At 41.7% G+C, this 119,649-nt stretch overlaps 2 protein-coding genes across 2 annotated transcripts; one reads left to right on the top strand and one right to left on the bottom strand.

The window, feature by feature from the left end:
* Positions 1-11,865: 11,865 nt before the first annotated feature.
* Positions 11,866-90,500, bottom strand: LOC127647579 (GTPase IMAP family member 8-like). Its single transcript, XM_052131909.1, has 3 exons — positions 90,414-90,500; positions 34,742-35,350; positions 11,866-13,690 (listed from the first exon to the last, which is right to left on the bottom strand). Exons 2-3 carry the CDS (start codon positions 35,334-35,336, stop codon positions 12,546-12,548), a joined length of 1,740 nt encoding a protein of 579 aa, XP_051987869.1. The 5' UTR covers positions 35,337-35,350; positions 90,414-90,500; the 3' UTR covers positions 11,866-12,545.
* Positions 90,501-110,750: 20,250 nt separating this feature from the next.
* Positions 110,751-113,284, top strand: LOC127647601 (GTPase IMAP family member 5-like). Its single transcript, XM_052131958.1, has 3 exons — positions 110,751-110,800; positions 111,857-111,942; positions 112,032-113,284. The coding sequence occupies exons 2-3, from the start codon at positions 111,934-111,936 to the stop codon at positions 112,812-112,814; spliced, it is 792 nt and encodes a 263-aa protein (XP_051987918.1). The 5' UTR covers positions 110,751-110,800; positions 111,857-111,933; the 3' UTR covers positions 112,815-113,284.
* The last annotated feature ends 6,365 nt before the right edge of the window (positions 113,285-119,649 follow it).

Consider the following 119,649-nt stretch of genomic DNA (forward strand, 5'->3'; position numbering starts at 1 on the left):
AGGAGTACGGACGAGGACTTTTAAGAGGCTTAAGAGTTTTTTTTAGCAGAGGAGAAAATGACAGAAAGACGAAGAGGGAGAAGAAATGTTTTGCATACAATGGATCACAGTGAGTTGATAAGATGCTATAAATTAGATCTAAATGTAACTGGAAGCCAGTGTAAACAAGATCTGAGGACTGGTGTGATATGTTCACATTTTCTGGTTCCTCAATCTGGCAACAGTGTTCTGTATGAGCAATTGTTTTATGGTCTTTTTGGGAAGTGTTGTATTTCTGTTCCACTGTAATACCTCCTTCTAAAACATTTTCATAATCCACTTACCTTTAGATTAAAGATGCAAGACGTCAATCCAGGGTCGATCAGCGGAGCATCTAACCAGTTCAGTTCTAGTTTCAGGTTGCTAGGGGCATTTGCTAATATTACTGTTTTATTACTAAAATTCATTTAGTATTAATAGGGAAAAATTACTCATAGTCTTGTTTAAAAAGGTTTATGAATCATCACAACATGATTTTGTTTTCTTTGGAAATTTTTGTCTTTGTATGATTCTAAATATTTTTAAAGGCAAAAAATACAAACACTTAAAAGTCTTTACCTGAATTGCGGCTCTTTTTGCGTTGTCCCTCTGGAGGTATTCAACTATAAGATCGTCCATAAAAATATCAACTTTGTCTGTGACAAGTAATTTCTTGTACTATTTTCATCTGAGATGAAGCCAAAATTACAGGGGTAAAAATGACTTTAGTGAATGTGAAGGCCAAATACTCGGAATCCAAGAAGAATGAAGAATCGACTGGTACCCATCCAAGTTAGTTTACACATTAGAAGTAGTGAACAGTGGGTAAAGAGCAAGGGCACCTCAGTTTTTTCCTGTCTGTATTGAGACCTTTGAGTTACAAGTCTGACTCTAACCATTAGGCCACAACTGCCTTTAGAGAAATGGCAGCATAGTTATTTTATTTTTACACAGAGATTTGTAGATCTATTAGTAAAATCTGTTGACTAGCAATTTTTGTTGCATTGTATTCCAAGAAATATTAAAGACGTCTTAATATCCTTTTAAAATTCTGGTTCTTAACTAAATGTTATTTTGGTATCATCATTTTGAAGGCCCTATACAGTTTAATTCTAAGAATGAATTGTTCAATTTTAATTAATGGTCTGAAAAATACATACATTTGCTAAATTTAGTTTTTCATTACACCCAGGCAGGCTTGGTTTGGAAACTGCTCTACAATGTCCAATGGGTGGCTCAAGAAGGGAGACATTTGGATGTCCTCAGTCTCCTGACGTCTGGTCACTTCAACACAATGTGTCATTGAGTGCGTACAGTGAGGTTGTCCACCTCTGGGTAAGTCTCTCGCCCAGAAACCCATGTGCCCTTCTGTGTGCATTTGTATTGATGTATCAATACTCTAAAGTTTATACCTTGATCAGCAATGCAACGATTGGCTGGCATCAAGACAGCAACATAACACCATGTAATTAAAAAGAAAACGGCCAAGCAGGCAAAATTAAATGAAATGTCTAATAGATAAATAAAATGATTGTTACACAATTCCTAATTATTACAAATGTTCACTAATTTGTGTATTTGAACAGGCTTTACTTTTTCAGTTCCAAGAATATGGCCTATTGTAATGAGCAATTCACATTTCTTTAGGGCCAGGAATAAATTAATAACATTTTTACATTATTTAATGTGTAAGGCTCCAATAAAATTAAGATAATTATTCCCTCACAAATAAATCTCTCAATGAGTAAAATCGGCTCTATTATTATGGACTACTAAGAACAAGTACATTTATACTTTTAATGTTTAATTTCCCTGGTTCTGTAGGGTGTCATGTACCCTTCTGCATGACACTTCCTCATTCTAACATCCGTGGTAACAAAGCTAAAGGCACATCTCTTCACCTGAAACAAGATGCTAATAAATGCTAGATAAATAATAGATGATGATGATGATGATAATGATTATTATAATTATTATTATCATTATTATTTTAATATCCTATCATTATTTTACAGGTCTTCATCTGTTGCAAAAGATTTCCTCATTTGGCTGGTTTGGAAGGACCGAGTGTCAGCATTACAGGAAAGGCACAGATGGCTGAAAGCTGGTTAATGACACAAGTGTCTATATGCATTAATCAGTGTCATAGTTGAATAGGGCATATACATACTCAATCCAACACACACACACGTGTGAGCACAACAGATAAACAGGATATCTGACAAGGAAGAGCAGAAGGGGTTTTACTTAATTTCTTTACCAGAGGCAGATGAAATACAACACAAGTACCAGAGTTTAGTTAAACATGAACGTTTCTGAGTGTCCATGGAAAAGTGCAAAACCAAACTAACTGGCTATGTAGGTCTATGTAGGACACATGCTGAATAAATTCTTGAAACTGCGAATAATAAGTAAGGGATAATGTAGAGCAAAGCGGTTGTTATAGCGAATACAACCCCGACAGGCTGATCAGGAGGAAGCGGAGGGGTCTTGAATCAGCCTGAAGGGGTTGTATTCACTATAACAACTGCCTCGCTCTACATTATCCCGCTTATTACATGGCTACCTACCAAATAAATAAATAATTTGACACAAAATATTGATTTAAAAAGGAGTTTATTGATTTAAAAACGATTGTATAGCTTCTGCTAAAGAAAATAGTCTGTTCCGTCTCTACGGTTAGAATCCCTGCGTGTCCATGGCAACGTTCTGCTTTGCATGGCAACGGTGTAGTTATCCTTAGAGTAAATTTTATATAGGTTTATTACAAGCCATGTAATAAACCTATATAAAATGTACTCTATATTACAAGTGACAAAACATTTTTATAGGAATAGTGCAACCAAAATGGAAATTGTTCATTATTTACTTCCCATGTCACTCCAAACATGTATGCCTCTGTTTCATGGAACACAACACAGTGAGAAGATCGACAAAGCCCTTAAGACCACCATAGAGTAAAAGCTGTAATAATTTATCAGTTAATTATTATAATTTTTTTTATTTTTTATTAATTACTTTTAATATCTAAATAATTGCCAAGTGAAATCAACATTACAGTGTCATGCAACATTTAATGCTGTAACAAAACTTTGTTCCATTTGTTCCTGTTTTAATAAAACTTTTAAAGCCTGTGTAGTTGTATTGTCATTTTGTTTAGTCTTTTCCCTAAAGACTATGACCCAAAAAAAATTGTTTGTATGGTAAAAAAAAATAAAAAATCTTTCATATTTAAATAGTGTCTTGTTACAGTTGGTAACTTGATGGTAATAAAATTACAGACATGCGACGTCGAGACTACGTTGTCAGATGGTCATGAAATTACCAAAACGTCACACTGGGACGTATAGTTGGTTACTTTAGGCTTGTTTGAGATGAGCAAAATCTGCGCAGAACCGATCACCGGTGATCAGCGCGTAATGCATGCCGGTTAGAAATGTGTCCGAGAGCGGTCCGCCTTGCTCTGATGTCATGCTGACGTATGTCAAAAAACTCTCGCGAGCGCAAGGCGCACGTGTCGGATTCTGCAGTCGCGCGCAGTTGCTCTCCACCGACTGCGCTGATCAAAAGCATGATGGGAAACGACTTGCTGACGACACAACTTAATGCTCATTGGCTGCGATTGTCAGCTGATATTTTTTTCCCTTAATTCTCAGAAGTCCATTACCTATAGCCTAATACTATTTACTTTTTCTATAGTACTTTATTAGTAATTAGTACATGTGCTTTATTTACCCTTTTATTTTTATTTTCTTGGTTTGAAGTCCTGTTTGTTGTAATTTTCTCTTTATTGTATTGTATGCTTGTGTTAATTTTTGTACATTGACATTTTTGTACCACATTATTCCATTAAATAAATTAGTCAATCCATCAATACATGCATACATACATCTAATGTGACGGTTTTACAATTAGGCCTCATGTTTGTGTGTTTTTATCTGATATCTTTATCTGTATGTCTCATTCCTGGAGTGCAGTAAACAAAACCCACACATGCATGCTAATTTCTTAATTTAGAATGTGTTTTTGTTTCATATTATTTTTGAATAATAATTTGCTGTACACACTTTTCCTAATCATTAAACATGAAATTCAAACTTACATTAAGGTGACAAACAACTGTGTAATATATTTAGGCTATATAGAATTTTTTCATGTAAAAAAGGGATAGTTCACCCAAATATTATTTTTTTCTTTGGGTACATTATCCCTTAAGTAGGATACACATCATTAGGTTAATCAGCTGTGCCATATCCCACTCTGAAATGTTTAACCCATAATTAGGGATAACAATGTACATTTAGTGCAGCATCTGTACGCTCATCATTTCTCATTATGGCTTTGATTATAAAAGGCACCCACAAAGTTAACAATTGTAGCAAGATGGAGAATGTGTTATTAACACTATCAGACTCCCAGAGAGCAATAACATTAACAGTAAGCAAAGAAATTGCTGAGACAATAAAGAATGGGGAGTAAAAAAAAAATAAAATTGGTTGCTTGATGATGGAATTAATTTTATTTTATTGATTTAAATTCCTTTTTACAGATAAAAAAATATGCAGCATATATAATGCAACAAGTGAGAAATGCAGAACAGAAACAAGGTAAGGCATTTTAAGTAATGTTCACCTTCGGTGATTCTCCTCATCATAACCATCTTCGTGTAAAAACAGTGGCATTTCAATTGCATCCACTTCGTCTGTGATAAAGAACGCGAACGCGATCTCTTCCATTGCTGACGTTTGCAGTCCACAACACAGCGAGATTCAGGAAGTGTCCGGCTTGCCTGCACTTTTTTCACTCCTCCCCTCACTGCAGCCGCCTACTCTCACCTACATTTCAGGCGAGGCAAGGCGCATCTCAAACAAGCCTTTTGTTACCTTAGGAGACCGTACTGACGACGTTGTCAGTTGGTAATTTGATGGTAATAAAATTACTGACATGCGACGTCGAGACTACGTTGTCAGATGGTAAATCATGAAATTACCAAAACGTCACTTTAACTGGGACGTACTTGGTTATTTTGTAACCTTAGGAGACCGTACTGACGACGTTGTCAGTTGGTAATTTTTGAAGGTAATAAAATTACTGACATGCGACGTCGAGACTACGTTGTCAGATGGTAAGTCGTGAAATTACCAAAACGTCACTTAACTGGGACGTAGTTGGTTATTTTATAACCTTAGGAGACCGTACTGACGACGTTATCAGTTGGTAATTTTTGATGGTAATAAAATTACTGACATGCGACGTCGAGACTACGTTGTCAGATGGTAAGTCATGAAATTACCAAAAAGTACGAATAGATTACGTAACTGCGACGTCGTGTGTTAGCTGGGTAATCTCATCGCGTTACTGTGTAGTGACGTCACTGCATCTCACGGTCAGCGCGAGAGCGCCCATCCCCCCCTTCAAGACTTTTCCGCGGGCAAATCAAGTGCTTCTGAGTGAAAGCAGAGTGGGGGAGGGGGTTAATTGAGGTGTCTCCAAACTTACACTTCACTTGCAATCTTATGTTCTGTTCATTCTAATAAATCAATGGCATTTCCCATTAAATACAAAGTTAGAAAAGTGGCTATGTCTAGTAACATTTCTTTTTAATTGCTTTATTTACACAATAATTTAAATTATCAATATTCTTATGAGTATATCTACTTTATCTTTTTTTGAGCACGTCTAATTTTCTTTCCCTTTTTGAGCATGTCTACTTTTCTTGCTTTTTTCAATTTTTTGAGCTGTGAAGTTTTTGCATGTGAAGTTTTGCTCTGGATAGGCAGCAGTGATCAGGTGTGTGGGGGAAGGGCAGCCTACACTGACCTGTATCTGATACACTGCACAAATATCTATCTTAAATCATCTTGATTTCTGATTCCCTTAAATACCATTATTGTAAGAAACTATGTAATATGGACATAACTTGGCTGATGGTTATTCTGCATCAAATCATCAAATTATTTTTATTTATTACTTAAGAATACATTTCCCAGCTTACACATCACTTTGTCACATGAAAAGCAGCATATACAGTCCCCTTGCGATACATAAATAAAATAATCTACTTTTAAGGGTTAGGTAAGAATTCAAATGAGATTTGCTTCAAGACAGTAAATTGTATATATGTATGTGTGTATATATATATATATATATATATATATATATATATAATAAAGTGCTCCTCTGTGGAGATCATCAAGAGCACCAAATTCCTTGGTGTTCACCAGGCGGAGAACCTCATCTGGTCCCACAACACCAACTCTATTACCAAGAAAGCCCAGCAGCGTCTCTACTTTCTTCGAAGTCTGAGGAAAGCACATCTCCCAACCCCCATCCTCACTACATTCTATAGAGGGACTATTGAGAGCATCCAGCTGCATCACTGCCTGGTTTGGGACTTGCACCATTTTGGACCGCAAAGCCCTGCAGAGGATAGTGAGGACAGCTGAGAAGATCATCGGGGGTCTGTTTTCCCTCCATCAAAGACCTTTACACTAAACGCTGCATCCAGAAAAAGCAACCAACATTGTGGATGATCCACACTCCCCTCACATAAACTATTCACCTTTCTGCCGTCTGGCAAGAGGTACCGAAGCATTCGGGCCCACACGGCCAGACTGTGTAACAGCTTCTTCCCCAAGCTATCAGACTCCTCAATACTCAGAGACTGGTACTAACTGTATATGGTAGAACGACAATAAAACCACATGACTTAACCTGAACATCACAGTGTAGTATGTCACTTTTTTTTTATTTACTGCAAGCCACTTTGCTTACCCTGGACATTGGTTTGAAAACTGGCTAAAAAGAAACACATTTATCAAGAAAGTCAGTCTATTTTTCTTTTTGAAGATGAAGGCTATTCCATGCACCACTACTTTAAAGAATAAAACAATCTGAATTAACAGAGAAATGGACAAGCCAGATGCACAACTAGTACACAAGTCCATCAGACTCTCTAGATAACTCCGCACAAATCCTAGACCTGTACATGCAAATACCAGTTTTATTCTGCAACATTTAGAAGAGAAGAATTTTAGGTAGACTTAAAAGAAAAAAAGTGCCTGACACTGGCTAATAGGAAAAAAGATAGAACATGCAATTTAAATAATGAACTGATAAATGATTAATCCATTCAAATGTCTCTATTCTGTACAAAGTTTGAGATGTTGAGCTGTTGTTCAACGTTTGACGATAAGGTCAGTGAAAGGTGTTCACTTGAAGATCTAGAATAAACTGACTGCTAGGAATGCCTGAGGTGTCAATGCTGCAAGTGTAGGATTCTTGAACACAGCATTTATTTTAATTAAATTAGTCACTTTTAACAATATAAATGTCTTTACTGCATTTCTTGTTAAATTTAAAGCATCTTTGATTAATAAAAGTATAATTTACTTACAAAAACATACAAAGTTCATAGTGATCCCAAACTTTTGAATAGTAGTTTATCTGTATACTTGTATCTAGTAATTTGTAAGTATACACATATCTATACTTATACAGTATATGCATACTTAGTGATATTGCACAATTGGTCACTGTACTTTTAAAAACTTTTTTTATTTCATTTTTTTTGTATTGTATTTTTTCCTGCATTAAATAAATATTCAAAATAACCACTCCAGCAAAGGGTGCAATATTTCCTGTTAATTTCCACTTTTGGCTTTTGTAACATTGTACATCTTTAATCTAAAATGTTGCCACAGACATTTCACAAATGATTTGAACATTGATTATGATTTGAACAGTCAATATGGACAGGCTCTACACATCATTCAGAATAAATGTATTACCCCTCAGTTATGAAAAGCAATTAATTGTCAATCAGGCAGTCTGCACCTTCTCCCCTGCCAACAGTTTTTGTGACTTTTAGCTCCTGCAACAGGGGAACTTTTTACCCCCAGTACTATCCTTGCCAAAATTCAATGTTTATTGAAAAACTTTTTATTTAATCACCTTCAACAAAACTCTTTTGTCTCAAAATACATAGAATCATTTCAGGTATTCTAATTTTCTACATCAATTTGCAGCATTTTTAAACATTATAGTTAGTGATTTTTTTCACTAAATTATATTAAATTATAAATTATATTAGCTACATTAAAATAATAATAACAATAATAATAATAAAATAACAAAGCAGCCAAGTATGTCAACAGGAACAACAGGGAAATTAACTATTAAATAAGAATTGTGTTTAAAGTTAAGCTTCTCCTTGTAAAATAAATAGGGCTGGCCCATGGTAGTTGTTTCTTTTCATTCTTTTTCTTTGAAGTAAAAGTTAATATGCTAAATGATTTCCCTTTAGTCAGAAGTCTGTTATGGGTCTTGAAGGCACAGAACTAATGACACTGGGTCTAATTCTAGTTAGATATCAAGTTTATTTTCTGTTTCCAAAAGCTTTTGTAACTTATAACATGACCACGCTACAATGTGTTTTAGCTACATTGGTGAAAATGAGGATTACAATAATGACTACAACTGTGTGATGTACAGTATGTAACAAAAGTGTTAATTTTGAATTGCTGTTGTTTGAATACACAATACATATTTTCAGACAGGGTTTCAAATGTCCTAAAATTTCTCAATATCAATTGCAGTCACTCCTCTACAGATTTAATCCTCTGTGTGATGAAATTAAACACAGCACCATAAAATAAACTAATAGTCATCCGTCTTGGTATTGAAAACAACATGTTCTAGTTAATAACGGTCGTATGCTGTATAATAATTTGATAGGAAACAAAAAAGACAACTTGGCTGCTGGTTATTCTGCAATCAATTATTTAAATGTATTACTTAAGAATACATTTCCCAGCTTAATCACTTTGTCACATGAAAAGCAGCATATACAGTCCCCTTGCAATAAATAAATAAAATAATCTACTTTTAAGGGTTAGGTAAGAATTCAACTGAGATTTGCTTCAAGACAGTAAATTAATCTCCATGTCTTTTAATATAATTATAGTATATACACACATATACATATATATATATTTGTATATATATATTTGTGTGTGTGTACTGTGTATATATATATATATATATATATATATATATATATATATATATATATATATATATATATATATATATATAAATAACAAAGTGTTAATGAAAAATATAATAAGTGTTGTGCTGTTCATTGCTCGTCTCTGTACTGCTCTCATTGAGGCGGGGAGGGGTGCGGTGCTTCCCGCGCGGCTGAAAGATACCAAAATAATTGAAGTGGGGAATACAATGTTTAAAAGATCACTAATAAAATCAAGCGATTTCGATTTTAACACATCCTTTACAGGCATATTTTCATTGAATACATCCAGGTGCATACACATACTTTTAAAAACGTTAATAAATGTAAATATTTGTCCCCTTCTCTGAGAAGACAATGATTGCTTTGCAACGACACGTGCTTATGTGTCGATCACCTTCCCTATTTTAAATATTGTTTATACATTTATCTTTAATAAACTAATATCTAAATTACAGTACAATCCAATTGACTGCACTGCATCGTTCGCGCCGCCTCCGTCTCGGTAATTCTCGGTAACTCTCGGTAAACGGGGGAGGGGGTAAGCTCCGGTAGTGTGACAGATAAGGATCGGGATTAGAAAAACATTTTGGACATACGATTTTAAATCTCCCAGTATGCTTAACCAAAACCACTCTATTTTTATTTACTCACTAATTATTTACAATGCAATGTAAAATATAATGTGATTTATCCTTATATTCTTTCATGTAAATAAGAACTCTCCTTCCGCCATCTTTAAGGATGACGTAATTGGCTTCTGATTGGTCAGATTGACAAGGTATTAAGTAAGTGCAGTTTCTATAAGAGCCACTGAGTGCGCTGTGTCGAAAAATTCTTACTGGCTTCTGATTGGTCAGATTCCCGAAAGTGTGTATAAAATCAGAAGTGCAGTTCTCTTAGGGGGCGCTGTGTTATACACAAATTGGTGGGGGGGATACACACTTCAGGTACACAAATCACTTAAAAGTGTTTTTTTGGGACAAGTGAGATTTTAATGCTGGGGACCATTTTAAAGCATGCTTGTTAGATAATTTTGTCATCCAATGTATTTCATTTATTTGTTGATCTGCAATCCCCGTCTCGATACGGCTCAGCTGAGGGAAAAAGAACTGACACACACAAATGGTATCAAATTCTTTCTTCGACTTTATTGTCTCAACACTCTGTTTTATGGTCCAGAAAACCACATTCCACTGGACCCTCACCAATGAAATAGTTTTTTACCTTATATGGGGGTGACATACATGTTTGAGCTACGTGTGAAACGTGAGACAAAAACACATTCCTTAGAACATCTTTAGAGCAGGGAGCAGCTGTTGCTACCCCCAACAAGAGATACATAAAAGAGGCCTTCATTATTCCACACTACATCACCAGAGAAGTTGTTGAGAAGCATTCATTATTCCACAATGCTGAATACGATTATATGGTCAAACAAATGAGGACACACAAAAAGTCCCAAATTGTCAAGGTGGTGCTCAGTTTACTGGTGTGTATTCTGGTGAAAGTAGCCAAAAGTGACATAAGTAAGTACACACACACACACACACACACACACACACACACACACAATTGACCATCAGAAATAATTGTAGAATAAAATGGCATTGATTATACTTGATTAATGTATTCTTAACTTGATAAAAATACACCACACTTGCAAGTGTCTTGGTGAAAGAGTGGGGTAAAATCTCACAGCATGAACTGGCAAATCTGGTGCAGTCTATGAGGAGGAGATGCACTGCTGCCACACCAGATACTGACCTTTGTTCAGGGACACATTATTCCATTTCTGTTAGTCACATGTCTGTGAAACTTGTTCAGTTTATGTCTTAGTTGTTCAATCTTTTTATGTTCATACAAATATTTACATGTGTTAAGTTTGCTGAAAATAAAAGCAGTTGAAAGTGAGAGGACGTTTCTTTTTTTCAGAGTTTTAGTAAATTTCTAACTTGTAAATGAAGCCTTTGCTTGAATTCCTGCTAATTTATAAACATTTAAGTGAACAAAACACTAAAATGAAGATGTGGTATAATTCAAACATCTTCATTAAATATCTCCTGATTAAACTGTATTAACAATAGTAGCACATGTAGAGTCGAGAAACATCTCTTCTCCACTTTCCTTTCATCTCTTGCCCTCATGAGAAAGTGCATTTTCCCCAAATTAAAGGTCAAGCAGCAACAAGTGAAACATGAACTATTCATACAATCATCCAACTAAATGAAAAGGCAGAAAAATTATTTAATAAGATGCCATAATATAATATATTAAATATCATGAAAAAAATTAAATAAGGAATTATAATAATTATAAGAAATAATGACCATGAATTAATAAAGTTTAATCAGTTTGTCTTCAGTTTGACACTCAGTTTAATTTTTTTATAGGGATACCTCTTAATAAAGAGAATATTTTGTTAGCCTATAGTTGTAAATAATACTTTTGTCAGTAAAAACTAGGCAAAGTGATATTTCTGGGAAGAGTAAAATTCAATGAACAGTGAAAGTGTGCAGAAAGACTACATATAGCCCGTTATGACAGAGATCCTGAAAAAGGTGAAATGATCAATATCGATGATCAGGTGACAAGAAGATCTGTGATCGGAGCATCTCTACTGATAGCTGCATCTGATGATAGACAATTATCCAAAAATAATCACGGTAACATGAGATGGTTCAGCAGATGTTGACTGAGTGTTTATATAGGGTAAAACTGGTGCATTCTGGGAATGGTTAGAGCCACTTTTGTCACACAGTCCACAAAAATCCTTTGTACCCATATAAATAACTCACCATTAAACAGAGAAGCTCCCATTTTATTCACCACAAAAACCATCAAACATGTTCTACAGTATGTTACATGCTTTTACATTGATTGATGCATTACATTACAGATGTAGGAAATGCCGATATTAGAGGTGCTGCAATACCAAGTTCTAAATTAAAAGTACAAGACAGAACAAAAGGTTTGTAGAGCAACAATAGAACCAGGGCCGGGGTGCGATTCAGAGACTTGTGACTCGTGTGCCTTTAATAAATGGACTTCTGATCCCTTGAATACCGGATGATGCACATGATTGCCATTCCTTGTTATGCAGTTTCTCTCATTACTGAAAGTTTGTTACTTGTTCTTTTTTATCTGTACATTTGATGCAGTGTATATGAGATACTCTGAATGATCAAATCAGTGACTTATGTACTCTTATTATATCACACTCATCAGATTAAAGATTGTAGAGCAGTTACAACAAACTCTAATTCAGAGTAAATCTGGTTAAACATATGGCTTTATTGTCTAATTATTTAAGATTTTTGTTTATAATAATTTTCCTTAAAGTTTATGGATCAAATTAATTGAAATTAAGCTTGTGTATTAAAAAGAACTTGAAGACACACTCAGATTTTAAGGTGCAGATCAAGGTACATATCTTCTTTAGATGCAGAGGATTTTTTTTAATAACCAATGTACCTGACATACAAACTTTGTGAAAGTGTTACTTGTCAGGATTTTTTGAACCAACAAGACCTGCACCAACAGCTGCACAAACAGCTTTACCACCAACAGCTTTACCACCAACAGCTTTACCACCAACAGCTGCACAAACAGCTTTACCACCAACAGCTTTACCACCAACAGCTTTACCACCAACAGCTGCACAAACAGCTTTACCACCAACAGCTTTACCACCAACAGCTGCACAAACAGCTTTACCACCAACAGCTTTACCACCAACAGCTGCACAAACAGCTTTACCACCAACAGCTTTACCACCAACAGCTGCACAAACAGCTTTACCACCAACAGCTTTACCACCAACAGCTGCACCAACAACTGCACCAACAACTGCACCAAGAACTACACAAGCTGCTTTAAGAAATCGAGTTAAATACTTGGACAAGAAGTTTATAAATCCACTGCTTTCAGGTTTTCTCTGTTCTTCCTCTCTCCATCCCTTCTCATCCTCCTCTTGTTTAAATCTCTGAGCATCTTGATACATCTGATTAGTGTAATGTCCTCCTCCATTCTGCTGTATCATTGTGTCAATCTTCTGCAGTAGTTCAGTCACCTGATCTCTGTTATTGAGCTCTTTATTATTAAACACGTGATATCTGCCTCCACACTGATCAACTACAGATCTTAATCTACTGTTCTCCTCAATGAGTTTATCTACGGACTCTTCTAACAGATCTCCATGAGTGAAGAGAATGATGGAGTATTTCAACACTTCCTCTCCAAACAGTGTTTCAATCATCTGAGGAATCTGTTCTTCCTGTTCAGTGAATCTTTGATTCAGAGGAAACACAATGAGAAAAGCGTGCGGTCCAGGACTGCATTCATAAACACTTCTCGCTATCTCTGTCATTAACTCTTCATGATTCATGACTGTATCAAATAATCCAGGTGTATCAACTACAGACACATTTCTGTCTGAAATATTGCCGTGTTTCTCTGAACATTCACGGGTCACTGAACTCATGCTCATCTGAGATTTAAACACTTTCTGTCCCAGTATTGTGTTTCCAGCTGCGCTCTTTCCAACACCACTCTTCCCCAGGAGAACAAGTCTTCTGTCCGGGAGACTCTCAGCAGGAGTGTCTTGGATGTTGACCAGGTTGCTTTTATTTTGTTCTTCTGATACTGTATAAAAAAAGAGAACAACATCATGAATGAATAGTTTGAAGATTACACGAGTGTACAGTATGAAAGGCACAAAATATACATCAAAGCAATCTTCTTATTATAGTACTACCTAATGTGTAACTAATGATGATAAACATTACACAATATATACTGTATCACTAAATGTAATAAATTATTGTTCATATTTTACTGAATGTATTGTTTTGTCTCAGTAAAAGCAGACTTTTTCTCACAAAAACATTCATTCCGAGGCATAACAGAAAACAAACATGAAAACGTCTCGGGTTACATGTGTAACCCTTGTTCCCTGAAAAAAGCGGAACGAGATGTTGCGCTGCTAAGCGCTACAGGGAACAGCTTTAGCTGTGAGCCGAGCTGAATAATGTGTGGAACACGTCAATGAACATTGACCGGAATTTATAGCCTCGGCTGATGTAATCATTAGATGCACCTGAGGCCAGGCTATAAATGGATACATCACCAGGTGTCGTCAGATGCTTCTTTTTGAAAAGCATCTAGCCCATAAAGTTCGATGAATGTGTGCGAAGAGAACCCTATCGCAACACAAACTTGTCATAAAAACTGATGAATGTGAGCGGAGAGGGCCAGCCTGCCGCATCACAAACTTGTCCAGGCATGAGCTGAGATGTCGACTCAAGGGCATAAGAGCCCGGAGTGGCAAAACATACAAACTATAAAAATCTAATGAATGTGTGCGGAGAGGACAACCTGCCGCATCACAAACTTGCTGCAGAGGGAGACCTCTAGCCAAGGTTTTAGAGGAGGAGAGCCCTCTGGTAGAGTGCGCCCTGAAACCTACTGGCGAAGCTTGACGCCACTCGTGAGGCCCGGGCAATAATGAGGATGCCTCTTTGAGGGCACCCCGCCCACCAAGCCGCGGGCAAACCGCAGTGGCCACATAGAACCTGGCAGTGGCGAGGCAAGTGCCCGCTGACAGTTCTTTCTACAGAAAATCCAGAACTGAATCAAACTGGCAGTTAGCTGGTTCTGTAATAAGAACTTTAGTAGAAGGAAACGCATGCAGGCGCATTTGCGCTATTGATGCTCAGCCCTCCCGAGGGGAGGGGGAGGGTGGGGGGTGGGGGCTGGGTGACTCGGGGAGATGTAGAGGAGACATTGCGCTATCAACAGAGGTGAAGAGGTCCTCTTCTGCCCTGTAAAATCTACCCAGATCAGTTCCAAGTGGAGGGAGCCCTAGCACTAGAAATAGTCTCGATAACCCCAAGAGAAAACCCCGTGAACCCCATTTGGTACCCTTAGGGGCCAGAATGAAAGGTTTCACAATTCGGGCCAAGGATGAGAAGGTCCTCCCTGTTCGGAATCGCCCAAGGCGAGCCGTCGAGGAGAGGAATTAGCTCCGAGAAACATATCCTGTTCGGCCAGCGCAGCCATTAATACGAGGCAAGACCCTTGCTGGTGAACATCGCCAAGACTCCCGGAGCAGAGAAACTGGGGAAAGAAATGCATACAGACGCATTCTGGGTCATGTATGTGTCTTAACGCCCAGACCCAAGGGGCTGGGTGATTTCAGGGAGAAGTAGAGGAGACATTGCGCTATCCATAGAGGCGAAGAGGTCCTCTTCTGCCCTAAGATCTCACCCAAACTTGTTCCAAGTGCAAAAAGCCTGGCATTTAAAAAGGTCCCGATAACCTCAGGAGAAAGCCCTGTGTCCCTCAGTTGGTGCCCTTAGGGGCCAAACATGAAAGATTCCACAATTCGGGGCAGGGATGAAATATTGCCCTGTGCCTGAGATAGAAGATCCTTCCTGTTCGGAATCGCCCAAGGCGAGTCGTCGAGGGAAGGGATTAGCTCCGAGAACCAAGCCCTGTTCGGCCAGCTGGTGCTATAAGTAAGAGGCAAAAACCCTTGCTGGCTAACTCTGGGCAACTACTACCTTAGGGTGGAGTTCTTAACTCCCCGCTGGTATTTCATGTCTGGACCGTGAATCTGCTCTCGTGATACGGGCATCCAGGGATATAACTGACCTGAGTGACAGGAGCTTGCCCTGGGCCCTAAGGAGAATCCGACGTGTCAGAAATACAGCTGACAAGAATGTGGGTCTCCTTGAAGATTTATGTAAGAGGCTACCGCTGTATTGTCCACCAAGCACTAAGACATGGCAGCCTCAGGAGGAGGTATTTCAGGGCCAGAAATACAGCCATCAACCCGAGACATTGACTGTGACAACCGAGCTGACGACCCTCCTATCCCCTTAAGCTGGACTGACCACTTAAGGCCGCTACCCCGCCTGGTCAGGGAGGCGCCTGTCATTAGCAGTCTGCGACAACAAGACGCACCTAGAGTGGGACCCAAGGCAGAAAACCAGGGTCTGAACCACATAGAAAGGGAACGAAGCCTGAGGCGCATAACCCTATTTAGCCCAGGGGTTTTGGCCCTTGGAAGAAATCCCCTGGCTTTTGGCCACAACAAAAACGGTCTCATGAGCAGAAGGTCCAGAGGGATCACCGTGGACGCTGTTCGCCCTGAGACCTGGAAATCGCTGATACTGATAACAGTGCAACCTTGACCTAGCCTGACTTTGCTCAGGGTGATCTGAATGGACTCAATCCTAGCGGGAGACAGTTGTGCCCGCATTGTGATTGAACTCCATACGATGCCCCGATAGACAGTGTTCTGAGTGGGAGAGAGGATGCTTTTCTTGGCGTTGAGCCTCAACCCCAGAGAAACAGATGAGCTAAGATGATGTCCCTGTGCTGAACTGCCAGTTCCTGAACTGCGCTTAGGATCAGCCAGTCGCTCTACGTAATTCAGAATGCAGATCCGAGCCAGTGCCACATCATGCATTGTGAATGCGGTAAAAAGGGCTAGGCTGAGTGAAATAACCTGACCCTGGAAGACTTCACCTCGAAGTGAACCTCAGGAACTTTCCATGTTGTGGCAGAACTTCTAAATGAAGTATAGAAGTGCGTCATAAGATCGATGGTGACCAGCCAAACGAGTTGTAGGGCTTGAGACACTGACCGCCTTGACAGGCATCATCTTGGACTTGAACACCCACGGGTAGTTCAAGCTTTAAGATCTAAGCCAGACGCCACCCCTCACCCTCCATGGGAAACGGGAAGTATTTAGTGTAATAACCTAACTCTCTCTCTGGAAGGGGAACACATACCATGGCCCCTTTAACCAGGAGATTGAGTTTGTTTTTTTTTTTTACAAAAAAGAAACCGCTTACGGTAGTGAGAACACGCCGCTGAAACACGGAAAAGCGCGCAGAGAATTAAATCCTGACGCTCTTATAAGACCCACAGAAAAGAATATATCCGGCAGAAGTTTCCACGCTGCCAGGATCTCTGAGATGGGTATTATATTTTAACACTTCCTGTTGAGGGTTGTCGGTGTTTCACGCCCTGAATAAAATGCAGGAACAGCTTAAAACACCCAATTTTGACGGAAGCCTCTGCAACCCGAAACACCAAGAGGTGGCGGAATGGAGGGGCTTCGAGGGGGTACCGGATGGGTGAAGTGAAGCACGCCACTCGGCCCCGAGGGGAGCTACCCCTAATCTAGGCGCAAGACCGCCAGGGTTTCTCTTACTAGAATTTATAGTCCTGAGGTCTTGCTTGGGGCTGGCGAGGGCAGCAGACTGTCCCCAATCCCTGGGAGGAGGAGCACGACTCGCCACGCTTTGCTTTTGAGCCTCCCTTCAGTCAGGACCGAGGTGGGTCTGAGGCTTGCTCGCCAAGCCGCAGAACCCACACTCAGGTCGCCCAGGAGGTCAGCCTGGTACGCCTGAAAACAGCATAGTGTGCAGAGCAGCACCAGCCTGACCTGCTGCTTGATAAGCCCTTCCCACTAAAGTGGAGGTTGTCCTACAAGGCTTTGAGGGAGAGAGGGCTTTAAGTGACGATGCCGAGCCCGGCGAGAGATAGCCCGCAAGTGTCTCTTCGACCGGGCGGCATCACTGAATACCCCCGTGCCTCAGCACCCACCTATAGTCGAATATAATGACGCCGAGGGTATGTGAACACGGGAAGAAAATATATATATATTTTTATATATATATATATATTTTTGTATTTTTTTATTTTTTAGGGGTTCTCCATGAGCTAAAAAGCTCTTCATGGAGGTTATCAAAGAAAGGGAAGGGACCCATGAGGCGCTCCCTTTCTTAGACTGGAAGATAAAATCTATCCCCTAATTTGGAGTGTTTGGCGTTTGGGGTCTCTTTTCGCGTGGCCAGTCCAATCTGGCAACCGCGACGAGTAACAACATCTGAGCAATTCCTCCGTGAGATTTTTTATCGCGGACGGAAAGCTCGGAGGCGGAAGAGAATCGCGATCCTCCTCATGATCCGAAGAAGCGCCGAACGCCGCCGAGATCATGTGAAGGACCAGCTGGGTTTGGGGAGAGAGTGAGAGAAAGGGGTCAACCCGCCTCTTGCTCCTCAGCCAAATCCATGCACGAGCCCCACGAACGATCTTTTCGGTGAGTGCTGACTCCGAAGCAAGCTTAGGCGAGCACGACGCACTCTGCCTGTTAAAGCAAATCGCAGTGCTCGCGACCGCCCTGCTGCAACGCCAGAGCAGCGTGCTCTTACCCCCAAACAAACAGCAAAAACTGATGTGTGCCGCCTTCAGCTATAGAGCGAGAAGAGGGAACACGCACCGCTTATGGCTTTCAGTCATTCTCTCTTTTTTTTTTTTTTTTAGAAATATATATATATAATATTTTCTAAACGGAAGAGAAAAATAGAACAACGTTCACTGCACACTGCCTAACTGAATCTATCTCCTAACAGAGGAAAGAAAGTTTTGACAGGGTTTATGAAACACACAGAAACAGAATCGCTCTGAAAAAAGAGTTTCTGACGACACCTGGTGACGTATCCATTTATAGCCTGGCCTCAGGTGCATCTAATGATTACATCAGCCGAGGCTATAAATTCCGGTCAATGTTCATTGACGTGTTACACACATTATTCAGCTCGGCTCACAGCTAAAGCTGTTCCCCGTAGCGCTTAGCAGCGCAACATCGTAGTGAAGCCTTTTGTAAAGGGAACAATGTTAATGGTGGTACACTCCTGGCAGAGGGTGAAAGAAAACAATAAGAACTAGTTACAGTTAGACCGTGATGGTGCACTATTATTAAAAATACTCTCATAAGGCAGGCATCACTAAAGCACATTTTTACCCACATCTTCAAATGTTAGTCATTTCGTCCTCACCTCCATTCAAATGATTTTGTAATATTCTGCAATCTTCAGAAATTATCCCATATGTTTAAAACAACTTAGGATCTAGGGATGCACCAATTGTCCATGCTGATACCATTAACAATACTTAACAGTTCATTGTAGGCATTACAGATAATAAATCATTTTACTTTTTGCATCTGAAAACATTTAAACTGGAGCTGGTTACTAATTAGATAAAAACTACTTGAAACAAATGATTGTTGTTGAAAAGCTTGGAATATGACATTCTTAGGGATGCACCAATACCACTTTTTCTCTTCCGATATTGGAAATCCCAGTATTGGTTGTTTTTTTGCATTATCAATTTAGAATATCTTTACATTATTGTGTGGAAATAATTGTTAATAGTCTTTAATATGTAAAGAAACACAAACCTCTAACTAACTATTTCGATATAAATGTACAGCTTATTAAGAAACACTTTATTATTAAATTATAATCCAGTCTTCAACTCTTCAGTAAAAAAGAAACATGTTTTTATGTTTAGTTTTTTCCCAAAATATTTCAACTTGTATCTGGACTTCTTGAATCTCTTTTTGGTTAATTTAGTTGTAAGATATCAGCTCACTTTTCATTTACAAAGTTATTTTTTGGAACCCATTCAACTTAAAGGGCACTTATTAAGCCCCTTTTCACAAGATGTAATTTAAATCTTTGGTGTCCCCAGAATGTGTCTGTGAAGTTTCAGCTCAAAATACCCCACGGATCATTTATTATACCATGCTGAAAATGCCCATTTTAGGGTGGGAATAAAATGAGCTGTTTTTGAGTGTGTCTGAGGGTATTTTGGGCCCTGGAGAAGTTTTGACATGCCTTGACATTTGTGCTTTTTTCAGTTGCTTAAAAACATATTAATGGCTAAAGTCTGATAACACTGTATTCAGCACAAACTGGGCTACAATAATATGTGAGCAACATGTGTGTACATGTTTGTATTTTTGAGAAAATATTGTTTATGCATGGTCTTTGAAAAAACAAAATTTTTAATTCATTGAAATAAGGTCATATAACACATAATAAACATTTGTCCACAACTATCATGAATATTGATTGTAATTCACACCTGAGACAAAAGACCCTCCCCTGGGCCCATCAATGAGGGATGTGACAGAAAGAGAATGAATGTGAGGAGACTTAATGATCAAAATCAAGTTTCTGTATAAAGTAATCTGACTATATATTTACTTTACATAAAGACTTTACTTAATTTTAGACCTACACTACCGTTAAAACAATTCTCTTCTGCTCACCAAGACTGTATTTATTTGATCCAAAATACAGTAAAACAGTGATATTGTGAACTATTTTTACAATTTAAAAGAACAGTTTTTAATTTGAATATATTGTAAAATGCAATTTGTGATCAAGGCTGAATTCATCATCATTACTGCAGTCTTCAGTGTCACATGATCCTTCAGAAATCATTATAAGATGCTGATTTTCTAATATGGGCATATTTAAAGTGTATTTTACTAATTTAACCTGAACACATATTTGCAAGCACAAGCTTTGTTGATGATAATAAGGCAGCATAAACACATTAAAATATAATCTAAACATTCATATTATTTTAATATCATATTACAAATCATATTTATATCATACAGCATACAATTTAAATACCTGCTTTAGCCGAAACAGCATTTAAATGTAACTAAAACTTGCCTATTAGGCTTATTACAGTATGTACGTGTTTATATAAAATATCATGTGAACTAATGAAAACTAATTGACTTACTCGTCTGAAATTGTTTCCTCTGCTGGTCAAGTCTCTCTTCAAAATACAAACGTTTGTCGGATTACCGCTCTTCTTCTGAGGAAAATGTTAACTCGTTAACTCTGTAACTCGGTAACTATCATTACAAACATGCAGTAATGTGAATAAATTGGGTTTACATCAAACCTCACCATCGGGGGCGTCCACCATTTGCATTGATCGCTTCAGCACATTAGCGTATGAATGGCGCGCTCTGGTGGTGGGTGGAATCACATTACCTATAATGAAGCTGAGCCAGGAAAACCGTACATCGCTTTGTTTCATACAGATTACATTGCAGGAGAATACTTGTTTTAAATTTGAATAGCTCACCCTTTTTATTTTCTTTATTTTACAAAAGCACAAGATTGTGTTGTTATTGTGAGTGTACACAAATAAAAGTAGACCCTTTATAGTCTCTAATGATGTCTTACACTTATCTGTATACCCAAAAATGATGGAGAATTTTAAGTTGTTTCTGCTGTAATGACGAAAATATCCAGCAGGATGCGCCGGCGCGTCCGTCAACCCCAGAGGGTTAAATGCAAATGAGCTGCTGCATATCCAGAATAGTTTTGACATCTCTGCTTCGGATAACTAGACATCATAAGCAATATAACTGAAAGTGAAAATAGTGATGTTCAGCCCGATGTGTGTGAACAAGAGTCAGACACTGATGAGGGAGAGACTCCATCAGAAGTAACAACTTTGAGAATGAACTAGGAAGTTTCCGAATGGTTATTTGATCAATTTATTTATTTGTTGTAGAGTTTTTTCAGCAGTTTTGCAACAATGGATGAGCAACACACACACATACACAGAAATGTACTGTTACAACGCAGTCTGGTGTAAAATGATTCATTCAAACATAAATGCATTTAGGTAGATTTGAGGGGGCATTCCCTTCAAAAACAAACATATCCACTGCGTCTTCAGCGGCTCAGATGTCGGGAGTACATGAAGACTGCTATATTCATTCTTACATCCATCAAACAAAACACATCTACTCCGGTGACAAAACAATGACGACTGTGTACAACTCGCTCAGGGCGGGTTTAAGATAAAACGGCAGTGTCCGCAACAGTCATGAGCAAATCTGTGTTTCTGTTAAAGATTTGGCAGATGTAACATGAACCAGAAATTTGACTATATTACAGATGTATGCAGATTTGAATGAGAAACACATTTTATTACACTTACATTAACCTGTTGATGTGCACCCACTGATCTATATGTGACGCTAAGAGAACCGAGTGGGCCGCTGTGTCGGCCGCGATAAGCTAAAATGAGCCGCCACGTTAGCGAACACTCTCCCCCCCAATAACTTTTGGGTCACTTGCTATGTAAAATCCCGAGCCAATTTCTCTTCCCAGTCCAGCCCTCACAAGAAGCACATGGATATTGTAGAAGTTAAACCAGGTGAGTTTGCAGTTTGGATTTCAATAATCATCCCACTGAATGTCAGATAAAACTGAAATTGGTTTGCAACAGGAGGAAAAGCTGTATGAGGAGACAGATGTCTGTCTTCACTGAAGAACTGTTTTTACAGAGTAACACTTGTTTTGGTCACCAACGACTTTCATTATATGGACAAATTTTATTTTTTAAATGTCATCTTTTGTGTTTCACAGAAAAAGTCATACAGGTTTGGAAGGACATGAGGTTGAGTAAATAGCTGTGCGTAAGGTCTTAAGTTGGGGTATAAAGTTCAAGGCTTTGTAACTACTAGTTAGTTTGTAACTAAGTCGGTGCTTAATTTGGTTGCTCCACCTGTTATACCATACAGCATAACAAAAAAAAGGCAGCCCCCAGACTATGCTCCTTAAGGAGTACAGTGTGGGAACAGGAAAAAAACACCTCAGCAACATTAGCACATAATCAGTACACTCTACAACATGAACAAGACTTGCAACAGGGGTGGGGATTGGGGGATGGAGGTAGCCCAGCACAGGCAAGCAGCCATCAGGTCCTGCAGCCATTCTCGGCGCTGGTCACAGACCCGCCTGTCAGAGCGGCGAAGGCGAGGGATAGGGTATCGGGCGGATGATTGCATATCTGTATATATATATATATGTAAGAGTTCATGTGTGTGTAGGCCTGGAGAGTCGCTATGCCAGCATCTAATCTAGGTGCCGCAGTCCGCAGGATTGTCATAGCGATACACAGCAAGTTTCCATGGAGACAACCTTGATCAGGTCCCAGACATAGTCAACAATCACCAGGTGTCTGGGGAGTCGGGGAAGGAATGCAAGAGTGGCTCACTGCAGTGCTCTTCCGGGGGAGTTGTTGTTCCAACAGCGGCCTTGGCCAAGGCCAGTGCTGGTTGAGGGCGGCCGAAACAGATAAGATTGGGATTGTTTGGTCTTAAGGAGAGTAGCCGCATTCTAATTTACACGGCTATTCTCCTGGTCCATTTTGGTCTCAGAAACGATCCATTTGCCTTTGCAAAGCTGTGAGCTTCTCCATGATGTTATCCATATTTTGGTTCATAGACCCAGTCTGAGTGCAGACAGCTCTGCCCACTGTTTCAATCATGACGGGCAGCCTTGTGAGGCTTTGGACAGCTGTCACTGTCTTTTTAATTCCTCGATAAACCAGGGCAATGCCTAATCCAATCAGCAGAAGACCTGTTATCATGGTACCAAATAGGTAGATATTCCTCCACGGAAAGAGCCGCCAGACACACGACCCGCCACCTCTCCCACGCGTCCATCGTGTAGCCAGCTGCGAACGTTCTGGCAGGACCGTCAGGTTCCCCCGAACCCAAGCTTCTCGTCGAGAAAATGGTGTCAATTGCGTTGAGAGACCAGTTGATCAAATCCATGATGTCTTAGTTTGGAGAGCAGTGCTGAGAGAGTCTCTCAAAGTACAAGAGAGTAGACTAGACGTGACAAGAGGAGCAAAGCAGGGAAGGTCAGGGGAGGGAGAGGGTGAGAAAATGCGACCGCCTTTGTTGAGAGCCAAGAGAAAAAAGACAGAGAGTATTTAAATAATATTTAGGTATTAGGAGTATTTAAACACAAATAGGGGCTTTATTAGACATAAATTTACACTTATGTATAAAAAACTTGGCAAGAAAAATAAAGAGATTAATCAAAAAATATTCACTTCAAATTATCAAAATTGTGGAAACCAAATAAAACGTCTTTATAAAGCAAAGAAAAACTAGTTAAAATAGAGGTACGTACAAATAAACAACATTTTCTCCAAAATACTACAGCATGGACACATTTCCAAAAAAGGTGAGGGGCAGATTCATCTACAGCATTACAGAAGGAGCAAAGTGGATCCATTTCAGGGAGCATGTATCTTAAATAAAAATTGACGGGGTAAAAACGGTGTAACAGTTTAAAGACACTGTGTCATTAAATATAGTTTAATAGGCTACTCAATGTTTAAACATATCTGGAGATTCCTTAGATCACATTTGTGCTCCTTCAAGTGTTTTGACCATAAGAATATGACGCACGTCTGTTCTGTGTGACCGAAGAAGTGTTTTCTTCACTGTATAACTGTGTGTTGCTCATACAGCTGAAGTTTCTCTTACTGCCCTCTGGAGTAAACAGGTGGTACTACAAGCATGCGATTAAATGTGTTCATTTTTGTTAAATCGACAGCCCTACTTAATATATTTTGTTAGTTATATTGTGCTTACATGTCATCAAAACTCGAATAAAACCAAAAATGTATTAGCCAATGACGCTTCTAGGGTCTACTTAGATGTACTAAAACTGCAAAATGCTGCATTTTATATACTATTATTACATGCGGATTAATGCTGACAGCACAAAATTTACAGATAAAACTAAAATTGCCAATCAGATTTAAGTAATTACAATGATACATATTTTGTGTGGCCAAATGAGAAATGGGGGGTTCGGTTTGCTGGGGTTGCAGCCTTCTTATTTGTCCTTTGCTGATCACATGCCTGTGTGTTGAAACTTGACGCATCCTGAAAACTGCACTTTCCCCATCTGTCGCTCACTTCGACGTTGTGTCGAAGAAGCGACACTAGGGGTCTCTCTTGAGCGCAGAATATGCCTCTAATGCATGAAAAAAGTCCAATGAGAAGTTGGCAGACGGTATTTGCATACCCCGCCCCCGGACATACGGGTATAAAGGCGAGGAAATACTACAGTTCATTCCAAAATTTTCTTCAGAGCCGTGGGAGTGTCAGCAGTCAGCTGCGAGTTACACACCTGTTCCTGTCCCTCTGACGCTTTGCTTGCTGTTGGATCTACAGTGCACATCAGCGGCTTTTCTCCTTCTCTGCACGGCAGTGCAGTTTGCCCCTGGGCGCTTCGACAGTGAAAATTTAAAAGAGTTTTAATTCTTAAAAGAGTGATTTTCTCTGTAAAAGAGTATTTTCCTCTAAAAGAGCATTACACAGCGCCGTTGAACGTCCTTTTCAGGATGCGTCTTTATAAAGATGCCATTCCGCCCCTGTGTAGTTCCTGGATGCGGTAGATTGCTCCCCGCTTCAGACAGCCACAGGCGTTGTCTCGTGTGTCTGGGTTGCGATCACTAGTGATGTATGTCTCGAGACCGGTCTTGGTCTCGAGACCGGTCTCGAGACCACTTTTACTTGGTCTCGGTCTTGTCACGGCCTTGATGGTCTTTGGTCTTGGTCTTGTCTTGGTCTCGGACCTCTCGGTCTTGTCTAGGTCTCGCTGTCTCAGACCGACATAGTGGTCGGGGGATTTAGCAATACAATACTACAATATCCACGACGACACAACGTTCGATAATGCAACAGTATTATTATTTCACGCCCTTCAAATGCAACCAATCACATGTATTTTTTTGTGACACAGCCGTTGGCGCTCATCCATTCATATAACATTATACCTCAGTGAGTGAGTGTAGCGTAGAGCGTAAAGAGCACAGTCAGTCAGTAGCATGTCAGCGAATTCCTTGGTCATAAAATTTGCTTTCGTAGAACACAATGAGTTCTTCTGCACATCGTCAAATAAAAAGAAGCATTCGGCGAAATGTAGATTCTGCAAAGTCTGCTTGAAAGAGACAGCCGGGACCACCTCAACGTTCACCAGACACCTTTACGCTAAACACAGGGAAAGCTATCTACGCATTTTTGAGGTAAAACCTTTCCAACCTCCCATGACCAAACAGATCATGTATCTGCTGAATTATTGTTGTTTATCATGTGTTCTTCTCACACGTACGGTATAAGTTATTTAGTAAGTTATTTACATGCTAAGTAACGAGATTTTGGGTAACTGCACAACTGACAGATGACTTTGAGCGCACCACCAACTGTGTGTGTGTGTGTGTGTGTGTGTGTGTGTGTGTATGTGTGCGTGTAACCATAGCGACAAAACGACCAACTTTCGGATCCTGCACTTAAGCCTATAAATTATGAATTACTTTATATGTAATTGCTAAAAACAAATGAAGATTTCTAGAAGAATATTTCAGCTCTGTAGATCTATACAATGCAAGTGAATAGAGAACAGTCCTTCAAGCTCCAAAAATCAAATAAAGGCAGCATAAAAGTTTATTTTCCCTCCGGTCTCGACTTGGTCTCGGTCTCGACTTGGTCTGTCTTTGTCTTGGTCTTGGTCTCGATACCCTCTGGTCTTGGTAGTGTCTTGGTCTCGGTTTAGGCGGTCTCGACTACAAGTCTAGCGATCACACCGAGGCAGCGTTTGTGGATGACTCATGCTCTCACTGTGAGAGCATGACCATGTCAACGCTGTGGGCGCGGCTCGCTTTCAACAGAAAGCACGACACTCCAGCCGCCCCCCGCATTGCTCCTTCCCACGGGATTGAGGGTGATGCCCCTGTCTCCCAGTTTGGCCTTTTTGGCAACACCGTCGAGGACTTTACCCAGCAGTTCTCCACAGTGAAGAAACAGACAGAGGCGATCTCTCACATCCTGCCCCGCCACAAGCCTGCCGCCATGGGCCATGCCCCGTCTGCTCGCCGAGGGCGTCCCCCTGCGAAGAAACACCAGGCTGCTCCGCCTCAACCTGGGCCCAGCTCTCAGCCCATGCGTCGAGCGCCCCGCAGGAAGCAGACGCCCCCCTTCGCAAGGACCCCCTCGAGGACCCGGAAGGCTCCCAGGCGTTCCTGAGACGGACGACCCAGGGACCAAGACGCTAGCTACGGAGCTGGTAAGCAGACCACTCTGTTCCTCGGTGGAGGGCCGGGAAGTGAATCCTTTGTTGAATTTATTTCCTAGTCGGGGCTGCGGTTCCCACATTCTCAATAACAGAGCTATTTCCTTTGTCTCTGGGTCACCTGGCCCGCAAATACTGTTCTCACGGCACTCTGCTGCCACACCTCAACAGTCCCGGCAAGCTGGACACGGGCCCTCCGCCCTCAGCCCCACGACTGTTCCACTGGTCCTCGCCGGTCAGAATGGGCACCAATCAGACTCTGTGCTACAAGACTGTTTTGATCACACGGACTGGGAGATGTTCTGGTCCGCTTCTGATGACGACATCGAGGTTTATGCTGATAGCGTAACGTTTTTCATCAGAAACTGCGTAGAGGACGTTGTGCCAACCAAAACAATACGGATCTACCCCAACCAGAAACCATGGGTTAACAGCGAGGTTCGTACGGCACTCAGTGCACGGACCTCCGCATTTAATTCCGGGAATGCGGAGGAGCGTAAACAAGCCAGTTATGCCCTCCGTAACACTATCAGAGCAGCCAAACACCAGTACAGGCACAAAATTGAAGGACAGTTCAACACCACCGACTCTAGAAGCATGTGGCAGGGAATTAACATCATCACGGACTATAAACGGAGTAAAAACTCCGCCATGAACACCGCTGCCTCTCTCCCGGATGAGCTTAATTCATTTTATGCTCGTTTCGAGGACAACAACACCGCCCTCGTGGAGAGAGCACTCGCGGCTGACGCTACAGAGGTTGGTTCACTCTCCGTCTCTGTTGCGGATGTAACCCGATCCTTCCAACGGGTGAACATCCGTAAAGCCGCGGGTCCAGACGGCATTCCGGGCTGCATCATCAGAACGTGCGCGAACCAACTGGCTGGTGTTTTTACGGACATTTTCAACATGTCTCTCTCCCTGTCTGTAGTCCCCACAGGCTTTAAAACATCAACCATTGTGCATGTACCGAAGCAAGCTATAATCACTTGCCTAAATGACTGGCGTCCTGTTGCTCTGACCCCCATCATCAGCAAATATTTTGAGAGGTTAATCAGAGATTACATCTGCTCTGTTCTGCCCCCCTCTTTGGACCCATTGCAGTTTGCAACGCAACAACCGCTCCACTGATGATGCCATTGCATCTACACTACACACTGCTCTCTCCCACCTGGAAAAAAGGAACACATATGTGAGAATGTTGTTTGTAGACTACAGCTCAGCATTCAACTCTATAGTGCCTTCCAAGCTTGATGAGAAACTCTGGGCTCTGGGCTTAAACAGCTCGCTGTAAAGCTGGATCCTGGACTTCCTGTCAGGCAGACGTCAGGTGGTTAGAATGGGCAGCAACATCTCCTCATCACTGACCCTTAACACTGGAGCCCCGCAGGGCTGTGTTCTCAGCCCACTCCTGTATTCCCTGTACACACATGACTGTGTGGCAACACATAGCTCCAATGCCATCATTAAGTTTGCTGACGATACGACGGTGGTAGGTCTGATCACTGACAATGATGAAAGAGCCTGGGCCCCTGGGCTAAATAGGGTTACGCACCTCAGGCTTCGTTCCCTTTCTATGTGGTTCAGACCCCGGTGTTCTGCCTTGGGTCCCATTCTAGGTGCGTCTTGTTGTCGCAGACTGCTAACGACAGACGCCGCCCTGACGGGCGGGATAGCGGCCTTAAGTGGTCATCCAGCTTAAGGGGATAGGAGGGTCGTCAGCTCGGTTTTCACAGTCACTGTCTCAGGTTGATGGCTGTATTTCTGGCCCTGAAATACCTCCTCCTGAGGCTGCCATGTCTTGGTGCGGGTGGACAATACAGCGGTAGCCTCTTACATAAATCTTCAAGGAGACCCAAGTTCTTGTCAGCTGTATTTCTTACACGTTGGGTTCTCCTTAGGGCCCAGGGTAAGCTCCTGTCACTCAGGTCAGTTATATCCCTGGATGCCCGTATACGGGAGCAGATTTCAGGTCCAGACAGAAAATACCAACGGGGGAGTTAAGAACTCCACCCTAAGGTAGTAGTTGCCCAGAGTTCGCCAGCAAGGGTTTTTGCCTCTGTCTTGCCTCCTATTAATGGTGCTGCGCTGGCCGAACAGGATATGTTTCTCAGAGTTAATTCCTCTCCTCGACGGCTCGCCTTGGGCGATTCCGAACAGGGAGGACCTTCTCATCCTTGGCCCGAATTGTGAAACCTTTCATGTCTGGCCCCTAAGGGTACCGAATGAGGTTCACAGGGTTTTCTCTTGAGGTTATCGAGACCATTTCAAGTGCTAGGGCTCCCTCAACTTGGAACTGATCTGGGTAGATTTTACAGGGCAGAAGAGGACCTCTTCGCCTCTGTTGATAGTGCAATGTCTCCTCTACTTCTCCTCGAGTCGCCCAGCCCCCCCCCTCCCCCTCGGGAGGGGCTGAACGTAGTAACGCAAAGGCGCCTGCATGCGTTTCCTTCTACTAAAGTTCTTATTACAGAACCAGCTAACTGCCAGTTTGATTCAGTTCTGGATTTTCTGTAGAAAGAACTGTCAGCAGGCACTTTCCTCGCCACTGCCAGGTTCTATGTGGCCACTGCGGTTTGCCACGGCTTGGTGGGCGGGGTGCCCTCAAAGAGGCATCCCCATTATTGCCCGGGCCTACGAGGCGCGCGGTCAAGCTTCGCCAGTATGTTTCAGGGCGCACTCTACCAGAGGGCTCTCCTCCTCTAAAACCTTGGCTAGAGGTCTCCCTCTGCAGCAAGTTTGTGATGCGGCAGGTTGTCCTCTCCGCACACATTCATTAGATTTTTATAGTTTGGATGTTTTGCCACTCCGGGCTCTTATGCCCTTGAGTCGACATCTCAAGCTCATGTCTGGACAAGTTTGTGATGCGGCAGGCTGGTCCTCTCCGCTCACATTCATCAGTTTTTATGACAAGTTTGTGTTGCGATAGGGTTCTCTTCGCACACATTCATCGAACTTTATGGGTTAGATGCTTTGCTACTACGGGCTCTCATGCCCTTGAGTCGACATCTCAGCTCATGCCTGAACAAGTTTGTGAAGCGGCAGGCTGGTCCTCTCCGCACACATTCATCAAAATTGAATGGTGTAGATGTTTATGCTACTCCGGGCTCTTATGCCCTTGAGTCGACATCTCAAGCTCATGTCTGAGACCATTCAGCTTCAGGAGAAATAACTATTGACTAATGAACAGTCGATTAATTACAATGACAATAATATCATAACAATTAGCCATTACAATATTCAGGTTGTGGCCCTTTCTTCTTCCTTACTTCTAATGTTATTATTACTATGGAAATGCAATACGCATTCTCGTGGATTTCACTATCCAACCCGTCGCGCTGGTTGACCAAGACCATCCGACTCATCTATATGATTCGATGGACTCAGATTTCGTCTCAGTGGTATTCGCTCCACTTCAATGTGCGGCGGAAATGCCAGCACCTTACATATAGAGGTTTCAACCCTGCTACTCTTGGATGCGATAGAGCCAGTCCCTCCAGCCGAGATGCCTCTACAGCCCTTACTTCATAATACCCACGTTGGGTTGCTGCCAATCTTGGACCTGCGAGTTTTCAACCAGACCTTACACAAACTCACGTTCAAAATGCTCACGCAGAAACAAATTATAGCCTGCGTTTGCATTAGATTGGTTCGCAGCAGTAGACCTGAAGGATGCGTACTTCCACATCTCCATTCTGCCTCGACATCCACCCTTCCTCTAGGGCTTCAGGTCAACTGGGAAAAGAGCAAGCTCTCTCTGGTTCAGAGCATCTCTTTTCTCTGCATGGAGTTAGACTCAGTCTCAATGTCAGTGTGCCTCACAAGTGAGCAGTCGGTGCTCAGGTGCCTCGCTATCTTCGAGCCCGGCACAGCGGTTCCTCTCAAATAGTTCCAGAGGCTCCTGGGGCATATGACATCCTCGGCCGTGGTTGCGCCGCTCGGGTTGATGCATATGAGACCACTTCAGCACTGGCTTCAAACTCGAGTCCCGAGATGGGCATGGCGCCGCGGCACATACCGTGTGTTAATCACCCCTTCCTGCCGTCAGACTTTCAACCCTTGGACAGACCTCTATTTTTTACGGACAGGAGTCCCTTTGTGCTGTGGTCACCACAGACCCCTCTCAACTGGGTTGGGGCACCGTGTGCAAAGGTCACGCAGCAGCTGGTTCCTGGTCGGGGCCCCGTCTGCGTTGGCACATCAACTGCCTAGAGTTGCTGGCTGTATTCCTTGCCCTGCGGAGGTTTCTCCCACTGGTTCGGGGCAATCTCGTCTTGATCCGTTCAGACAGCACCACGACGGTAGCGTACATAAATCGCCAAGGCGGCATGCACACTCGTCATATGTAACAACTCGCCTACCATCTCCTCCTTTGGAGTAAGCCGCGACTCAGGTCGCTGCACGGCACTCAAATACCGGGCGACCACAACATGACGGCAGACACGTTGTCACACAGGTTACGCCCAGCGGAGAGTGAAGGCTCCACCCCCAGGCGGACCAGCTGATCTGGGACTGGTTCGGCATGACACAGATAGATTTCTTTTCCTCCCAGGACAACTCCCACTGCCCGCTCTGGTGCTCCCTAACGGAGGCCCCTCTTGGCACAGACGCGCTGGCACACATCTGGCCCTGGGGGCTGCGCAAGTACGCATTCCCCCCAGTGAGACTTCTTGCACTGGTGCTGTGCAAGGTCAGTGAGGATGAGGAATAGGTCACCTTAGTGGCTCCTTACTGGCCCACTCGGACTTGGTTCTTGGATCTCATGCTCCTCGCGACAACACATATTAATTCTGAAACTTGGGAAATAAAGCCCAAAGTGTCTTCTTTCAAAATATACTACAACTGTGTACATACTCCAAAGGGTCCCGTAATTACAACCATTTAAGTTCAGGTATGTAATTTTCATGGTTTTGCTCAAAAAGGGGGTGGGTATCAACAGAGATCAGATATTAATGTTGAACACTTAGACCTTTGAAAAGATGTATGATTTGTTAACATTACCTTTTGCAATATAATAACACCATTTCTGCTTCTAGAACATCTTACTATTCGATCACTATAAACTCTGGAAATACCAATTCTAAGCTCCTGTTTTCTACGGTAAACCAGATCCTGAAACCACCTGAAAATGTATTCTCTGACCCCTCAACGGATCTCTGCAACAGGTTTTTAAACTTTTTTCTTGCAAAAATTCAAGGAATACATCACCATCTGCTTAATATTCCTAGCACTCCAGCTCATAACCTGACCTACATAACTGCACTGCAGGGCTCTGCTTCAATCATCTCCCTCTCAAACTTCACCTTGGCCTCAGAGATCCAGATAAATGAACTTGTCAGCAAATCGAAAACATCTACTTCACAATTAGACCCTATCCCTACCAGTCTTCTTAAAGCGTGCCTGCCTTACATCGCACCATTACTCACTACATTAGTTAATTCCTCCCTCTCCACAGGCATTGTACCGTCCACCCTTAAGATTGCTGCTGTCACTCCGGTCCTCAAAAAGCCCAATGCGGATCCCGATGACTTGAACAACTACCGTCCCATCTCCAATCTTCCTTTTGTCTCCAAAACACTGGAGCGGGTCGTGGCACATCAATTACATCACCATCTCATCCACAATGATCTGTATGAACATTTGCAGTCTGGCTTCGAAACAGCATTGGTTAAAATCACCAATGATCTACTCTGTGCTGCTGACTCTGGTCTATTGTCCATCCTGATCCTACTTGACTTGAGCGCTGCTTTTGACACCATTTCACATCCTCTCCTTATTGAACGTCTGGCCAGCATTGGTATCATGGGGGATGCACTCTCCTGGTTCTGCTCATACCTCACGGATCGTCAGCAGTTCGTACAACTGAAACATTTCAAATTGGCCTGTGCACATGTGCCTCAGGGTGTCCCTCAGGGGTCAGTGTTGGGTCCACTCCTCTTCATTATATATCTGCTTCCCCTGGGCATGATCATGAGACACCACAAAATTCAATTCCACTGCTATGCTGACGACACCCAGCTTTATATTTCAACTAAACCTTCTTCTCCAATTCCATCAACCTCACTCAGTAATTGTCTTCAAGACATTCAAATTTGGATGAACAAAAACTTTTTAAAACTTAATGCCAATAAGACCGAAGTCCTGCTTATCGGCTCCAAATCTACTCTCTCAAAACAGCAAAATCTCAATTTAACCATAGATGAGACCATGGTCCCTTTGTCAACTCAAGTCAAAAGCCTTGGTGTCATTCTGGACAGTTCCCTTTCATTTAAATTTCAGATTCAATCACTTACCCGGGCTTCATTCTTTCATCTCCGTAATATTTCGAGGCTTAGACCCTCATTGACACAAGCCAGCACTGAAACTTTAATTCATGCACTTGTCACGTCTCGTCTGGATTATTGCAATTCCCTTCCCATCGGTCTTCCTTCTAAGCTGTTAAATAGACTTCAACTTATTCAGAATTCTGCCGCTCGAATCCTCACTGGTTCCAGACCATCTGATCATATCACACCTATCCTTATCACTCTACACCGGCTCCCTGTGCACTACCTTATTGACTTTAAGATCCTCGTTACCACCTACAAAGCACTCCATAATCTTGCACCCAGTTATATTTATGACCTCCTATCAGGATATGTTCCTATACGCTCCCTTCGCTCTTCCTCAACTGGCCTACTTGTCACCCCCAAATTTCGTCTCTCCACCATGGGGGCTAGGGCCTTCAGTTGCGCTGCTCCAAGACTCTGGAATGCCCTCCCCTCCTACATTCGACAGGCAGACACAGTCAATTCATTTAAAAAATTGTTAAAGACCTATCTCTTTAAGAAAGCTTTTAATCTTTAAAATGTTTTTATACATTGCCATAGTTATCCTTCTGACACTCTTTATAGTGCTTTCTTCAGGCGTTCTTAGCACTTTGCTGATTTGTCATATTTGTAACATGTATTAGCCTCATATGAATTTAAATGTATTTGAATGTATTTCCTTTTTTAAGTCCTCCGAAACATGTAAGATGTCCTTGGGTATTTAGAAAGGCGTCGGCCAAATAAAATGTATTATTATTATTATTATTAATTATATATATACATGTATATACAGTAAATTATATATTAAATGTAAACAGAGTTACATCACTCCCGAGTGCGACCGATTGCATATCAACTGATTAATAATATACTAATACTTTTAGTAAAAGTACTAAAAAAGAATTCAGCTCACAATCTTTTGGAATGTTCGATTAGATAGATTTAAATTGTATGTTAAATATCAAAGCATAGTTGAAAGATATGTGTTGCGTAGAAACCCAAAGGGGGTGGCCAATAGAGATAGATGGGATGGGTTGAGGGAAGCTGAATATTGGGATGTGGAATTGGAGACATGTGGGATTGGAGTTGTTGTGTGAGAGATAGAATGATGGTCAAAGATAAGGGGAGAAAAAAGAAGGGGGGAAGAAAAAAGGGGAAAAAAGTTCAAATAAAACTAAATAAAAAGTACATTTGAATGACACTAAGTGACAGTATTATTAAAACTAATGGCGGTTTGCATGAGGCTGATGCAGTGCAGTTGTTTGTACACATGTAAACGTTCTTATTCAAATAAACATATACAAGAACACACACATACCTGTAATAGTGCAGACATGCACACAAACATATTAAGTTGGCTTTGCTGTTATGATTTTAATTGTCCTTGATGCCCTTTTATTTAAATTATTTAATGATAGTTTTAAATTTAGTTTTATTAACTGCAATTACTATTGTATTTTGGTGGAATTATGGCACATTTGTGTAAATTAAATTCTCTTAGGGAGAGATGAAAACGAAGATATTGCTGGCATGAAAGAAAGCTTGTCTCTAGTGTGATGTAATGCTTCACAACAAATCATATTCAATATTTTACAAGATAAACTCACCAGTTCTCGGAAGTGGACTCATGATATGTTTTCCAATCAGCACATTAGCTTGGTTATTTTTTTCTTTGCTCTTGTTGTTGAAGGTGATGTATCTCCCATCATATTTTTGGTAAACAAGTTTGTTCAAGGATTCAGTTTCACTGATGAATTCTTTAATTGTCATGTTTTCTTCTTCCAGTTCATCTGCTCTGGTGAAGAGAATCCAGGTGTTCTTTATGCGGTTTTGTCCCAACAGCTCCTCAATCTTCTTCACGGTTTCTCTCTCTTCTTTAGTGAATCTGTCAGCTCTGATGACCAGCAGAAACACACACGGGCCTGATTCACATTTCTGGAAAAAAGGTTCATATTTCAGCCAAATATCTTCCTCTTTCATCTCTGTGTCAAAGAATCCTGGTGTGTCATAAACAGTGACGGATATTCCACAGACAGTTCCGGATTCTTCAGCAACATCTTGTGTGACAGATTTTGAGCTTTTCTTTGATATGAAAGCTGGTCGTCCCAGGATTGTGTTTCCTGAAGCACTTTTCCCAGATCCTGTTTTTCCCAGTAAGACCACATTTAATGCTTGCTTTGGTTCCTCAATAATTTCTCCCATTTTCAAGGTAAAACCTAAACACACACACAACACAACACACACACATACACACATACACATACACACACACAGGATAAAAAAAAACAGTATAGATGAAGTTATTGTTCACAAATAAACACATTGCTCTGGTACTCTTGGGTTCTCCTGATTTTTCTGTTTGCTTCGCTAAAGTTGAGATGAAAATGCCAAATATTGTTTGTGAAAACACTACAATTCCTACAGATTATAGTAAATATACAGATTATAGATGATTTGTGTCATGCCTAGCAATGCCCTTCAGTTGTGACTATATTTACATGATTGAAATTCTTATATATTAGTTAAATATGAACATTTTACAAATGCAGAAATCAAGTACACATACAGTATAAACAGTAAATTACAAATGTCTTTTGTGATATATTTCCAACATAAATGATCTTTTCTGACTTCTTTATTCACAAGCGTCGAATCTGCTTCAGAATAAAGTGTGTTTAGAATAAAGTTTGGAACAAAATCTGTAGATATTTCTCACTTCACACTCATAGTTTTGAATTAGTACATTAGTACATCCAGACAGGTGGTTGTAATGACGATTAAAAACACACACAATTTTGTAGAAATGACTGACTTGGGTTCTGAGGTCTGTCGTTTGTCAGACACAAAATCTGCAAAAATCTAATAAATTAATTTCAAATCTAAATAACATGAGTAAAAAGTACAGTTTTTTTTCTTTGGAAATTTAATTAAAGTGATGGTTTCCTAAAAAAATTAAATGTACTCATTATGTTTTAGCCCCTGTGTTGTTCTAAACCCACATGACTTTATTTTCCAGTTCAGACACATATCGAGGGGAGCTCATACCAGAGCGGGCAGTGGGAGGACTCCTGGGAGGCGAACAGGTCTACCTGTGTCTGGCCGAATCAACTCTAAATCAGCTGGACCACCTGAGGGTGAATTCTCCACTCTCCCCTGAGAGTCACCTGCCGCGAAATAACATCTTCTGTGATGTTGAGGTAGCCCGAGATATGAGTAGTGTGCAACGACCTTGAGTCGCTGATGACTCTAGAGGAGGAGGCGACGGTCGAGTTGCGACATGAGATGGGAGTGTAAAACCACCATGGCGGTTTATATAGGCTACCGTTGAGGTGTTGTCCATCAGGACCAACACATGCTTGCATTGAATCAATGGCAATAGCCTGCGCAGGGCAAGCTGGACTACCAGCAACTCGAGACAGTTGATGTGCCAACGCAGGTGAGGTCCTGTCCAGGAGCCAGCAGCTGCGTGCCCGTTGCACACGGCGTTTGTCAACCTGGTGTATCGCGGCATAACCATCGGCCGTCCCCCCATCGAGGGTAGTGAGAGCGGACGCACCAAAGGATCGCGTTCGGGCACAAAAAGGTGCCCTCCACCCCAGCTCGTCGTGCAATTCTTGGAAGAATGGGTCTGGAGGGATGTGGCTTCGAGCAGTGTCAAGTCATAACTGTTGAGGGGCAGGTGGACTGTTCCACACCCGAAGGAGGCAGACCGGTCGAGTCCTCGGTGTCTGACATCACCAAGGTGCTTTCCGAGAACGACATCTCATCCGGCTCACGAGCTCTGGAAGAGACATTAGGCTGGCGGTGAGGCAAGCCTGTCTCATCCCAGTGCTGGACGGAAGCAAATGAGCGTGGGGGAGTGCGCGGCCCCCGAATTGCCTCCAGCATAAGGAGGAGTCATGAGGGGAGCAGTCAAAGTGGTTTTCCCTCGAAAGAACGAAGTCTTTAAAAGATGTTCAATGTCACTGTGCTTGCTCTAATAGAGGAAACACACTCTCTTCACACTCTTAGATGAAAGCTCTTTTAAAGCGCTGTCAAAGCGCCCAGGGGTGTAATGTGCAGCGGAGTGCAAAGTAGAGAGAGAACCGCTGGAATGCGCCATATATCCAAAAGCAATGCTAGAGAGGTGAATGGAATGGCAGTGGTATTCAGCTTGCTGTTCGTACAACCGCTCGGCTCCAAAGAAAAAGTCTGAATGAATCTACATACTGAGCTCCCTTTTATACCCGCATGTCAGGGGTAGTGGCATGCAAATTAAACTCACCAATTTCTCATTAACCTTTTCTCAAAGATCTGGATTATAGCTAACAAATGTATGGATTAGTTTTATTATTGTTTTATGGTGCTTTTTCTGTTTTATTGTATTTTTTGCATATTCTGAAAACTCATTTTGTGTCCCATTGAAAACAAAAATCCAATTAAATGCTTTATATTGCGATTATAAACTATTAAGTTTTTATGTATTTTAAAGTTGAATCTTGGTTAAAGTGATATAATCCTTTAAAACGTTGTACAGGGCAGCAGAACTGAATGAAACCGTTAAAATGTCATATTATAATGTCAACTGCATTAAAGAAATGTGATGGCATTTAACAGATAATAAATGCATTTAAGTTAACTAATTAATTCTATGAATTCAAAATTAATTGATTCAAACAGTACACAAACATTTGTATGTTTCTATAGGCATTAATATGGAAAATGATGACGTTTACATGCTGTCAATATCGCATGTTTCATTGTCTATGCAACCTAACGTAAGAGAATATACATTTACTAGAAGCAATCTTTACTTAAGAATACTGTACATCTGCTTTCTCATGAGATCACATTGGGCATTATTTTATATATATAACATTATTACATTCTATAAAGCCGTACATATCATACCGATGTCTCAGAGATCAAAGTGTGTTGGATTTTAAAGTGTTTTAGATGATTTCTCCTCATCAAGTGAGCACATAAAACAATAAGCACTCTATATATTGCAATAAGCACCGATGCATTTATCAGCTTGAGAGAGAATCTGCACTGCATTTACACATAATTGTACTATATTAAATTGTGTATATAATGCTAAGGGTCCTGATATTTAATAGTCATCCTGATAATGCCAAATGTAATATCAGATTTCACCAGTATTTTTATACCATGATAAACATTCATTTTACTGGATAACCATACACATAGTTTTTAAAAGAATAGTTTAGAAACATGCAATCATCGAGAATACTATTTTAAAACCTTCAATATTAATTTAAATGACTTAAAATGCATGTAATAAGTGACGTGTACACGCATATGTTTCTAACATAATAATAAATAATGTATTTTTCAGATGAACAGAATTCATATTTCTATTCTGGTGTCACCATTGTCCTCTGTTGGACTTGCTTTTAGTCCCACTACATGTCCTGATGGATCATGTTACTCTTTTATATCAGTTGTTCTCAATCTTTTGACTTTTTTGGCCCCCCACTGTCCAAGACAATATTTGAAGGCCCGCTCACCCGAAACTACACATGTATGATTAAAATAATTAATCGAGGATCATTTTTTATTCTAAAAGTTTCAGAAAGAGTCTGTTTATGATTTGAACACATCTTAAAGTGTTTAATTTTAATTAAGTAGAATTATTTAATATTTTTTAGTTTAAATTCATTTTAAGTCATCTTGAGGCCCCCTGGTTGAGAGCTGCTTTAGTGAACAAGAACGCTGGCTCTTGGACGGTCGAGGCTACTGGCGCTGGCTCTTGGACGGTCGGGGCTACTGGCGCTGGCTCTTGGACGGTTGAGGCTACTGGCGCTGGCTCTTGGACGGTCGGGGCTACTGGCGCTGGCTCAGGGACTGTCGAGGCTACAGGCGCTGGCTCAGGGACGGTCGAGGCTACAGGCGCTGGCTCAGGGACGGTCGAGGCTACAGGCGCTGGCTCTGGGACGGTCGAGGCTACAGGCGCTGGCTCTTGGACGGTCGAGGCTGGCAACGCTGGAATGCTGTGCGTGGTTGGCGTGGCGTCAGGCTCGCTGACCGTGGCTGATGTGGGCACAGGCTCGCTGACCATGGCTGACAAGGGCTCAGGCTCGCTGACCATGGCTGACGAGGGCTCAGGCTCGCAGACCGGGGCAGGCGTGGGCTCTGGCTCGCAGACCGGGGAAGGCGTGGGCGCTGGTTCGTAGACCGTGGCAGACGTTGGCTGGGAGGCGGAAGCCCTCCTTCTCTTCCTCCTCCGGGTGGACGAATTTGGTCGTGCTGGCTCGTTGACGGCGACAGGCGTGGGGGTTTGCTCACTGACCAGAGGGGCTGGCGTGACAGGGAGAGCTAGGGACGACTGGAGAGTCACCGCCGTGGGTGGAGAGGTAGGGTCCTCCTCAACGATGCCCACGGTGAACGGCGAGCCACAGACCAGCAACGTTGCCTGCAGGAAGTCGCGGAGAGTCCAGCCGCGCGTCGCCTGTGGCAACCGCTCCTTCAGTGAAGCGTTCAAATTGCCCCTGAAGAAGACCACCAAGGCTGAGTCCGGGAAGTCTGAGACGTGCGCCAGCTCGAGGAAGTCGTGAATGTGGTCTTCCACAGGTCGGTCCTCTTGTTTCAAACAGAGCAGTTTATAGTTGGCCCGTTGAACCGCTGGATCCATTGTTTGGTCGGTCGTTCTGTTATGGATATGGGAAGCAGGAGAAGGCAGACGGGTGGTTTGGATCCACATGCGGTTTATTAACAAAAATAACAAGTAAGCAAACACAAAGAAAAGTCCACGATGGGAAAAATTAACTCAAACACAAAAGAACACAAAAGAACACAAAGCTGGTACAAAATCCACGAAGGGCTGGAAACATGGGCAAAGGCATGACATGAAACGATACAATCAACAACAACGGAATGGAGACACAAACAGGGTTTAAATACACAAGGACACAATAAAGACTAAACGAGACACAGGTGAGAACAATGATGAGTGCAGGCAGTGAGGGAGGCCGGGAATTGTGGGAATTGTAGTTTTCTACAAGGACAGTGAGACTCGGGGCAGACAACAAGGAAAACATGACATGGAATGTGATCAGTGAAGGGTGAAACGGAAAACACGGGGCAGACAACAAGGAATCGTGACACTTAAAGTAATAATAATAATAATAATACTTAACTTTTCATGATTCAGGCTTTGTTCAAAGTATTGTGCGTAAAGAATTGTGAATTCAGTACTGAAAATGTAACCAAATCTGTATGCTATTTATAATTTCTGTTTTTTAGCATATTTTAATCAAATACAGGAAATATGTTTTTATCTTGATTATTCGAAGAAATAATCTAGTACGCGTCCAACACATCACTGTAAACATCTCTAATTCAGAAGTTATATATGTTTTGTTGTTTTATGCTCTGATTTGATCACAATATTACAAAACGTCTTTGTTTTTGTGTATATGAGTAATGTTTCATTGTACATTGATTGTGTGAATTACGTCTGTGCTTTAGAATCTTATGATGGTTTGTTTATTGACTATTATTAGTATATTGACATTATATTGCTTTATATTTATTTCAATATGTTACAAATACCTTTAATTCAGTCTCAGTGAATTTAAAATCTTCATTTGTGTATTTCCAGTTTAAATGTATTTGACTCGATGATGTTATAAATGTAATTGATACAGATAAATGAGTGAAGATCCACAAGTGTTTTATCATCGTCTGCTCTTCATCGCTGCTTGACTTGGCAAAATTAAGCTGTCACGTTAAAGCTAAAACTTTTTTGTTAGAAAATATCATTTTGGCTCTGAAAGATGAACACAAGTATCAAGATTCATAAATAGAAACAAAAATGTCATCCCAGAGCGCCGCTTACTGAAGAAATGTGGAATTTTGCGCAAAAGCATGGCAGGGCGGGCATGCAGTGACGTCACTATAAATAACTGAGGGAAAACCATTCGTACAGAACTAAACTGAATTTCACTGAATTTCACAGATTTTCCCTCATCTCCATTTGGTTGTCGGCAGAGTGGGTGCACACGCAGCCCCTGTTGCAGTCATATCCCAATCATACATAGTACAACATACACAGTTTGTCACATTTGTTGTGTGTTCTGTGATGTGTTTGTTGTGTGTCACAAGTGTTTTGGTCTAGTCGGCAAAACTGATCGATTGAGTGGCATGTGTTTATGACGTCACTGTTGGCGCTGCGCCGTGCACTACGCTCAAAGTCCGGCAAAATCATTTGTGTTGTTTGCAGGGGGACTGACAAATAAGGAAGAAAGTGTCAGTTATATGTGTTATTGTGTTTTATTATGTTTATATGAGACTATTGTATATAGGTGAAGTTTGATGGAATATTGATGATTTTAATTACCCATGAAATGAGAAGTCCATAGAAGGGGCAGTGTTCGGCCTATTAAAGGGGAGGCCAGACTCAACTGTTGGTTCTTTTTTTTTGTTAACCAAGTCAAGTGCAAGTGTGCAATTGTGGTGCCGTGAGCTTCTACCGAAGGGAGTATATTGAAGATACCCTTTGTATATATTTTTGTATATATATTTTTTTCATCTTTATTTTCCAATTTATTGTTCTTTGACACTTTGTATTTTGGGGTTTTGGAATTAAAACGGTTTATATCTGCGGTGCTGTAAATATATTACACCTTGCACGAGAGTGCTGTTGTGGGTAGAGCCATCATCGCCCCCCTTTTGTCTTCAGAACAGTCTGTGTGTGTGTTGTGCTTCTTGACTGTCATTGACTGTCAGAACTTTCTACTTTCCTCTGTTAGGAGTTAAAATTGTTAGGCAGTGCGCAGAAACCTTTCTCTTTCTCTTTGCTTTAAAGGTCCCCTGACATGCTTCTTTTTGTAGGCTTTGATATAGGCCTTAGTGGTCCCTAGTACTGTATCTGAAATCTCTTTTACAAAATTCAGCCTTGGTACAGAATTATAGCCACTACAAGCCAACCCATAATGAGCTTTCCTTCAGACGGGCCGTTTCGGTGTCTGTAGCTTTAAATGCTAATGAGGAGGAGAAAGGCGGGGCAAGGTGTAGTGTGGGTGTTTACATTGGATATATTGCAATGGCACTTAGACACGCAGTCGTTCAGATGTTGCGAACGCATCTTTTCACACTCATTCACACCATAAGATGATATTAAAGTGTTAATGTCCACATATTGAAAGAAATATCAACAGTAAAATCTTTACCTCTCCTAAAAAAAGAAAGAAAAATTACCTACCTTTCGGAGTTGTTCGCGTCGCTGCCGTAGTGATTTCGTACGTGAAGTGCGAACACCGCAGCGCGTGAGCTGTTATTCCGTGCGTATGAGAACTGTCAGCTGTTTCGCGCGATGGTCGTTTTCCTTCATAGTGGCGTGATTTCTCTTACAAATAGCCTACGTTTATTCAAAGAGCTGCGAACGCTTTTAGAAATCCATGGTAACCGAGAAAGCCCTCCACAACTTCTCTCTACTGTGACCGAAATGAAATTTATCCATTGATCCTTCTGGGGATTGGATGAAGGAAGTAAAAAAAGACTTCTGTGATCATTTGTGCATTCAATTATTGAGCAACTTTTGTGCTTCGATCGGTCACACGCCATAATATCTCTCGAGGATAAACTAAAATCGCGCGCGCGAGCGTTCGTACTTCCTAGCTCGTTTTCTCATTGGTGGGTCAAATTCTCTGGGTGGGCAAAGCAGACGTCATATAGGGGGATGACGTCATATAGGGGGAGATTCAAGATCAGCCCGTTTGAGATCTCATTTTCTCACAGGCAGAGAAAGATAGCCAAAACTCGGTTTACACCGACTGAAATTTCTAGACACGAGGGGACCAAATACAGGCTAGGGGAACTAATATTAATGTTAAAAAACATCAGAAAGTGAAAATTTCATGTCAGGGGACCTTTAAAATAGAAGAAGGAAAAGATGTAATATAAGCAAAGCAAGCAGTGTGTGTTCCCGTGTTTACACTCTATGGCTGAAATGGACACACACCAGTTTTGTCTTGTGTGTTTGGGGGAAGAGCATGCTGCTCTTGCGTTGGGGCGGGTGTGAGCATTGCGATCTGTTTTCAGTCAAAATGCTTCGCACTTGTGTCGTTTACTTCCAAGAGCCAGCGGCCACTCTTTCATCATGGGACTCTCGCATAGATGTGGCTGAGGAGCGAGAGACGGGTCCGTCCCTATCGGTCGCACTCTCCCCAGATCCAGCTGATACTTCCCATAAGCCTGAAGCGTGCTTCGGCGCCTCTTTGGTTCACGAGGGGGACATTGAACCTCTGAACATTCCACACACAATAATAAAGCAGCTGAGGAATGAACAAGAGTCACCAAACGCTCCAAACTAGAAGACAGATTTCTGTCTGGTGGCCACAAAAAAGGAAAAAAAAGGAAGGGAACACTATATCAGTCCCTTCATTTCTTTGATAACCTCCATGACGAGCTCTCGTTCATGGAAGAAACCTTATACTTCCTGTGTCTTCGCGCCCTCGACGTCGACATATTCGACTATTGTGATGTGCTGTCGGTAGAAGAAATACTTGCGGGTTATCTCTCGCCTGGCTAGAAATCACAATGTGTCAGACAGTCCCGTTAGAAACTGGTGAGTCCTCACACATGCACCCCAAACACCCCCAAACACACACACACACACGTATCTCTCTCTCTCTCTCTCTCTCTCTCTCTCTCTCTCTCTGTATATATATATATATATATATATATATATATATATATATATATATATATATTATATATATATATACACACACACAAACATACACACATAAAAAACACATAAAAAAAAAAAAAACTTAATTATAGGTGTATAGATATAGTAGTGTCTACATGTGTTGTGATAAGTTTAAGGACTAGGTTCATTTAATGTCATATAATAGTAATCATTATTATTAATTCAATTTTTTTCTGGTGATGTTGTGGAGAGAGAGAAAAAAAAGCGATGGCGGGCCCAAGCCGGTGGCACCGCCACCCCCGTGCCTTTAGGGTTGCTGTGCACGATGGGCAATAACGTAACCTCGCTTTGACTGTCGAGAAGATGTGTGCTGTAGAGCTCGCATCAGTGTGGGCTCTGCAAAAGTGCGCATCGAGGGCACATATCAACCACAAAGTATGCAAGAATATGTAACGAGGCACACGTGCCAGGTCTTGTGTGTCACACTTGTATAAGGTTCAATATAATTCGATATGGGCCAAATGATCAGAAGATAAGGAGCGGCTACTGGAGAGAGGAAACAACACAGCAGGTAGGTGAAAACCAAGAGCTTTTTTACTGGTTGGAATCTTGTATTCGATTGAAGAAATTCTTAATTGCAATTTGTCTGGAGCATGTAAATCTCAATACTGTAATTTGACAACATACAATGTATGATAATGCTTACAATCAAATCTCTTTTTTGAAATTCCAGGAAGTTGGACTCATCAACTCAAACAAATCAACTCAATTGACAACAGTTGTCATATCCTTTGTATGAAAATGAAATAATAAAATGAAACTTGGAAAACTCAGACTCAGTTTGGTTATGACCCAATAACATTTTTAGAAACAATAAACAATGTTCTCAAAACAACATATTGCAACTTAATAACTCAAATCACTCTTTCAATTTAAAATGTAACAGTCTTTTCAGCCAAATGAATCAAATGTTCAAAATCCACTGAATTGATTCAGTTAGTGTCAGTTCAGAGTCAAATGACTTCGGATCAAAAGAGTTTTTGACTCTTTAGAATCGTTCAGTTCAGAATCGATGTCTCTCCGTTCAAAGCTCGAGGAAAAATATGCAAAAACAAAGTCTCGGTCCAATTTGTCCGAAAGCGAAAAGGTTTCTCATACCAGTTTCGATGAATTCAAGATCAAAGTTCAATCAAATGGTCTCCGTGGGTGGCTCGCCTTTTACATACGCTCATATGCGTTGCACGTATCCAGGATGTTGATCACAATTTCTCGGAAGAAACACACATACAACAAAAAAAACAGCCTTGCAAAAACACAAGGCAGAACAATAATTAATCTTCCATTCAAACACTTTCATCAACAAATATCATGTATACACTTCAAACAACGTATTAACTCAATATCTTGACACTTACACACAACATTGTCACTTTTCATCGACTCGTTTGCATCTTCACATGTGATTAGCTTTAGCCCAACGTGCAAATTAACACTAGCTCACACACTATGCACAAGCGGCCTATATGAACTCTAATGTCACACTACTGATTTGCCGCTGCGTCTGCAACAGTTTCTTGTAAAATGTCAAGTCAATAAACAAAAAAAACAACTCACCAAGGCAAGAATTTCACATCTTATTTTGCAAGAAGATAATTTGCGGTGCTTTTTGGCTCCGTGTATCTACATCGGTTTTTATTCTCGACTCAGGTCAGCTCTTCAAAGTTATCACTTTCACTCAAATGTAATCTTTTGATTGCATTCAAGTTTCTTTTCCTCAATATCTACTTTTTAATGAGGAGTATCTGCTTCGTCTGACTCGCTCGCTCTCTCCCAATGTTCTTACCTCCCTGAAATGACTTTTTGCAGGTTGGGATGCCTGAATATCTCAGCTCTGTTGGTCCTTTCAATGTAAGTAAATGAGAAGTGGTGAGAAACAGATCAATAATTAAGTCATTTTTTACTATAAATCTCTACTTTCACTTTCACAAGCGCTCTTCTCTCTTAAGAGTTCTTTTTCAGTTTTTTTTTTTTTTTTTGTGATTTACTTAAGCATATCACCCCTCCTGAGCAGGGTGGACAATTTATAGTAAAAAATATAAAAATACTATATATACTACATACAATATATACTATTTATCTTTTTCACACCCACACCTATAATATCCCTTCTGAAAGTATGGATTAAACCACTGGAGTGTTATGGGTTACTGTTATGTTGCATTTATGTGATTTTTGGAGCTTCAAAGTTCCAACAGAGAAATTCCCTCCCCCTCCCCTCCCCCCCCACACACACACACACACACACACAAAAAAAATGGCAGGGCCATTCTGTCTGTCAGAGGGAGACACAGAGAGAAAAAACACAGTCACTCTGTCTGTCAGAGAGAGAAAAATTCCAAGAAATCCACATTCAAACCAAAATATCTGACTTTCTGTTGGTCGGAGCTAATGACTGTAAATTAGAAAGTTGTTCGGCTTGACGAGAACAATATACACGCCGAGTTTTGTAACTGTAGATAGAACTAACTAAGTTATAACACACTTCATGTGTCCTTTTTTAGTCCTAAATCAATTTCCTCGCCACGGCCAAACCGTTCGAGATATCAAAAATCCGTCCGGAATGTAGCATCCTCAATGTCTTGACTTCATGCCGACCGAGTTTGGTGGCGATTGGATTCATTCTCTATGCGGAATATATATAACTCCAGAGCACGTGTTTCCAAACAACCCATAATAGCCGACTTCCTGTTGGGCTGGCGTAAAACTTAGAGCACGAAAGTTGTTCGGCCCGATGAGATCTACAAGTGTACCGAGTTTCATATCATTACATGCAAGCATGTTTGATATATGGACAAGTGTTCGAATCCCATTCCAGGGGGCGCTGTCGAGCCCCCCTGCCACGCCCGGGTACCATCTTCAGCCCGGCCCTGATGGCCGTGGGTTCTGACCTGTGTGCAAAGTTTCAAGAGTTTTCGAGCACGTTAAGGGCCCCAAAACCTTAAAAAACAAAAATAAAAGCATTTTCACTCATCAGCAAAATCAGCACCCTCCCCACAGACACAGAGAGACGTAGGGTCAGTGAGAGAGTGAGAGAAAATTCTCCAAAACATCCACATTCAAACCAAAATATCTGACTTTCTGTTGGTCTGAGCTAATGACTGTAAATTAGAAAGTTGTCCGGCTCGATGAGAACAATATAATTACTGAGTTTTGTGACTGTGGGTCAAAGTATAAAACCAACCCCCTCACTTTTGTCAAAAGGTGGCGCTACTGAGCCCCTGCACCACGCCCGTTTCTGAAACTTTGCACATGTGTACTGGCTAATAAATGTGATGTGTCTGTCGAGTTTCATGCAATTTCAAGAATGCTAAGTCTCAAAAGCATCAAAAAAGAATATTCGAGTTTGAAGCGTTGCCGCGGCGACAGTATTGAAGATATCAATAATCCTTTCACACGTCTACATCTGCCGTGTGTTTACATTATACACCTAAAGTTTGAAGTAAATCGTGTAACAATAAGTGGGTGATTTTAAAGCATTTTGAAAGTGACACACTTCCTTCTGCCAGTTGGTGGCGCTATAACTTTGACTCACAATAGTCACATCCATGCGATCGGCCTCTTAGAGCGAACACACCGCTGAAGTTTCATCGAGATCAATTAATGTATGCAGAAGTTATAACACTCTGACTGTTTCTCGTTTCTCGCCATCATTTCGTTTCTTCGCCACGGCCAAACCGTTAGAGATATCAAAAATCTGCCGGCAATTTTTCATGCTCAATGTCTTGACTTCATGCTGACCGAGTTTGGTGGCGATTGGTGGAATTCTCTGGGAGGAGTATTCCAAATTCCATTGCGTATGCTTTTCAAACAACCCTAAATAGACGGTTTCCTGTTGGTCTGGGGTAAAAAGTAAAAGTATGAAGGATATATGAAACGATGAGATCTATATGTGTACCGAGTTTCATATTATTACATGCAAGCGTGTTTAAGTTATAGACCAAGTTTTCGGACCCTGTTCCAGGGGCGCTGTCGAGACCCCTGCCACGCCCGGTACCAGCTTCAGCCCGGCCCTAATGACCGCAGGTTCTGACCCGTGTGCAAAGTTTCAAGAGTTTTTGAGCATGTTAAGAGCCCCAAAAGTGCCCCGTAAGTCGTAAAAATAATAATAATAATAATAATAATAATAATTAAAGCTGCGAGCAGCGATGACGGGCCCAAGCCGGTGGCACCGCCACCCCTGTGCCTTTAGGGTTGCTGTGCACGATGGGCAATAACGTAACCTCGCTTTGACCGTCGAGAAGGTGTGTGCTGTAGAGCTCGCATCAGTGTGGGCTCTGCAAAAGTGCGAATCGAGGGCACATATCAACCACAAAGTATGCGTGAGCACCCTTCCGATACCTAAAATGAAAAATGAGACACCCTACGGTCTCATGGAGTTAATGGACACACGAAATAAGTACACAAGACTGAAAATTCATATGAAGTGTGCCATTTGGGACAGGGTCTATGACCGTGAAGCACAATAGTCACATCTATGAGATAATTCAAATGTAGAATAATTTTTGATGTCATAGGTCAATATCTTTTTCAGCACTTAAACGTGTTAATCCAGAAGGCCAGTATTTATCTGGAGGTCTTTGTACAGGTTTATCAATGTAATTATAATTTACGCTTATGTGTTCCTATGATATGCATTGGAAGTAAATTTTCATGTTTAACATGGGTGTATTGACAATACATAGCATACGATATAATATTTTAAGATTATTTATCATTATGCTAAGTACATCACACAAATGTGACTGTATTCACCTGTAATGTCTCCAATAAGTACAGTATATTGGCCTGTATGGCCATGATATATTGCCTTAGCTAGACTTTAGCTAATCTATTACATTAGCTAGTAGCTCATGAGTCATGAATGTTAGCAAGACACAAGTTAACTATATTTGCTTTTGGCTAATTAGCTGTATAGTCGATGCACTGTACACGCCACGGAGGGAGGGAGGGAGGGCGGGCATCGACAAAATCTCATCTACCGATCCTGAAGTTTTGATTTTTTATTTAATAAATACATTTGTTTGACAGGAAGCTGTAGCAAACAGGAATATATATATTAATTTATTTATTAAAAAATTAAGAAAACACCCCAGAAAAAGGGCACTTTCTCTCAAGGAAGAAAAAATGGCAGGTGCTCAAGCCCCTTTGATGTCTATGTGTGCACGTGCCTGAGGGTGAGTAAATGATGGGAGAAATATATTTTTGGGGTAAACTCATTTTATTTGAAAGACTATCTAGGCACATAATAACACTGCATTGCTGTGACTGTTTATAACTATTTCAAAATGTACAAGCTCACACTTTAAATGGTCAGTGCTTTGATTTTTAAATCATAAAAATAGCAACAGATCAGAGAAAAAAAATGGAGATTGAGTGATTATTTTTACATTTTACATGCCATTCAAAAACGTGGCATTTTACAACGTAAGAGAGAAATTAAAAAAAAACTTTAAATAATACCATTTGTACTTTTCAATTACTTGGAATGTCTATGTTCAGGGCGAAGGCTAAATTGTTACTGTGTCTTTAAGAGGCTTTTATCGCATGATACGATATTCCAGGCACAGTTCAGTTTAATCTTTTGAGAACTGAGAAGTATCATTATTTTCGTTTTGTGCCGTGCTTGCTGCATCTGTATTCATTGTGAGATGATAAAATACAGACTGCGTGAATGGCTGATTTTGTTCACTTGAATTTTGTGACGTATTTCAGAAAGATTAACGCGAAGACAGACAGCGCAGCCGGTTTACTTTCTTTATTTTATAAAAGCACAAGGTTTTGTTGTTATTTTAAGTGTACACAAATAAAAGTACGACTTTCATAGTTTGTGATGATGTATTAAATGTATCAGTATGGGCACAAATAACGCAGTATTTTGTTTAAGTTTTTTCCTCTGTTTCGAGAGAAAAACATAGCAATATGTTGACTGGAAAAATGCCAGAATTCAATATAATTATACCAGATTTCATTCTCAACTGTTTGTTCACTTGAGACATAACAGACTCCCCAATATATCATGTATTTTTACACTTTGTTGTATGAAATTGTCCGTTCAGACGTAAGCAGCAGCGTAAGCGAAGTCTCATCGGCGTCAGCGCTCGCTGTGTCACACAATCTGCTCGCAAACATGTATTTGAGTTGTTTTGACATTTGTTGAGTTGAATAGTGTAAAATCGCTTGAATGTTCAAACAGGCAAACATTGTATACAACCGACAAACCTTCGTGGAAGATGCGAGCAAAAATAATCTCGCCTCGTGGATCGCGTGTTGTCAGACACAACCCTAAATCAACATCATACTCGGAAGTTTTGATACGTTCGGATCGATCAGCCCATCCCTACTTCCTTTAGACATATGTTTCATGTGTTGGTTTTAATAAAGACTCGAGTACTCATAAATCTCACAGAACTGAAATATGCGTCACACTTTACTGCGTTCTCAACAGCATGTACACAAGTCTTCTTCATACGTTAAAACAACGAGAATACAGAAAATAGGCTTATAACTCCACCTAGTGGTTATATTATAGAATTAAAGGAGAAATTACATATGAGACAGCTTTATAACTGAAATGGCTTTAACTGAAATAGACAAGTTTAATATAACTATTCTGATAAGTGTATATTTCCAACATCATGTTTGTGTTATCCGTTTCTGTAAGTTTTTGTGACGTGTTTCAGAAAGATAATTGCTTAGACAGAGTAATAGTTTATTTTCATCTTAACCGGACATCACAGTTGATCACTGCAATAATTCATAATTCAATATATTGATACCCGATTTCTTTATCAACTGTTTGTTCAATTGAGACATAAGGGGGTGATTTCAAAGCATTTTGAAAGTGACACACTTCCTTCTGCCAGTTGGTGGCGCTATAACTTTGACTCACAGTAGTCACATCCATGCGACCGGCCTCTTCCCGCAAACACACTGCTGAAGTTTCATCGAGATCAGTTAATGTATGCAAAAGTTATAACACACTCCCTTATTTTATGTTACTTTTGATGTGCTTTTTGGAGCTTCAAAGTTAATTTGAAATGTGTTCCACATTCAAACCAAAATATCTGACTTCCTGTTGGTCAGAGCTAATGACTGTAAATTAGAAAGTTGTTTGGCTCGATGAGAACAATATAATTCCTGAGTTTTGTGACTCTAGGTCAAAGTATGAAACCAATACCCCACTTTTGTCTGAAGGTGGCGCTACTGAGCCCCTGCACCAGGCATCAAAAAGAAAATTCAAGTTTGAAGAGCTGCCACGACAACACTATTTAAGATATCAATAATCCTTTCACACGTCTACATCTGCCGGGTGTTTACATTATACACATAAAGTTTGAAGTAAATAATGTAACAATAAGTGGGTGTTTTTAAAGCATTTTGAAAGTGACACACTTCCTTCTGCCAGTTGGTGGCGCTATAACTTTGACTCACAATAGTCACATCCATGCGATCGGCCTCTTACAGCGTAACACACCGCTGAAGTTTCATCGAGATCAATTAATGTATGCAGAAGTTATAACACTCTGACTGTTTCTCGTTTCTCGCCATCATTTCGTTTCCTCGCCACGGCCAAACCGTTAGAGATATAAAAAATCTGCCGGCAACTTTTCATGCTCAATGTCTTGACATCATGCTGACCGAGTTTGGTGGCGATTGGTGGAATTCTCTGGGAGGAGTATTCCAAATTCCATTAGCGTGCGTTTTCAAACAACCCTAAATAGACGGTTTCCTGTTGGTCTGGGGTAAAAAGTAAAAGTATGAAGGATATATGAAACGATGAGATGTATATGTGTACCGAGTTTCATATTATTACATGCAAGCGTGTTTGAGTTATAGACCAAGTTTTCGGACCCTGTTCCAGGGGCGCTGTCGAGCCCCCTGCCACGCCGGGTACCAGCTTCAGCCCGGCCCTAATGACCGCAGGTTCTGACCCGTGTGCAAAGTTTCAAGAGTTTTTGAGCATGTTAAGAGCCCCAAAAGTGCCCCGTAAGTCGTAAAAAAAATAATAATAATAATTAAAGCTGCGAGCAGCGATGACGGGCCCAAGCCGGTGGCACCGCCACCCCCGTGCCTTTAGGGTCGCTGGTGGCACCGCCACCCCCATGCCTTTAGGGTCGCTGTGCACGATGGGCAATAACGTAACCTCGCTTTGACCATCGAGAAGACGTGTGCTGTAGAGCTCGCATCAGCGTGTGCTCTGCAAAAGTGCGCATCGAGGGCACATATCGACCACAAAGTATGCGTGAGCACCCTTCCGATACCTAAAATGAAAAATGAGACACCCTACGGTCTCATGGAGTTAATGGACACATGAAATAAGTACACAAGACTGAAAATTCATATGAAGTGTGCCATTTGGGACAGGGTCTATGACCGTGAAGCACAATAGTCACATCTATGAGATAATTCAAATGTAGAATAATTTTTGATGTCATAGGTCAATATCTTTTTCAGCACTTAAACGTGTTAATCCAGAAGGCCAGTATTTATCTGGAGGTCTTTGTACAGGTTTATCAATGTAATTATAATTTACGCTTATGTGTTCCTATGATATGCATTGGAAGTAAATTTTCATGTTTAACATGGGTGTATTGACAATACATAGCATACGATATAATATTTTAAGATTATTTATCATTATGCTAAGTACATCACACAAATGTGACTGTATTCACCTGTAATGTCTCCAATAAGTACAGTATATTGGCCTGTATGGCCATGATATATTGCCTTAGCTAGACTTTAGCTAACCTATTACATTAGCTAGTAGCTCATGAGTCATGAATGTTAGCAAGACACAAGTTAACTATATTTGCTTTTGGCTAATTAGCTGTATAGTCGATGCACTGTACACGACGCGGAGGGAGGGAGGGAGGGAGGGAGGGCGGGCATCGACAAAATCTCATCTACCGACCTGAAGTTTTGATTTTTTATTTAATAAATACATTTGTTTGACAGGAATATATATATTAATTTATTTATTAAAAAAATTAAGAAAACACCCCAGAAAAAAGGGCACTTTCTCTCAAGGAAGAAAAATGGCAGGTGCTCAAGCCCCCTTTGATGTCTATGTGTGCACGTGCCTGAGGGTGAGTAAATGATGGGAGAAATATATTTTTGGGGTAAACTAATTTTATTTGAAAGACTATCTAGGCACATAATAACACTGCATTGCTGTGACTGTTTATAACTATTTCAAAATGTACAAGCTCACACTTTAAATGGTCAGTGCTTTGATTTTTAAATCATTAAAATAGCAACAGATCAGAGAAAAAAAATGGAGATTGAGTGATTATTTTTACATTTTACATGCCATTCAAAAACGTGGCATTTTACAACGTAAGAGAGAAATTAAAAAAAACTTTAAATAATACCATTTGTACTTTTCAATTACTTGGGATGTCTATGCTCAGGGCGAAGGCTAAATTGTTACTGTCTCTTTAAGAGGCTTTTATCGCATGATACGATTTTCAAGGCACAGTTCAGTTTAATCTTTTGAGAACTGAGAAGTATCATTATTTTCGTTTTGTGCCGTGCTTGCTGCATCTGTATTCATTGTGAGATGATAAAATACAGACTGCGTGAATGGCTGATTTTGTTCACTTGAATTTTGTGACGTGTTTCAGAAAGATTAACGCGAAGACAGAGACAGCGCAGCCGGTTTACTTTCTTTATTTTATAAAAGCACAAGGTTTTGTTGTTATTTTAAGTGTACACAAATAAAAGTACGACTTTCATAGTTTGTGATGATGTATTAAATGTATCTGTATGGGCACAAATAACGCAGTATTTTGTTTAAGTTTTTTCCTCTGTTTCGAGAGAAAAACATAGCAATATGTTGACTGGAAAAATCCCAGAATTCAATATAATTATACCAGATTACTTTCTCAACTGTTTGTTCACTTGAGACATAACAGACTCCCCAATATATCATGTATTTTTACACTTTGTTGTATGAAATTGTCCGTTCAGACGCAAGCAGCAGCGAAAGCGAAGTCTCATCGGCGTTCGGCGGCTCGCTGTGTCACACAATCTGCTCGCAAACATGTATTTGAGTTGTTTTGACATTTGTTGAGTTGAATAGTGTAAAATCGCTTGAATGTTCAAACAGGCAAACATTGTATACAACCGACAAACCTTCGTGAAGATGCGAGCAAAAATAATCTCGCCTCGTGGATCGCGTGTTGTCAGAGACAACCCTAAATCAACATCATTCTCGGAAGTTTTGATACGTTCGGATCGATCAGCCCATCCCTACTTCCTTTAGACATATGTTTCATGTGTTGGTTTAAATAAAGACTCGGAGTACTCATAAATCTCACAGAACGAAATATGCGTCACACTTTACTGCGTTCTCAACAGCATGTACACAAGTCTTCTTCATACGTTAAAACAACGAGAATACAGAAAATAGGCTTATAACTCCACCTAGTGGTTATATTATAGAATTAAAGGAGAAATTACATATGAGACAGCTTTATAACTGAAATGGCTTTAACTGAAATAGACAAGTTTAATATAACTATTCTGATAAGTGTATATTTCCAAAATCATGTTTGTGTTATCCGTTTCTGTAAGTTTTTGTGACGTGTTTCAGAAAGATAATTGCTTAGACAGAGTAATAGTTTATTTTCATCTTAACCGGACATCACAGTTGATCACTGCAATAATTCATAATTCAATATATTGATACCCGATTTCTTTATCAACTGTTTGTTCAATTGAGACATAAGGGGTGATTTCAAAGCATTTTGAAAGTGACACACTTCCTTCTGCCAGTTGGTGGCGCTATAACTTTGACTCACAGTAGTCACATCCATGCGACCGGCCTCTTCCCGTGAACACACTGCTGAAGTTTCATCGAGATCAGTTAATGTATGCAGAAGTTATAACACACTCCCTTCTTTTATGCTTCCTTTGTGTGCTTTTGGAGCTTCAAAGTTTATTTGCAATGTGTTCCACATTCAAACCAAAATATATGACTTTCTGTTGGTCTGTTTGTTCACTTGAGACATAAGAGGATGATTTCAAAGCATTTTGAAAGTGACACACTTCCTTCTGCCAGTTGGTGGCGCTATAACTTTGACTCACAGTAGTCACATCCATGCGACCGGCCTCTTCCCGTGAACACACTGCTGAAGTTTCATCGAGATCAGTTAATGTATGCAGAAGTTATAACACACTCCCTTCTTTTATGTTACTTTTGATGTGCTTTTTGGAGCTTCAAAGTTAATTTGAAATGTGTTCCACATTCAAACCAAAATATCTGACTTACTGTTGGTCGGAGCTAATGACTGTAAATTAGAAAGTTGTTCAGCTCGATGAGAACAATATAATTCCTGAGTTTTGTGACTCTAGGTCAAAGTATGAAACCAATACCCCACTTTTGTCTGAAGGTGGCGCTACTGAGCCCCTGCACCAGGCATCAAAAAAGAAAATTCAAGTTTGAAGAGCTGCCACGACAACAGTATTTAAGATATCAATAATCCTTTCACACGTCTACATCTGCCGGGTGTTTACATTATACACATAAAGTTTGAAGTAAATCGTGTAACAATAAGTGGGTGATTTTAAAGCATTTTGAAAGTGACACACTTCCTTCTGCCAGTTCGTGGCGCTATAACTTTGACTCACAATAGTCACATCCATGCGATCGGCCTCTTACAGCGAACACACCGCTGAAGTTTCATCGAGATCAATTAATGTATGCAGAAGTTATAACACTCTGACTGTTTCTCGTTTCTCGCCATCATTTCGTTTCCTCGCCACGGCCAAACCGTTAGAGATATCAAAAATCTGCCGGCAATTTTTCATGCTCAATGTCTTGACATCATGCTGACCGAGTTTGGTGGCGATTGGTGGAATTCTCTGGGAGCAGTATTCCAAATTCCATTGCGTGCGTTTTTCAAACAACCCTAAATAGACGGTTTCCTGTTGGTCTGGGGTAAAAAGTAAAAGTATGAAGGATATATGAAACTATGAGATCTATATGTGTACCGAGTTTCATATTATTACATGCAAGCGTGTTTGAGTTATAGACCAAGTTTTCGGACCCTGTTCCAGGAGGCGCTGTCGAGCCCCCCTGCCACGCCCGGGTACCAGCTTCAGCCCGGACCTAATGACCGCAGGTTCTGACCCGTGTGCAAAGTTTCAAGAGTTTTTGAGCATGTTAAGAGCCCCAAAAGTGCCCGTAAGTCGTAAAAAAATAAAAATAATAATAATAATAATAATAATAATAATAATAATAATCCTAACGAAAACAATAGGGTCCTACGCACTTTGTGCTTGGGCCCTAATAATAATAATAATAATAATAATAATCCTAACGAAAACAATAGGGTCCTACGCACTTTGTGCTTGGGCCCTAATAATAATCCTAACAAAAACAATAGGGTCCTACGCACTTTGTGCTTGGGCCCTAATAATAATAATAAATATAGCTGCAAGCAGCGATGGCGGGCCCAAGCCGGTGGCACCGCCACCCCCGTGCCTTTAGGGTCGCTGTGCACTATGGGCAATAACGTAACCTCGCTTTGACTGTCGAGAAGATGTGTGCTGTAGAGCTCGCATCAGTGTGGGCTCTGCAAAAGTGCGCATCGAGGGCACATATCAACCACAAAGTATGCAAGAATATGTAACGAGGCACACGTGCCAGGTCTTGTGTGTCACACTTGTATAAGGTTCAATATAATTCGATATGGGCCAACTGATCAGAAGATAAGGAGCGGCTACTGGAGAGGGAAACAACACAGCAGGTAGGTGAAAACCAAGAGCTTTTTTTACTGGTTGGAATCTTGTATTCGTTGAAGAAATTCTTAATTGCAATTTGTCTGGAGCATGTAAATCTCAATACTGTAATTTGACAACATACAATGTATGATAATGCTTACAATCAAATCTCTTTTTTGAAATTCCAGGAAGTTGGACTCATCAACTCAAACAAATCAACTCAATTGACAACAGTTGTCATATCCTTTGTATGAAAATGAAATAATAAAATGAAACTTGGAAGACTCAGTTTGGTTATGACCCAATAACATTTTTAGAAACAATAAACAATGTTCTCAAAACAACATATTGCAACTTAATAACTCAAATCACTCTTTCAATTTAAAATGTAACAGTCTTTTCAGCCAAATGAATCAAATGTTCAAAATCAAATGACTCGGATCAAAAGAGTTTTTGACTCTTTAGAATCGTTCAGTTCAGAATCGATGTCTCTCCGTTCAAAGCTCGAGGAAAAATATGCAAAAACAAAGTCTCGGTCCAATTTGTCCAAAACGAAAAGGTTTCTCATACCAGTTTCGATGAGTTCAAGATCAAAGTTCAATCAAATGGTCTCCGTGGGTGGCTCGCCTTTTACATACGCTCATATGCGTTGCACGTATCCAGGATGTTGATCACAATTTCTCGGAAGAAACACACATACAACAAAAAAAAACAGCCTTGCAAAAACACAAGGCAGAACAATAATTAATCTTCCATTCAAACACTTTCATCAACAAATATCATGTATACACTTCAAACAACGTATTAACTCAATATCTTGACACTTACACACAACATTGTCACTTTTCATCGACTCGTTTGCATCTTCACATGTGATTAGCTTTAGCCCAACGTGCAAATTAACACTAGCTCACACACTATGCACAAGCGGCCTATATGAACTCTAATGTCATACTACTGATTTGCCGCTACGTCTGCAACAGTTTCTTGTAAAATGTCAAGTCAATAAACAAAAAAACAACTCACCAAGGCAAGAATTTCACATCTTATTTTGCAAGAAGATAATTTGCGGTGCTTTTTGGCGCTCCGTGTATCTACATCGGTTTTTATTCTCGACTTCAGGTCAGCTCTTCAAAGTTATCACTTTCACTCAAATGTAATCTTTTGATTGCATTCAAGTTTCTTTTCCTCAATATCTACTTTTTAATGAGGAGTATCTGCTTCGTCTGACTCGCTCGGTCTCTCCCAATGTTTTTTTGACAGCAGCAGTGTGGCCCGCGCAGTCTCAGTGCGCTGCTACCATTGGCTCCTTGGAGTGTCAGTCAATGCAGCACGATCCATAATTGGATGAAACACTCTCTCTTCTAAAGCACTCGTTGTTCTCTCTTATTCGCTTTTTCTTAATTTTCCCATCTTTTTACAAATCTCTCAACTCTTCTACTGGTAGCCTGGATCATCTGGGTTACAAATATCTCAGCTCTGTTGGTCCTTTCAATGTAAGTAAATGAGAATATAGACCGTATTTATTCAGTAAATTCCCCGCACGCACACACACAGCACGCGGCACTCAGAGAGGGAGAGAGAGAGAAAAATTCCAAGAAATCCACATTCAAACAAAAATATCTGACTTTCTGTTGGTCTGTTTGTTCACTTGAGATATAACAGACTTCCCAATATATCATGTAGCCTATTTTGACATTTATTTTGTATGAAATTGTCCGTTCAGACGCTAAGCAGGAGGCAAGCGAACTCTCATCGGCGTTCGTGCTCGCTGTGTCACACAATCTGCTCGCAAACATGTATTTGAGTTGTTTTCACATTTTTTGAGTTGAATAGTGTAAAATCGCTTGAATGTTCAAACAGGCAAACATTGTATACAACCGACAAACCTTCGTGAAGATGCGAGCAAAAATAATCTCGCCTCGCAGATCACGTGTTGTCAGACACAACCCTAAATCAACATCATTCTCGGAAGTTTTGATACGTTCGGATCGATCAGCCCATCCCTACTTTCTTTAGACATATGTTTCATGTGTTGGTTTTAATAAAGACTCGGAGTACTCATAAATCTCACAGAACGTAATATGCGTCACACTTTACTGCGTTCTCAACAACATGTACACAAGTCTTCTTCATACGTTAAAACAACGAGAATACAGAAAATATGCTTAGAACTCCACCTAGTGGTTATATTATAGAATTAAAGGAGAAATGACATATGAGACAGCTTTATAACTTAAATGGCTTTAACTGAAATAGACAAGTTTAATATAACTATTCTGATAAGTGTATATTTCCAACATCATGTTTGTGTTATCCGTTTCTGTAAGTTTTTGTGACGTGTTTCAGAAAGATAATCGCTTAGACAGAGCGATAGTTTATTTTCATCTTAACCGGACATCACAGTTGATCACTGCAATAATTCATAATTCAATATATTGATACCCGATTTCTTTATCAACTGTTTGTTCAGTTGAGACATAAGGGGGTGATTTCAAAGCATTTTGAAAGTGACACACTTACTTCTGCCAGTTGGTGGCGCTATAACTTTGACTCACAATAGTCACATCCATGTGACACACTGCTGAAGTTTCATCGAGATCAGTTAATGTATGCAAAAGTTATAACACACTTCCTTGCTTTTATGCTTCCTTTGTGTGCTTTTTGGAGCTTCAAAGTTCATTTGCAATGTGTTCCACATTCAAACCAAAATATCTGACTTTCTGTTGGTCTGAGCTAATGACTGTAAATTAGAAAGTTGTTCGGCCCGACGAGATCTAGAAGTGTTCCGAGTTTCATATTATTACATGCAAGCATGTTTGATATATGGACAAGTGTTCGGACCCCGTTCAAGGGGGCGCTGTCGAGCCCCCCTGCCACGCCCGGGTACCAGATTCAGCCCGGCCCTGATGGCCGCGGGTTCTGACCTGTGTGCAAAGTTTCAAGAGTTTTCGAGCACGTTAAGGGCCCCAAAAGTCCCAGAAACCTTGAAAAACAATCAAACAATCAAAAAGCAAATCTAAACCCAACAGAGAACCCCCCCCCCTCCCCACACACACACACACACACAAAAAAAAATTTGGCAGGCCCATGAGGAGGAGGGAGGAGGGGTCACTCAGAAAGAGAAAAATTTTAAGAAATCCACATTCAAACCACAATATCTGACTTTCTGTTGGTCGGAGCTAATGACTGTAAATTAGAAAGTTGTTCGGCTTGACGAGAACAATATACATGCCGAGTTTTGTAACAGTAGATAGAACTAACTAAGTTATAACACACTTCATGTGTCCTTTTTTAGTCATAAATCAATTTCCTCGCCACGGCCAAACCGTTCGAGATATCAAAAATCCGTCCGGAATGTAGCATCCTCAAAGTCTTGACTTCATGCCGACCAAGTTTGGTGGCGATTGGATTCATTCTCTAGGCGGAATATATATAATTCCAGAGCACGTGTTTCCAAACAACCCATAATAGCCGACTTCCTGTTGGGCTGGCGTAAAACTTAGAGCACGAAAGTTGTTCGGCCCGACGAGATCTACAAGTGTACCGAGTTTCATATCATTACATGCAAGCATGTTTGATATATGGACAAGTGTTCGAATCCCATTCCAGGGGGCGCTGTCGAGCCCCCCTGCCACGCCCGGGTACCATCTTCGGCCCGACCCTGATGGCCGCGGGTTCCGACCCGTGTGCAAACTTTCAAGAGTTTTCGAGCACGTTAAGGGCCCCAAAACCTTGAAAAACAAAAATAAAAGCATTTTCACTCCTCAGCAAAATCAGCACCCTCCCCACAGACACAGAGAGTCGTAGGGTCAGTGAGAGGGTGAGAGAAAATTCTCCAAAACATCCACATTCAAACAAAAATATCTGACTTTCTGTTGGTCTGAGCTAATGACTGTAAATTAGAAAGTTGTCCGGCTCGATGAGAACAATATAATTACTGAGTTTTGTGACTGTGGGTCAAAGTGTAAAGCAACCCCCCCACTTTTGTCAAAAGGTGGCGCTACTGAGCCCCTGCACCACGCCCGTTTCTGAAACTTTGCACATGTGTACTGGCTAATAAATGTGATGTGTCTGTCGAGTTTCATGCAATTTCAAGTATGCTAAGAGTCTCAAAAGCATCAAAAAGAATATTCGAGTTTGAAGCGTTGCCGCGGCGACAGTATCGAAGATATCAATAATCCTTTCACATGTCTACATCTGCCGTGTGTTTACATTATACACCTAAAGTTTTAAGTAAATCGGGTAAAAATAAGTGGGTGATTTCAAAGCATTTTGAAAGTGACACACTTCCTTCTGCCAGTTGGTGGCGCTATAACTTTGACTGACAATAGTCACATCCATGCGATCGGCTTCTTCCAGCGATCACGCTGCTGCGGTTTCATGGAGATCAATTAATGTATGCAGAAGTTATAACACACTTCCTGTTTCTCTTTTCGCACCATCATTTTGTTTCCTCGCCACGGCCAAACCGTTCGAGATATCAAAAATCCGCTGGCAATTTTTCATCCTCAATGTCTTGACTTCATGCTGACCGAGTTTCGTGGCGATTGGTGGAATTCTCTAGGAGGAGTATTTCACATTCCATTGCATGCGTTTTCCAAAAAACCCTAAATAGACGATTTCCAGTTGGCCTGAGGTAAAAAGTAAAAGTATGAAGGATATATGAAACGATGAGATCTATAAGAGTACCAAGTTTCATATTATTACATGCAAGCGTGTTTGATTTATGGACCAAGTTTTCGGACCCTGTTCCAGGGGGCGCTGTCGAGCCCCCCTGCCACGCCCGGGTACCAGCTTCAGCTCGGCCCTAATGGCCGCGGGTTCTGACCCGTGTGCAAAGTTTCAAGAGTTTTTGAGCACGTTAAGAGCCCCAAAAGTGCCCCAATAGTCGTAAAAAAATTATAATAATAATAATAAATATAGCTGCAAGCAGCGATGGCGGGCCCAAGCCGGTGGCACCACCACCCCCGTGCCTTTAGGGTCGCTGGTGGCACCGCCACCCCCATGCCTTTAGGGTCGCTGTGCACGATGGGCAATAACGTAACCTCGCTTTGACCGTCGAGAAGACGTGTGCTGTAGAGCTCGCATCAGCGTGTGCTCTGCAAAAGTGCGCATCGAGGGCACATATCGACCACAAAGTATGCGTGAGCACCCTTCCGATACCTAAAATGAAAAATGAGACACCCTACGGTCTCATGGAGTTAATGGACACACGAAATAAGTACACAAGACTGAAAATTCATATGAAGTGTGCCATTTGGGACAGGGCCTATGACCGTGAACCACAATAGTCACATCTATGAGATAATTCAAATGTAGAATAATTTTTGATGTCATAGGATGTCATAGGTCAATATCTTTTGCAGCACTTAAATGTGTTACTCCAGAAGGCCAGTATTTATCTGGAGGTCTTTGTACAGGTTTATCAATGTAATTATAATTTACGCTTATGTGTTCCTATGATATGCAATGGAAGTACATTTTTATGTTTAACATGGGTGTATTCACAATACATAGCATACGATATAATAGCTTAAGATTATTTATCATTATGTTAAGTACATCACACAAATGTGACTGTATTCACCTGTAATGTCTCCAATAAGTACAGTATATTGGCCTTTATGGCCATGATATATTGCCTTAGCTAGACTTTAGCTAACCTATTACATTAGCTAGTAGCTCATGAGTCATGAATGTTAGCAAGACACAAGTTAACTATATTTGCTTTTGGCTAATTAGCTGCATAGTCGAGGCACTGTACACGACGCGGAGGGAGGGAGGGAGGGCGGTTATCGACAAAATCTCATCTACCGACCTGATGTTTTGATTTTTGATTTAATAAATATATTTGTTTGACAGGGAAGCTGTGCGCAAACAGGAATATATATGTTAATTTATTTAAAAAAAAAATAAAAATAAACACCCCAGAAAAAAGGGCACTTTCTCTCGAGGAAGAAAAAGGGCAGGTGCTCAAGCCCCCTTTGATGTCTATGTGTGCACGTGCCTGAGGGTGAGTAAATGATGAGAGAAATATATTTTTGGGGTAAACTCATTTTATTTGAAAGACTATCTAGGCACATAATAACACTGCATTGCTGTGACTGTTTATAAATTTCAAAATGTACAAACTCACACTTTAAATGGTCAGTGCTTTGATTTTTAAATCATTAAAATAGCAACAGATCAGAGAAAAAATGGAGATTGAGTGATTATTTTTACATTTTACATGCCATTCAAAAACGTGGCATTTTACAGCGTAAGAGAGAAATTAAAAAAACTTAAAATAATACCATTTGTACTTTTCAAATGTTCAGGGCGAAGGCTAAATTGTTACTGTCTCTTTAAGAGGGTTTTATCGCATGTTACGATATTCAAGGCACAGTTCAGTTTAATCTTTTGAGAACTGAGAAGTATCATTATTTTCGTTTTGTGCCGTGCTTGCTGCATCTGTATTCATTGTGAGATGATAACATACAGACTGCGTGAATGGTTGATTTTGTTCACTTGAATTTTGTGACGTGTTTCAGAAAAATAATCGCGAAGACAGAGACAGCGCAGCCGGTTTATTTTCTTTATTTTACAAAAGCACAAGGTTTTGTTGTTATTTTAAGTGTACACAAATAAAAGTACGACTTTCATAGTTTGTGATGATGTATTAAATGTATCAGTATGGGCACAAATAACGCAGTATTTTGTATAAGTTGCTTTCGCTGTTTCGAGAGAAAAATATAGCAGGACGTCATCTGGAATAATGCCAGAATTTAATATAATTATACCAGATTTCTTTCTCAACTGTTTGTTTACTTGAGACATAACAGACTCCTCAATATATCATGTATTTTTACACTTTGTTGTATGAAATTGTCCGTTCAGACGCAAGCAGCAGGCGTTCCAGCGAGCGTTAGACACGACGCGGCTCGATCGCTGTGTCACACAATCTGCTCGCAAACATGTATTTGAGTTGTTTTCACATTTTTTGAGTTGAATAGTGTAAAATCGCTTGAATGTTCAAACAGGCAAACATTGTATACAACCGACAAACCTTCGTGAAGATGCGAGCAAACATAATCTGTCAGACATAGAGCTGTCACGATAACTACTTTTTGTTGTGCGATATATTGCACATAAATTAATTGCGATAAACGATATTATTGTAATTTTCAGACCATTTTATGCCAGTGATTACATAATGACAATATAATAGCATAATAATGCAAGTACACTGTTTCAAAGAACAAAGAACATTTTATTCTTATTCTATTCAATATTTAGACATTGTGAAATGTGAAAAAATATATCCCAAATAAATAAAACAAGTAAATAAATACACTTTCGTTAACAAAAAAGTGCAAGGTATCAAGAACTAGATCAAAACAAAGTAGGCTAATAAGTCAATATAAACTTTTAAAGTGTCTCACACAAAGGCACAGATGCATCAACAGGACATTTCTGCTGCCAGATTAGTTTTTTAATTGTTAGGCAGATTCCGAGAAAGGAACACCAACATGTTTACCTTGTGGGGCTTAAGGCAGGATCTTACTGGGGTAACAATGTTACCAGCTGTGCTAAACAGTCTTTCTTATAGCGAGTTACGCTATCCGTGAGTGTGCGCCATTTCGCGCTGTCACGTTTATATTTGCACTGTCGGGAAAAGGCATCTGCAACAGATAACTGTCTGGAAGAAGGCCCCTCTCCAACTCCAGCTGCAGTTGTTGTTCCCAGGTTGAAAAACTGGGTGGGATGGTTATGTTTTAGGTGCGATTTTAAGTTTGTTGTGTTGCCTCTTTACGCTGCTACTGTTTTAAAACACAGTCGACATACCGGCTCGTTCACGTTAATTAGGTCTCCTCTCTCGTTCGGCTTAAAGCCAAAATGTTCCCACACCGGAGCTGAAGATTGCGGCTTTGAAATCAATTCCATGTTGGACTCGTTCTTCCTAACTGGCTCGCTGAAGATGTCACGAAACAGAACACTTTAAAATGCAGTTGGTTCACGCCTTCTCTTCACCTGACGGTGTCCGCTCTCTCTCTGTGTGTGTGTGTGTGTGTGTGTGGACACGCTGCCTGAGCCCCGCCTCCGACACAGAGTGCAGACAAGATGACAGAGGCAGCGCGATCAACTAAAATGTTGGTGACATTCATTTTAATTTAAAAATGAATCTGATTATTATTTTTAATAATAAAACAAATTATCAGTTGCAATATATCGCGGCACCAAAAATGATCGCGCTCATTTCCATATATCGTGCGATATGTCGATATATTGACTATCGCGACAGCTCTAGTCAGACAACCCTAAAACAACATCATACTCGGAAGTTTTGATACGTTAGGATCGATAAGCCCATCCCTACTTCCTTTAGACATATGTTTCATGTGTTGGTTTTAATAAAGACTCGGAGTACTCATAAAACTCACAGAACGAAATATGCGTCACACTTTACTGCGTTCTCAACAACATGTAAGTCTTCTTCATACGTTAAAACAATGAGAATACAGAAAATGTGCTTAGAACTCCACCTAGTGGTTATATTATAGAATTAAAGGAGAAATTACATATGAGACAGCTTTATAACTGAAATGGCTTTAACTGAAATAGACAAGTTTAATATAACTATTCTGATAAGTGAATATTTCCAACATCATGTTTGTGTTATCAGTTTCTGTAAGTTTTTGTGACGTGTTTCAGAAAGATAATCGCTTAGAGCAATAGTTTATTTTCATCTTAACCAGACATCACAGTTGATCACTGCAATAATTAATAATTCAATATATTGATACCCGATTTCTTTATCAACTGTTTGTTCAATTGAGACATAAGGGGGTGATTTCAAAGCATTTTGAAAGTGACACACTTCCTTCTGCCAGTTGGTGGCGCTATAACTTTGACTCATAGTAGTCACATCCATGCGACCGGCCTCTTCCCGCAAACACACTGCTGAAGTTTCATCGAGATCAGTTAATGTATGCAGAAGTTATAACACACTTCCTTTCTTTTATCCCTTTATGTGCTTTTTGGAGCTTCAAAGTTCATTTGCAACGTGTTCCACATTCAAACCAAAATATCTGACTTTCTGTTGGTCTGTTTGTTCACTTGAGACATAAGGGGGTGATTTCAAAGCTTTTTGAAAGTGACACACTTACTTCTGCCAGTTGGTGGCGCTATAACTTTGACTCACAATAGTCACATCCATGTGACACACTGCTGAAGTTTCATCGAGATCAGTTAATGTATGCAAAAGTTATAACACACTTCCTTGCTTTTATGCTTCCTTTGTGTGCTTTTTGGAGCTTCAAAGTTCATTTGCAATGTGTTCCACATTAAAACCAAAATATCTGACTTTCTGTTGGTCTGTTTGTTCACTTGAGACATAAGAGGATGATTTCAAAGCATTTTGAAAGTGACACACTTCCTTCTGCCAGTTGGTGGCGCTATAACTTTGACTCACAGTAGTCACATCCATGCGACCGGCCTCTTCCCTTGAACACACTGCTGAAGTTTCATCGAGATCAGTTAATGTATGCAGAAGTTATAACACACTCCCTTCTTTTATGTTACTTTTGATGTGCTTTTTGGAGCTTCAAAGTTAATTTGAAATGTGTTCCACATTCAAACCAAAATATCTGACTTTCTGTTGGTCTGAGCTAATGACTGTAAATTAGAAAGTTGTTCGGCTTGACGAGATCTAGAAGTGTACCGAGTTTCATATTATTACATGCAAGCATGTTTGATATATGGACAAGTGTTCGGACCCCGTTCAAGGGGGCGCTGTCGTGCCCCCTGCCACGCCCGGGTACCAGATTCAGCCCGGCCCTGATGGCCGCGGGTTCTGACCTGTGTGCAAAGTTTCAAGAGTTTTCGAGCATGTTAAGGGCCCCAAAAGTCCCAGAAACCTTGAAAAACAATCAAACAATCAAAAAGCAAATCTAAACCCAACAGAGAACCCCCCCCCCTCCCCTCCCCACACACACACACACACACAAAAAAAAATTTGGCAGGCCCATTCTGTCTGTCAGAGAGAGAGACACAGAGAGAAAAATCACAGAGGAGGAGGGAGGAGGGGTCACTCAGAGAGGGAAAAATTTTAAGAAATCCACATTCAAACCACAATATCTGACTTTCTGTTGGTCGGAGCTAATGACTGTAAATTAGAAAGTTGTTCGGCTTGACGAGAACAATATACACGCCGAGTTTTGTAACAGTAGATAGAACTAACTAAGTTATAACACACTTCATGTGTCCTTTTTTAGTCATAAATAAATTTCCTCGCCACGGCCAAACCGTTCGAGATATCAAAAATCCGTCCGGAATGTAGCATCCTCAATGTCTTGACTTCATGCCGACCGAGTTTGGTGGCGATTGGATTCGTTCTCTAGGCGGAATATATATAATTCCAGAGCACGTGTTTCCAAACAACCCATAATAGCCGACTTCCTGTTGGGCTGGCGTAAAACTTAGAGCACGAAAGTTGTTCGGCCCGACGAGATCTACAAGTGTACCGAGTTTCATATCATTACATGCAAGCATGTTTGATATATGGACAAGTGTTCGAATCCCATTCCAGGGGGCGCTGTCGAGCCCCCCTGCCACGCCCGGGTACCATCTTCGGTCCGACCCTGATGGCCGCGGGTTCCGACCCGTGTGCAAACTTTCAAGAGTTTTCGAGCACGTTAAGGGCCCCAAAACCTTGAAAAACAAAAATAAAAGCATTTTCATTCCTCAGCAAAATCACCCCCCTCCCCACAGTAGGGTCAGTGAGAGTGGGAGAGAAAATTCTCCAAAACATCCACATTCAAACCAAAATATCTGACTTTCTGTTGGTCTGAGCTAATGACTGTAAATTAGAAAGTTGTCCGGCTCGATGAGAACAATATAATTACTGAGTTTTGTGACTGTGGGTCAAAGTGTAAAGCAACCCCCCCACTTTTGTCAAAAGGTGGCGCTACTGAGCCCCTGCACCACGCCCGTTTCTGAAACTTTGCACATGTGTACTGGCTAATAAATGTGATGTGTCTGTCGAGTTTCATGCAATTTCAAGTATGCTAAGAGTCTCAAAAGCATCAAAAAGAATATTCGAGTTTGAAGCGTTGCCGCGGCGACAGTATCGAAGATATCAATAATCCTTTCACATGTCTACATCTGCCGTGTGTTTACATTATACACCTAAAGTTTTAAGTAAATCGGGTAAAAATAAGTGGGTGATTTCAAAGCATTTTGAAAGTGACACACTTCCTTCTGCCAGTTGGTGGCGCTATAACTTTGACTGACAATAGTCACATCCATGCGATCGGCTTCTTCCAGCGATCACGCTGCTGCGGTTTCATGGAGATCAATTAATGTATGCAGAAGTTATAACACACTTCCTGTTTCTCTTTTCAGCACCATCATTTCGTTTCCTCGCCACGGCCAAACCGTTCGAGATATCAAAAATCCGCTGGCAATTTTTCATCCTCAATGTCTTGACTTCATGCTGACCGAGTTTCGTGGCGATTGGTGGAATTCTCTAGGAGGAGTATTTCACATTCCATTGCATGCGTTTTCCAAAAACCCTAAATAGACGATTTCCAGTTGGCCTGAGGTAAAAAGTAAAAGTATGAAGGATATATGAAACGATGAGATCTATATGAGTACCAAGTTTCATATTATTACATGCAAGCGTGTTTGATTTATGGACCAAGTTTTCGGACCCTGTTCCAGGGGCGCTGTCGAGCCCCTGCCACGCCCGGGTACCAGCTTCAGCCCGGCCCTAATGGCCGCGGGTTCTGACCCGTGTGCAAAGTTTCAAGAGTTTTTGAGCACGTTAAGAGCCCCAAAAGTGCCCCAATAGTCGTAAAAAAAATAATAATAAATATAGCTGCGAGCAGCGATGGCGGGCCCAAGCCGGTGGCACCGCCACCCCCGTGCCTTTAGGGTCGCTGTGCACGATGGGCAATAACGTAACCTCGCTTTGACCGTCGAGAAGACGCTGGCTGTAGAGCTCGCATCAGCGTGGCTCTGCAAAAGTGCGCATCGAGGGCACACATCGACCACAAAGTATCGCGTGAGCACCGTTCTGATACCTAAAATGAAAAATGAGACACCCTACGGTCTCATGGAGTTAATGGACACACGAAATAAGTACACAAGACTGAAAATTCATATGAAGTGTGCCATTTGGGACAGGGTCTATGACCTTGAACCACAATAGTCACATCTATGAGGTAATTCAAATGTAGAATAATTTTTTGATGTCATAGGTCAATATCTTTTGCAGCACTTAAGCGTGTTAATCCAGAAGGCCAGTATTTATCCGGAGGTCTTTGTACAGGTTTATGAATGTAATTATAATTTACGCACCGCTGAAGTTTCATTGAGATCAGTTAATGTACGCAGATAATAACACACTTCCTTGCTTTTATGCTCCCTTTATGTGCTTTTTGGAGCTTCAAAGTTCATTTGCAACGTGGTCCACATTCAAACCAAAATATCTGACTTTCTGTTGGTTCGTTTGTTCACTTGAGACATAAGAGGATGATTTCAAAGCATTTTGAAAGTGACACACTTCCTTCTGCCAGTTGGTGGCGCTATAACTTTGACTCACAATAGTCACGTCCATGCGACCGGCCTCTTCCCGCGAACACACCGCTGAAGTTTCATTGAGATCAGTTAATGTACGCAGATAATAACACACTTCCTTGCTTTTATGCTCCTTTTATGTGCTTTTTGGAGCTTCAAAGTTCGTTTGCAATGTGTTCCACATTCAAACCAAAATATCTGACTTTCTGTTGGTCTGTTTGTTTACTTGAGACATAACAGACTCCCCAATATATCATGTAGCCTATTTTGAAATTTTTTTTGTATGAAATTGTCCGTTCAGGCGCAAGCAGGAGCGAAGCGAAATCTCATCAGAGTGCGTGAGTTAGACGCCGACGCGGCTCGCTGTGTCACACAATCTGCTCGCAAACATGTATTTGAGTTGTTTTGACATTTGTTGAGTTGAATAGTGTAAAATCGATTGAATGTTCAAACAGGCAAACATTGTATACAACCGACAAACCTTCGTGAAGATGCGAGCAAAAATGATCTCGCCTCGCGTGTTGTTTCAGAGACAACCCTAAAACAACATCATTCTCGGAAGTTTTGATACGTTCGGATCGATCAGCCCATCCCTACTTTCTTTAGACATATGTTTCATGTTTGTGTTATACGTTTCTGTAAGTTTTTGTGACGTGTTTCAGAAAGATAATCGCTTAGACAGAGCAATAGTTTATTTTCATCTTAACAGGATATCACAGCGGAATCCGTGTTGATCACTGCAATACTTCCTAATTCAATATATTGATACCTGATTTCTTTATCAACTGTTTGTTCACTTGAGACATAATATATCATGCATTTTGGTGTATGAAATTGTCCGTTCAAACGCAAGAAGGGAAAGCGAACTCTCATCGACGTGCGAACGTTCACAAACATTTATTTGAGTTGTTTTGCCTTTGTTGAGTTGAATAGTGTAAAATCGCTTGAATGTTCAAACTGGAAAGCATTAAAACACAATTGACTTACCTTCGTGCAGACGCAAATAAGATGTCTTCTGTAGTCTAAGTCTGGAGCTGAGACACCCCTCGCTGCAGCCTGTAGCACGATGATGTAGCTTGATGGTCCAATACGTACTGGATAGTTAATTTTACAACATTTTATATCACATAATTTTAAACCTAACTTTAAACCAGAAGTATATTTTTTATTTCAGTGTCTGCAGGACATGTACGTACATTAAAAAAAAAAAAAAAACAACAACTGATTTTAAGTTTAATATACAAACTGATCACAGCAGATCAGATCAAGCGCTTGTCACTAAAGTGACCATTTATATTTATAAATAGTTGTCCTTTGGGCTATAGTGATTGCCGTCACTGATGAAGCAGTCTGCTGAGCAGTAACCTTCAAAGTCTTTGGTCGAGTAAAAGTCACGAAGGATTCCTTTCCTTTCATCTCCAACATAGCCTGGCGGGAAGTCTTTAAATAAGTCCCCACAACAAAGCGTAACAGCGTTTTTTTTTAAAAACTTTTATTAAGATTCAAACAAACAAAGTAAATGTACAGTCAAAACTACAATAATACATATATAAAGAGAAAAACAAAACAGCCAGGGGGGAAGGCTAAACATCATGTAAATATATTGAAGGACTCACATATAGAAACAGTTTTAATTTAACAAAGCGTAACAGCGTCCATTACGTATTGGACCATCCAGCTACGTCATCGTGCTACAGGCTGCAGCGAGGACCTCTTGGAGGAGCTCCACCTACTAGGAGACCGAAATGCTCCATTAGAGAGATTAAACAGGAGAGCTGCATGTGGTATACAAAGTTACTCCAGTAGCAGTTGCTCAGCCAATGTAAGTGAATGGGATTTTACATATAGACCGTATTTATTCAGTAAATTCCCCGCACGCACACACACAGCAGGCGGCACTCAGAGAGGGAGAGAGAGAGAAAAATTCCAAGAAATCCACATTCAAACCAAAATATCTGACTTTCTGTTGGTCTGTTTGTTCACTTGAGATATAACAGACTCCCCAATATATCATGTAGCCTATTTTGACATTTATTAGTGGTGCTTGCAAAGCATCACTATTGTAATCTCACATACTTATTTTTATTTTTATACTTTTTATTATTCTATCTCCGTACAAAACTTCGGCACCTAACTCGTCCCGCACCGTTTGGCGTAGACCCACGAATGAGGTGTCAAATCGAACGGCCTATTGAGGACACGTGTGCTATGACTTTTATAAGCGATCGGAGTACGGTAATTGCCCCAGGGGCAAAAAAGCGGCCGAAAAATCCCATAGACTTAACATTGCGACAAACTTTGACGCGTCACAGCTCCGAGCGAGGATTTCGCAGAAACGTGTGATTTGCCACATTTGAAGAGGCTGGCAGGCTCTGTAAGAGCATACCTCAAAATGGGGTAAAAGTTGCACCCCTGGGGGCAGGAGCTGCCCAAAAATGCCCCAATTGACTTACAATGGTGTAGGACGGCCCATGAAATGAAATGGCATTGGGATTTGTATTCAACATAGCTCTGGATCACAGTGTCATAGAGACAATGGGGCGGGCTCATTTTACTCAGACGACCAATCAGTATCTCAGGATCATTTTGAATCTATCAAGCCACGCCCTAGCAACAATTTAGAGCACCTTAGCAACAAGTCCCATACACTTCTAATGAAAGACATCAAAGGGATATCTCCGGATAGAAGTTTCATAGAAAAACAAGGGTGGTCTCGTTTCACTCGGGGCAGCAAACAGCCAATCATGAATCACCTCAACACTTCCTAGCCCCTCCCTAGCAACCATTGTCGAGCACCTTAGCAACCAAAATCCATAGAGGATATCTTCCATTCTGAATGTCACAGAGGCATGGGAGTTGGTTTATATCATTCATACTGACAAGCAGCCGTTGGAGATTAATGATTGGCAGCTGCCAAGCCACTCCCTAGCAACTAAACAGAGTACCCTAGCAACCCTTTAGCAGTAACTATATCTCTGCACCAGAAAATCAGAGAAACTTCTGGGTTGATTTATTTCAATCAGGATGGCAAGGACACTTCATTAGTATCACTAAGGTAACTGCCTAGCAACCAGATGGGGTTACCCTAGCAACCGAGTAACAAATCACATATCTCTGCATCAGAAAAACGTAGAGACTTCCGGGTTGACTTATTTCAATCAGGATGGCAAGGACACTTGATTACTATCACTATGATTACTGCCTAGCAACCAGATGGGGTTACCCTAGCAACCGAGTAACAAATCACATATCTCTGCACCAGAAAATAGTACTGACTTCCGGGTTGATTTATTTCACTCAGGATGGCAAGGACACTTCATTACTATCACTATGGTAACTGCCTAGCAACCAGATGGGGTTACCCTAGCAACCGAGTAACAAATCACATATCTCTGCATCAGAAAAACGTAGAGACTTCCGGGTTGACTTATTTCAATCAGGATGGCAAGGACACTTGATTACTATCACTATGATTACTGCCTAGCAACCACATGGGGTTACCCTAGCAACCGAAGTAACAAATCACATATCTCTGCACCAGAAAATAGTACTGACTTCCGGGTTGATTTATTTCACTCAGGATGGCAAGGACACTTGATTACTATCACTATGGTAACTGCCTAGCAACCAGATGGGGTTACCCTAGCAACCGAGAAACACATCACATATCTCGGCACCAGAAAAGAGTACAGACTTCCAGGTTGATTTATTTCAACCAGGATGGCAAGGACACTTCATTAGTATCAATATGGTAACTGCCTAGCAACCACATGGGGTTACCCTAGCAACCGATTAACAAATCACATATCTCTGCATCAGAAAAACGTAGATACTTCTGGGTTGACTTATTTCAATCAGGATGGCAAGGACACTTGATTACTATCACTATGGTAACTGCCTAGCAACCAGATGGGGTTACCCTAGCAACCAAATAACAAATCACATATCTCTGCATCAGAAAAGCGTAGAGACTTCCGGGTTGACTTATTTCAATCAGGATGGCAAGGACACTTGATTACTATCACTATGATTACTGCCTAGCAACCAGATGGGGTTACCCTAGCAACCGAGTAACAAATCACATATCTCTGCACCACAAAATAGTACTGACTTCGGGTTGATTTATTTCACTCAGGATGGCAAGGACACTTGATTACTATCACTATGGTAACTGCCTAGCAACCAGATGGGGTTACCCTAGCAACCGAGAAACACATCACATATCTCGGCACCAGAAAAGAGTACAGACTTCCAGGTTGATTTATTTCAACCAGGATGGCAAGGACACTTCATTAGTATCAATATGGTAACTGCCTAGCAACCACATGGGGTTACCCTAGCAACCGAGTAACAAATCACATATCTCTGCATCAGAAAAGCGTACATACTTCTGGGTTGACTTATTTCAATCAGGATGGCAAGGACACTTGATTACTATCACTATGGTAACTGCCTAGCAACCAGATGGGGTTACCCTAGCAACCGAGTAACAAATCACATATCTCTGCACCAGAAAATAGTACTGACTTCCGGGTTGATTTATTTCACTCAGGATCGCAAGGACACTTGATTACTATCACTATGGTAACTGCCTAGCAACCAGATGGGGTTACCCTAGCAACCGAGAAACAAATCACAGATCTCGGCACCAGAAAAGAGTACAGACTTCGGGTTGATTTATTTCAACCAGGATGGCAAGGACACTTCATTAGTATCAATATGGTAACTGCCTAGCAACCAGATGGGGTTACCCTAGCAACCAATTAACAAATCACATATCTCTGCATCAGAAAAACGTAGAGACTTCTGGGTTGGTTTATTTCACTCAGGATGGCAAGGACACTTCATAAGTATCACTGTGGTAACTTCCTAGCAACAAGGAGGGGTTACCCTAGCAACCAAATAACAAATCACATATCTCTGGATCAGAACATCGTAGAGACTTCCTGGTTGACTGATTTTACTCTGGATAGCAAGGAGACTTGATAAGTATCACTATGGTAACTGCCTAGCAACCACATGGGGTTACCCTAGCAACCGAGTAACAAATCACATATCTCTGCACCAGAAAATAGTACAGACTTCGGGTTGACTTATTTCAATAAGGATGGCAAGGAGACTTCATTACTATCACTATGGTAACTGCCTAGCAACCAGATGGGTTTACCCTAGCAACCGAGTAACAAATCACATATCTCTGCATCAGAAAAACGTAGAGACTTCTGGGTTGATTTATTTATGACCATAATTTTTGTTCTTTTCAAGCATGCTATTTCACGAGTTTTGCCACGGCAAGCACCACTCACATTTTCTTCAGGAAATGTACCTATCTAGTTTTGTATGAAATTGTCCATTCAGACGCAAGCAGGAGCGAAAGCGAACTCTCATCGGCGTTCGGCGGCTCGCTGTGTCACACAATCTGCTCGCAAACATGTATTTGAGTTGTTTTCACATTTGTTGAGTTGAATAGTGTAAAATCGCTTGAATGTTCAAACAGGCAAACATTGTATACAACCGACAAACCTTCGTGAAGATGCGAGCAAAAATAATCTCGCCTCGCGGATCATGTGTTGTCAGACACAACCCTAAATCAACATCATTCTCGGAAGTTTTGATACGTTTGGATCGATCAGCCCATCCCTACTTCCTTTAGACATATGTTTCATGTGTTGGTTTTAATAAAGACTCGGAGTACTCATAAATCTCACAGAACGAAATATGCGTCACACTTTACTGCGTTCTCAACAGCATGTACACAAGTCTTCTTCATACGTTAAAACAATGAGAATACAGAAAATAGGCTTAGACCTCCACCTAGTGGTTATATTATAGAATTAAAGGAGAAATTACATATGAGACAGCTTTATAACTTAAATGGCTTTAACTGAAATAGACAAGTTTAATATAACTATTCTGATAAGTGTATATTTCCAACATCATGTTTGTGTTATCCGTTTCTGTAAGTTTTTGTGATGTGTTTCAGAAAGATAATCGCTTAGACAGAGCGATAGTTTATTTTCATCTTAACCGGACATCACAGTTGATCACTGCAATAATTCATAATTCAATATATTGATACCCGATTTCTTTATCAACTGTTTGTTCAATTGAGACATAAGGGGGTGATTTCAAAGCATTTTGAAAGTGACACACTTCCTTCTGCCAGTTGGTGGCGCTATAACTTTGACTCACAATAGTCACATCCATGCGACCGGCCTCTTCCAGTGAAGAAACTGCTGAAGTTTCATCGAGATCAAGTAATGTATGCAGAAGTTATAACACACTTCCTTGCTGTTTAAGCTGCATTTATGTGGTTTTTTTGAGCTTCAAAGTTCTTGTGCAATGTGTTCCACATTCAAACCAAAATATCTGACTTCCTGTTGGTCAGAGCTAATGACTGTAAATTAGAAAGTTGTTTGGCTCGATGAGAACAATATAATTCCTGAGTTTTGTGACTCTAGGTCAAAGTGTGAAACCAATACCCCACTTTTGTCTGAAGGTGGCGCTACTGAGCCCCTGCACCAGGCATCAAAAAAGAAAATTCAAGTTTGAAGAGCTGCCACGACAGCAGTATTTAAGATATCAATAATCCTTTCACACGTCTACATCTGCCGGGTGTTTACATTATACACATAAAGTTTGAAGTAAATCGTGTAACAATAAGTGTGTGATTTTAAAGCATTTTGAAAGTGACACACTTCCTTATGCCAGTTGGTGGCGCTATAACTTTGACTCACAATAGTCACATCCATGCGATCGGCCTCTTACAGCGAACACACCGCTGAAGTTTCATCGAGATCAATTAATGTATGCAGAAGTTATAACACTCTGACTGTTTCTCGTTTCTCGCCATCATTTCGTTTCCTCGCCACGGCCAAACCGTTAGAGATATCAAAAATCTGCCGGCAATTTTTCATGCTCAATGTCTTGACATCATGCTGACCGAGTTTGGTGGCGATTGGTGGGATTCTCTGGGAGGAGTATTCCAAATTCCATTGCGTGCGTTTTCAAACAACCCTAAATAGACGGTTTCCTGTTGGTCTGGGGTAAAAAGTAAAAGTATGAAGGATATATGAAACGATGAGATCTATATGTGTACCGAGTTTCATATTATTACATGCAAGCGTGTTTGAGTTATAGACCAAGTTTTCGGACCCTATTCCAGGGGGCGCTGTCGAGCCCCCCTGCCACGCCCGGGTACCAGCTTCAGCCCGGCCCTAATGACCGCAGGTTCTGACCCGTGTGCAAAGTTTCAAGAGTTTTTGAGCATGTTAAGAGCCCCAAAAGTGCCCCGTAAGTCGTAAAAAAAAAATAATAATAATAATAATAATAATAATAATAATAATTAAAGCTGCGAGCAGCGATGACGGGCCCAAGCCGGTGGCACCGCCACCCCTGGGCCTTTAGGGTCGCCGCGCACGACGGGCAATAACGTAAGCTCGCTTCGACCGTCGAGAAGATGTGTGCAAATTCCAAGAAATCCACATTCAAACCAAAATATCTTTGACTCTCTGTTGGTCTGTTTGTTCACTTGAGACATAAGGGGGTGATTTAAAAGCATTTTGAAAGTGACACACTTCCTTCTGCCAGTTGGTGGCGCTATAACTGACTCACAATAGCAACATCCACGCGATCGGCCTCTTACAGCGAACACACTGCTGAAGTTTCATCGAGATCAATTAATGTATGCAGAAGTTATAACAGACTTCCTGTTTCTCTTACTGCCTTCTGCCAGTTATTATAGGCTTTGTACTTTACTCACGCTCCAATACCGACGTAGAAAATCATCCTCTTTACATGCGCAAAAATATGCTTGGAAACATCACAGTGGAGCGGTGCTTACTGTGAATGATACAAATTGTACTACTGACTATTTAAACAGAGTAATTTTTATATGGTAGGTTTACTATTTTATTATTATATTTTATTGCGGCTATAATGAACAGGCTGCAATGTCAAGATTGCAATGATGGAGTGTGTGTGTGTGTGTGTGTATTTGTAACCTTAAAGGGGTCATATAATGCCATTTTTGTACAAGTTAATATGAATCTTTAGGGTCTAAATGAAAACTTTGTAATATACTTTTATTAAAAATTCTCATTAGTATTTTAAGAAAACACTCATTTTAACTGCTCAAAAACAGCTCCGTTTTCAGCACGCCGTTTCAGTGCATATGACTTTAAATGATAATGAGGTTTGGTCACCCCGCCCCTCCCTCCGTTCTGGGGGAATTCTAGTCTTGAATCATATGCATTTGCAAGATGTAAACAGTATTTTGCCAGTATTGTGTTACCATTCATCTTCATGCAGTTATAACTGTTTTTTGACATTACTTCTTAATCAGTAACATACAAGTAAACCAGGTGTAACTTAGTGTTACCATGTTAACTGTAACACCTGCGTACACAGTTTTTAATAACACAATAGCCATAACGCGTTGTTCATTATAAACGTGGGATTATGAATTATATTGAGAACGTCGTAACGTTATGGAAAACATGCCGTAATGTACCCTGAGTGTAAACATTAGCCACATGCAGTTTAGCGTTGTTTTGGTTAAACTCACCTCTGAATGCCGCTTTACCTGCAGTTGAGCGTTGTTAAACTCACCGATGAATGGGGTTGTACACCACAATGAGCGTTGTTAAACTCTCCGATGAATGCGGTTGCCTATGAACGCGCTAAACCTTTGCTGAGAGGGCACTTTGATATCAGATTGTGAGGGTTTTTAAACATAAAAAAAACTGTTGGAGGGCCAGATAAAGATGATCTGGGGGCCACCATTATACTAGCCCTGCCATAGATCATTTATTGTAGCCTATTCCTTTTTATTTTTATTTATTGCAGTCTCGACCCATTCGCAGCAGACCATTGCGGTGAGCTTACCCAAGACGTCAAATTTCAACGCTACAGGCTCCGGTTCAGAGATATATAGAAGTCTATCGGACTACCCTGCACGTTATGTTTGCTCTCCTGATCACAACAGAAGTGACGTAGATAGTGACGTGTGCAAAACTGTCCCAATTCTGCTTTTCACAGCTTCGGGCCCTTGCGCACTTACTCCGCTAAGTGCACTTTCAACAAGTGTCCACTTCGAGGAAGGCCTTAGGGCATAGTGTGCATATTGGGACAGGGCCTTCCTGTTTTCGGTCGAAGTCCACAGTAGTCGATTGTCGAAGTTAACGCCGCGATCATTGGTAACTAAGCAATTCAAGAGAACGTGCCCCATTTAAGTCAACAGGGTGCAACAGAGTTCTCAACAGAAAATACCACTCTAATCACCCTTTTGCTAATGAAAAAAATAATAATCTATAAACAAAGTCGTAACAGCTAAAATAATTTTAGCTCAAATTTATTTATTTGCTAAAATAAAACATTTACTTACTTTCACATGTTTCATTAAGTCCTCGGCAGTTGCATGACCCATGAACTGGGATCCCAGGTATCTTGACTGCACCTGCCCGCCCTCCCAAAAACGTACGTGCAGGTCCAGCTGTTTCGTTTTGGTGGTGCGATTAAGACTTTCGTCGAACATCAGCACGAACGGTCCCGTGATTTTGGAAATTAGTCATCATCCGCTATTCCAAAGCGCTAATGGCTGATGGCTGTCGTTTGCTGGAGACCCTTCACAGCAGTTAGATGTTTTTCACTTTTTGAATGAGACTCCAGCGCCGTACACCCAACATTCCCAATTTAATAGCTTTCTTGCATAAGCAGTAGGCTTCAAATGCGTTATTTGCAACTGGCTTTAACCAAGCACGAAATTCAGATTTTTCAAGCCAAGTATCGCTAAACTTGCACTTCCTCATAGCTGAATAAAATCCGTTTAACGTCTTTCTGTGGTATCCGAGAGACTCGCGCCAATAACACGAAAGCTCAAAGCTGATTGGCTGTTGCATGTTGGTCTATTTTGTAGTCATAATACAGCGAATTATATTTGGACTAGCGAAATAAGAAACTACAACACCACGGAATTAAAAAAAAACCATTCCAAAGCGCTATGGGAGCATTTAAATGAGATTTACATGGACGTAGGAAAATTAAGACCTGTTAAAAATTATTTAAGACCTAGAACACAATACTTCAGCAAATTTAAGACTTTTTAAGGCCTTAAATTGTGATTTTGAAATTTTAGACTTTTTTAAGACTTTTTAACACCCCGCGGAAACCCTGTTCTGAGTAACATCACCAAAGCAATGACGCTCACGACTCCCGTTGAAGTATCCAGCATCTCTAAGGTCTGCAAATAACTCCATCCAGAACTGAGACCTATATACATTTTTAAGAGTCCTCAAGCTGATGTTTACACCGTGTATTTTAACGAGTGGCCCTCGTTAAAATATTGAACGCAATGATGCAGTATGTCTTGTTTTTCCGTCTGGTCCGCGTCTTTTAAAAACTCCAAACACCGTTCTCAACAGTCAACACGTACAAGTCTTCTTCTTACGTTAAAACAACGAGAATACAGAAAATGTGCTTAGACCTCCACCTAGTGGTTATATTATAGAATTAAAGGAGAAATTACATATGAGACAGCTTTATAAATGAAATGGCTTTAACTGAAATAGACAAGTTTAATATAACTATTCTGATAAGTGTATATTTCCAACATCATGTTTGTGTTATCCGTTTCTGTAAGTTTTTGTGACGTGTTTCAGAAAGATAATCGCTTAGACAGAGTAATAGTTTATTTTCATCTTAACCGGACATCACAGTTGATCACTGCAATAATTCATAATTCAATATATTGATACCGATTTCTTTATCAACTGTTTGTTCAATTGAGACATAAGGGGTGATTTCAAAGCATTTTGAAAGTGACACACTTCCTTCTGCCAGTTGGTGGCGCTATAACTTTGACTCACAATAGTCACATCCAAGCGACCGGCCTCTTCCAGTGAAGAAACTGCTGAAGTTTCATCGAGATCAAGTAATGTATGCAGAAGTTATAACACACTTCCTTGCTGTTTAAGCTGCATTTATGTGCTTTTTTTGAGCTTCAAAGTTCTTGTGCAATGTGTTCCACATTCAAACCAAAATATCTGACTCTGGGTCAAAGTATGAAACCAATACCCCACTTTTGTCTGAAGGTGGCGCTACTGAGCCCCTGCACCAGGCATCAAAAAAGAAAATTCAAGTTTGAAGAGCTGCCACGACAACAGTATTTAAGATATCAATAATCCTTTCACACGTCTACATCTGCCGGGTGTTTACATTATACACATAAAGTTTGAAGTAAATCGTGTAACAATAAGTGGGTGATTTTAAAGCATTTTGAAAGTGACACACTTCCTTATGCCAGTTGGTGGCGCTATAACTTTGACTCACAATAGTCATATCCATGCGATCGGCCTCTTACAGCGAACACACCGCTGAAGTTTCATCGAGATCAATTAATGTATGCAGAAGTTATAACACTCTGACTGTTTCTCGTTTCTCGCCATCATTTCGTTTCCTCGCCACGGCCAAACCGTTAGAGATATCAAAAATCTGCCGGCAATTTTTCATGCTCAATGTCTTGACATCATGCTGACCGAGATTGGTGGCGATTGGTGGAATTCTCTGGGAGGATTATTCCAAATTCCATTGCGTATGCTTTTCAAACAACCCTAAATAGACGGTTTCCTGTTGGTCTGGGGTAAAAAGTAAAAGTATGAAGGATATATGAAACGATGAGATCTATATGTGTACCGAGTTTCATATTATTACATGCAAGCGTGTTTGAGTTATAGACCAAGTTTTCGGACCCTGTTCCAGGGGCGCTGTCGAGCCCCTGCCACGCCCGGGTACCAGCTTCAGCCCGGCCCTAATGACCGCAGGTTCTGACCCGTGTGCAAAGTTTCAAGAGTTTTTGAGCATGTTAAGAGCCCCAAAAGTGCCCCGTAAGTCGTAAAAAAATAAATAAATAATAATAATAATAATAATAATAACTAGATAGGTACATTTCCTGAAGAAAATGTGAGTGGTGCTTGCCGTGGCAAAACTCGTGAAATAGCATGCTTGAAAAGAACAAAAATTATGGTCATAAATAAATCAACCCAGAAGTCTCTACGTTTTTCTGATGCAGAGATATGTGATTTGTTACTCGGTTGCTAGGGTAAACCCATCTGGTTGCTAGGCAGTTACCATAGTGATAGTAATGAAGTCTCCTTGCCATCCTTATTGAAATAAGTCAACCCGAAGTCTGTACTATTTTCTGGTGCAGAGATATGTGATTTGTTACTCGGTTGCTAGGGTAACCCCATGTGGTTGCTAGGCAGTTACCATAGTGATACTTATCAAGTCTCCTTGCTATCCAGAGTAAAATCAGTCAACCAGGAAGTCTCTACGATGTTCTGATCCAGAGATATGTGATTTGTTATTTGGTTGCTAGGGTAACCCCTCCTTGTTGCTAGGAAGTTACCATAGTGATACTTATGAAGTGTCCTTGCCATCCTGAGTGAAATAAACCAACCCAGAAGTCTCTACGTTTTTCTGATGCAGAGATATGTGATTTGTTAATTGGTTGCTAGGGTAACCCCATCTGGTTGCTAGGCAGTTACCATATTGATACTAATGAAGTGTCCTTGCCATCCTGGTTGAAATAAATCAACCCGGAAGTCTGTACTCTTTTCTGGTGCCGAGATCTGTGATTTGTTTCTCGGTTGCTAGGGTAACCCCATCTGGTTGCTAGGCAGTTACCATAGTGATAGTAATCAAGTGTCCTTGCGATCCTGAGTGAAATAAATCAACCCGGAAGTCAGTACTATTTTCTGGTGCAGAGATATGTGATTTGTTACTCGGTTGCTAGGGTAACCCCATCTGGTTGCTAGGCAGTTACCATAGTGATAGTAATCAAGTGTCCTTGCCATCCTGATTGAAATAAGTCAACCCAGAAGTATGTACGTTTTCTGATGCAGAGATATGTGATTTGTTACTCGGTTGCTAGGGTAACCCCATGTGGTTGCTAGGCAGTTACCATATTGATACTAATGAAGTGTCCTTGCCATCCTGGTTGAAATAAATCAACCTGGAAGTCTGTACTCTTTTCTGGTGCCGAGATATGTGATGTGTTTCTCGGTTGCTAGGGTAACCCCATCTGGTTGCTAGGCAGTTACCATAGTGATAGTAATCAAGTGTCCTTGCCATCCTGAGTGAAATAAATCAACCCGGAAGTCAGTACTATTTTGTGGTGCAGAGATATGTGATTTGTTACTCGGTTGCTAGGGTAACCCCATCTGGTTGCTAGGCAGTAATCATAGTGATAGTAATCAAGTGTCCTTGCCATCCTGATTGAAATAAGTCAACCCGGAAGTCTCTACGTTTTTCTGATGCAGAGATATGTGATTTGTTATTTGGTTGCTAGGGTAACCCCATCTGGTTGCTAGGCAGTTACCATAGTGATAGTAATCAAGTGTCCTTGCCATCCTGATTGAAATAAGTCAACCCAGAAGTATCTACGTTTTTCTGATGCAGAGATATGTGATTTGTTACTCGGTTGCTAGGGTAACCCCATGTGGTTGCTAGGCAGTTACCATATTGATACTAATGAAGTGTCCTTGCCATCCTGGTTGAAATAAATCAACCTGGAAGTCTGTACTCTTTTCTGGTGCCGAGATATGTGATGTGTTTCTCGGTTGCTAGGGTAACCCCATCTGGTTGCTAGGCAGTTACCATAGTGATAGTAATCAAGTGTCCTTGCCATCCTGAGTGAAATAAATCAACCCGGAAGTCAGTACTATTTTCTGGTGCAGAGATATGTGATTTGTTACTCGGTTGCTAGGGTAACCCCATGTGGTTGCTAGGCAGTAATCATAGTGATAGTAATCAAGTGTCCTTGCCATCCTGATTGAAATAAGTCAACCCGGAAGTCTCTACGTTTTTCTGATGCAGAGATATGTGATTTGTTACTCGGTTGCTAGGGTAACCCCATCTGGTTGCTAGGCAGTTACCATAGTGATAGTAATGAAGTGTCCTTGCCATCCTGAGTGAAATAAATCAACCCGGAAGTCAGTACTATTTTCTGGTGCAGAGATATGTGATTTGTTACTCGGTTGCTAGGGTAACCCCATCTGGTTGCTAGGCAGTAATCATAGTGATAGTAATCAAGTGTCCTTGCCATCCTGATTGAAATAAGTCAACCCGGAAGTCTCTACGTTTTTCTGATGCAGAGATATGTGATTTGTTACTCGGTTGCTAGGGTAACCCCATCTGGTTGCTAGGCAGTTACCTTAGTGATACTAATGAAGTGTCCTTGCCATCCTGATTGAAATAAATCAACCCAGAAGTTTCTCTGATTTTCTGGTGCAGAGATATAGTTACTGCTAAAGGGTTGCTAGGGTACTCTGTTTAGTTGCTAGGGAGTGGCTTGGCAGCTGCCAATCATTAATCTCCAACGGCTGCTTGTCAGTATGAATGATATAAACCAACTCCCATGCCTCTGTGACATTCAGAATGGAAGATATCCTCTATGGATTTTGGTTGCTAAGGTGCTTTCGACAATGGTTGCTAGGGAGGGGCTAGGAAGTGTTGAGGTGATTCATGATTGGCTGTTTGCTGCCCGAGTGAAAGCGAGACCACCCTTGTTTTTCTATGAAACTTCTATCCGGAGATATCCCTTTGATGTCTTTCATTAGAAGTGTATGGGACTTGTTGCTAAGGTGCTCTAAATTGTTGCTAGGGCGTGGCTTGATAGATTCAAAATGATCCTGAGATACTGATTGGTCGTCTGAGTAAAATGAGCCCGCCCCATTGTCTCTATGACACTGTGATCCAGAGCTATGTTGAATACAAATCCCAATGCCATTTCATTTCATGGGCCGTCCTACACCATTGTAAGTCAATTGGGGCATTTTTGGGCAGCTCCTGCCCCCAGGGGTGCAACTTTTACCCCATTTTGAGGTATGCTCTTACAGAGCCTGCCAGCCTCTTCAAATGTGGCAAATCACACGTTTCTGCGAAATCCTCGCTTCGGAGCTGTGACGCGTCAAAGTTTGTCGCAATGTTAAGTCTATGGGATTTTTCGGCGCTTTTTTGCCCCTGGGGCAATTACCGTACCCGATACGCTTATAAAAGTCATAGCACACGTGTCCTCAATAGGCCGTTCGATTTGACACCTCATTCGGTGGGTCTACGCCAAGCGGTCGTGGGACGAGTTAGGTGCGAAGTTTTGTACGGAGATAGAATAATAAAAAGTATAAAAATAAAAATAAGTATGTGAGATTACAATAGTGATGCTTTGCAAGCACCACTAATAATAATAATAATAATAATAATCCTAACGAAAACAATAGGGTCCTACGCACTTTGTGCTTGGGCCCTAATAATAATAATCCTAACAAAAACAATAGGGTCCTACGCACTTTGTGCTTGGGCCCTAATAATAATAATCCTAACGAAAACAATAGGGTCCTACGCACTTTGTGCTTGGGCCCTAATAATAATAATAATCCTAACGAAAACAATAGGGTCCTACGCACTTTGTGCTTGGGCCCTAATAATAATAATAATAATAATAATCCTAACAAAAACAATAGGGTCCTACGCACTTTGTGCTTGGGCCCTAATAATAATAATCCTAACGAAGACAATAGGGCCTTGCCTTTTCAAGGCTTGGGCCCTAATAATAGTTGTAGTAGCAGTATAATACTAGTAATAATAATAATAATAACAATAATAGTAGTAGTAGTGGAAGCAGTAATAATAAAAAAAACAATAATAGCAGTAGTAGTAGTGCTAACAATAATATCATCTCAGCTTTATGAAATTTTAGACTAGTCAATAAAATGATTGACGATATATGAAACTCTCTAGGTCTGGGAGCCGCTCCACTACCGCCGGCGAGCACATCCAATAGACCTGCCTGACACAGACACCAACCCCAACTCTAATGTACGTACCCTTCCCAAATGCCCCAAAAAAGTCGTCGGAATCCTTCTGGTTACCCAAACAGGGGAACAAGGCGACGCTTGCCAACCTGGGAACAGGCCGAGCCTAGCCGGGCCTCTTTTCTCTCTATGTTTCTCCTCACAGAGCAAGAAATGGCTGGGGCCCTTACACGCATCGAGGGAAGGGGTCTAACCCAGTTTCCTATTCTTTCAGGGGGAAAAGACCCTGCGGAGACCACACCTGCCCAGGAAAGGGGAGGTAAGAGTGGCAAATACATCACATGGGACACTCAGGCACGGTGGTAGATCCAGCCTCAAGGAGGGTGGAGATGCTACGACACAGCGACTGGAGGGCAGCTGGGACTGCCTAAGGGAGACATGGGTCTACTCATAAGGGGACCGTACCATGGAAAATACACACAGGGGGAGTCAATGTAGGAGTCCTGAGCTGTGGAGCACCTATTCCAGTACAGGGTAGATTAAGTACCCGCAGTGGATTGGGTCGGCGAGTTCCTCCACTGAGGACTAGGGAGGAGTTATCCAGGGATCCATATGAGTGGGATCTCCTGGGAGAAAAAGCGCACAGTTTTACCTCGGCCAATGGAAAGGGCGCTAGGTGCAAGTGATCCACCTGGTCAGTCCGTCAGCGTGTACCGAGTTCTACTGGCTCGGACCTGAGAAAACACAGGATGGTACTGAATCAACCCTGAGATTTTAAAATCTTGCAAAGGTATTAGGTGTTGCTCAACCCGCTGCTCTACATATGTCTGCCAGGGAGGTGCCTCTGGCCAGTGCCCACGAGGACGCAACACTCCTTGTTGAGTGTGCTCAGACCCGCAAAGGGGGGTGGCCTGGGTGTGGTAGGCCAATGAAATTACATCCACCACCCAGTGGGAAAGCCTCTGTTTGGAGACAGCGTTCCCTTTCTGTTGTTCACCAAAGCAGACAAAGAGCTGCTCTGTGTGTGGTCCAAGTAGGTACGTAAATGTACCGGACACAGCAACGAAGGGGCTGGGCCTGCCTCCTCCCGGGGCAGCGCTTGCAGGTTCACTGGTCTCTAAAGGGCATGGTAGGAACCTTGGGCACGTAGTCTGGTCGCGGTCTTACGTATGTGTCTGCCGGACTGAACTCCAGGCAAGTGTCACTGACAGAGAATGCTTGCAGGTCCCCGACCCTTTTGATGGAGGCGAGCGCAATCAGCAGGGCCGTCTTTAGAGAAAGGGCCCTAAGTCCAACTGATCCTAGCAGCTCGAAGGGGGGGTCTCTGTAGGCCCGCGAGGACCACCGAGAGATCCCAGGAGGGGAACAGGCTTGGCCGGGAAGGATTTAACCTCCCGGTGCCTCTTAGGAGCCTGATGATTAAGTTGTGCTTACACAAAGACTTGCCGTCTTACTGGGTCTTGGTGAGCTGCGATAGCGGCAACATACACCTTCAAGGTGGAAGGGGACAGCCTCCCTTCCAACTTCTCCTGTAGGAATAAGAGCACTGGCCTAACTGCGCACCTCTGTGGGTCTTCCACCCGGGAAGAGCACCACTTTGCGAACAGGCGCCACTTTAGAGTGTAAAGTTGCCTGGTAGAGGGGGCTCTGGCTTGGTTGATGGTGTCTACGATGGCAGGTGGTAGACCAGCTAGATCTTCCGGGCCAGACGTGGAAGTTCCAGAGGTCTGGGTGCAGATGCCAGAGCATCCCCCGTCCCTGAGAAAGAAGGTCTTTCCTCAGGGGAATTCGCCAAGGTGGGGCTGTCGCGAGGGGTGCGAGGTCTGAGAATCAGGCCCGGGTGGGCCAGTTGGCAGCCACTAGGGTGACTTGTTCCTCGTCCTCCCTGACCTTGCACAACACCTGTGCAAGAAGGCTCACTGAGGGAAATGTGTACTTGCGCAGCCCCGAGGGCCAGCTGTGTGCCAGTGCTTCTGCCCCAAGGGGAGCCTTTTTTTTGGGCTTACCAGAGCGGGCAAAGGGAGGTCTCTCGGGAGGCAAACAGGTCTACCTGGGCCTTGCCGGATCGTTCCAAATCAGCTGGACCGACTGGGGGTGAAGCCTCCCAGACTTGAGTCGCTTCCGCTGCCTTGGCAATTTATGTTCGCTATCGTGGTGGTGCTGTCTAACCTGACTAGGACAAGTTTGTCTCAATCTAATGGGAGATACTTCCGGAGGGCAAAGAAAACAGTCAGCAACTCTAGGCAATTGATGTGCCAGTGCAGCGGGGCCCCTTTTCCAACCCGTTGCATACAGCGCCCCAACCTAATCTGGAAGCGTCGGTCGTGACCAGGACGCATCGGGACACCTGCTGCAAGGGGACTCCTGCCCGCAGAAAGCAGAGGTCTGTCCAGGGTCTGAATGTTTGGCGGCAGGCGAGGGTGACTATCACACGGTGCATGCTGCGGCGCCATGCTTGTCTTGGGACTCGAGTCTGGAGCCAGTGCTGAAGCGGTCTCATATGCATCAACCCCAGCGGCGCTACCACTGCGGAGGATGCCATATGCCCCAGGAGCCTCTGGAAAAGTTTTAAAGGGACTGCCGTGCCCGGCCTGAAGGCGGCAAGGCATTCCAGCACTGACTGCATGCACTCGTTGGTGAGCCGCGCTGACATTGAGACTGAGTCTAACTCCATGCCGAAAAAAGAGATGCTCTGAACGAGGGCGAGCTTGCTCTTTTCCCAGTTGACCTGAAGCCCCAAACGGCTGAGGTGCCTGAGCACCTGGTCCCTGTGAGCGCATAGTAACTCTCGTTCGCAAAACGCAAGGGGACAGGGACATGCCGAAGTGCAGGACTTTGTACTGATACGCCTGGCCGTCGAACGCGAACCGTAGGAAAGGTCGGTGTCGAGGCAGAATTGAGACATGGAAGTACGCGTCATTCGGGTCTACCGCTGCGACCCAATCTAGATGCCGGACGCAAGATAAGATGTGCTTTTGCGTGAGCATTTTGAACGCGGGTTTGTGTAAAGCCTGGTTGAAAACTCTCAAGTGCAAGATCGGTCGTAAGCCGCCACCTATCTTGGGTACAATGAAATAAGTGCTGTAGAAACCCTTCTTCATCTCGGTTGGAGGGACAGGCTCTATCGCATCTTTGAGTAAGAGGGTCACGATTTCCGCGCACAGGGATTTGGCATGTTCACCAAATGAATTCAACAAAAGATTCTCCTCCCGGCTCTCCACCAGGGGATGGAGTGTTCTGCTTACAAGCTCCAGAGCTAACATCTTGGTCCCTGGGTCGATTGTCTCAGGAGCGCCTGGGAGCCTTCTGTATCCTCGAGGGGGTCAGTGAGACGGGGGGCGTCTGCTTCCTGCGGGATGCTCAATGCACGGGCTGAGAGCTAGGCCCAGGTTGAGGCGGAGCAGGGCATTTCTTCGCCGCAGGAGGACGCCCTCGGCGAGCAGACGGGGCATGGCCCATGGCGACAGGTTTGCGGCGGGGCAGGATGTGCGAGAAGTTTCTTCACCACCAAGAACTGCTGGGCAAAGTCCTTGATGGTGTCGCCGAAGAGGCCGAACTGGGAGACAGGGGCGTTGAGAAAGCGGTATTTTTTGGACTCACGCATCTCAACCAAGTTCAGCCACAGATGACGTTTCTGGACCATGAGTGTGGCCATCGCCTGCCTGAGAGACTGCGCTGTGACCTTCGTGGCTCAGTTCCTGCAGCACGTCTGATATTTGCTGAAGAGGAGCGTCAGCTCCAGCACCACTTAATACACAACAAGAGTGCTTTTGTATTTACTTATTTTTTATTTTTGCATTATAATTCCCACACACTTTTCTGTCTACATCACATGAAGCTGTTTGGAAAGTTTAGAGTGCATCTGTGATCTGTGTAATTCTTCCTCTCATCAATCAGATGTGAACTGCAATGCTGCTCTCTCTCAGGATCTGCTGACTGGCTTAATGAGAGGAGACATGTCTATCTCGTTCAACAAGAAAATGGGTACATACACATCTCAGCCCAGTCTAGTGTAATCACACCAGTTTCATTTTATGCGTCAGAGCCCAGCCAACTGTAATCACACTGGTTTGATCGTACACATCCGAGACCAGCCTAGTGTAATCACACTGTACGCCTTCGAGCCCAGCCTAGTGTAATCACACCGGTTTGATCATACTCATCCAAGCCCAGCCTAGTGTAATCACACCGGTTTGATCATACTCATCCAAGCCCAGCCTAGTGTAATCACACCGTACATGTTCAAGCCCAGCCTAGTGTAATCACTCCAGTTTGATAGTACACATCTAAGCCCAGCCTAGTTTAATCACACCGGTTTTATCGTACACATCCGAGCCCAGCCTAGTGTAATCACACTGGTTTGATTGTACGCATCCAAGAAAATCTCCAAAAATCAAACTTAGAGTGAAGTTTTAATATTCTAATTCTTTACATCCCTTATTAAAAAATACACTGTTTCAAAAGTAGATGTAAATATTATGGAGATAAAATCATGCATCTACCAGCAATTTGGCATCTAAAACAGTATTTTTATTATACTGAGATTATTTATTAAAATAAATAATAATGTTACATATATTTTAAACATTTATAATTTATACTCCCCGCCTTTCGCCCAATGTTAGCTGGGATAGGCTCCAGCCCCCCGCGACCCTGTACACAGGATAAGCGGTTGACGATGGATGGATGGATGGATGGATAATTTATACTTTATACAGATTTTATTCAATTTTTTTTCTTTCTTTATGTTATTTAACATGACTTGTGGTTACCCAAGGAACATAAGTTTAAGGGCTGGCTCAACTGCAAAAATTGGTATAGTTAACCTGCAGCTGTTTCCTTGAAGTTATAGCCTATTTCTACTTGAGATTAAAATATAGTTGGTGTAAAGTTTTGGTGTAACATATTCTTATATCATGCTGATTCAGTCATATTAAAGCATGAAATCATTTTAGTGTATAAAGAGAATGTAAATCTAATTCCATTTCCAACACTTAACCCATATCTAAAGGCTTTATGATATGTTATCACTTAACAAAAGAAAACGAAACTATTTTGGCTCGCCCCACAGTTTCTACACTACATGTCCGCATGTACAGGAAATCTAGTCATGGCAATTGAAGAATTTTTTTGTTTTTCTGAATCAAATTTACAGGTTTTCCACATTTTTCAAATCATGCATATTTTCTTGAGATACTTCAAAGCATTCCTGAATCATCTCAAAATAATATTTACCATTTTCAGATACTGATAAATGTTTTTCTTCTCTAAAGAAAACATAAGATGCTCATATTTTAATAATATCCTAGGAAGAATAATACACCTACATAGCAGCAATGAGCCAAATGCTTGGAAATGTTTTTAAAATGTGATGACGCACTTCAGATGTCACTCATCAGCGGTATAAATTATATTTACAGTCACATAACTAAAATTAAAACCAGTTAGAATATTTTTGAAACATACCTTATGGAAAATATCTTTGATGAACAGAAGTGTTTTGTTGTTGTGTAGCGCTGTGCTCGAGCTTTGAATGTCCTGAATGTCCTGAATGTCCTTCACTGTGTCACAAATGCTTTCGTTTTCAAACATAAATGTTGAAAGGAGTTGCATAACAAAATCAAAATCTGTTCAACCGGAAGTGATGTTCTCATGCCAAACTATCAGCGCGAAGTGAGAAATATCAAAGATTGTGTCCCTGTATTTTGGACTGTTAATAATGTGTCCGAAATAATAGTTTACATAGCAAATATCACAAAAAGCTTTTTTTTTTATTACAGTAAACATGCGATTAAATAAAGTCATTTATTTATGCTCACACAAAATCAACATATTTAAAATGTATTAAATGTATTATTCAAAAGATAAAAAAAATATTGGCTGAATTAGGGTTGTTTTGTTGCTGTTAATTATCATAATATTAACTATAAAACAGTAACAATGATATATAATTCTGTTAATAATAAATACTGAGTGAATATTAATCCTGAATTTTATTTAATTCAATCATCTACTCAATAAAATCACACACATTTATGTAATTCTGAGGTAAACATCTGGTAGCTTCTTCAATGAATGAAATCCATTGTGAGCAAAATGACAATTCATCACGACTGCCAACAGTGGGAGAAATACGACAGTCATATGTGAATGTTAGAGACAGTAAAAATACTGTTGTAACCTCCATTCCCTGATGGAAGGAACGAGACGTTGTGTCTATTCAATCGCGCCATGCTCTGAATCGTGTACATGGGCTGCTGACATAGGTACGGGCAGGCAGTTGCGTGCCAAAGCAACAGGCTGCGTCAGACTGCACATACACTACCCCAACACCCCATAAAAAAACATCATAAACTTTTTAGGTTCCCGGCATCCCGAAGGGGGGGGGGACAAGCGACGTGCTAAGCATGGGAGCAGGCCGTGCCTTTTCTCTCTCTATGTTTCTAGCATAGAGTTAAAGCAGCTGAGGCCATTTTAACGCTATCACACACATCGGGAAGGCATTCTTTTCCAACTCCTATTCTTTAAGGGGGAAAAGACCCCGTGGAGACCACCACCTGCCCAGGCTGGGTGGAAATACATAACATGGGGCTTCTCTTATTATGTAGAAAAGCTTGTCGTCCTGATGGAGGGAACGAGACGTTGTGTCGGAGAAGCGACACTAGGGGTCTCTCTCGAGCGCTGAATATGCCTCTGATCTATGAAAAAAGGCCAATGAGAAGTTGGCAGACAGTATTTGCATACCCCGCCCCCGGACATACGGGTATAAAGGCGAGGAAATACTATGAGTTCATTCAGGACTTTTCTGAGGAGCCGGAAATGGTCTGGCCACAACAGTGGCTTGGCTCAGCAACGTGGCAGGGGAGGACACAACGTCTCATTCCCTCCATCAGGGAACGAAGCTTACATACGTAACCTAGACATTCCCCGTCTGTCGCTCTCTTCAATGTTGTGTCGGAGAAGCGACACTAGGCATGCACCAACGTAGTGCCGTGAGAACCAGGTGACCCAGAGACAAAGGAAATAGCTCTTTTATTGAGAATTTGGATACCGCAGAGGGTGAAATAACAAAAGATTCTCCACCCGGCCCTCCACCGGGGGACAGAGTGGTCTTACCATCTCTGAAGCTAACATCTCGGGCTCTTGGTCGAATGTCTCAGGAGCCCCTGGGAGCCTTCCAGGTCCTCGAGGGGGTCAGTGAGATGGGGGGGTGTCCTCTTCTTGCGGGGCGCTCAACGCGTGGGCTGAGAGCTGGGCCTGGTGTGTCTTCGCAGGGGGACGCCCTCGGCGAGCAGACGGGGCATTTTGGCCCATGGCGGCAGACTTGCGGCGGGGCAGGATATGAGAGATGGCCTCCGTCTGTTTCTTCACCGCGGAGTACTGTTGGGCGATGTCCTCGACGGTGTCGCCGAAGAGGCCGAACTGGGAGACTGGGGCGTCGAGAAAGCGAGTCTTGTCGGTCTCACGCATCTCAAGAAAGTTCAGCCACAGATGACGTTCCTGGACCACAAGGGTGGCAATTGCCTGCCCGAGTGACTGCGCTGTGGACCTTCGTGTCTCTTAGGGCGAGGTCGGTCACTGAGCGCAGTTCCTGCAGCACATCGGGATCAGGGATACCCACGTGCAGATCTTTAAGCGCCTTGGCCTGGTGGACTTGCAGGAGGGCCATGGCATGCAGGGCGGAAGCGACATGTCCGGCAGCACTGTAGGCCTTCACGGTCAGCGAGGATGTTGTCCAACAGGCCTTAGATGGGAGCACAGGGCGACCCCGCCAGGTGGTAGGGTTTCCGGGACACAGGTGGAGTGCAACAGCCCTATCCACTGGGGAATCGCTGTGTCCCTGTGGGCCACTCCACCGTCAAGGGTAGCGAGAGCGGAGCGAGTGGCTTTGTGACGGGTGGAGAGGGGTGCTCTCCACGATGACGTCAGCTCATCATGCACCTCCGGGAAAAACGGGACTGGGGGGGCATGGCTGTGAGCGGTGCCTCAACGCCAGGAACCCAACCGCAGTAATCCAACCGCGACGGCTGTGGGGAGGACGGAGGGTTCCAGTCCAAGCCCACGCTGGCGGCGGCCCGGGAAAGCATGTCGGTCATCTCAGCGTCAGCCTCAGCCCGGGCGTGCTGGCACGAAAGCAGCAACCCAGGGGAGTCATCCGCATCAGACACCGCGCTCTCCGATGCAGAGGCGAGCTCATCCACCTTGAGCTCCAGCTGGCTGTAAGGCGAGCCGCTGTTGCCTCGAGCTCGTGCCGGGGGGGCGGGTGGTCCAAAGGGGCGTACCCAGCGGAGCTGCACCCGCTGCCATCCCCAGATCGCCTCCAGCGCCAGCTGCATCGTCCTCAATCCCGTGGGAAGAAGGATCAATGCGGGGGGCGGCTGGAGTGGCGTGCTTTCGGTTGAAAGCAAGCTGCGACCGCAACATTGCCATGGTCATGTTCTCGCAATGAGAACATGAACCATCCACAAATGCAGCCTCGGTGTGATCGCTGCCCAGACACACGAGACAGCGCTTGTGGCCGTCTGAAGTGGAGAGCACTCTACCGCATCCAGGAACAACACAGGGGGGAAAAGGCATCTTTTAAAAGACGCGTCCTGAAAAGGACATTCCACGCCGCTGTGTTTTGCTCTTTTAGAGGAAATAACTCTTTAAACAAGGAAATCACTCGTTTACAACTCTTTCTGAGTTTTCTCTGCAGTGTCGAAGCGCCCAGGGGCAGAATGCACAGCCATAAGTGGGACCGTGCCACGGATAATACACACAGGAGGAGTCCATGTAGTAGTCCTGACCTGTACAGAGTAAATTAAGTACCCGCAGTGGATTGGGTCGGACAGTTCCTCCGCTGAACTGCGGACCCATAAGGGCTAGGGAGGAACCATCCAGGGATCCGAGAGATGGGATCTCCTGGGAGAAAAAAGCACACGATTTACCTCAGCTGAGGGAAAGGGCACCAGGCGCAAGCAATCCACCCGACCAGTTCGTCAGCGTGTTACTGATCTCTACTGGCTCGGACCTGAGAAAATACGGGACGATACTGACTCTTCCTGGAGATTGTAGAATCTCGCAAATGTATTAGGACTGGGGACCGGTCCTCCAAAGCAAGACCTCAGAACCATTATCTCCAGAAAGAGAAAGTCCTGACGGTCTTCCACCCATCCTTGTGGGATGGGTCACGTGAAACATTCACCTGCACCTTTCCGATACCCCCATGAAACCTCTCCAATACCACCGCCTCTGGTGTTTTGGGAGATAGCGGATTCCAGTGAAATGTTGGGTGTTACGTTGCTTCCTGCTGTAGTCCAGGACATGGAACACTTGACACCCCCTCAAACAGAAAGTGTCAAAATGTATACCTATCTTAGGTCTACGTTCACGCCAGCTGAACAGACTGGCACGGCAGATTCTTCTTTAGGCCCAGGGTAAGCTCCTGTCAATCAGAGCAGCTTATATCCCTGGATGCTTGAATGGGGAGCAGATTTACAGTCCAGACAGAAAATACCGATGGGGGAGTGGAAACTCCACCCCCAGGGTAGTGAAACAAATCTGGTTGAGATTTTACAGAGCGGAAGTGGACCTCTTCACCTCACAGACAGCGCAATCTCCCCTCTACTTCTCTCTGAGTCACCCAGCATGCCCCTGTATGTGTTTTCTCCGGTTTTCTCTGCTCCCAGGAGATGGCCAGAGTTTGCCGGCAAGGGTCTTGCATCTTACAGATAGCGCCGCTTTGGCCGAACAGGTATGGTTTTCTGAGATATTTTCTCTCCTCGACAGCTTGCCTTGGGTGATTCCAGACAGGAGAAACCTTCTGTCTCAGGCGTAGGGGATGATATTTCATCCCTGGCCCGAGTTGTGGAACCTTCATGTTTTGCCCCGAAGGGTACCAACTAAGGGATACTGGGCTTTCGCCTGAAGTCATCGAGAGCATTCTGAGAGCTAGGGCTCCCTCTACTAGAAGTTATGCCAATAAATGGGGTGTCTTTGAAAGATGGTGCATTGGACATAAAGCAGATCCAGTTAACTGCCAGATTGCGTCAGTTCTGGACTTTCTGCAGGAAAAATTATCAGCAGGCACATGCCTTGCCTCTCAGGGTTTATATGGTCGCTCTATCGGCTTGCCATGCCTTGATTGACAGGATGCCATTGTGGTAATATCCTCTGCTCGCCCGCTTCATTCGTGGAACCAAGTGATTAAGACCTCCTGCTAAGACCAGGATCCCTTCATGGGACTTAGCAATAGTCCTTGAAGGTCTGGTTGAGACCCCCTTTGAACCTCTAGAGTTAGCGTCTGATAAACTTCTGACTCTCAAGATGGGTTTTCTTATGGCGATTACTTCTTTAAAAGAATTGGGGATTTGCAGACCCTGTCTGTCTTGCCCCAGGAATGGCTAAAGCAATATTGCACCCTCATCCTGACTACCTGCCTAAGGTTCCTTAATCGGCTGTACATCCGGTCACTCTTGAAGCCTTCTGTTCCCTGCCGTTTACAATGCCAGATCAGGAAAGACTTCACGGACTGTGTCCAGTCCATGCCTTTCAGGATTATGTCCACCGCACTAGCCAGTGGCATAAGTCAGGGCATCTATTTGTTTGTCATGGGGGCCGTAAAAGGGTGAGGGATGCTATTGCCCTGGCCTAAGAGGCATGTGGTCAAGCTTCACCAGTAGGGATCAGGTGATCAGAGTGAGGCTCTACCAGAGGGGTCGCCTCCTCTAAAGCTTTGGCCAGAGGTTTTCCCTCTGCAACATGTTTGTAATGCGGCAGGCTGGCCCTCTCCGCACACATTCTATAGTTTGGATGTTTATGCCACTCCGGGCTCTTATGTCCTTGAGTCAACATCACAAGCTCATGTCTGAGACCTCTCGCACTCTTGTGAGCACAACCGCAAGGGGTCCAGACATCCGCAGTGCAGCGGTGTGGGTATTCTCGTTCCCAAAGCACTAAATCAGCGCAGCATCAAAGTGTAGCTTTTGATAGGGAACATCTCAGGTTACTTAACTGTAACCCCTGTTCCCTGAAAAAGAGGAACGAGATGCTGCGCTTCATTGCCACACTGAGGATGCCCCAGGACTGCTCTTCAGACAAAATACCTGACAATACACCTGTGGCACATCTTTTTATAGCCCCTGTACCGGCGCATCCTGATGATGTCACAAGCAGAGGCTATAAATTCCTGTCAATTTCATTGACGTGTTGCACAGATTTTCACAGCTGGTCACTCCCAATGCGCTAAATCAGCGCAGCATCTCGTTCCGCTTTTTCAGGGAATGGGTGACAGTTAAGTAACCCGAGATGTTTTTTCCCCATCAACTTGATAGGAAAAAAAGTTATCTTGACAGTAGAGTTTACAGAGAACGCTTATCAGACAAAATCTCTTGATGCTGATGGAAACAAAGTTGGATGCAACAACATTTCTTCTTTCAGGCCTTTTCTTTCATTTGACATACAGTACATAAAATTTCCAGAAACTGTCAGCATGACTGATGAAAATGGACCCCAATAATGTGTAAACATTGTCATAGCATTAATACTATGCAATCACAAGATAACCACTAGACAAGAGTTTTTATTTTTTAAGAGAAATAACTTAAAATAATATGTATTTGGGTAATAGAAAAATAACATATGCATGAATAAAGTGTTTAGGTATATGAATGTGTAAGGGAGCGTGTATATTTTAGTTGCTGTGACTGGTTACACTTTTAAAACTCCTCACCATTTTTTAGCACATTTCAGTGGCTCACAACTAAAACTCTGTCCTAACAAAGCCATCATTATTTTCTTTATTAAATTCAGCAACATTTAATAACTTAAAACCACCTTTCAAGTAGGGCTGCAATTAATTATTATTTTGATAATCGATTAATCTAATGATATTTCCAAAGATTGTACATTTTCCGAAACTAAGCATTAAAGTTGTACTTTAGAACAAGAAATGGTGTTACGGTTTGGATATGCTGGTTTGGAAAGCAGGTGTTACTCCATTGTAAAATAATGGGCACCATCAGTTAAGATGACCTTAAAACCATAAGCTGCAACATTATCGGGAAACTCAGCCTCTCTCATTCACAAAAAAAATATATGAGAAATGAGCAAGGCCAAAAACAATACTCTGGACTGTTCACAAGAAATCACAAGAATACATGTCTTCATGTTCCCAATGGATAACTGTGTGGTGAAACAAAACATAATGTAACATAGTGGTAAATATGCCCCTTGTAACTTTTTTTCATAATTTTTTTTTAATTTACACACGCATGCACAAACACGCATACACACATAGAGATCTTCTTCTTATGCAGTCCATCGATTTCGATGATGACGTCATTTCTAGGATGAATTGTTGGAATGTTGAGGCAACTGCTGCTGTCGGCGGTGCCATTGAAGGTGGCTGTGAAGCCCAATCCGGGAGCCACATGTCCTGCCGCAGTAGGGACATGTGAATGCTGAGTCTGGGTATGGATATAGTTGGTGTCTGCGCTGATGCAGCTCAGTTCTGTGTTGAGCGTGCTGTAATTCGATCTGTTGGGCCCCCAGATTGCATGCAGAACTCCATGCCTGACGGTTGGCAGCTGTTGTTTCCAGGACTCCAGGGTTGATGCCACAGCTTTTCAGGGCCTCCTTGAGGTGATCCTTGTAGTGACGCTTCTGACCCCCAGGTCTCCTGTTGGCTGCGTATATCTGCCCATAGAGGACTTTCCGGGGTAGGCGGTGGGAGGGCATGCATATAACATGTCCAACCCATCGCAGTTGCCGCCTAGCAAGGATTGCCTCCATGCTGCTGGAGTTGGTGCGCTGTAGGATGTCCGTGTGAGGGATTTTGTCTTTCCATGTGACTCCTAGTATGCGCTGGAGGCATCTGATGTAAAAACCCGAAGGTTAAAGAGGTTCCTGTCCAGATGAAACTGTAGGCAAACACCCTCGTCAGGGCTGAGGGAGTTGCGGGTGAGGAGGGTGACTGCTGCCAGGAAGAGGTTGAAGATCACTGGAGCCAGTACACACCCCTGTTTCACTCCTACCTGCACAGGAAAGGAGGGGGATTGAGAGGTACCCACAATCACACAAGCTTGCATGCCAACGTGAAACTGTTGTAGGATGTACAGAAATCTTGGAGGCACCCCAAACTTCTCCAGAATGACCCAAAGGACTTGACGGTCAATGGTGTCAAAAGCCTTTGCCAGGTCGATGAAGGCAATGAAAAGGTCTTTGTTTTGTTCTCTGGCCTTCTCCTGCAATTGGCGCAGGACAAAGATCATGTCGGAGGTGGACCGATCCTTCCTGAAGCCACACTGTGACTCAGGAAGTATCCTTTCTGTGATGCTCTTGGTAAGATGGGACAGCATGACCCTCGTTAATACTTTCCCTGCCACAGAGAGCAGGGATATGCCACGACTGTTTCCACAGATGTACTTGTCACCCTTTTTCTTATGGATGGTAACAATGTGTGAGTCTTTCCAGCCTTGTGGAACAGTCTTTTGTGCCCATATTATCTGGATGAGTTGGTGGAGGGTTTTGGTGAGCAAGTACCCGCCTTTCTTTAGAGCTTCTGCAGGGATTCCATCAGGACCAGCAGACTTATTGTCTTTGAGGCTTCATACTGCTGTGAGGACTGTGAAGACCCTTCCAGAAGAAGGTGTATCCTTGCCCGACTTCTATTAGCGAGTCCTCTCCTGCGAGCCGGGTCTCACTCAAAGCTGCAATGTCAATGTTGTATTTGTTAAGCTCGCTCAGCAACCAGGGCAGTGCGCTCATGGGGTCTGTCAGTTCCATTCTGCACATCAAGAAGTGTGCGTACATTCCATGTAGCCAAGATTAATAGTTTAGACTTATATTTATATTTTCGACCGCGTAATGGGATACCTTGGCGACAGCAGTGGGCTGCCCAGGAGTGTAGGGAACAGACAGTGTTTGGGTCACCTTTTCTAGACCCTCCCCCCGGCAGGGGGTGAGCAGTGTGGACCCTGAAGAGGGCTGCTCAGTCACACAAGAAGCTGCCGAATGTGGACGCTGTTCCAACCCGTCCACACAACGACCATCACGCTTGTGCCGCCTCCGTGCAGGGCTCAGGCTAGAGGCTGCTAGTCTGATCCAAGACCTGCCTCCGTCACATTTACCTTGTCGCTGAAAGACTTGTACGGTGAAATGACAGCATACGCAAAGAGTGGATTTAAATGTGAAGAGAGGGGTGCGCAGACTCTATCTCCACAGCTTCATACCAGAATCCAGTTTCCAGTGGCAGGAGATGAACTCTAGACAACCGGATGGACGGTGGAATTGCAGGGGGCTGCCAGGTCTCTGTCTGTTGAGCCTGCCTCTCGCGTGTCCCCAATGCGGTCTTGTTTTGAGGAGACGAAATGCTCACGGAAGACGACCCACAGAGCAGTGGAGGCAGCAGTCTTAGTTGATGGCGGACTGCACTCGCCATGTCGAGGAGTATCATTGGCATAAATGCCAATTGAGTTTTTGCAGCGGATCTAGTGATGCCACTCATCTAGTCCCTCCATACCTGATAGACCTCCGCTGTTGGTCCACGGCTACTTATTCGACTGGGGACCACCGCACGGAGCCCCCGGCTTATTTCGTAGCTTACCTTCATATCTGAAGGGTTGTCCATTATCCGCCACCTATGGACGTGGTTGGTAGCAATCAGCTCTGCCCCACACACACGCACACACACATAGAGATACTCACACACACACACACACACACACATACCTACTTAACCACAAAATGAGGTCGTATGACAGAATACCCTAACTTTGGGGACACCCCTTTCTAGAGGGTCTAGAGACAAAAGAAAAACATGACTGCACTTCAGGAGATGCTCTCATTACAAATATCACTTGATATTTTCAATAAAACCTTTCCTTAAAGACCTGACAAATTACCTTCACTTTAGGGACAGTATTTTTTAAGAAAATTAAGAAGAATCCCTTAAGAAAAAAATAGTTTGAACCAAATTCAGCAGTGAGAACAATATTGCAACAAACTGATGATGTCGTCATACTTGAATCAGCAAAAACTTATGTGCAGTTTATTTAACATCCAAGTGCATCCCCAAGTACAGGTTGCTTTCTCACTAATGTGAACCGTGCCACAGATCTATTGATACCAAACTCCATCCACCTCCTGCAGGTAGTGCTGGGTTTGTGATCTCTGGGATAGATCGTAGATACTGTAGGCACAAATGCTCTTTACCCGTCAAATTATGCTAGAAGTGCTTTTGGGAAACATAGCCATGATCTTTCCCATTATACATTTCATGGGGATGTTCAACATGCTCTGGATTATTGCATCAAATATCGCATTATCCAATTTATCACTTCATCTTGATATCGTGCAGGCCTAGTTTTAAAATATATTTAAATAGTAATTTATTTTACACACAAAGCATTTTCATATCGCTTTTTTATTTCATATATAAGTTATGGAATTTTTTTGCATTTTCTTTAATATCGTCCAGCCCTAGCCCATTGCATGATTGCCATAAATATGCAAACTATGTAGCGACGAGTCAGACTCCCACTTAGACTTTATCAAACATTTCATGTTGCTTGAATAGCTGCTATTTTGGTGTCTTTATACTATGGAAGGCTCCCTTAAGAGCGGGGTATTTCCCTTTGGAAAATGTTAACGAAGCATTATATTGTTACATTTTTTTTTTCTTTCCTATAAAGGAAAGAAATGTATTTTGAAAGGAAAATAAAAGTAAAGAAAAATTTTAGCACTTTCAAAATCAGTGATTATTCGTGGTTAATTAAGTAAATGTATGCGATTAATCACAATTAAAACTTTTCAGCACTAGTTGTAATAAAAAATACAAGATTGTGTCATATTCTTATAAACAGCATTGTTTTATATTATACATATGTTCTGTGATTGATGTATACAATTTTCATAACTGCAATTGAATAAAAAAAATAAGTGTGAAAATCACACTTTTGTTCAAGTCATTGAACAAAAGCCAGCAAAACAGCAAAAACTTACTGAATGTATATCATTCATTTTCTTTAAACCTGCAGTCTATTTTCTCTAAAGAAAGCACAGAGGCATACTCCAAGATATAAAACAACCTTTTTACTTCTGAGTTGGCATCCCTGATTGTTGTCTTTAGTTAATATTTTAGTAATTCTTGGTTTAAACTTTGCTTACTTTGATCCTTTTGTGATCCAGACAGTTGAGCCGTCTCTTCTGGGGCTGCTGACTGAGATGGGTTGCTGCAATCCTCCTCATCACTTGACATATCATCAACGTTATTCTCTTTTTTTTTTCTTCTCCAGATGTGCATGCAGAACTTTGACATCTTGAGTGAAAGGAATGATCTGTGGGGTATTCCACTTGGCTTCTTTTAAAGTAGTTAAAGCACCAGCAGAAATGTATTCGTTCCATCTTGCCTGGTGTATTTTTCTGAAGTCTCGAGCACACTCAGCACGTTGATGGTCTCTGTACATCATGGCATTGCTCTCAACAATACTACAGATCTTGTAGTATTTGAGACCAAGTTTGAGAGCTAGAGAGGGAATGCGGTAGCAGTTTTTCTCTTCATCATAGCCAAATACAACTTTAACAGCTGAAATGACTTGTTTGAAATGTGTAATGAAGTCCACCATAGATCTTAGCTGAGTAATCTTCCTTGCTTCAAGAAGAAGTCTGCCAACTTCTCTCATCTTCTGTCTGATGTAGTCATGTTTATTAACATCAGATCCCATCCTATTAAACATGTGCTCCCCCAGTTGCATGATGCAGCAGTCAGAGTGAACAACACGGGAAACTTCATCATAGTTCATAATGGAAAGTATATTCTTTAAACCTTTGCTCACCTCTAAACCAACTGGAGTTTTCAGAGCGCAGAGTGATCGGACTCTTTTCCTGCCCTGGGATTCATCATCTTTAGGTTTCAGAGGACAGTTCTTTAAATGTTTCCAAAAGCTACGCTTGTTGTAAAGCCCTTGGCAGTAAACACAGTGAATGAAATCCTTGGCTTTTTTGCTCTCTTTTGGACGGTAGCAGGCAACCATCTCTCCATGTCCATTTCTTGCCACATCTGTGTTGTGGTCAAAGTTGCCCCTTTTTCTAAGGAGGTTTAACTGGATTCGCCTCTCTTTAGAATGTTTTGGAAACGCAACTGCCTTTGCAACCTCCACTTCATTGCGATGGACAAATTCAAGGTGTCTTGCCATTTTTTAATAAGGCTTAGAGCAATAAAGACAATACTGCTTCTTCTTATATGACTTGCGATCCTGCACAGGTGATGGCATTGATTGAATAAAAGACCTATCTTCAGAAGAGGGGTCTGTCTCTTTGGTTTTGCATTGCACTTTAGCATTTGGTGATGGTGTTGTCACGCCTGTGTCTGATGAACTGCTTGTATCTTTATAGCTTTGTGAAAAAGGTGAAGTTGGATTTTTCAGAGAACTTTTGACCATACCTTTTCCTAAAGTATTTTCATTAGCTTCATCTAAGCTACTTTCAACCATGCCATATCCAGAAGCACTATCATCTGATTCGTCTGAGCTGCTCTTGGGTACATAGTCAACATCGCTGTAGTCTGTAACATCTGAATCACTGAGGGCTTTCCATGAGTACTGAAAAAGAGAATAACACTTATTGAAATTGTACATCCTTATGTTCATCATGTTTCAGTGCTCAAATAAGGGGGAGTGAACTTTTAAATAAGATAAGGTGTTAGTAGTCTATTGGCATTATGTGGTTTCTGTAAATCTAATTAGCATTGTACTGTGGTTACTTAAGTGTAATGACAAGCAAGACACTCTTTCAGGTTAACATACAAGCATTAAAAATGCTGCATAGCATGTCTTGTACCTCTCACACCATTTCTCTAATAATCTAAAATGGCCTTCTTTGGAGAGTAATATGTGATTGGAATTTGAAGTGCACAAAAATAAATCAAATAATTACAGTTAGACATTTATGTAATAATTGTGACAGGCCTACACAGAAAATTAAGACTGGGTGGAGGTTTCATCTCCACGATATACTGTATCATATTTATATATAAATAAAATGTTAACTGGTAGAGATTTGTTTATATTGTTAATATCATTGCATGTAAATATCTAATGCTTCACCTGGTTGCACTGATAGTGAGACAGACAAACATGCAGAAAGATGAACACAAAAAACACAGCTTGAATTGTATTGGCTATATGCACGGTTACTTCCTGGTTTAGATAAGCCAGCTCTTGCATTTCCGGTCAACTGTCATTCCTGAAGATGTCAAAGATGTTCTATACGTGCTGCCTGCAGGATCTACCTCGAGTCAACATAAATGATGATGTACACCAACTGATTCAGTCAAATTCAAAGACTTCATCAAGCCAACGTGAAAAGGGATGTATTATATCCAGCTATATCCATGACTACAAAGGTAAGTTAGCAAAAGTACACTATAATTATTTCGTTCTGTAAGCTAGCTATAGACAGCTAACTTAGCTAACGTTATTGTATGTAAGTTAGCTACTGTTAAGTTGAAAGACCAACGATAGCTTAACGTTAGCATTGGTAAACAGAATATGACCGCTAAGTTGGCAGCATTTAGATATATAGATTTGTCTCCCGCTACTCTCCTTGACATAACCAGGCTTGGCACTAGCATAACATTTTGTCTTGCTATGTGGTCCTTAGCTACAGTGAGCATGTTTAAAATGCATAATTAAATACACTGTGACTCCATGTAGTTCTGTTATTAAATATGTATTTCAGTAATCTCAGCCACTCTCAATAAAATTATTTACTTGAATCTCAAAACACATGAAATACAGTATCAATTGAGAATAATAATTTTTTTTTTTTTACAGGTTGTTCTCAAAGACTAAACCCGTTGAGCTGTTGGCCTGCCATTGCTCATGTGTGGCAGGGCTTGCACTATGCAATCATGTTACAGCTTTGCTCAACCAGACCTCACATTACAGCCAGGAGGGAGCAACGGCTGTCACCCCTACTCACAGCTGCACAGGGTCTGAGCCTTATTTTTAGACTACTCTTTATTAGACTTAAGATGAACCTCTAATTGAACTGAATGTCCATACACACACACACACATACACACACAACATTCCTGTAGCGTAGAGCTACACAACACTGAAGTAGAATTTGACATGAAAAGCATTAATTTATGATAATAACAAACAGTACATACATGCTTGTCTAACTGTTCTGTTGTGTATATTTTCAGGAGTAACTTGTACAACGGGGCCTGTGACCGGACCTGTGACCTTCCAGACATGTCAGTTCTGCGTTTGAACGAGATTTACAGAGGAATGCCAAGGGAAACTGCTCCACCCACAACAACAATGGAATAGCATTTATTAAATGGTTTATTCAAAGAATATTCAGAGATGGGAGAGTCATAAAAACAATCAAACAAAAGGTTGATTACGTTTACGTTTACTTTTACTTTTACCTACCTATACTTTTGGCTTGAAAATTTCCATTGTTAACTTTCAATCAGTTTTTTTTACAAAGTTCAAATAGTTTGGTTTTCATTACATTTCTGAGCAGTTTTCATGTGCTCACTATTGTCATCTGAGCAGTGGTGGTGGTGTGGTGGTCTAAGCATATAACTGGTACTCAGAAGGTCGCTGGTTCGAGCCCCACAGTCACCACCATTGTGTCCTTGAGTAAGGCACTTAACTCCAGGTTGCTCCAGGGGGATTGTCCCTGTAATAAGGGCCCTGTAAGTTGCTTTGGATAAAAGCATCTGCCAAAAGCATAAATGTAAATGTAAATCTGCCACAAATATATTCTAATAAAATTGAATTCTAGTATACAATGTATACAAATTATGTTGTGTTCATGTGTGCCAAATGCATAAATGTAAATGTAAAGCTTTTACAAGAGGGCCACTCTGGTAATTTAACAGAAGGCATGCAACTACATAGATCTGGTTAATGTTACCAAACATATTTAGGGGGATAACCGTGTCATATAATTTGTCTTCCTTTAAACGGCGAATAAGGTGCTCAACATGCACTCAGATGTGCAATAGCCTGGGTCTCCCTGATCTCGAAGCCTACCACGGCCCCCGTCTCGAAGCCTGTCACGGCCTCGGTCCCGAAGCCTGTCACGGCCCTAATCCCGAAGCCTTACACGGCCCCAGTCCCGAAGCCTTATACGGCCCCCGTCCCGAAGCCTGTCACGGCCCCAGTCCCGAAGCCTGTCACGGCCCTAGTCCCGAAGCCTTACACGGCCCTAGTCCCGAAGCCTGACACGGCCCCATTCCAGAAGTCTGACACGGCCCCATTCCCGAGGCCTGTCACGGCCCCAGTCCCGAGGCCTGTCACGGCCCCAGTCCCGAGGCCTGTCACGGCCCCAGCCTCGAAGCCTGGCACGGCCAGCGAGTCAACACCCATGCCTGCCACAGCCAACGAGCCAGTGCCCATGCCCGCCACGGCCAACGAGCCAGCGCCCATGCCCGCCACGGCCAACGAGCCAGCGCCCACCTCCCTTGGCTCCACCTCCAGAGCATTCCAGACCTACCCCCCTAAAGCCTCCCTTGGCTCCACCTCCAGAGCCTTCCAGGCCTTCGCCCCTAAAGCCTCCTTCGGCTCCACCTCCAGAGCCTTCCAGAACCCCACCTCCAGAGCCGCCTACGGGGCCGCCTCTGACGGCTCTGCCTTTCACAGCTCAGCCCAGACTTCCTGACCCCCTACCTGTCCTGTGGCCTCTTCCCTGGCCTCCGGACCCTATTCCTGTCCGGTGGTCACCTTCCAGACCCCCGGACCCAGTCCCTGTCCTCCAGTCGCCTTCCAGACCCCCTGACCCAGTCTCTGCCCTATGGCTGCCCCCCAGATCTCCAGACCACCCGCCTGTCCACTGTGTTGCCCCTGACCTTGCCTTGAGACTGGCCATTGGCCCCATGGACTGTCTCATTTCCCTCTGTGCCCCTTGGACTACCCTCAATTTTGTTTGTGTGTTTTGTGGGTTGTCTGTTCAGGGTTTTTTTTTGTTTGTTGGGATCGTCCAGCACCACTTCCCAGAGGTCGCGCCTCGCAGCCGAAGCGGCCGTCAGGAGCCAGTCCGTTATAGAGGGGAGTACTGTCACGAACCCCGCTCCCTCGCTCCGCCCCCTCGAGCTTCCTTGCTCGTTTTGCTCCCTCGGGCTTCCACGCCCGTTTTGCTCGCTCGAGCTTGCACGCTCGTTTTTGCTCCTACGAGCTCACATGCTCGTACACTATCTCCCCCCTCGGGCTCACATGCCCGCTCCCAATCGCCAGAACATTATGTACACCTGCACTTGTCTCAATCACAACTTCATTGTATACACCTGCACTCGTCCTATCTCCTTGTTATTCGTTACACCTGCACCGCTCGTTAGTTCCCCTATTTATATCACAGCACATTCGTTTCCCGCTTGTTAGTTATTGTGTTTAGTTTCCCGTATCTTTGCCCCCCACTAGTCTTGTCTAGTTTTGTTCTCCTCTAGTTTACCCCTTAGCTTGCCAGCACCAGTGTTCCCCTAGTTCCCCTGTCTTTTTCTCCCGCTATTCCCGTCTAGTTGTGTCTGATTCCCGGCTTCGACCTCCCGCTCTCGTTGACCACTCTCTCCCGGATTTGCCCCTTTTCTCTACTTTGATTCCCCGGCTTTTGACCCTACGCTCCCCTCGACAACTCTTCTCTGGATTTACCCTGTTTGTACTTTTGCCTGCACTGCTATTAAATAAAAGCAGTTTCATCCGACATTGTGACTGTCTCATCTTGTGTGTGTGTGTGTGCGGGTTACAGCTGGCTTATATTATTCTGGAAGTTGTAATTAACATTCCATGCATATAGCCCATTAGATCATTCGCAAGAGGAATTTATTTTTATATAAAAAGGTGCCGTTTTCTCATGTTCTCACTAGGGCTGGTTTATAGGATGATTTAATCATATATCGATGATATCTGACAAATATCACAATATTGTGAATGACTGAATGATAGTCAATATCGGAAAATGACCAATGATCAAATGGAAAATTATCAGTGGAGTTGATGAATAGAGCTGGGTAGTTGCCAAATATTTTAAACAGTATCCCATATACCATGATTTTAAAAAGGTGCTAATCATAATTAAACAATTAAAATCATTACGGATTTTAGAGACAGGCTGTGTCAATTTTCATTGCTCTGTTGTTTGTCGACATGTTCTCTAAATAGATTCGTAGAAAGCAAGAATCTCTTACATCAATGGAAGATCACTTTTGCACTGATATTCATGGCCAAATTGAGAACAAATACTAAGGATGTCCGCAAAATATTTACATGCCCACAGCAATATTTATATTCTTACATTTAAGAATATAAATAACCTTCCTTCTTTTTATGGGGTGCCCCAGCCCATTAATATTCCACATGGAGAGAGACAATCCACTCATATTAACATTTTACATTTTGACGTATTAGAGAAATTAGATTGGATTAGATAGTAATGCATATTTCCATGAAGGAAGCTGATAAATTTGGGAAGATATGGGGTGGACATGTTTTCTTTAGTGGTGGCTTAATTAGGAGCAGGGGAGTCATTACATTGATAAATAAACATCTACAATTCAAATGTCTCAAACAGATTAAAGATCAATTAGGAAGAGTCATTATTGTTTTAGCAGAAGTTCAGGGGCAAAGGCTGATTTTGGATCTTATGCTACAGAACTGGCTCCACTTTTGTTAGAAGTTTATACAGAATCATTAAAGAACGGAAAGCTTCCCCCAGCCATGACGCAAGCCATGACATAAGATCAGTCTGATTCTTAAAAAGGACAAAGAGCCAAGTGAGTGTAAGAGTTACAGTCCAATTTCCCTGATCCAGCTAGATGTAAAAATCCTAGCTAACCGATTAAGTTATGACATCTCTTATAGATCAAGTGGGGTTTATTCGGGGCCACAGCTCTTTTGTAACATTAGGCGTTTCATCAATATCATGTGATAACTGGCGAATGATCATACTCCGTTCGTTGCCATCTCAGTTGACGAAGAGGCGTTTGATATGGTAGAAAGGGATTATCTTTTTAAGATTTTGGAAATGTATGGGTTTGGGAGTATGTTTACTGGATGGATCAAGTTACTTTATGGACACCCTGTAGTGGTGGTACAAACAAATGAATTTATTTCAGATTATTTTACTCTGGATAGGGGCACTGGCAGGGTTGAGGAAGAGATGGGAAGGACTCTTTCCCCATTATTGTTCTGTCTTGCCCTGGAACCATTAGCAGCTGTGATAAGAAAGGAGTATGGTTTTCCAGGGGTGGTGGCGGGATGTATGGTGCATAAACTTTTGCTTTACACAGATTATATTTTATTATTAGTCTCTGACCCTACTAGATTTATACCTTGCCTCCACAGAATTATTCATTCCTTTTCCAAGTTCTCAGGATACAAAGTCAATTGGTCTAAATCTGATGCTTTGGCTCTGACAGCGTACTGTCCAGTAGCGGCCTTCCAGCCGGGCACCTTCTAGTGGCCCATACAGGGCATTAAGTATTTGGATATTTTATTCCCAGCTAATTTGTCTGATTTAGAGTTCATTTTGACCCTTTAGTAAAAACATTTAGAGCAATGTGGACAGGTGGGCTTCATTACATTTATCGATGATTGGAAAGGTTAATGTTATTAAAATTAACTGTATTCCAAAATTCAACTACCTGTTACAATCTCTCCCTATAGATGTCACCCTCTCTTATTTCAAGCAATTTGATAGTATATTGAAGTCCTTCATTTGGAATGGTAAACATCTCAGTTTAAATTTCAGTGAGTTACATAGGCCGATAGACATAGGTGGGCTAGGCCTACCCAAGATTTTGTTTTATTATTATGCATTCGGTCTCAGACATTTGGCTCACTGGTCGCTTCCACCTGAGAGAGCCCCTCCTTGGAGTGATGCTCAGAGATGGGAAGGGTGGTGGCCTTTGAGGAAGGGGCATTTAGAAGAATGAGGAAGTACAACATGTGTGGGTAGAAATGGGTGCGTATATGTCTTTTATGGACATGTAATTATTATTATTATTATATATTTTATTTGTTTATTTGTCTATTTATTTTTTTGTGAGTATGTGTCTATATTATTTGAGACCACTGTGATGTTGTTGGGGTCAAGGTGGGATTGGGAGGGGAAGGGGTAATAGTGGGGGTTAAGATTGATTCTGTGTTTATGTTTTGGTTTGTGGTGATCATATATGTGAATCAATAAAAAATTGTTAATATGAAAAAACAAATGTGTGTACTCATTAAAATACAACCATGTTGTTAATAAACATTTATCTGTATGTGATATACATTTTAAGTTAATATGAACAAATTTCATGTTAACAAATACATTAATGTGATCTGACAAATGTAATTTGTTAAGAGAATATATGATGTATGAAAAGGGCATTTGATGAAAGTTCACATATTCTTCATTGCAACTGTAGACCCCTTTTATACCTGATATTTGCATCTGTATTGGGTGATATGATCAGAAGTGTTCAGCAATAAATAAAAGGGTTCTAAAACCTTTTTTTATTTGATGACTGAAAGCACATTCAGGTACAGATTGATCAAGTGTAAAAAAGGATAATTCGTTTTACAAAAGTCAGTTAGTTTTAGGTTGCCAGCAGCCATAGCACTCTGTAGCTCAAGACTGGTTGCCCACTGAAGTAAAGCACAGTTTAGTCTCATCAGTACCCGGATGAGAGGCCTCCTTAAGAAAATGAAATTTGCTGCTGGAAGAGGTGTTAGTGAGGCCAACAGGGGGTGCTCACCCTGAAGTCTTTGTGGGTCCTATACACCCTGCAGTCCTTTGTGGGATACCCTATATCCCTAAAACGCATCCACAAACATGTTCAATTGTGATTTAGAATGTTTTATTTATTTATTTTTTCCCCTCAGTGTTGTTGCATAATAAGAAAATGTGCAAATAATTGTAAAACTAGTTAACCATGATTTAATATTTTTTTCAACAATAATTTACCCATCAACCCTGTAACCTCATCTTCACAGAGACATGGCTGCACGACCTATTCCCTCAACGGGAGCCTTTTAGATTTTTTTTTTATTTTTTTTTCAAAACAACATTCTGTTTTTATTTATTTTTACTTTTTAAATGATGTTGCAACATCAATATTTAATAGAATAAATGCATTTCTTAAATCTTGAGACAATTTGTGACCAGAAGAAAAGAAATTTTCCTTGAGGTGTGCCTGTAGCCCCGTTGTACCCTATACTTTGTTTTTGTTTTGAACAACATTAAAAGGTGCTTGGTGTAATTATTAACGTGTAAATTATTGTCCTGTATGCACATGTTCATTTTCTCAGCGCTGTTCAGGATGCACCAATCACATTCGATTGTAAGATAAAAAAAAACAATTCTGGAGAATACACATTTGCATTACCATTGGTATGTTATGGTAAAAAAAAAATTCTGGGTTTTGCATGCAGCCCATGAAAAGATTCATTTCGTTTTTTTGACCGGTATTATATATATAAAAAATAATAATAATAATAATAAAAGAAAAAAGAATACCCCGATGTGTTGAAATGATTTTTATGTTTTTATTTTCAAAGTAAAGTTGATCAAAACCTATTAGTTAATAAACTAATTTATGACCAGACCTAAAAATGTATTCATCGAATAAACCGGACTATTGCAAAAACACACAGCATTAACAGTGTTTCATTTTATTTTCACATTAACATGTTACTTACATTGAAAATAATACCTGAGACAAATACAGAAAACAGATGTTAGGTCCCTGCAAAGTTTGTCACATGATTCACTGGATGCCGTTGTTAAAAGTGAAAGTAAAATTAAATTACTCACATTTTGTTGAATCCCACCTCTGAGAGAAGACGTTTTGACTCGACTGCCTTCTGTGCTTCTTAGTAAGTTTAATGTTTATATAATATATATTCATGATACATAGGCTATAATTAATAACATACATTGCGTCAATTCTACAGTAGTTTTTTTTTTCATTCAAACGAAACTATACAGTTTGTATTTAAGTTTTAAAAGATTGATTTATTTTTCTATTATTATGTATATTCTTTAATAAAGGCCTATGTTTCTAACATGTATATATTCTTATTTTTTTATTTTTCAGAAGCTACTTTTAAAGGTGCTATATATTAAATTAATTTTGACTATATTATTATTATTATTATCTTGGCCATCTTGAGCAAATATAAGTCTTGGCTCCCCTGACGAAGGCAGTCTGTCAATACGTGTTAGCTTTTTAACGTTTTGTTCCTTAATAAAATTAATTTGTATTGAAAATTGAGTGCTTTGCTGTTTTTCAACTTAAACTTGATGTTGACAGCAGCCCAACATGGCAATGAGCAGCTCTTCTTATTTGATTCCTTTTGGATATACTTTTTAAACCATGGTAGCATTCTTCCTTTTGGATACCAATATAAGTATTGCTCACTGTTTTAGCACAATAATTCAGTAATGAGGGTTTAGGGTCGAACTATATCTATAATATACGTGATATTAGGTATTTGTGAATGTTATGTGTATTTCTCATTTCCGGCTCATTAAAAACATAAATGTTGCAGAGAATTCCTTTGTTTAGTGTATCAAATGGCGTACCTACCTAATGGCATATATATTGTGATCACATTGCAAATAAATCAAAAAAGTATACAACAATTTAATTTTCTTTCAAAATAAATACATTGCTAATAAAGTGACTCATGAGGTAATACAGCAAAATTTGGATTTTCGAGTCATTTATTATATCCATTCGCTGATCTCTTGCTTAAGTAAATTACACATTGCCAAAGCAGCCTACTCGTTTCCTCAAAGTGAAGAAAATCTAATTTTTTACTTGTATTTACAAAAACTAGTCAATTGTATATAAAACCAATATTTCAGTTTTTTTACATTTAACATGTTAAATTTGCTAATATTAAATAATCGTCATTGCTGTTGTTCAGTCCAGAGTGTTTCGTGCATAAATAGTCTTTCCTGGAGGAAGTGTCTGTGAGTAAAGTGAAAAGAGACTACTGAAAAGATGTATCAGGTGAGTAACACTTTTTCCTCCAAAATACTTCATTATATAGGAAATTGTTGTTATAAATTGTAACAGTAATGATATGTTCATTTGTACAGAGTATACAGAATACATTCTGCGGAACATTAATGAGAAGGGGAAATAGTAACACTCACTCTCACAGTAACGACCGTCGACTGCTGCTGATCGGCAAAACTGGACTTGGAAAAAGCTCAACAGGAAACACCATCTTTAATGCTTCTGTGTTTCATTCAGAAATGAGTTCTTCATCAGTGACCAGACGATGTCAAACACACACTGATACTGTTAATAACAGAAGACTGACAGTTATTGATACTCCAGACTTTAAATTCTCCACTGATAGAGACTTTGATTCAGACTCTGAACTGAAGAGAGCTCTTGAATCATCTTCTCCAGGTGTTCATGTGATCCTCCTCATTCTGTCTTTAAACACTTTCACAACACAAGAGCTGGATTATGTGACTTGGTTTGAACAGAGATTTGGTGTAGAAGTGTTCAGATATACTATAGTCCTCTTTACTCATGCAGATAAAACACACAGAGCAGTAGGAGAACTGATCAGAGGAAACGACCATCTGTTAAATCTTGTTAATCGTTGTGGTGGAGGATATTGTACAATGAACAATAAAGATCCATCAAACAGAAGACAGGTGACTGAACTCCTGGAGAAGATCGACAGAATGGTGTCTAATAACAGAAACACCTGCTACACTCAAAAAATGCGACTGAAGAATGAGAGAAACAAGAGGATTAAACAGTTTATAAAAACATATAAATACCATATATTAACAAGTGTATTTATGGGTGCAGCGGTTGGTTGTTTATTTGTAATGGCATTGGCAGTCTTATCTCAAATATAGCAACCATGACATTTTGTGCTGTCATTATTAGTGCTGTTGTAGCCACTGGCTCACTCAGTTCACAGTATACTTTAATAAAAGTGTAGGAGTAATCTAATTTCTTAAATAGAAGATTTTATGTTTGATTGTTTTTCACCTTAACCTGTAACTATGAAACGTAACCCTATCTATAAAAGATGTAATAACTTAGTTTAGTTTGATGACTACTGTAATGATTTAAAATCACTCTAGAGGCTCGAGGTTGAAACATGCAATGAGAAATTGTTTCTGTTTGTGTTCAATATTTTATGGCTGTATTTTTTCTGATTTCTATGGTTTTGTCATATATTTGATTACATCTGTTTAGGTGGTGTAGATTTATACACATGCAATTACATTTATCTCAATAAAAATATCATCTAATAATCACCAGAACTTGTTATTGCAACAATTGTGTTGTAATATACAATGCTTTTTACTTTACCCTAGAACCACAACATAAAAACATTTGTGAAAGACCCAGAATTTGATGTAGTTTTCACTCAATTTTAGGAGAATTCAGAGCTTTCTGTATGGAGAAATAAACCACCACCAGCAGCAGCAGCTCATTTCCTAAATGAGAGCAGTTAAATTAGTGGAAAACTAGCTATCATTCCTGCTTGTTACTGTTTATAATCTAAACAGGCCAAGAATCAAGCATAGATCTAAAATGACTTTTTAATCTGAATTGGGTGAATTTTCATTCTCCAGTAATGATCAAAATCATCAAATAAAAGTCAAAACTTCTGCATCTCTTGATGTTCTTTCTTACACAACAGATTAGATCTAATTAAACTATATAGAGAGAAAGAGCAGAACATCAACACATCCACCCTAACCCCTAACAGCAACAATTTAAAAGAATAAAAATAAATTATATCTCACAATTAAGTGCAACCACAATGAATTCTCAGTTGAACTAATTTTTACTGTAAAGTTTTGGAGATAGACTTATCAAAATATGAGATTTCTTAATCATTATGAAGTAAAACAAAGTTATCAAGCCAATTTTTCTCAGTGTTTTCATTAGGAAAATGTAGGATTAACTCTAATGTCCCTGAATTATTCTGTAAAAGTCACAATGGTAATTCATATGTGATTTACAGGAACAAGACAAATCAATCATCTACCCACAAGTTTCTTCTATAACTTGCAGTTCCTGTATCACAAGTTTTGGAGAGACATGCCAATTTTTGCTTAGGAGACCTGACTGGAGTCACTCAGCACGCCCTGGATTCAAACTCACGACTCCAGGTGTGACAGTCGGCGTCAATACTCACTGAGATATCCAGACTCCCAAAATCAGGATTTTGTTCTGCTATTATGACTATGTCTATAGCAGAATGTGAGACTGAACAAATATAGACTGAATAAAGATTTCTGCCACAATGTATTAGACAAGCACTTTCTGGAAGTTCTAATAATTCATTTACAAGTAACTTGACTTAAAAGTCTTGAACGGGCATGACATCTCTGTCATCAACCCTCCATTTTACCAGAATCTTCTCTTTAGGCAAATGCGGGATTAACTCTTATGTCCCTAAATCATTATGTCCTTAAGTCACAATGATTATTCATATGAAAAGAAATCAATCGTCAACAAGTTCCTTATATAACTTGCAGTTCCTGTATCACAAGTTTTGGAGAGACACGGATAAACTGTTGACATTTGCAAAATGCAAATTAACAAATGAAAGATCAACACTGTGAGGTGATGTTCCTTCCTAGAAACAAAACATTTAAAAGAAGTCACATTTTCTTTACACGCAACTTTGACGTTGATTCATGTGCTGTCATTTTTACAATGATTATGTTGAATGTCTGGTATGATTTGCTTTTATGATGTCAAAACAAACAAAAGACTGAGTGAAATCTTTCCATTCATCAATGAGGGCCTCAACTCAAACCTCTTTATGATGCTTAAAACCTTACATGATGCTACGATTCAAAGAAAAGAAACCTTCAACTGTCACCAGATAACTATTGATGCAGTGAGATCCAGCAGATGGAAAATGACTTCAATAAATCAGATGATTTGTAGAAGGAATAATGCATTTTATTTGTACAGACATTAGTAAAATGAATAAAATATGAATTAATGAGAATAAAATGAAATTATAAAGGAATTTTTTTTTAAGTTTGGTTCTTTACTGTTCAGTAGATATATCTTAAGGATATATACATGGAATAAGTCCTGGAATTAATCTAAAAATACTATGTCTTGTCTTTGTTTAATGAACTAAGTAAAAAAATTGAAAGAATCTTAAAGTACAGATAATGAGATGAGGCCTCAAAGTTGGAGATCAAGGCAAGGTAAGTTTATTTATATAGCACATTTCATACACAATGGTAATTCAAAATGCTTTACATAGAAGAGATTAAAATAAGAATAAAAAATAAGAATAATTGAAACAGTTTAGAATAAAATAAAATAAAATACAGTAAAACAGTGGGACACACAGTGGCACAGTGCTCATTCAGTAAATGCACAGCTAAACAGATGTGTTTTGAGTCTGGATTTGAATGTGACTACTGTAGGAGCACATCTGATCTCTTCTGGAAGCTGGTTCCAGCTGTGGCTGGCATAAAAGCTAAAAGCAGACTCTCCTTGCTTAGAGTGAACCCTTGGTATTTCTAGCTGATGTGATCCTAATGATCTGAGTGATCTGTTGGGTTTATATTCAGTGAGCATATCTGCAATATATTGAGGTCCTAGCCCATTGAGTGATTTATATACCAGTAATAATACTTTAAAATCAATCCAAAATGTAACTGGGAGCCAGTGTAAAGACCTGAGGACTGGTGTGATATGTTCATATTTTCTGGTTCTGCTCAGAATCCTGGCAGCAGCGTTCTGTATGAGCTGCAACTGTCTTATGGTCTTTTGGGAAGGCCAGTGAGGAGTCCATTACAATAATCCACCCTGCTGGTGATGAAAGCATGCACAAGTTTCTCTAGGTCTTGACTGGAAACAAAGCATCTAATTCTTGCAATATTTTTCAGATGATAGTATGCTGATTTAGTTATTGCTTTGACATGACTACTGAAACTAAGGTCTGACTCTAGAGACACACCAAGATTCCTGACTTGATTTTTAGTTGTTTGACCCCTAGCGTCAAGGTATGCATTCACCTTGAGAACATCATCTTTGTTTCCAAATGCAATGACTTCAGTTTTGTCTTTGTTTAACTGAAGAAAGTTTTGGCACATCCAACCGTTAACTTCATCAATGCATTGGCACAGGGAGTCAATGGGGCTGTAATCGTTAGGTGATAGGGCTAAGTAGATCTGTGTGTCGTCTGCATAGCTGTGGTAAGCAATTTGGTTCTTTCTCATTATTTGGCTCATTGGGAGCATATACAGGTTGAACAGGAGTGGCGCAAGAATTGAGCCTTGAGGGACTCCGCATGTCATGGACGTCCACTCAGACTTATGGTCTCCTATACTCACATAAAAACCTCTCCCTTCTAAGTATGACCTGAACCATTTTAGGACCATCCCAGAAAGCCCCACCCAGTTTTCCAGCCTGTCAAGAAGTATGTTGTGATCGACATTGTCAAATGCAGCACTGAGGTCGAGTAGTACCAGTACTGATAATTTGCCTGTATCAGTATTTAAGCGAATATCGTTTATTATCTTTATGAGCGCTGTCTCTGTGCTGTGATGCGATCGGAAACCAGATTGAAAATTGTCAAAGTATCCATTTGAGTTCAAGAATTTGTTCAGCTGATTGAAGACAACTTTTTCAATGATCTTGCCTATGAAAGGAAGATTTGAGATCGGTCTATAGTTGCTTAATATGGTCTTATCCAGATTGCTCTTTTTCAAGAGGGGCTTGACAACTGCAGTTTTCAGGGAGTTTGGAAAACTCCCAGAGAGAAGTGAGGAGTTTATCACTTCTAGGAGATCTGCTTCTAAACAGTTGAACACACTTTTGAAAAAAGATGTGGGAAGTGCATCAAGGGCGCAGGTTGATGTTTTAAGGTGCTGTACGGTTTCTTCCAAAGTTTTGCCATCAATTTCTTTGAAATCAGACATAGTAACTACTTTCTCAGGTTGTGGTTTGATTTGTCTGACCCCAGCACAACTCAAGGATGTGCTGATCACCTTTCTGATATTATTGATTTTCTCAGAGAAGAAAGAAGCAAACTCACTGCACTTGCTGTCTGAGAGCATTTCACTGGGAATCTGGCTTGGGGGGTTTATCAGTCTCTCTACAGTCGCAAAAAGAGTGCGTGTGGTTTTAAGGTGCTGTTTATAATATTCGAGAAGAAAGTCTGTCTAGCTTTGCCTAGTTCCATATTAAAAGCATGGATGCTGTCTTTGTAGATGTTATAATGGACTACAAGTTTTGTCTTCCGCCACATGCGCTCTGCTTTTCTGCATTGTCTTTTCATATTTTGCACTGCTGTTGAGTTTCTCCAAGGCGCTTTTTGTCTGCCACTCTTCTTCCTGACTTTCACAGGAGCAATATCATCAATTACACTTTTAACTTTTGAGTTAAAAGAATCAAGGAGAAAATCAACAGTGTAAGCAGATATACTTGGTGTTAAAGATATAGCCTTCATAAATAGTACACTAGTGTTCTCATTTAAGCATCTCTTCTTGACAGACACAGATCTAGCTTCAATGGCAGGAGAGATCAATATATCAAAGAAAACACAGAAATGATCAGACAGTGCTACATCCTTAATAACAATCGATGAAATGTTTAGACCCTTACTGATAAGTAAATCTAGAGTGTGTCCATGATTGTTTGTGGGTCCATGTACATGCTGAGTCAGATCAAAAGTTTTTAAAACAGTTATGATTTCTTTTGTCATATTGTTTTCTGCATTATCTATGTGAATGTTAAAATCTCCAGCAATGGCAAAACAGTCAAACTCTGAGGTAATTGTTGATAACAGTTCTGTAAAGTCCTCAGCGAAGGCTGGAGAGTATTTTGGAGGCCTGTAAATAATGATAAGTAAAATCATTCAAGAAATGTGGATATAACGGGGTCGACATAGAAGTCCGAGCTGTTTGATGACTGGGATGCAGGATGGAATGGAGAAGTTGATTAGTTCGACCAGTTGCAGAGTTGAATATATGAACATGATGCCGAGCGGAGGGACTGAGAGCTCCGTAATTGCAACTGGTCGAACTAATCAACTTCTCCATTCCATCCTCATTCAGAAATTTTCTTCGGAGCCGTGGGAGTGTCAGCAGTCAGCTGCGAGTTACACCTGTTCCTGTTCCTCTGACGCTTTGCTTGCTGTTGGATCTACGGCGTACAACAGCGGCTTTCTCCTTCTCTGCACGGCAGTGCAGTTTGCCCCTGGGCACTTTGACAGCGCAAACACTAAAAGAGTTTGTAAAAGAGTGATTTTCTCTATGAAAGAGTATTTTCCTCTAAAGAGCATTACACAGCGGCGTTGAATGTCCTTTTCAGGACGCGTCTTTATAAAGATGCCCTTCCGCCCCTGTGTAGTTCCTGGATCCGGTAGAGTGCTCTCCGCTTCAGACGGCCACAGGCGTTGTCTCGTGTGTCTGGGTTGCGATCACACCGAGGCAGCGTTTATGGATGGTTCATGTTCTCACTGCGAGAACATGACCATGGCAACGTTGAGGTCGCGGCTCGCTTTCAACAGAAAGCACACCACTCCAGCCGCCCCCAGCATCGCTCCTTCTTCCCATGGGATTAATATCGATGCCGCTGGCGATGGAGGCAATCTGGGGATGGCAGCGGGTGCAGCTCCGCTGGGTACGCCCCCTCGGACCAACCGCCCCCCGGCACGCTCGTTGACTCCTGTTCGTGCTCTAGGCAACAGCGGCTCGCCTCACAGCCAGCCTGCCTATCCTCTAGAGCCAGAGGTGGATGATCTCACCGCTGCATCGGAGAACGCGGCTTCTGATGCAGACGACACCCCTGGGCTGCCGCCTTCGGGCACGCCCAGGCTGAGACGGATGCGCAGATGTCCGATATGCTTGCTCAGGCTGCCGCTAGCGTGGGGCTGGACTGGAACGCTCCATCCTCCCCACAGCCATTGCGGCTGGATGTTTGATTCCTGGGAACACCGCGCCACTCACAGCCACGCACATCCCCGGTCCCATTAATTCCCAGAAGTGCATGATGAGCTGACGTCTACGTGGAGCGCCCCGCTCTCCACTCATCATGCCACCCGCTCATCCGTTCTCGCTACCTTCGACGGCGGAGTGGCCCACGGGTACACAGCGATTTCCCCAGGTGGATAGGGCTGTTGCGCTCCACCTGTGCCTTGGAAACCCGACCACCTGGCGGGGTCGCCCTGTGCTCCCCTCCAAGGCCTGTAGGACGACGTCTACACTGCCTGCTAAAGCCTACAGTGCTGCCGGACACGCCGCTTCCGCCCTGCACGCCATGGCCCCCCTGCAAGTCCACCAGGTCAAAGCACTTAAATATCTGCACGTTTGTAGCCTTGATCCTGATGTGCTGCAGGAACTGCGCTCAGCGACCGACCTCGCCCTCAGGACCACAAAGGTCACAGCACAGTCACTCGGGCAGGCGATGGCCACGCTCTTGGTCCAGGAACGACATCAGTGGCTGAACTTGGTCGAGATGCGTGAAACCGACAAGACTCACATTCTTAACGCCCCTGTCTCCCAGTTCTGTCTTTTCGGCAACACCGTTGAGGACTTACCCAGCAATTCTCCGCGGTGAAGAAACAGACGGAGGCCGTTTCACACATCCTGCCCAGCCGCAAGCCTGCCGCCATGGGCCATGCCCATCTGCTCGACGAGGGCCTACTCCTGCGAAGACACACCCTGCTCCGCCCTAACCCGGGCCCAGCTCTAGTCA

This window comes from Xyrauchen texanus, chromosome 8 (assembly GCF_025860055.1).
Source record: "Xyrauchen texanus isolate HMW12.3.18 chromosome 8, RBS_HiC_50CHRs, whole genome shotgun sequence".
In the NCBI taxonomy this organism is placed as follows: Eukaryota; Metazoa; Chordata; class Actinopteri; order Cypriniformes; family Catostomidae; genus Xyrauchen; species Xyrauchen texanus.

What these genes read in the sequence shown, in the direction of transcription:
- LOC127647579 (XM_052131909.1), bottom strand. Translation starts at nt 35,336, where the DNA reads ATGGGAGAAATTATTGAGGAACCAAAGCAAGCATTAAATGTGGTCTTA. An exon ending in GAGTCCACTTCCGAGAACTG is followed by an intron (nt 13,691 to 34,741) that starts GTGAGTTTATCT and finishes TTTTTTATACAG; the next exon opens with TATCAGAAGAACAAAATAAA.